Genomic DNA, 114,452 nt, shown 5'->3' with positions numbered 1-114,452 from the left:
GATGGAAAATCTGATGGCCGAATGGTAAAGAACATCTAGCCACTCTTTAGCCTGCAGCTTTGATATGTGCTGAGAGAAGGACAGTGTACCATCTAGCCATACTCCCAAATACTTGTAGGAGGGGAGTACCTCAAACTCTAAACCCTCAGAGGTAGTAATCACACCTGTGGGGAGAGGGGCATTCTTCTTACCAAACCACATGACCTTTGTTTTGGAGGTGTTCAAAGAAAGCTTGTTGGACACTAAGAAAGCTTTGTTCTTGAGCGTTTAACACAAAATCCGGGGAGGGGCCAGTTGAGTATAAGACTGTATCATCTGCATATAAATGGATGAGAGAGCTTCCTACTGCCTGAGCTATGTTGTTGATGTAAATTGAGAAGAGCATGGGGCCTAGGATCAAGCCTTGGGTTACACCCTTAGTGACAGGCAGTAGCTGAGACAGCAGATGTTCTGACTTTATACACTACATTCTTTGAGCGAGGTAGTTAGCAAACCAGGCCAAAGACCCATCAGAGACACCAATACTCCTTAGCCGGCCCACAAGAATGGAAAGGTCTACTGTATGAAAAGCTTTGGCCAAGTCAATAAAAATAGCAGCACTACATTTCTTAGAATCAAAGGCAATGGTGACATCATTGAGAACCTTTAAGGTTGCGGTGACACATCCACAACCTGAGCGGAAACCAGATTGCATACCAGAGAGAATACTATAGACGTCAAGAAAGCCAGTCAGTTTTCCAACACTTTTGATAAACATGGAAAAATTGAAATATGCCTATAACAGTTAGGATCAGCTTGATCTCCCCCTTTAAATAAAGAACCAACCGTGGCTGCCTTCCAAGCAATGGGAACATCCCCAGAGGAGAGAAAGGCTTGGCGATTATAGGGGCAGCAACCTTAAAGAATGGGTCTAAACCATCAGACCGAGATGGTTTCTTGGGGTCAAGTTTAAGGCACTCCTTTAGCACCTCTGACTCAGTGACCGCCTGCAGGGAGAAACTTTGTAGCAGGGCAGGGATTATCGAGGTGGAGTAAATCTGCAAATCATGGTCGAACCAGGAGCTGAACCTGTTTTTAATTCTCATTTTCTTTATGGGGGAGTGTTTGTTAACAATATCACTGAAGATATCAAAAAAGAAGGTCCAAGCTTCTTCGACAGAAGGGATCAAGCTGATTCTATACCAATTTACAGAGGCCAGGTCATGAAGGAAGGCTTGCTCATTAAAGTTTTTTAGCAAGCATCTATGACAAATCAGGACAGGACGTTTCACTGAGCAGCCATTACGAACACAGGCTGTAAAACAGTGATCACTAAGGGCATTACAGAAAACAATAGACTGGTGAGGATAACTTTGAGAAGAGTAGCCTTTTCTGGGTGTTTGGAGTCATACCTTATAGAATTGGTAATAATCTGAGAAAGATTTAGGGAGTCCCATTGCTTTAGGACTTGGTCAGGTGGTTTAAGCATGTTCCAGTTTAGGTCACCTAGCAGGACAAATTCAGACTTATTGTAAGGGGCCAGAAGAGCGTTTAGGGCAGGTAGGGTACAGGACGGTGCTGATGGAGGACGATAACACCCTGCAACAGTCAACGAAGAGCTAATTGAAAGTTTAATGCTTAAATAGTTTGGGGACAGACTTGGTGGCGACAACCAAGCACTGAAGGTGATCCTTGGTAAAGATTGCCACTCCCCCACCTTTGGAAGATCTGTCTTGCCGAAAAAGGTAATAGCCAGAAAGGTTAACATCAGTATTCAAAATACTCTTTCTGAACCACATCTTAGTAATGACAAACACATCTGGATTGGAGCTGGGAACCCACACTTTCAATTAATCAATTTTAGGTAATACATTTCCAGTGTTAATGTGCAGAAAACCCAGGCTTTTACGAGAGCAGAAATCAGTGAAACATATCAGAGCACAAGTCAATTGGGGCTAGCGACAGTAGATGGGCCAGGGTATACATGCACATTTCCAGATATCATCAACAGTAATACAATCGAGGTACGGCAGAGGACAGGGAGAGCTCTGCAGTGTTGATTTATGATATTTGAATGTGCATTAGATGGCAACAGGATCATATTGTACAGCAATTTCGTCAGGTAACATGAATACAAAGCCAGCGAGATGTGGTTAGAATAGGATGGGGGGCCAAAAGTCAGTGTAACTAATAGAGTCAGAGTCCCAAGTGTGGGAACAGTCACTGTCCCACTTTAGAGTAAACAAGAATGTTCATAGTCAACAAAGCATGCAGGAGTCATGAGGCAAAATGTACACACACAGTGCCTGTGTGCTGAAGGCAAGTGAAAGCTTGGTAGGGAGGGGGGAGTGTGGTAGGGGTACATGTACCAGACAGGGGGAGATAAGCCAGGGCAGACGGTGAACAGATCGCCAGGTGGAATCCAAGCAGCAGTGCAGTGGGAGCAGGTGTCACACCCACTTGGGACAAGCTTTATTTCTGGAGGAGGCATTTCCTTGCTGCTGCTAAAAGATAATCTATCAATTTAAGTGGAGAGGATTGGAGTGTCTCCACAGGAACAATACCTAGGAGGAAATTACATGGATCTGGTTGAATAATGCCTGTGATGTCCTGTATAACATGATTCACACTGCCATGTGTTCCTAAGATTATTCAAAGATAATATTTGCATGCCCATTGTGGGTTTTAGAAAATATTCAAATAAAGGCTGTGTTTTGTGTAGGCTTACCCTGGCTGTGTTTTGTGTAGGCTTACCCTGTTAATCTCTCCCAGACAAGGGGACTTTTATTAATATATTTGCCTGAATTTACCCCCCAAAATGAAATGACATTTAACTGCTATCATAGAGAACTACAAATGCCTGTCTCAAGCTTCACATCCCTCACCAAGGGTCATGGTCATCTGGATGAGACTGCCAAATCAAGGCTAAGGTAAGAATCTCCCGGGCTTTTAATAAACATGTAGTCATTCATAAATTGTCTAAAGTTGTTTAAATGGACAGTTCTGTGAACTTTCTTGGTTAAGTTTTAAATTGAAAAAATGCCTGCTATCTAGCTAGCTCATAGTTAGCAACTAGACAACCTGGCTAAATGGCTACATTAGCCATCTATTTGACTAGACATTTAAATAGATGAGAAATTCATAAAAACAAGTTTAACTTTCTTTGGCTTTTATAAACCAACAATCTAGCTTGCTAGCTAACTTAGATGGTGAAGCTAGGGCTAGGCATACTTGATAATGTTTGTGTCTGTGGGTAAGAGGTGGGTATCCTACTTCAAGTACTACATGACTTGTAGCTACCCCAACTAGCTGTATTATTTTAGTCTGGCTTTTTGAGAGGTTTCAGAGATGGACTGATTTGCATCATCTGTTGAGTCAACAGTGTGGTTACTTTACTGCTGGAAACCATTGACATGTTTGCTGTTACCCTCTGGACAGATGATCATTAGTATTGCTAACCTAGTAGGTAAAGTTATGTCACCTTATTTAGTCCTACCTGTTACGGTGGGTTTTAAATTAATTGGTATTCACACGTTTGTTTTTGAGGTAGAATTATTGTCATGTTATTGATGCTAAAATTGCAAGCCTTGTTTTTTTTGTGTTTTTTTTTTACACTTTCCCTATTCCAGAACCAGTGGGTGTGCCTGAGTCTTACCACCTCTCAATTAGGTAAGCTGTTTCAACCTGGAACACTATTCTCCTGCTTTGGTCTGATTAAGTCATTGCAGGAAGTCCTGAAGAGCAGGACTGTCTGAAGGGTTTTATCCCAGCCCAGCTCTAACACCTGACTTAAATCATGTTAAATAATCAACATACCGAATCAAGGCGATAGGCTATGTAAAAAAAAATTTAAAAGGCCCTTTCTTTCAGGCCTGGCGCACCCCCGCATGTGCATTTGGTTTGTGGCCGATTAGATAAGATAATCTCTCTCTGTTAAGATCCTGACATCTTCTTTGTAGTAGTTATGTGTGAATATATGTACATGTAATGCTATGCTATGTACAGATCCAATTGCATAGCCCCATTACCACTGTTGACATGTTTGTACATGTTCCTTGCCTTTAGAAACCACAATGTTCACTTCTGTGTGTGTGTTAATGTGGGGGTGGCTAACTAGAGAATGAAACTCTGGAAATGGACACATCTGCCTGGTTCTTGTCGGACCGCCAGACCAATGTGGAGTCAGCATTTAAGGCACTAGTGGGTGAGGGCATCTACAGCCAACCGCTCAGACGGCTCCAGCTAGCTGTTTTTACACAGTCTTTCATTTCGCTGGATTTAGCGACCAACAGTTATTTTTTCAGGCTATGGTTTATAATCGTGTATGGGCTGGGCTGGAACAAAAGCTTATACACAGTCCAGGCAATCAGATCTGGAGCAGTCCACCCATCTGTAGGCTATTGTACTGGCCCGTGTGGTACAGTCTTTCATGTGTGTAGTAGTTTGTTGCATCATATTGCTTAGTTTATCATTTTGTTTCAACTTTGAATTCAATCTAAGCCACAGATTAACTTCCTCCATTTTGTATTTTACCTTTTTATAGAAGCAGACCCAAAGACATTCAAGTCTCCAATTGTCCCAGTAAGAGTTGATGTACAGGCCTAAGTGACCATACACAATGGACCTACAGCTGGGGTGAGATTATTCCATCATTCACACACAGTAGACCTGGTGTAAACGTGGTCAACAAAATGTTGTCCTCAATGCTTAAGTTGTATTGTCTATGGCTCAGTTTTTTGAAATGCTGTGATCACTAAGGAATGACGTTGAGGGACACACTCTGAGACCGTGAGAATGACTCGACAGACATTTGTGACAACGACCTAAAAGGGGGGCAAAAGCACACCAGCACCCCATTTTATGTTTATTCCATGGCCAACCAACCTCTAGCTACCCCTTATTCCACATCTATGCCTTTTCTGCCTCAATTTCGGACACTTTGGATCTATCCATCTTAACTCTATAAACCCACCCTACCTTCACCAATTTTCTCTATGCTGCTTCCTCCACTGGTTCTTCTCCTGATTTGATAACATCTAGACTGAGTAACATGTTTAAAAGTGTACTGTTTTTGCTACCTTTTTTCACCTGTGTAATGCTTATTGTTGGGGTTCAGACCGTATGCAGTGGTAAATGTGCTGCTCACAATTGACAGCAGCAACATGGACCTTTTACATTGACAGGAATGGTGTACATAGCTGCGTTTAGGCATGGCTTCCTGTTTTGAGTCTGGTAAGTGGGTTTCTCATTCTGCTGGAGTTGATCTAGTATTTTATGTAAAACCGACCGTACGCATCCAGGTTTTCCATTTGTAACTCGCCCACCCAAAACACAATGTGCTGTTTTACGTTGTGCTATTTGTGCTGGTCTAACTACTCAAATGGAAAAGCAGAAGAACCTTTGCACTCTCAGATAGTTATTTAATGTCCCAGGTTTCCAGCATTGATGAATATAATTTAGTGTTCACCTAAATTCAAATGTTTTATATGTTGTGTATAAAAGGCAGATGTATGCATTGTTCACTATACTGAACAAAAATATAAACGCAACGTAAAGTGTTGGTCCCATGTTTCATGAGCTGAAATAAAAGATCCTGCACAAAAACCGCTTCTACATCCCTGTTAGTGAGCATTTCTCCTTTGCCAAGATAATCCATCCACCTGAAAAGGGTGGCATATCAAGAAGATGATTAAACAGTGTAATCATTACACAGGTGTAGGTTGTGCTGGGGAAAATAAAAGGCCAATCTAAAATGTGCAGTTTTATCACACAACACACAACATCAACCAGAACGGTTGCCAGAGAATGAATTTCTTCATCCAAGTTGTTTTAGAGAATTTATCAGCATTTATTGAAAAAATATAACTAGGCAAGTCAGATAAGAACAAATTCTTATTTACAATGCTTGCCAAACCTGGACGACGCTGGGCCAATTGTGCGCTGCCCGATGGGACTCCCAATCACATCCGGATGTAATACTGCCAGGATTTGAACCAGGGACTGTAGTGATGCTTCTTGCACTGAGTTGCAGTGCCTTAGACCACTGCGCCACTCGGGAGCCCAGTACGTCCAACCTGCCTCACAACCGCAGACCATGTGTAACCATGCCAGCCCAAGACCTCCACATCTGGCTTTTTCACCAGCGGGATTGTCTGAGACCAGCCATCCGGACAGCTGATGAAACTGTGGGTTTGCACAATGGAAGAATTTCTGCACGAACTGTAAAAAACAGTCTCAGGGACGCTCATCTGCATGCTCATTGTCCTCACCAGGGTGTTGACCTGACTGCAGTTTGGCGTCATAACCGACTTCAGTGGGCAAATCCGCACCTTCGTTGGCCACTGGCACACTGGGGAAGTGTGCTCTTCATTAATGAATCACAGGGTTTCAACTGTACCGGGCAGATGGCCGACAGAGTGTATGGCATTGTGTGGGCGAGTGGTTTGCTGATGTCAATGTTGTAAATAGATCGCCCATGGTTACGGTGGGGTTATTGTATGGGCAGGCATAAGCTACGGACAACAAACAAAATTGCATTTTATTGATGGCAATTTGAATGCACAGACATACCGTGATGATATCCTGAGGCCCATTGTAGTGCCATTCATCCGCTTCCATCACCTCATGTTTCAGCATAATGCACCGCCCTATGTAGCAAGAATCTGCACACAATTCCTAGAAGCTGAAAATGCCCCTGTTCTTCCATGGCCTGCATAATCACCAGACATGTCACCCATTGAGCATGTTTGGGATGCTCTGGATCAACATGTATGACAGCGTGTTCCAGTTACCACCAATATCCAGCAACTTCGCACTGAAGAGGAGTGGGACAACATTCCATAGGCCACAATCAACAGCTTGATCAACTCTATGCGAATGAGATGTGTCATGCTGCATGAGGCTAATGGTTGCCACACCAGATACTGACTGGTTTTCTGATCCACACCCCTACCTTTTTTTTAAGGTATCTGTGACCAACAGATGCATATCTGTATTCCCAGTTGTGAAATCCATTGATTAGGGCCTAATGAATTTATTGAAATTGACAAATTTCCTTATATGAACTGTAACTCAGTAAAATCTTTGAAATTGTTGCATTTTCTTTTCTTGTTCAGTGTATTTGGATTTCTCTAAAACGGTGTCATTGTTGGAGCTCAGGTGTTTGACGTGATTGTTGGGTGACTAGGTGCATTCTTGTCAAATAAATATGTGTATTCATTCATGATTATGGATACATTCTGCAATGTTTTAATTTGGCTTTGACTCTGCAACAGAACATGTCAACAAGTTAGTTCCCAAATTGCTTTAATAAAGCAGTTAATTCTGACACCATGAATTGAATAATTTCACCTTGTTCATATAGTTGGCAGAAATTATAAGGGATTAAATAAAGATGTCCACCGACTGAAGGAGAAGAGTATCTGGTAAAATAAGGGTATGTTGCTAATATCATTTTGGTAGGTAGGTGGGTAGGTAGCTAGCTATATAGCGTCTTTGCAAAAAAACTAGCCAAGTATTAATGGCACATTAGAAATATGACTGCTACGAGGACAGTATTCTGTACAAGGCAGAACCAAATGCATAAATAAGACATTATTTAAAATATGGAACAGTAGATTAAAATGTTCAATATATCTTTCGTTTTGGATCAAGGTAGCTAATAGCTAGCTAGCTGATAGCAAAGGCAGGGCTGGTCCTTGCTGTTCTGCCGCCCTAGGCGAGACCAAAAAATGTGCCCTTATTTTCCGGATGTTGAAAATACGTATTTTTCAGATGTTAAAAATATGTATTTTCCCAATGTCGAAATCAGGCTAATTTTTGGTCCTGAATGAAAGTTGAAAATACTTCATTTATAGGAGTCTATGTTTGGGCCAAATCAAGGCTGGTCCAGACTGGACAGAACATAGATGTATATGACAGTGGAGGTTCCTAAGGAAAATTTTAAATTGTGAAACATTAAAGTTATCCCTTTTAGATAAAACTATACCAAATATAGTCACGTCCCCAAATTGATTAAAACGCACTGTTTTGCAATGGTCTACAATAGCCTCAGCAGAACTCTGTAGGGTAGCACCATGGTGTAGCCGGAGGAAAGCTAGCTTCTGTCCTCCTCTGGGTACATTGACTTCAATAAAAAACCTAGGAGGCTCATGGTTCTCACCCTCCTCCATGGACTTGCACAGTAATTATGACAACTTCCGCAGGATGTCCTCCAACCTATCAGAGCTCTTGCAACATGAACAAACATGTCCACCCAATCAAAGGATCAGAGAATGAATCTAGTGCTGAAAGCTAAAGCTAGCTAGCAGTGCAGTGCATAAAATGTCAAGATCACTTTGACTCAAAATGCAAACTGAGATCTACTGCTCAGATGATTTTTTAATATGACTTAAGTAAGCCTATGCAACATTAACCAATTTAAAACAGTACTGTAGCAATGACGTTTGGTGTCACATCCTGACCATAGAGAGACTTTATTTTCTATGGTGGAGTAGGTCAGGGCGTGACTGGGGGGTTAGTCTAGTTTATATTTTCTATGTGGGGTTCTAGGTTGTTTTTTCTATGTTGGTTTTGGTATGATTCCCAATTAGAGGCAGCTGGCTATCGTTGTCTCTAATTGGGGATCATACTTAAGTAGCATTTGTTCCACCTGTGGGTTATGGGATATTGTTTGTGTTAGTGTGTTTGAGCACTACGTAGTCATGGGTCTTTGTAAGTTTTGTTATTTTGTTTCTAATTTCACTTTGTAATTAAAGATGTAAAACTATACTAACGCTGCGCCTTGGTCTGCTTATTTAGAAGATCGTGACACTTGGAAAATTCCAGAAAATTGTCATGGCTTTAGAAGCTTCTGATAGGCTAATTGACATCATTTGAGTCAATTGGAGGTGTAACTGTGGATGTATTTCAAGGCCTACCTTCAAACTCAGTGCCTCTTTGCTTGACATCATGGGAAAATCAAAAGAAGTCAGCCAAGACCTCAGAAATAAAATTGTAGACCTCCACAAGTCTGGTTCATCCTTGGGAGCAATTTCCAAACGCCTGAAGGTACCACGTTCATCTGTACAAACAATAGTACGCAAGTATAAACACCATGGGACCACGCAGCCGTCATACTGCTCAGGAAGGAGACACATTCTGTCTTCTAGAGATGCTGGTACTTTGGTGCGAAAAGTGAAAATCAATCCCAGAACAGCAGCAAAGGACCTTGTGAAGATGCTTGAGGAAACAGGTACAAAAGTATCTATATCCACAGTAAAACGAGTCCTATATATCGACATAACCTGAAAGGCCGCTTAGCAAGGAAGAAGCCACTGCTCCAAAACCGCCATAAAAAAGCCAGACTATAGTTTGCAACTGCACATGAGGACAAAGATCGTTCTATTTGGAGAAACGTCCTCTGGTCTGATGAAACAAAAATAGAACTGTTTGGCCATAATGACCATCGTTATGTTTGTAGGAAAAAGGGGGAGGCTTGCAAGCCGAAGAACAGTGGTTAGAGCAATGGACTAGTAACCGGAAGGTTGCAAGTTCAAACCCCCGAGCTGACAAGGTACAAATCTGTCGTTCTGCCCCTGAACAGGCAGTTAACCCACTGTTCCTAGGCCGTCATTGAAAATAAGAATGTGTTCTTAACTGACTTGCCTGGTTAAATAAAGGTAAAATAAAAATATAAAAAAAACACCATCCCATCAGTGAAGCATGGGGGTGGCTGCATCATGTTGTGAAGGTGCTTTGCTGCAGGAAGGATTGGTGCACTTTACAAAATAGATGGCATCATGAGGGTGGAAAATTGTGGATATATAGAAGCAACATCTCAAGACATCAATCAGGAAGTTAAAGCTTGGTTGCAAATGGGTCTTCCAGATGGACAATGACCCCAAGCATACTTCCAGAGCTGTGGCAGAATGGCTTAAGGACAACAAAGGCAAGCTATTGGAGTGGTCATCACAAAGCCCTGACCTCAATCCTATAGAAAATCTGTGGGCAGAACTGAAAAAGCGTGTGCAAGCAAGGAGGCCTTACAAACCTGACTCAGTTACGCCAGCTCTGTCAGGAGGAATGGGCCAAAATTCACCCAACTTATTGTGGGAAGCTTGTGGAAGGCTACCCAAAACATTTGACCGAAGTTAAACAATTTAATGGAAACGCTACCAAATACTAATTGAGTGTATGTAAACTTCTGACCCACTGGGAATGTGATGAAAGAAATAAAAGCTGAAATAAATAAATCTGATATTTCACATTCTTAAAATAGTGGTAATCCTAACTGACATAAAACAGGGAATTTTTACTCAGATTAAATGTCAGGAATTGTGAAAAACTGAGTTTTTAAATGTATTTGGCTAAGGTGTATGTAAACTTCCGACTTCAACTGTATATTTGACGTAGGCGATATGATCACACAGGTAATAGATCCGTTGGATTACTTGTAAAGCACAGCTGAGTGAGTATACATTTTAATAATTTGCTTTTTATTTTAATAGTACTGGGCTGATGGTGCCTGCATCTGATGGTCACTCTCAGTAGACTGAGGGTCCGCCTCTCAACATCACTCCGCTCTCCCTTTCCTCCACTGACACTGACCAAAAAGGGACACGGTCTTCCAGCTGATGGCGAAACTCTAGTCGCACTGCATTATTTCTGCCTCATGCACAAATTCATGGTGTTACTTCTATGAACAGAGAAGGTGAAATATTACTTCACATTAAAGACCAAAGCCGATAATAATAACAACGCAAGGCTATCGATACACTTTCCTACTCATTCATTACTGCTGCAGTGCTTGTTGTGGCGTTTATAAAAGTGTTGAATACAAAGTGTTGACCTTGCTGAGCAAGAACTTAAACATGAACTCAACTCATAAAAACTGCATATCTTTGCTGTATTTGACAGTCTCTCTCTCTCTCTCTAGTCATGGTTTTAAAAGTTTTGAAATCTCACTATCAATTTAGCTGTAGCTTTCTTTTATGCCTGCTAGGTTACTGAAGACACCATCATCTGAGCCATCCGATTGGCCAGCGGTAAATTTATAGTGCACTTGATTTGCTCTCTGGTCCCGCTGGGAAAGCAGAGGTTGTACCTTTTTAGATACATGGCCTAAACCGTTTGTAAAACATCAAAACGAAACATCCGGACAGGACCAGAAAAACAGTTCCAAAAAGATGTCGGCCCTTACTGGGATGTAGCCTACCATGTCGGCTGCAATGGAATAGTATAAATGTCCATATTTGTAAAATAGGCCGCGTTGGCTTTATTAGTCCTGATTCCTGTGACTAATCAATTAGGCTATTTAAGCTCTGAATATCAGCTACCCAACATTATCAGGAGTTGTCGTGAGCTTATTTGCGATGTGCTACACAGCGGGAAATACAGAAGCATTTTATTTTTCGCTATGACCAACTTGTAAAAAAAATGTACGGATACAAACTTGTACCACTGATCATGACAATGAGGTGAAACTCCCGGACAACTGTTGTGATTGTCCATTCCAGACTGTTAATTTTACTTTGACTTGTCCTGTTTTAGGATATGTTGTTTTAAACATGACAGCGTATTTCTTATTTGATTGGGCACATTTAGGTTAGGCTATTTGATCGGAGAAACATGCATGTGTCCATCTCATTACATTGTCATACATTTTATATCTAGCCTGTAGGCTACAGAAAAGGGCCATATACAACATGATCTGCTGAATGATTTATGATCAATATTTTTTTTAACGGATGTGTATCTCCAACAGCACCCTGGAGAGGCGCTATTTTGCTCCCCTGTCTTTGACAAAGTGGCCACTTTTTAATCGCTGGATGGGCATCAGTGCTTACTTAAAACGCCCATATGCCACTGGTTGGAGAAAAAAAAACATTTTAGGGGAGCAAAATTAGGTTTTATGTGTTGTTATTGCATCATAAAATGCCACCCTCGTTAATCTGCAGCCCTAGGTGGCCGCGTAATCCTGCCTAATGAGTGGGCCGTCCGTGAGCAAAGGTGTCAGCTAGAGATGAGGTGTACGAAGAGTTTGCGGTGGTTTGTAGTCTTGCATGATGCCTACTTGATGCAAATTAGCATTTTCAAATCAGACTAAATAGAGCCGAATATATTGATAAAAGTCACCCTGTCCGAGAGATATTTAATGTTATCAAAAACGTCACACCAGGGTAAGCCTACATGAAACATAGCCCTTATTTGAAGTGTTCCTAAAATCCACAATGGGTCAAATGAATGGTGGAAAACGATTAGAACCATTTCCGTGTTTGACCGATAGGTTTTATGGGTATCATGATGAGTCCGCTGGGGGGCCAAATTACCATATTGCTTACGCTGTCAAATCCTCTCGGATCTCCACAAGCGCATAGGGTGTAGGACTGAGGTGTCCATTTGGTATTGATCTCATGTCTCCTCCCTAACAATGGGAGTCGTTGCCCCAAAAGCGGGAAGACAGGCAAGCGACAAGTTTAGGTCCAAAATACGCCCTTAGAAACGCATTGGGCTTGTTTTGGACCGAGTGAAACCAAATATTGTTCTGTGGTGAAACCTCTCGCATCGCCTCTTCCTCTCTGACACGGCCAAGTATTGCATCCCATAATGCAATAGGAGGCCGTTGAGATCCAGCAGCTGGTGGTGAGTTTCCAAAGCGCCCAAGAGTCAGTAGCAGGCGGCTGACACATCTCTGAATCCATGTGACATTTTACGAACCTTTAAGCGTAAATGCATCAGATAAATATGCTGCTCAAGTGTCTTGCATATCTCCCTAAAGGCCTGTGAGTGTCTACAAGTACCACAGTATTCGTTGTTGGAGGATTCCTCCCCCGTCTGCCGGATCGCACCGAACAGGCAATGACAACGGCCTCAGCAACTCCGCAGCAGATGAGAGACCGGCTGCTGCAGGCCATCGATAGTCGTAGCAATGTGAGTAGCTAGCTATCTGGACGAATATTTGCAATCTCATTAAAAAAACTATATGCCAATTATTCACTGTTAAATGATAGCTAATCATACACGCTTGTGAGTTGACAGCACGCTTGCTAGCTAGCAAGCTTGCTACGCGAACGTTACCGGGCGTCAGCTAGTAAGTTAGCTAAGTTGCTAGCCTGCCCAACAGGGTAACGATAATGTTTAGCCAGCTAGTGTTAGCATTGGCCAGCCTCTTAGCTAGCCAGTCACACAACTCTCGCAGGTCAAACTGCGGTTGTTTTCACGTTTACCAATACCATATGTTAACGTTAGTTAACTGGCCAGATGGCGAACTAGCTGCAAACTTAAAAACAAGTTAACTTTTGATACGCTGAGGTAAAGAATGTCAGACGAAATAGCGTTAGCCTAGCTAGTTTACTTCAAGTTGACACTTAACTTTTCTCCCATTCCTCGCCCGTCATACGTTGTTGCATAACTTAGCTAAGGTTAGTAAGTTAGTAGCTACCACCTTATCTGTGTGCTTTTAAGCAACGCGGGTGTATTTGGTAACATACACTACCCGTTGCTTTCAATTCTAGTATTGGGTTGCACAAAAACAGTCAGTGGGACGCCAGAAGTTAAATACAATTACATTTCAACTTGGTGGCAGGAGGGTTGATCAATATATCTTGGGGAATTTGAGACAAAATCTAAAAGGTTAATATTGAAGACTTTAAGTTGTCCAATAAAAAAACATTTTTGACCAATGGGTAAAATAATGTTAATTGTGTAGATGAAACTTGTCTCATATCATTGACAATACACACAACACTGAACAATAATATAAATGCAGCAATTTAACTTGACTGAGTTAGTTCATGTAAGGAAATCAGTTAATTGAAAAATGAATTAGGCCCTAATCAATGTATTTCACATTACTTGGAATAAAGATAGTGTGGAGTGGATCAGAAATCCAGTCACCACCATTTGCCTCATGCAGCACAACACACCTCCTTTGCATAGAGTTGATCGGACTGTTGATTGTGGAATGTTGTCCATCTCATTTTCAATGGCTGTGTAAAATTGCTGGATATTGGCGGGAACTGGAACACGCTGTCGTACACGTTGATCCAGTGCCACCCAAACATGCTCAATGGGTGACGTATCTGGTGAGTATGCAGGCCATACTCACCAGACATGTCACCCATTGAGCATGTGTGGGAGACCTGGGACTTTTCAGCTTCCAGGAATTGTGTACAGACCCTTGCAACATAAGGCTGTGCATTGTCATGCTGGAACGTGAGGTGATGGCGGCGGTTGAATGGCACGACAATGGGCCTTAGGAGCTTGTCACTGTGTATTGAAATTGCCATCGATCGTGCCAGGTTTCCTCCAGACATATCGCTTGGCATTCAGGCCAAAGAGTAAAATCTTAGTTTCATCAGACCAGAGAATCTTGTTTCTCATGGTCTGAGTCCTTTAGGTGCCTTTTGGCAAACTGCAAGCGGGCTGTCTTGTGCCTTTTACTGAGGAGTGGCTTCCATCTGGCCACTCTACCATAAAAGCCTGAAGGTTGTTGTTCTGGAAGGTTCTCCTATCTCCAGAGGAGCTCTGTCAGACTGACCATTGGGTTCTTGGTCACCTCCCTAATCAAGGCCCTTTTCCCCTGATTGCTCAGTTTGGCCGGGTGGCCGGCTCTAGGAAGAGTGTTGGTGGTTCCAAACTTCTTCCATTTAAGAATGATGGAGGCCACTTTGTTCTTTGGGACCTTCAATGCTGCAGAATTGTTTTGAGAACCTTCCCCAGATCTGTGCCTTGACACAATTCTGTCTCGGAGCTCTACTGACAATTCCTTCGACTTCATGGCTTGGTTTTTGCTCTGACATGCACTGCCAACCGTGGGACCCTTACAGGTGTGTGTGCCTTTCCAAATCATGTCCAATGAATTTAATTTATCAGTTCCAATCAAGTTGTAGAAACATTTCAAGGATGATCAATGGAAACAGCATCCACCTGAGCTCAATTTGAATTCTCATAGCAAAGAGTCTGACTACTTATGTAAATAAGGTATTTCTGCCTTTTAACAATTTTCATATTGGCAACAATTTCAAACTGTTCACTTTGTCCTCTGACCATTAGTGTCTAGTTTGAGAAACATACGCCTCAAGTCCTCAACTGGCAGCTTCATTAAGTAGTACCCGCTAAAACACTGTCTCAATGTCAACAGTGAAGAGGGGACTCTGGGATGCTGGCCTTCTAGGCAGAGTTACGAAGAAAAAGCCATATCTCAAACTGACCAATAAAAGATTAAGATGGGCAAAAGAACACACACACACTGGACAGAGGAACTGCAAAAGGGTTTTATAATGATCAATTATACTTTTAAAATTATAAACTTGGATGAGTTAACACAACGTGCCATTGAAACACAAGAGTGATGGTTGTTGATAATGGGCCTCTGTACACCTATGTAGATATTCCATAAAAAATCAGCCGTTTCCAGCTACAATAGTCATTTACAACATTAACAATGTCTACACTGTATTTCTGATCAATTTGATGTTATTTTAATGGGCAAAAAATGTGCATCGTTTTCTTTTCTTCAAAAACAAGGACATTTCTAAGTAACCCCAAACTTTTGAACGGTAGTGTGTACCAGTCAAAGGTTTGGACACCTACTCATTCCAGGGTTTTGCTTTATTTTTACTATTTTCTACATTGTAGAATAATAGTGATGACATCAAAACTATGAAATTACACATGGAATCATGTAGTAACCCAAAGTATCCACCCTTTGCCTTGACAGCTTTGCTCACTCTTGGCATTCTTTCAACCAACTCCATGAGGTAGTCAACTGGAATGCATTTCAATTAACAGGTGTGCCTTAAAAGTTAAATAGTGGAATTTATTTCCTCCTTAATGCGTTTGAACCAGTCAGTTGTGTTGTGACAAGGTAGGGGTGGAAAACAGAAGATCGCCCTATTTGGTTAAAGACCAAGCCCATATTATAAATAAATGCTTCAGAGTTCAAGTAACAGACGCATCTCAACATCAACTGCTCAGAGGAGACTGCGTGAATCAGGCTTTCATGGTCAAATTTCTGCAAAGAAACCACTACTAAAGGACAACAATAAGAAGAGACTTGCTTGGGCCAAGAAACAATAGCAATGGACATTAGACTGGTGGAAGTCTGTCCTTTGGTCTGATGAGTCCAAATTTGAGATGTTTGGTTCCAACCACCCTGTCTTTGTGAGATGCAGAGTCGGTGAAGGGATGATCGCCGCATGTGCGATTCCCACTGTGAAGCATGGAGGAGGTGTGACGGTTTGGGGGGTTCCTTACTGGTGACACTGATTTATTTAGAATTCAAAGCACACGTAATCAGCATGGCTACCACAGCATTCTGCAGCGATACGCCACCACATCTAGTTTGCGCTTAGTGGGACTATCATTTGTTTTTCAACAGGAGAATGACCCAAAACATACCCCCGGGCTGTGTCAGGGCTATTTTACCAAGAAGGAGAGAGTGAGTGCTGCATCAGAAGACCTGGCCTCCACAATCATCTGACCTCAACCCAATTGAGATGGTTTGGGGTAAGTTGGACCACAGAGTGAAGGAAAAGCAGCCAACAAGTGCTCAGCATATGTGGGAACTCCTTCAAGACTGTTGGAAAAGCATTCTTTATTAAGCTGATTGAGAGAATGCCAAGTGTGCAAAGTTGTCATCAAGGAAAAGGGTGGCTACTTTGAATATAAAGTATATTTAGTTTTTTTAGCGCTTTGGTTACTACATGATTCCAAATGTTAGTTCATGTCTTCACTATTATTCTATGAAGATAGTAAAAAATAAAGAAACCCTGGAATGAGTAGGTGTGTCAACGTTTTTTGACTGGTACTAGATATTTATGTTTTGGGTTTTTTACCCCTTATAGGGTGGCCACAATTAGGGTGACTAAATAAATGGAGGCCAGAGAAAAGTGGCCAAAAATCTGGAAAATTGCATCACGTCAGCTAGGCTAGATTCTGTGCAAGAAATAAGGCTACTGGCTACTTTGCCTGTTGAACTCATCTTTCTTCTCGATCCGCAGGACATTTTATTTTTTTATTTAACCAGGTAGGCCAGTTGAGAACAATTTCTCCTTTACAACTGCGACCTGGCCAAGATAAAGCAAAGCAGTGCAACACAAACAACACATTTACACATGGGATAAACAAACGTACAGTCAATAACAATAGAAAAGTATATTATACAGTGTGCAAATGTAGTAATATTGGGGAGGTAAGGCAATAAATAGGCCATAGTGGCGAAATAATTACAATTTAGCATTAACCTTTCTGATCTCCCCATCCCGGATCCGGGATCGTGAATACAGACTCAAGCTCATTACCATAACGCAACGTTAACTATTCATGAAAATCGCAAATGAAATGAAATAAATATGCTAGCTCTCAAGCTTAGCCTTTTGTTAACAACACTGTCATCTCAGATTTTCAAAATATGCTTCTCAACCATTGCAAAACAAGCATTTGTGTAACAGTATTGATGGCTAACGTAGCATTTAGCATTAGCATTCAGCTGGCAACATTTACACAAAAAAACAGAAAAGCATTCAAATAAAATCATTTACCTTTGAAGAACTTCAGATGTTTTCAATGAGGAGACTCTCAGATAGCAAATGTTCAGTTTTTCCTGAAAGATTATTTGTTTAGGACAAATCGCTCCGTTTTCTGCGTCACGTTTAGCTATGAAAAAAACCCTGTATCCAGGATTGTTTAAATCTTATCAGCAAGCTCATTAGCATAACACAACGTTAACTATTTATGAAAATCGCAAATGAAATGAAATAAATATGCCATCTCTCAAGCTTAGCCTTTTGTAAACAACACTGTCATCTCAGATTTTCAAAATATGCTTCTCAACCATAGGAAAACAATCATTTGTGTAAAAGTAGCTAGCTAGCGTTAGCATTTCGCGTTAGCATTTAGCGTTAGCATTAGCGTTAGCATCCAGCACGCAACATTAACAAAAACATAAAAGCCTTCAAATAAAATCATTTACCTTTGAAGAACTTCTGATGTTTTCAATGAGGATACTCTCAGTTAGATAGCAGATGCTCAGTTTTTCCAAAAAGATTCCTTGTGTATTAGAAATAGCTCTGTTTTATACATCACATTTGGCTACCAAAAAAAATCCGAAAATTCAGTCCTCAAAACGCGAACTTTTTTCCAAATTAACTCCATAATATCGACTGAAAACATGGCAAACGTTGTTTAGAATCAATCATCAAGGTGTTTTTCACATATCTCTTCATTGATACATCGTTCTTGGACACATGCTTTCTCCCCTGAATCAAATGGTAAAGTAGAAGCAGCTGGCAATTGCGCACCGAATTCGACGCAGGACACCAGGCGGACACTTGGAAAATGTAGTCTCTTATGGTCAATCTTCCAATGATATGCCTACAAATACGTCACAATGCTGCTAAGACCTTGGGCGAACGACAGAAAGTGTAGGCTCATTCGTTGCGCAATCACAGCCATATAAGGAGAGAATGGAAAACAGAGCTTCAGAAATTCTGCTAATTCCTGGGTGATGCATCATCTTGGTTTCGCCTGTAGAATGAGTTCTGGGGCACTTACAGACAAAATCTTTGCAGATTCTTAAACTTCAGTGTTTTCTTTCCAAAATAAAAAAAAATTCCAATATGCATAGTCGAGCATCTTTTCGTGACAAAATATCGCGCTTAAAACGGGAACGTTTTTTATCCAAAAATGAAATAGCGCCCCTAGAGCTCTAACAGGTTAAACACCGGAGTGATAGATGTACAGATGATGATGTGCAAGTAGAGATACTGGGGTGCAAAGAGCAAAAATAAATAACAATATGGGGATGTGGTAGTTGGGTGGGCTGTGTACAGGTGCAGTGATAGGTAAAGCTGCTTTGACAGCTGATGCTTAAAGATAGTGAGGGAGATGTCTCCAGCTTTAGGGAATTTTGCAGTTCATTCCAGTCATTGGCAGCAGAGAACTGGATGGAAAGTCGGCCAAAGGAGGAGTTGGCTTTGGGGGTGATCAGTGAAATATACCTGCTGGAGTGAGTGCATCGGGTGGGTGTTGCTATGGTGACCAGTGAGCTGAGATAAGGTGGGGCTTTACCTAGCAAAGACTTATAGATGACCTGGAGCCAGTGGGTTTGGTGACGAATATGAGGGAGGGCCAGCCAACAAAAGCATATAGGTCGCAGTGGTGGGTAGTATATGGGGCTTTGTTGACAAAACGGGTGGCACTGTGATAGACTACAGCTAATTTGCTGAGTGGAGTGTCGGAGGCTATTTTGTAAATGACATCGCCGGAGTCAAGGATCGGTATGATAGTCAGTTTTACGAGGATATGTTTGGCAGCATGAGTGAAGGATGCTTTGTTGCGAAATAGGAAGCTGATTCTAGATTTAATTTTGGATTAGAGATGCTTAATATGAGTCTGGAAGGAGATATGTTTAACCAGACACCTAGGTAGTTGTCAACACATTCTAACTCAGAAACGTCCAGAGTAGTGATGCTCGTCGAGCGGGCGGTTGCGGGCAACATCGGTTGAAGAGCATGCATTTAGTTTTACTAGCATTTAAGAGCAGTTAGCGACTACGGAAGGAGTGTTGTATGGTATTGAAGCTTGTCTGGAGTTTTGACATAAAGCAATAAAGGTAAGATGGATATCGATTTGAGACATGACATGTATTTTAGTATATGCTTTATGTTACTCAGAATCATACATTTTTCAAAGATTTCACAAAATTAAGAACATCTCTGAAATGTCAATGAAGCACTGAGAATATGCCACGCTTGATTTTCCAAGACTTTTACATGCAATTGTTTATTTTTGCGACCTGTGGAAACCACTTTGACAACGACGACCACCACAAGAAGAAACCTGAACCTCTGTCAACAGTTCTGCGCTTATTATCTTCTGTATTAGGTTCTCACGTTTTAAACCTAATAATGATAAAATCAATGCTTTCACAATGCCTAAAATGCTAGTGGTAGTTACCTTTTTAAAACATTTTTTTTTTTAGGGCACGTTGACAGGTTTTTCACCTAGTCGGCTCTGGGTATTCGAACCAGGAACCTTTTGCTTACTGCCCCAATGCTCTTAACTGCAACACAATTGTATAATATTGAGGTCCTTGAAAATAACAATTAAATGCTTGAAAAACTCCCCGAATTTGACTTGCCAATGCCTGGATGAACCCTGCTTAAAGGATGTATAGTCCTAGGCCTATGTTGTAAGTGGAGTTATGGGCAAATTTTAATATATTCGTTTAAGTACAAATGAGTAAATCAAAGCATTTTGATCCCAATGTCACAGAAAGATGTATATGAGATCGATCGTATACCGTGGTATTTGGAAATGGCCACAGGGTGGTATTTCTGTACCGTTCAAACCATTTTTATTTGAAGTTTTTCAATAAATGTTCATATTTGTAGCTACTTAATTAAATACCTGCAGCCAGCTTGTGCAATACATTAGGAGATAAAGCAGGTTGCGCTCTTTCACCGGTCACATTATTTAACATAATGAAGCTTACCGTAGTTCTCGAACAGTTGAGCCAGCAAATTTATTGTGCCAATTTTATGAAGCAATTTTATCCGATAATGTACAGTGCCTTGCGAAAGTATTCGGCCCCCTTGAACTTTGCGACCTTTTGCCACATTTCAGGCTTCAAACATAAAGATATAAAACTGTATTTTTTTGTGAAGAAACAACAAGTGGGACACAATCATGAAGTGGAACGACATTTATTGGATATTTCAAACTTTTTTAACATGGACAGAGTCTATGGACAGAGTCTCCTACCTCGGCTGTAGATCTCTGCAGTTCATCCAGAGTGATCATGGGCCTCTTGGCTGCATCTCTGATCAGTCTTCTCCTTGTATGAGCTGAAAGTTTAGAGGGACGGCCAGGTCTTGGTAGATTTGCAGTGGTCTGATACTCCTTCCATTTCAATATTATCGCTTGCACAGTGCTCCTTGGGATGTTTAAAGCTTGGGAAATCTTTTTGTATCCAAATCTGGCTTTAAACTTTTAAACTTCTTCACAACAATATCTCGGACCTGCCTGGTGTGTTCCTTGTTCTTCACGATGCGCTGTGCGCTTTTAACGGACCTCTGAGACTATCACAGTGCTGGTGCATTTATACGGAGACTTGATTACACACAGGTGGATTGTATTTATCATCATTAGTCATTTAGGTCAACATTGGATCATTCAGAGAGCCTCACTGAACTTCTGGAGAGTTTGCTGCACTGAAAGTAAAGGGGCTGAATAATTTTGCACGCCCAATTTTTCAGTTTTTGATTTGTTAAAAAAGTTTGAAATATCCAATAAATGTCGTTCCACTTCATGATTGTGTCCCACTTGTTGTTGATTCTTCACAAAAAAATACAGTTTTATATCTTTATGTTTGAAGCCTGAAATGTGGCAAAAGGTCGCAAAGTTCAAGGGGGCCGAATACTTTCGCAAGGCACTGTATATCTGTATATTTTTGCATTGGGACATTTTATATAATATTTTTCTTACATTTAGTTCAGCTGTAAAGCTTCAAGTTTTGAATAGAAAAGGCCATTCAAGACTGTCTTAAGCCTTTTCTGCATCAACAGCCATTATTGATATCTTGTTTTTTTGTGTATTGTATTAAACTGAAACATGTATTTGTTTGAGTGTCTATTTTTAATAAACCCTGTTATTGTATCAAGTCTAAGACTTTGACCATTCTATTGCTTATGAGCGTAGTTATTGTATTGTCACAGGGTGTCCTATTCACAGTTTCTTATGGATACCGATACTTAAGTTTTATATATGCAACAAGCTGCTAGCTAACATGTTTTAAACCAGTGGTCACCAACTGGGTGATCGACTGGTCCATCTCCAAGTCATTCCTTGTCGAGCACCAAACATTTCTGTAAAAAACCCAACGATAAAGCCTTACGTTCCTATTTTTGTCATTTGTTTCACATTGTTGGCGATATGTGCACTTTATTCAGAAGCCCTAGTGCCGGGAAGGCAAAGTCTTCCCATTTTGAACCATTTCATGTGTCTGAACGTTGAACTCCACCTCCCCGGCAGGCCCAGAGGTAAAACCAAGTGCACCTTTAGGCCTACCGCTGGCCAATCAGATCACCATATCTGCAGTTTGTTTGAGCCATAGACTGTAGAAATAAGTCTAGAGCGCACAGCAAAGTTGATAGTGCGAGATTTAAAAACTTTTAAAACCACGACTCAACAAATACAGTATGGTTTTGAGTGAGTTCATGTTTAAATTGTTATTCAGCACTGTCAATCAACACTTTGTGCATTTTAGGGCTTATAAAAGTTTTGAACATTCTCTCTACTTCCACTCATGCTACAACCAGCACTGCAGCTGTAATAATTGAGTAGCAAAGTGTTTCGGTAAGCTTGCGTTATTAGTAGCTTGTCATTTAATATCGAGGGATATTTCACTTTCTTTGGTCATATGAGTAACAACATGAGTTGGTGTATGATGCAGAAATTAGGTTTGTCGTTAGCTGGAATACGATGTCCCCTTTCCTCAGCGGGAGGGAGCGAGGCAGGACGGTGAGGCAGCCTTGCTGCTGTGCTCTCTTCCTCCCCCTCTGACCATCAGACGAAGGCCATCAGTCCAGTGCAATTTTAAAATGCTAATTATTATGCTCAGCTGTGCAAATAATCTGTTACCAGTTTGATTATGTCCCTCAAATTAGTTAATATAATTTAAAAATGGTCTGAGAACAGCACTGGCAGGTCAATTCAAGCATAGCCAATATACACTGATAAACCTCATTGCTACAAAACTGTTTTTAATAAGTTCATGTTGCACAGGCTTATGTTTAAGTCATGTTTGGAAAAAATCTCAGCTTGCGTTTTGACTTTGATCTTGACTCAAAAGTTTGGTGAGCACTGTTTTTAATTAATTGCTAGACTGCTTGTTAGACAGTTAATAGCCAGCATAGCGTTTAGCTCTAGGAAAGTAATAGGCCAGCCAGCAAGCCAACTGTTGCGTACTTAGAAGTAACAGCTAACTAGCTTAGTAACTCTTTGCTGAAAATCTGTGTTCTGATCATCTCTTTTGCTCCTTCCAGCAGATTCACAATATGGTGGCAGTATTAGAAGTTATCACATACTTGGAGAAATTCCCTATCACCAAAGAAGCACTTGAGGTAAGACCCAAAGCTTTTTAAGTGCTTTAATTGTTGCCTGTGACAACGATTTTGGTATTCTTAAAACGATCATTTGGGATTTTGGTAACTTAGCCTTTTTTGATCTATTTTGCTAGTATTGGCTTGTGAACTACCTCAAACCTCCTTTATACTGGACACATAGACATAGAAATGGGATCCACAAGTTCATCTGACTCTGGGCCTCATTGCCAAAATCCAAAAGTATCCCTTTAACAACTTTTTATTTGAATTACCAATTTAGGAAACCCGATTGGGGAAACTGATCAATGACGTGAGGAAGAAGACCAAGGATAAAGACCTTGCCAAGCGTGCCAAGAAGCTTTTGCGGAGCTGGCAGAAATTGATCGACCCAGGGCAAAATGAGACTCCATCGTGGGGGGCAGTAAGTGTCTCGGGCTCTGCCAATGGCAGTGCCCATCCCTGTCGGACTGACGTTCCACCCCCTGACATATCCCTGGCAGGCAAAGGTGTCCAAGAGGTCAAAACCAGAAATGACGTCCACAACACCTACTCGCCCAAAGTGGAGAAGTCAAGCAGCAGGAAGCGTAGAGGGGAGCAAAAGGACAGTGTGCACTTACCGGCCAAAACTTCCAAGATGTCCCCCAACGAGCAGATGCACAACTCCACTCCGCCGCCACCTCCCACAAATGGGATTGCAGGTAACCCTGAGGCTCCCCAAGACCTAGAGGCTACACCTTCGCCAGACAGGGCCCGGACAAAGCACATTGAGAATGAAAAACACAGTGGAATCCCTGTCAATGCTGTCAAACCTCACCCCAGCTCCCCGGGCCTCGCCAAACTTCCTAGCACTTCCTCTTTACTCAAGACTGCTGTGTTGCAGCAGCAAGCAAGGTTGGACGAAGGAGGGGGGCAATATCTGACCAAAAGCCCCCGCTGCCTTTCAAGTCCACGGACTATGAAGCAAGAGACTATGTCCAAGCACTCTTCAACATATGCACCAAAAGGGACTATCCCAAGCCCAGCTCGGAGTCCTCGCTTGCCTTCGTCCCAGCCTTTAACGTCCCCAGCCCAAGTGTCTCATGTGAATGGGCCGCCACCCCCTGCCCATAGGGCCTCACTGCACTGGCCTGGCTCCTCAGAGGCCACTACCAATCCCCCACACAGCACTGGAACACTGGAACCCCCGCCTGTCTTCCTTCCCACCACCCATCCCGCCCCACAAAACTCTGAGTGTGCGGAACTCCACAGACCCACCCCCTCTGTAGTGGTGGTCAAGGCTGAGGCAGAAGTCTCTGCCTCCAGCTCGGACCGCAAAAAGAGGAAGAAGTACAGGTCCAGGGACTACTCTGTCAACCTGCAGGGGCAGGACACAGAGGACAAAACAAAGCCTGTGAGGTTAAAAGAACGCAGGCTAACGTTTGACCCTGTGACTGGACAGATCAAGTCCATGGTACATAAAGAACCCTGTCAGGTGGAGGAACCCCCAATGCCACCTCCCCCTAATCCCCAGCAGAGAACTGATCTGCATCCACAGCAGCCTCCCGCTCCCACCCCTAGCCCCTTCCAACAGACTAACTGGAAAGAGCTGTCCCGAAACGAGATCATCCAGTCCTACCTAAACCTTCAGAGCAACGTGCTCACATCCTCGAGGGTCCAGGCCCCCGGCGCGCACTTTTTCATGTCAGAATACCTGAAACGGGAGGAGAGTGATCTCAGGGAGGCGAGGCGAGGAGTCCATGTCTTGCAGCTGGACAGCTCGGTAACGGACACACCTGGAGTGAGCCGAGAGGTGACCGACAAGGACCTCCACAGAGTACATACGGAGCACTGGCAAGGGGTAAATGGTTGTTACGACACCAAGGGCACTTGGTTCGACTGGACGGAGTGTATATCGTTGGACCCACATGGGGACGAGAGCAAACTGAACATCCTGCCATATATTTGCCTAGACTGAGATGGGGTGTCTGTCCCAAGTTTGTTAAAGGGCTGTTTCAGTTCTGTTTTTCAAAAATAAAAAGTTGCAGGAAAGATGTGCCCGTTTGCAGAGTGCTGCTACTAACAATTAATTGCAAACTGGGGTTCTAGTGTAGGGTTGGCTAGAGTTTAGCTTTCCAGCTATGTGCTCAGAGGGTGTTGAAAGCGTTCATCTAGCACAGTTAAAGCCGAACGTGTCCAGCGAGTGGAGTACTGATACCTATTTGGGAGTTACAAGAAGCTTTATGTGACATATACAAAAATAAATTATACAATTTCTTATCATGTATGCATCTATTTATTTGACCTTTTTCAGTTTTTTTTATAGGTTTATGGAAACGATGTGCAAAACCTGTAGAGCTTTTCTGTTTGCATCACATACTGTTGACCTGTTCTGCAATGCAAAAGAGGCATAACATTGTTTTACACATTCTTTTGTTTTTGGTTGGCCGTTACATGTTAGCGATCCAACATTCCATACTCCACCCCTCATCTTCTCTCCTCACCACTCTGTTCTGATGTACACATGCCATCGAGCGTTTCTTCCCGGAGGAAGTTTAACAAAAAAATGTGCCTCCTATTGTTCAATCAACAAAGTATTTTAGAAGCCATCTTTGTTTTTCCATTTACTTATTCCCAACAATCCTCACCCAGGCAGAAAATGTTGAAACAGGGGGTACTAATACAACTGTGAGGATAAGGTGTTTGTATGCTGGAAATATACTTGTTCACATTCCTTTTAACTATCGTTTTGGCTTATGAAATTGAATCACGAGACTTTCAGAGTTGAACAGCCTTAATGAATATACAGAAATGAGAGCTTTGTATTTAGTTTGCAGAAGCAGGCATCTTCTGTAATTTCATCATTTGCATTAAGGTATGTGTAGATACAAACAAAACACCTGCAAGGTCCACAATTTTTTTTTTTCAATTTTCCTCCAATCTTTCATGGGTTTGTATTTCAGGAATGTTCTACTCATTGAGAAGCGTGCGTGATGGTAAATGAACAAGTGTTGTTTCTTTTGCTATTTTGTTGAAAACTACAAACTTAAGAGAGCGCATTCTTCACCTTTTCCATGTGACAATTTGGAGAAGTCGTTTTTTAAATTGTTGTTCTCGTCTTGCCACGGTTCTCCACATATGACATGACTTCAGATGGGGTAAGGTCAGACTGTGCGCCGCTATATTCATCCCTACCAATGTGCCTTTTTGATGTCAAATCTGGATTCGCTTTCGCATAACACTCCTGTCCTTGGAACTAGGCTTGTGTGTGGCAATTCCATGTCTGATGATGCTGGACTATGCACCATCTTTTTTTTTTTCTAAGCAGTGGTCCTTAGTGAACACTGATCCAGAATGGGTAAATTGCAGACAATGAGGCATCACTCAAACACAGCTCGCAATAACGAAATGCTAAAGATGATTGATGTGGGTCTGGTCAGTTTGACTGGGACATCTTTATTTGTTCAGTGTTTAACATCTCATTTGTTTGAAAAATAAAGTGATCTAAACCCTGTGCACAGTTTTCTCATTTGCGATAAGACTTCATTCTTACGCAATATAAACCCAGATGTTTTTGTGTTGTATTCATGATGGGGTTATTAACAGGTCAATGTTTGCATTAATATGGTACATACAATGTTTGTCTACAGTATATAGGTACATTACTCGTTTGGTTTCCATTGTGTTCAGTGAGTCCTCATGGGGGAGCACTTGGCTGTTTTTTGAAGTAATATGGAAATTCAAAAGTTTTAAATATGGTGTTGATTGGGTTCTGCGGTTAAACTGTGTCGAACATCACTTACAAAAAAGTGCAGTATACTGCAAATACTGTGTCCAAAATGCAGTATAGCTGCAGTTCAAATGCAGTACACTGTAGTTATTCTGCAATTACGGTGTCCAAAATACCTCAGTCGACTGCAGATATTGCAGTTTCAAACCGGCATTCTTATTTTGAGAATTGTTTTGTATCTTTGAATTGCAAAGGGGTGTCTTTCACTTCCTTGAGTGGTTTTGTCTTCATTGTTATGACAAACTGCAACTATCAACACACTTTTCCCCTCCTGATAAGATAACCAAGTCTACATGCATTTCAGAACATCTCAGTGCAGAACCCTTCCCATCAACACATATGACTAAGCTGCTCAGTGCACTTTTACCTCACCTGGGGCCTCATTCATAAATGTTGCAGATGTACCAAATATACCCAAAAACGTGCTCCAGTTTTCCTACAAAAGTTGGCATTTATAAAAACAACTTGGTATGAGAATGTCACTGGGAGAATCTCAATTGCATATTCCTTTAATCCTCTCAAGACCCACTGGCGGGGAGAATGTCAGAGGGGCGAAACCTCATGCTTTCTCATCCAAAGGGTTTTGAGGAGGCAAGGAGAGCACGTGAGGAGTACACAATTGAGATTCCCCCTTAACTCAGTGTTTCCCAAACTTGGTCGTCAGGACCCCAAGGGGTGCACATTTTGGTTTTTGCTCTAGCACTACTCAGCTTGATGATCACGTGCACCCCTTGGGGTACCAAGTTTGGAAAGTCCTGCCTTAACGCAATGCAAATTGTAGACCATGTGTGTGCACATTTTCTAGTGTTTGAAGAATTTGGTGCGTTCCTATGCTTAGACCTTGCTGATAATTGACATCTTACAACACCTGGTTAGATATTTAGTTCGGAAAGTATTCAGACACCTTGACTTTTTCCACATTTTGTTACGTTACAGCCTTATACTAAAATGATTTAAATACAACATTTCCCTAATCAATCTACACACAACACCCCATAATGACAAAGCCAAATTTTTTTTTTTTTAAATAAATACATTATTCAAGTCAAATTTAATTTACGTAAGTTTTCAGACCTTTTGCTATGAGACTCGAAATTGAGCTCCGGTGGATCCTGTTTACATTGATCATCCTTGAGATGTTTCTTTAACTTGATTGGAGTCTACCTGTGGTAAATTCACATGATTGGACATGATTTGGAAAGGCACACATCTGTCTATATAAGGTCCCACAGTTGACGGTACATGTCGGAGCAAAAAACAAGCCATGAGGTTGAAGGAATTGTCTGTAGAGCTCCCGAGACATGATTGTGTCAAGGCACAGATCTGGGGAACGGTACCAAAACATTTCTGCAGCATTGAATGTCCTCAAGAACACAATGGCCTCATCATTCTTAAATGGGGGAAGTTTGGAACCACCAAGACTCTTCCTAGATCTGGCCGCCCGGCCAAACTGAGAAATCGGGGGAGAAGGGCCTTGGTCAGGGAGATGACCAAGAACCCGTTGATCACTCTGACAGTGCTCTAGATTTCCTCTGTGGAGATGGGATAACCTTCCAGAAGGGCAACCATCTCTGCAGCACTTCACCAATCAGGTAGAGTGACCAGACGGAAGACACTCGTCAGTAAAAGCATGACAGCCTGCTTGGAGTTTGCCAAAAGGCACCAAAAGGACTCGGACCGTGAGAATCAAGATTCTCTGGTCTGATGAAACCAAGAGAACTATTTGGCTTAAATGCCACGTCTGGAGTAAACCTGGCTGGTGGTGGCAGATGGGGAAAAGACCACTATAAGTCTGGCCATGGAGAGATGTGCAGCTATAGTGAGGGGCAAGTTACCGGTTTGGTCAAGGCCAGCTTGATACAGTTAACTAGGTAAGTCAGTTAAGTTCACATTCTTATTTACAATGGCAGCTCAGGAACGGTGGGTTACCTGCCTTGTTCAGGGGCAGAATGACAGATGTTTACCTTGTCAGCTCGGGGATTCGATCCAACACTCTAACCACTAGGCTACCTGCCACCCCATGTCTTCACTATTATTCCACAATGTAGAAAATAGTAAAAATAAAGAAAAACCCTGGAATGAGTAGGTGCGTCCAAACTTTTGACTGGTACTGTATATGCCAATGCTGTTGTATATGCTTGTTTTTGCTTAATACTGTGCTATGTCGGATTGTTTGAAGATTGACAGATTGGCGTAAAAATATGTATTTGTCTGTTTTTTTGTGTGGTATCGATGAAGGTATTTGATTGGGAAATGATGATACATTTTCATGAGGTGAAATTAATTCATCTATAAATGTGGGGGGAAAAGGATGCCCTGCAAAAAAATATCTGTTTGGTTTAAATTCCCCTGGTGCAACGACATGGTATTTGCATCTATAACGAGTCTGGACTATGATCAATTAAGCCATATCAATGGATGTAACGGGTTAATGTAAAATAATGAATTAGGTTGGCTTCCACTTATGGCACTTCCAAGGCCGTTCCATGATGATTTATTACGGTCGTGTCAATCATGTTATATACTTTGGTTATTGTAGCAAGGCATATGCCAGCATTGTAGGCCTACTGCCTCTGCCCGTGGCCTGCTAGGCGATGGCCGTTAGACCTCACTTCGCCACATATGAGCCCTGGTTAAAGTCCCTGTTGCAGCTTTCACTTTATTTCACTACATTGGTGGCAGCGATGGGACCACGTTCGGCTCACATCTAGTTATGTGATCTAGTGGTGGGAAGCATTCTGTTCTTCAACATTGTGTTGGGTGTAATTACATTGATATAACTAGTGTACAATGGATAAGCAACAATGGGTGTGACAGAAGCAGTCACTGCAGTTGTGATCAAGCCTTACAGTGCATCAAAGTTGCCTGAAGCTGAATGAAAAAGTGTTATGCCCTGACCAGTTTTTCAGAAGAAAATCCTCTGTGATTGTCTAATTTACACAAGTTAACTTACCAGTGTGGACCCAAAACAAACACATTCTGCACATTTTCAAACTACCAGTTTAAAGTGTTATTACAACCATGGTGTTCTGTCGTTACTGAAACTTCTGCATCTAATAACCTGACAATGATCCACATTATATGTAAGTGATTTATGCAGCAAAACACAACTATCCTTTTTCTGATCTGTTCTGATCTAATGAGATGGATGTAGGATTTTCTACGGCCTAGAATCAAGGCCTTTCCCGGTCATGAAGGACGAAGCTAGGCCCCTCTTGATTCTCATTGGCGAAGACTAAACTCAAGTTAGGGGTTATATATCAGAATCTCCTATACCACTTTGCCCAACATGTTATACCCCAGAGGTTGTAAATCAACTCTTTTTAAGTTGATATAACTTGCAATTATTATAGGGCGTGAACCCTCAAAAACTTTTACAAATGCACAATTGAGAGCATCCTGTCGGGCTGTTTCACCGCCTGGTACAGCAACTACACTGCCCGCAACCGCAGGGCTCTCCATGGGTGGTGCGGTCTGCACAACGCATCACCGGGGGCAAACTACCTGCCCTCCAGGACACCTACATTACAGCACCCGATGTCACAGGAAAGCCAAAAAGATGATCAAGGACAACAACCGCCTGTTCACCCCACTACCATCCAGAAAGCGAGGTCAGTACAGGTGCATCAAAGCTGGGACCGACTGAAAAACAGCTTTTATGTCAAGGCCATCAGACTGTTAAACAGCCATCACTAACACAAAGAGGCTGCTGCCCTATATGCATAGACTTGAAATCATTGGCCACTTTAATAATGGAACACTAGTCACTTTAATTATGTTCACATATTTTACTTTACTCATTTCATATGTATATACTGTATTCTATTCTACTGTATTTTAGCCTATGCCACTCCGACGTTGCTCGTCCAAATATTTATATATTCTTAGTTCCATGCCTTTACTTTAGATTTGTGTGCATTGTTGTGAAATTGTAAAATATTAGTTGTTAGATGTTACTGCTCTGTAGGAGCTAGAAACACAATAATTTCACTACACCCGCAATAACATCTGCTAAACATGTGTATGTGACCAATACAATTTGATTTGATTTAAAACCCATAGCTGAATGGCTTCAGACAGAGCATTTCTCACTGGAAATTGCTGCTGACTTTGAACAAAGCTTAGGGTTAGGGTATTTAATTGTCAGACTTTTCCTATGTCACTATTTCCAACCTCTTATATCCCATAGGTTGTAAATAAACCCTTTTAAAGGTGATACAACTTGTTAATTATTATAGGGTTGTGAAATCCATAGCCGAATGACTTCAGACTGAGCCTTTCTCGCGATTTATTTACGGAGAGCAATTTCCGTTTTGTAACCGGTAGTGTCCATTTATTTACAGTAGTGTGTTGATGAATTTTTGCCCTCTTCAGTGGAAATACAGAATATGTATAAAAATGGCAAATATACCAAAAGCTAAGTCAAGCAGAGATTTACGACTGAACAACCATATTAATCATTACTAAAACCTGCAAATTACAAACATTTAAAGAACTATATACAAAAATTTTATTCAAAATAATTCATACAAAAGTCAAGAGTTGGCTATAATATGAGTACAAACAAAGTGAGTGTGTGTGTATATACGTGTAAGTGTTTTTGTGCATATGTGTATTATGGTGTGTATTATAATTTCCCATTATAAACATGTATCCCCATTCCACAATCAAATAGTTTTACCGATATCAATCTGGCAACCCTTATAAAATTCGACATATCTTTGTATATGGTCAGTGATCTGTTTGTTAACTTGGCTCTCGAAGACCTTAGAAAGGCAGGGTAGGATAGATATAGGTCTGTAACAGTTTGGGTCTAGAGTGTCTCCCCCTTTGAAGAGGGGGATGACCGCGGCAGCCTTCCAATCTTTGGGCATCTCAGATGATACAAAAGAGAGGGTGAACAGGCTAGTAATAGGGGTTGCAACAATTGCGGCAGTTCATTTTAGAAAGAGAGGGTCCAGAATGTCTCGCCCGGCTGATTTGTAGGGGTCCAGATTTTGCAGCTCTTTCAGAACATCAGCTATCTGGATTTGGGTGAAGGAGAAATGGGGGAGGATTGGGCAAGTTGCTGTGGGGGGTGCAGGGCTGTTGACTGGGGTAGGGGTAGGGGTAGCCAGGTGGAAAGCATGGCCAGCTGTAGAAAAATGCTTATTGAAATTCTCGATTATAGTGGATTTATCGGTGGTGACAGTGTTTCCTAGCCTCAGTGCAGTGGGCAGCTGGGAGGAGGTGCTCTTATTCTCCATGGACTTTACAGTGTCCCAGAACGTTTTGGAGTTTGTGCTACAGGATACAAGTTTCTGTTTGAAAAAGCTAGCCTTTGCTTTCCTAACTGCCTGTGTATATTGGTTCCTAACTTCCCTGAGAAGTTGCATATCGCAGGGGCTATTTGATGCTAATGCAGTACGCCACAGGATGTTTTTGTGCTGGTCAAGGGCAGTCAGGTCTGGAGTGAACCAAGGGCTATATCCGTTCCTGGTTCAACATTTTTTTGAATGGGGCATGCTGATTTAAGATGGTGAGGAAAGCACTTTTAAAAAATAACCAGGCATCCTCTACTGGTGGGATGAGGTCAATATCCTTCCAGGATACCCGGGCCAGGTTAATTAGAAAGGCCTGCTCGCTGAAGTGTTTTAGGGAGCCTTTGACAGTGACGAGGGGTGGTCGTTTGACCGCAAACCCATTACGGACACAGGAAATAAGGCAGTGAACGCTGAGATCCTGGTTGAAGACAGCAGAGGTGTATGTGGAGGGCAGGTTGGTTAGGATATCTATGAGGGTGCCCGTGTTTACGGATTGGGGTTGTACTGGTAGGTTCATTGATAATTTGAGTGAGATTGAGGGCATCTAGCTTAGATTGTAGGACGGCCGGGGTGTTAAGCATGTCCCAGTTTAGGTCACCTAACAGTACGAGCTCTGACGATAGATGGGGGGCAAACAATTCACATATGGTATCCAGTGCACAGCTGGGGGCAGAAGGTGCTCTATAGCAAGCGGCAATGGTGAGAGACTTGTTTCTGGGAAGGTGGATTTTTAAAAGTAGAAGCTAAAATTGTTTGGGCACAGACCTGGATAGTATGACAGAACTCTGCAGGCAACTCCACCGCCTTTGGCAGTTCTATCTTGTCAGAAAATGTTATAGTTAGGGATGGAAATTTCAGGGATTTTGGTGGCCTTCCTAAGCCATGATTCAGACACGGCTAAGACATCTGTGTTGGCAGAGTGTGCTAAAGCAGTGAATAAAACAAACTTAGGGAGGGGGCTTCTAATGTTAACATGCATAAAACCAAGGCTTTTACGGTTACAGAAGTCAACAAAAGAGAGTGCCTGGGAAATGGGTGTGGAGCTAGGCACTGCAGGGCCAGGATTAACCTTTACATCACCAGAGGAACAGAGGAGGAGTAGGATAAGGGTACGACTAAAGGCTATAAGACCTGGTCGTCTAGTGCGTTCGGAACAGAGTAAAAGGAGCAGGTTTCTGGGCACAGAAGAATAGATTCAAGGCATAACGTACAGATAAGGGTATGGTAGGATGTGAATACAGTGGAGGTAAACCTAGGCATTGAGTGATGATGAGAGGTATTGTCTCTAGCGACACCATTTAAACCAGGTGAGGTCACCGCATGTGTGGGAGATGGAACAAAAGGGTTAGCTAAGGAAAATTGAGCACGGCTGGAGGCTCTACAGTTAAATAAGACCATCACTAACCAAAACAGCAATGGACAAGGCATATTGAGACAGCTTGCGGGCCGGGCATAGCAGGCTAGCAGAAGGGCCGTAGGGGGATGTCGCGACGGAAGAGTCAGTTGTAGCCCCCTCGGTCGGTTACATCGGCAGACCAGTCGTGATGGATCAGCAGGGCTCCGTTTAGTAAAAGGGTCCAGGCCAATTGGCAAAATAGGTATTGTAGCCAAAGAAAATTGGCTGATGGACCTCTTCAGCTAACAGTCCGATATGCTCTAGACAGCTAGCGGGCCGTGGCTAACAGATGGGCATTCAGGGGATGTCCCGATGGAGGAGCCTGTTGAGAACCCCATCGGGTGGATTATGTTGGTAGACCAGCCGTGAAGGATCAGAGGGCTCCATATCAGCAGTAAAAGGGGTCCAGGCCAATTTGCAAAATAGGTATTGTAGCTCAAGGAGTGGCTGATGGACCTCTTCAGCTAGCCGGAAGATGGGCCTAGCATAGGCTAGCTCCAGGCTAAATGGTGCTTGCTTCGGGACAGAGACATTAGCCAGGAGTAGCCACTCGGATACCAGCTAGCTAGCTGTGATAATCCAGGTGAAAAGGTTCAGAGCTTGCAGTAGGAATCCGGAGATGTGGGGAAAATTAGTCCGGTAAGCTCTGGGTTGAATCGCGCTGTGCAGAAAGGCAGGAGTTGTCCGGGCTAAAGGTTAGCTGATGACCGCTCGCAGTGTTTAGCTAACTACTAGCTAGTTAGCTGGCTAGCTTCTGTTGGGGGTTCCGGTTCTAAAGTAAAGAAAATAGCAGATCCATACCACATTGGGTGAGGCGGGTTGCAGGAGAGTATGTTGGAGTTGAGGTTATTTTTTTTTTACAAAATACATGCAAAGAAAATATATATTTACACACACGAGACACGACAAGACGAAGACAGAGACGCCTGACTGCTACGCCATCTTGGAAATCAGCCCTATTCTTAAAAAGAAGCCAATGTAGAGAGGCTAGCACTGGAGTAATATGATTACATGTGGGGGTTTTAGTCAGGATTCTAGTAGCCGTGTTTATCACTAACTGAAATGTATTTAGTGCTTTATCCGGGTAGCCGGAGAGCAGAGCATTGCAGTAGTCTAATCTAGAAGTGACAAAAGCATGGATTAGTTTTTCTGCGTAATTTTTTGATTAAGTTTTAGATTTTTGGAATGTTACGAAGATAGGAAAAAGCTGTCCTTGAAATATTCCGCATAGCAGTGACAGTTAACATTGTGTTTCCGAATGACATCACCAAGAGATAGAATATATAGTGAAAACAATAGTGGTACTAAAACGGAACCTTTAGGAACGCCTAAACGTACAATTGATTTGTCAGAGAACATACCATCCACAGAGACAAACTGATATCATTCCGACAGATAAGATCTAAACCAGGCAAGAACTTGTCCGTGTAGACCAATTAGGGTTTCTAATCTCTCCAAAAGAATGGTGATCGATGGTGTCAAAAGCAGCACTAAGGTCTATGAGCACGAGGACAGATGCAGAGCCTTGGTCTGACGCCATTAAAAGGTAATTTACCACCTTCACGGAGGCAGTCTCAGTGCTATGATGGGGTCTAAAACCAGGCTGAAACATTACGTGTACAACAGCTTTTTACATTTTTCTTTTTGAGGAATGGGAGATTCGATATAGGCCGATTCGTTTTTTAAATTTTCCCAGGTGAAAGTTTGGCTTTTTCAAGATAGGCTTTATTACTGCCACTTTTAGTGAGTTTGGTACACATCCAGTGGATGGGGATCAATTTATTATGTTCAACATAGGAGGCCCAAGCACAGGAAGTAGCTCTTTCAGTAGTTTAGTTGGAATAGGGTCCGATATGCAGCTTAATGGTTTAGAGGCCATGACTATTTTCATGAATGTGTCAAGAGATACTGGATTAAAAACCTTGAGTATCTTTATTGATTTTAGGTCCTGGCAGTTCTGTGCAGACTCAGGACAACAGCTTTGGAGAAATACGCAGACTCAAAGAGTCCGTCATTTGTTTTCTAATGACCATGAAGTTCATGAATTTATCACTGCTGTCATGAAAGCTATCCTCTCATTGAACTAGTAACCGAAAGGTTGCAAGTTCAAATCCCCAAGCTGACAAGGTACAAAATCTGTCGTTCTGCCCCTGAACAGGCAGTTAACCCACTGTTCCTAGGCCGTCATTGAAAATAAGAATTTGTTCTTAACTGACTTGCCTAGTAAAATAAAGGTAAAAATTAAGTTGGAAAATGTTGATTATCGAGCAGCAGTGAGGACTCCTCGATATTGCAGATATCAGAAGACTTCCAGTTTGGTGCCGCGCCATTTCCGTTCCAATTTTCTGGAAGCTTGCTTCAGAGCGAGAGTATTTTCTAAATACCAGGGAGCAAATGTGTTTTGTTTTTAGGGTTGCGACTGCATCTAGGGTATTGTGCAAGGTTAAATTTAGATCCTTAGGTGGTTAACCAATTTTTGTACTCTGACGTCCTTAGGTGGGTGGAGGGAGTCTGGAAGGGCATCTAGGAATCTTTGGTTGCCCTAGAATTTATAGCACTGCTTTTGATGATCTTTGGTTGGGGTATGAGCAGTTTATTTGTCGCAATTGCAAACATAAGATGGTGGTCCTATCATGACACAAGTTTAAGATGTTAATCATTTAAAAAGGAGTAGGCAGAGAATGGTTGTGGAAAGGCAAAAGGTCAAAACCAGTTCAGAGTCCAGGAGGTACAGAGTGGCAGATGGGCTCAAGGTCAAGGCAGGCAGGTACAGAGTCCAGAACAGGTAGGGGTCAAAACCAGGAGGACTAGAAAAAGGAGAACCGCAAAGGCATGAGAACAAGGGAAAAACCACTGGTTGACTTGGAACATACAAGACAAACTGGCACAGAGAGACAGGAAACACATGGATAAATACACTGGCGAAAACAAGCGACACCTGGAGAGGGTGGAGACAATAACGAGGACAGGTGAAACAGATCAGGGTGTGACAGATCCGATAGTCCAGGATTATGAGAAAAAAACATTTAGATCCACAATATTTATTTAATAGGACAAAACTAGATCCAGGGTATGACTGTGACAATAAGCAGTGCCTTAGACCGTTGTGCAACTTGGGAGGCCCTACTGAAATACATGTTGTACATATTTGCATGAATTGAGTGTGAGATTGTGTTGCAACCAGAGGTGCCAAGTACTCTCAGGTGGCAAACAAAATGCGACCCAGTATGTACATGTGTGAAAAAAGTTGTTGGTAAGTAGCAAAATGTGTTCAGTATGCCATTTTCAGTTGAGACTAAGTGTAATGTCATGGAACATCAAGACAATATTACAGACTATTGAACCTAATTGAATTGACAACCACACAAACAGTCACTGAAGTGATACAAATGGACACTTGATAATGAATTGATGTTACTATTTTTTTAATCTGTATTTGATGTTATTGTAGACTGTGGTTTATAACAGTTAACTCGAGTCATGATCATTTGTCTTAGGTGGGCTGAACTAAAATATTACGTTAATTGTTTGACGCTCGAGTGGATATTTTTAACCATGTTCTCATAGCGCTATTAACATTCTCAGTATTCCAAAAAGGGTAAAAACCCTTGAATGAGCAAACGGGGTCCTTTGCACTCTGAAATTTGGCTCAAGAATAGTAGCATTGCGTCATTCAGTAGCTCGTTGTACTTTGGTAGTTCCTGAAACTTTTCCCGACAAAAGACTTAAACGATTACTGCGCCGCTGGCATTCTGGGCCCATAGGATACTCCCACCATCTAGGAATTTGGGACTTTCCTTCCATATAAGGACTTTTTGATGTCAATCATAATCTAGAGAAAGGAAAAGGTGGAGCCTAAAAAATCGTATAAACGTTTTTTATTGGTTGCAAGAGAATTTCTTAAAAGGAAGTATTTAGTTTACTCTGGAGTTAACTGGAAGAGAAAGGAAAGGAAACTGATACAAAAGTATCCATACGAAAAACAAAGTACTCCTTTTATAATAATGTCTGGCTCATCATTTAACAGAGGTCCTGCCTATGGGTTTTCTGCGGAAGTCAAAAGCAAGGTAAGTGTTCACGGAGTCGAGTTAAGTGCGAATGAATCACTTGCCTTGTGTTATACTGATATAGTGAGGTATATTATGGAATAATTGTTTTATTTATAGAAAAAATATGTATGCCTAGGTATTTTAGGCTACATAGACTATGATTTGAAAAGGTATTGACATGGAACGGGCAATGACTTTTTGGAGTGACCTAAATAAAGCGCAGGTCTTATCAACAATTACACAAGTTTTACAAACTCCGCGCTATGCATATACTTCTGGAAAATATTGTTCATTGATATGATAGAATGATAATACACACATCTCTATAAGTTGGTTTAGTTTTGGGAAGCGCTTAAAAAGGCATGGGCGTTTCCCATGATATTGGCAATGTGGCAAGTTGAAATATGCGATCCCATTAGCTTACATAGTGAAACTGGTCAGTACTCTATAGAGTTGTATGTCTTTCATTCATCCATGTCCCTGAGTTTGATATGACCCATCCAGAGGTCACACTGTCCTATCGTGATTGCAACTCCTGCGCTGCGGTGGATTGGGGCCTTGGTGAACGGCAATTGTTTTGCGCTCTGCGCGGACGCGATGCGTGCTTAGACAAATTACTCCACAAAACAGTCCAAATAGAAATATATTCTCATTCATAACATATGCATATTCAAAAGTTAACTTTAACAGACAGTGCCTGTGTCCTCCATCCAGAACATCAATATCACAACCAGGAGGTAACCTACGCCCCCCTCAAGCCAAATATAACTGTTCTATCCCACATGTACTGTAAAAAAAACAATTGGTGCAACCTTTGTTCCTGTCCATTTTTATTTTATTGTGTAGGCCTAATATTGTTATACTTTTGCAGTGTAATAGGATAAATATATTTTTTTAAACTCTGCAAAAGCCCCAAGATCTGGCTATTTAAAAAATATATATTGTGTCAATGGAGAAGACTAATATAATACAAATTTCTCCTTTGTCTTTCATAAACAACTAACTTCACCCATCATGTTCCAAGTTATGTTGTACAAAAGAATACTCAGGTCCCCACACTGCTACCATAATCCACCTTGGACTCTACAAGGTGTCGAATGCGTTCCACAGGGATGCTGGCCCATGTTGACTCCAATGCTTGCCACATTTGTGTCACGTTGTTTGGATGTGCTTTGGGTGGTGGACCATTCTTGATACACATGGGAGACTTGAGCGTGATTAAACCCAGCAGTGTTGCAGTTCTTGATACAATTTGTTGCACCTACTACCATACCCTTTCAAAGGCACTTAAATATTTTATCTTGCCCATTCACCGTCTAAATGGCACACATACACAATCCCTCTCTATCCTGTCTCTTCCCCCTTCATCTACACTGATTTGAACTGAATTGAACAAGTGACGACATCAATAAGAGATCATATCTTTCACCTGGTCAATCTGTCACAGAAAGAACCATTTTTCTTAATATTTTGTACACTGTACATGCATTATAGTCTCTGTCCTGGGTGAGGGATCCCATTCCTCCAGTTTACCATTGGCCATTGGAACACAATGTACTGGTAGCCAAGTGGATGTAAATCTTTTCCGCCATTGATTCAATGTGTTATTCAATTAGTTTTGGTTAACCCAGACCAAACAAGCACCGCTGGCCACCAATTGTGTGTAATTATTTGAAGTATGCATTGCAGATAATTTTCTCATAAATACCAGTGGAAACAGTCATGTAAAATAAAGTGTAACCAACATGTTACCTACACATGTTTTGGTTGTGCCATCCTTTTCCAAGACTTTCGGTGAAACTTAAAGGCTTCCTATAATGAACGTTTAACCCCCCCCCCCCCCTTCCAGATTGCCGGAAAGTATGACCCCCAGAGAGAGGATGAGCTAAGGGTCTGGATCGAGGATGTGACGGGATGTGTTATTGGGGAGGACTTCCAGAAAGGCCTGAAAAATGGTGTCATCCTGTGCGAGTAAGCTTATAAATGGGGCCAGCATCCATCATCATCATCATTTTATTTGTAATGTCACCCTAACCATAATATGTAAGATAAGGCTTTATTGATTCACGTTGTATTGTTCTGCCAGTGCAGTTAACCGAAGACAACACAAATCATAAACATTCAGCTAGCTACAGCATAATTAACCAAATGATTACAATCCATGAATGTCCTGACTGTCCTGATAGTTGTCGGCTTTATTGTACTGTACACAGTAATGATTATCCTCTACAGACTATTTTTATCCTTTGATTCCTTCGGTTGCCTATGAGGTACTGAAGTCTAAGTCAGCAAGCTCTCTCTTCCTCCTCTAGACTGATCAACAAACTTCAACCTGGCTCTGTGAAAAAGATCAACTCGTCCACCATGAATTGGCATCAGGTGAGCAGCTTGGATTGTTCTCTCTACATTAGACTTGCCAGTACATCAACAGACTTGTACTGTACTTTGCCAGGTGGTTTTACAGTTAGAGAATAAATCTGAGCTGTTGTGCTGACCAAGCCTGTTTTTTAACTAACATAAAAGCAGAGGTAGATTACTATTATTAGAGGTGCAACTCTCTCTGGACCAGAGACTGTACTGAAGTAGGACATGGGTTAGAATGAAGGAATAAGGTCCGGGGAGGAGCTGGTGTTTGGCCAATACCACGGCTAAGGGCTGTTCTTATGTAGGACCGGGGTATATTGGCCATATACCACAACCCCCCGAGGTGCGTTATTGCTATTATGAAACTGATTACCAATGTAATTAGAGCAGTAAAAATAAACGTTTTGTCATACCTTTGGAATACGGTCTGATATACCTCGTCTGTCAGCCAATCAGCATTCAGTGTTTGAACCACCCAGTTTATAATGTGGAATACAGTGAGAACTCTGTGTGCAAGAGATATCCGTCTAGCAAAGAATTAAGAAATGTAGTTATGATAACCACTTTATGGCTATGACGTTCCAAAGTTATTGAGAAGCTCTTTACTCATCTTGTCCTCTTATGCGCTTTTCTGTTTCAAGCTGGAGAACATCACCAACTTCATCAAATCCATCCAAACGTACGGCCTGAAGCCCCATGATATCTTTGAGGCCAATGACCTCTTTGAGAGTGGGAACATGACCCAGGTCCAGAGCACCCTGTTGTCTCTCGCTGGCACGGTACGACTTTCACTATTAAAAACTTTTGAAACTCTATTTTTTTAAATTATTTTTTAGCTTGCACCCCTAATGAGAATAACAACTTCTGTATTTTATTTTAGCCGACGCTTTGGTAATTTCCACTTGCATGAATCGTTTAATATTGTACAGATTAAATGGCTGACCTTGCAGTAATGCTCTGTACCATACGGTTTTATCTTCATAAAGATGTTCCTGAAGCGAACATAATGGTGTCCCGTCTTTATCAACATATGGTGTAGGAAGTGGGATCCGAATACAACAAGCCCCTAATATTGTGTCCAGTAGTATCTTGACGCATCCAACAGTGTCGTGATTTCTGTACACTTTCCCCTGCAGGCCAAGACCAAGGGCTGCCAGTCCCGAGTGGACATTGGGGTGAAGTACGCAGACAAACAGGAGAGACTATTCGACGAGGAGAAGATGAAGGCCGGACATTGTGTCATTGGACTGCAGGTCTGAGGGCATGGTCGTGGGAAGATATTTAGGGCTGGGTGTACAGAACTTATTTTTTTTTGGGGGGGGGGGGGGGGGGGGTGCTGCTGCAGATTAAAAAAATAAATAATTAATAATAATTGTTTAAAAAAAAATGTCAATGGGGAGGGGGTGCTGAGAGCTCCAAGAATAATAATAATATTGTTGATTTTAATGCTATCTACTCAAGTCTCTCCATCTAAGGGGGGGGGGGGGGGGGCGATTGTAGTTTTCTACTCATTCTTTGCCGTTTTCCCTTTAATAACCGATATGTCTCATTCTGCAGATGGGGACGAATAAGTGTGCCAGCCAGGCGGGCATGAATGCATACGGCACCAGGAGGCACCTTTACGACCCCAAGGCTCACATCCTGCCCCCCATGGACAACTCTACCATCAGTCTGCAAATGGGCACCAACAAGGGGGCCAGTCAGGTAAAATAAAAGTTCTCACTCCATCTCACCATGTCTTAACTGAATCAAGGTATCAATATTGTCAATGGGGGAACTAACTGCTTCAGTAGACTTTGGCTATTTCTAATGGATTATTGTTTATTCAGATGAGTACAAATATTTTAATTCATGGCTAACTAATTCAACTTTCCCTTCCTCTACTCTTCAGGCTGGCATGACCGCTCCAGGAACCCGCCGCGCCATCTATGACCAGAAGCTGGGCACAGACAAGTGTGACAACAGCACCATGTCGCTGCAGATGGGCTCCAACGCAGGCGCCAACCAGAGCGGGCAGAACTTTGGCCTGGGTCGTCAGATCTACGACGCCAAGTACTGCCCCAAGAATGAGGAGGAGCAGAACGGGGCCGGGGCCGACTACCAAGACGAGGGTTACCAAGAATACAAAGATGACACGGTGCCGGTGTACCAAGAAGAGGGGACGGATTATTAAAAGTGGGTTGTGCTTGTTGAAGATAGTAGAAACCTCAATGAAGGTGTTATCAGTTATTCATTACATAGGATTTTCCACCTTTTGGGTGATCTCCTTCTGGTATTGGACAATAGTTCCCTGTTACCCTCATGAATTACTGGTTAGGAGCAATATACACATATCTCACATGTACTATATATTAGTATGTTTATATATATATATATATATATATGTTGAAATGGCTATACTTATGTGTTTTTAAAGTGCAACTGCTAAAGCCAGTGCTTGTCTGAGCTGTGATTAGCTTTTTTTTCCTCACAGGGAATTTTGTAAAGTGCCAAAGCCCCCTTGCCAGTTTCCCCTATCTTAATGTAAGTAGGTAGATTTCAAAGGGATGGCATTTATGCCAAGGATTTTCATATACAAATATTGCCTAGAATCCATCTAAAATGGGATTAAAAATCATCTGTGTTGAGACGGAAAAAGAAAGCTCTTAAACTTTCATCGAAATGTAGATTTAAAAAAAAAATATATATATATATAATATTTCAGTTCAAAAAATGTATTGTTCCATAGTTGGAATTTACCCATCCTTGTATTTATATGGCTAAAAGTCATATTGTTAATGTAAACTATTTACATTTCCTTAACTGATGCGAATAATAATGTGAATTTGTTTAACTGTTTGTATCCATTCAGTACTTTTACTTGGTAATATAAAAGACAAGATGTTTTGTGGTATCTGTTGAGAATGAAAAAATAACGTCTTTAATGAGACAGTGGTTTGTTCACACATCTCCCATTCTGTTAACTTTTTATGTATGCTGAGTACTGATCATATAATTAAAATATTTTTTTTTTTAGGAGGAAATATTTATTTTGTTTGCATAATCAGAACTGGAGCCAAGGTTGTTTTCTTTGGGTACCGTTAGAGTATTTTGGAGAAAAAAAAAAAACTTTCAGGCTTTCAACATTCCAAGCTGGATACTGGATTCATTTTGTCAGGTGTCTTCATTGTTTAATGTTTTACTGGATTCACTGATGACTGAAAAGAGGACCAGACTTATTTTGAACTCTAACATTCAAAGTGATTATTTTTATATTTCTGTTTAAAAATGTTTTTTTTTTTTAAAGTTTTTTTTTTACCTAGACTGAAGGAAAATGAGCTTTTACTACCTTTGGTATTATATACATTTCTTGTGCTCTGCTTCGAGTCCATCTTTTCAATATAAATGAAAACATCTAACGTTTGGAAGTGTGTGCATGACTAAAGTGAAATAAAGATGGACATTGAATACCAACCAGACTGTTACAATTAAAGAGTGTCTCATTAGTTACATGTTTAGCATAACTTGTGCTAGGCTCATTAGTTCATGTGGCTTTAGTTAGGGCATTATCTAGCATAAGCAATATTGTCTAAACCATGTCTGCGTACCATAGCCGGACATACTAATTTCATGGTATGTGAAAAATGCAGTGCTGTGGGGTTTCAGTCATTTGGGTCTCCTAAGGGAATAGAGAAGTATGTGTGAGCTAAAACACAGCGCCCTCGAACAACCCTAGTGCTGCTAGATATCTGATTGACAAATGCACTGCGTTGGTAGCCCTTGCTCTGCTTGACTAGCAGTTGGTGCAGATTTACAAATCAGTTGAAGCTGCACATGTGTTGACACCGCAGCAACTGGGAGCACTAGAATACTTTCCAGGTGGTGGGCCAATGAAAATATCAAGATATATGACTGAAGTTATTCTCAACAACTTTAAATGACATTGGCTGGTTCAAAGCATGTGACCTTGTTGCCAGCTGTACAATCCTTTTGGACTGCCCCTTATATGAATATCTAGCAGCAGTATCTGTCTTTTTATTGAATATAAGAACTGACAATCACTTTTGTCTTCTGCATGTCTGTAGTTCCTTATCCAGGTTTGGGTCTTTTATCATTATGTAAAATAATGCACAGGTTATAATCTCATACACATAAAACATAAGTAAATCAATTTTTTTTAAACGCAACTAAACATAATCCATATTCTTGTTAATAGGTTGTTAGGATGAGCAGAGACGGATGGCGTGTCTATTTCCTCAGACCCAGTTCATCATGCATTAGGTCACCTGTAGGTTTTACAACAACAAAGCAGGTAGGATTAACTAAACCGGTTTCAAGTGCAGTACGTTTTCGGTAAACGCACTCACTGCCTATTGTGCCTAGAGCTGTAATCCGCTTACGTAAGGCCCCTTGGTTCTGGTCAGGGAGAAGAGCACAGCTTTGGCACCCAGGGCCTTGGTGTCGGCAGTGCCAAGCAGCAGGGTAAGGACTCCTCTACTGAAACGTACCCCACAAGAGTAGTCATGTCCCTGTGGTAGTGTTATAACTGTGCAATAGAGTACCATATTGAGAGAGGGCCCCCTTGTGGATGTTTAATTTTCTAAAATAGCTGATCCGCTTTTTAAACATTTGACTTGAATGGCACCTGACCACATCTTGTCACTTCCCTCTCTCTTCAACATCTCACTCGGATAATCACCCAAAGTCATACTAAACTTGATTGGAAACCTGATCCAAGCACAGTCGGGAATATTTACTGTTATTGTACATGGGCTTTGAGTGTGTGCCTGTTTGTCCCACAGAGCTCGCTGTGGCCTAGGACCTTTGGGCTGACGTGCTGTGTGGTGGAGATGATGCACACAGCACTTCGTTACGACATGGACAGGTTCAGGGTGTTGTTCAGAGCCAGCCCAAGACAAGCAGACGTCATTATAGTAGCTGGGACCCTCACTAACAAAATGGCACCTGATAATTCTATGTAACAAAAAATGTCCTCCTCCAAAGGGTTGAATGGAAACTGTGAGCATATTTGGATTCATTCCTTGTGGATGTCTTGACCACAATATCAGTTCCTTGTGTTGTCCTTGTTCTGAGTGGCCTGTATTCTCTCTCTTTCCTTTTCGAACAGGTATATGGCTAAATGCTAGAACCTAGATATGTGATTTCAATGTTTGATTAAACCCATCATATGTGTTTTTCTTCTTCTCACATGCATCATGTCTGACGGTCACACTTCCGTGTTAAACATTACGTTTAGTATCTCACAGAAGCTTGTGGTTTGTTAGCACTAACCTTGTCCTTGCATTCCACTAAATATAAACCATAGTTCAGTATGTTCTGACCACATAGTAAGTGTTCCTCTCTCGGTTTGAGTTGTGACGTTCTCTTTAAGCATGATGCTGCACCACTGCAGAAGGTCATGTGTTGCTCAGTTGTCATGGTTGAGATTTTCTGTAACATTCGATCCTGTGAAAGTTACCACAACTTCGGTGCTGACCCAGTACAAAACCAAGAAAGGGAAAGCTACTGTTGTTCAAATCAGCACTGACTGATTACTCTTATGCAGGATATGACCGCATTGTTCCAGTAGACATTTACACTATACAGTGCCTTGCGAAAGTATTCGGCCCCCTTGAACTTTGCGACCTTTTGCCACATTTCAGGCTTCAACCATAAAGATATAAAACTGTATTTTTTGGTGAAGAATCAACAACAAGTGGGACACAATCATGAAGTGGAACGACATTTATTGGATATTTCAAACTTTTTTAACAAATCAAAAACTGAAAAATTGGGCGTGCAAAATTATTCAGCCCCCTTAAGTTAATATTTTGTAGCGCCACCTTTTGCTGCGATTACAGCTGTAAGTCGCTTGGGGTATGTCTCTATCAGTTTTGCACATCGAGAGACTGAATTTTTTTCCCATTCCTTCTTGCAAAACAGCTCGAGCTCAGTGAGGTTGGATGGAGAGCATTTGTGAACAGCAGTTTTCAGTTCTTTCCACAGATTCTCGATTGGATTCAGGTCTGGACTTTGACTTGGCCATTCTAACACCTGGATATGTTTATTTTTGAACCATTCCATTGTAGATTTTGCTTTATGTTTTGGATCATTGTCTTGTTGGAAGACAAATCTCTGTCCCAGTCTCAAGTATTTTGCAGACTCCATCAGGTTTTCTTCCAGAATGGTCCCTTATTTGGCTCCATCCATCTTCCCATCAATTTTAACCATCTTCCCTGTCCCTGCTGAAGAAAAGCAGGCCCAAACCATGATGCTGCCACCACCATGTTTGACAGTGGGGATGGTGTGTTCAGCTGTGTTGCTTTTACGCCAAACATAACGTTTTGCATTGTTGCCAAAAAGTTCAATTTTGGTTTCATCTGACCAGAGCACCTTCTTCCATGTGTTTGGTGTGTCTCCCAGGTGGCTTGTGGCAAACTTTAAACGACACTTTTTATGGAAATCTTTAAGAAATGGCTTTCGTCTTGCCACTCTTCCATAAAGGCCAGATTTGTGCAATATACGACTGATTGTTGTCCTATGGACAGAGTCTCCCACCTCAGCTGTAGATCTCTGCAGTTCATCCAGAGTGATCATGGGCCTCTTGGCTGCATCTCTGATCAGTCTTCTCCTTGTATGAGCTGAAAGTTTAGAGGGACGGCCAGGTCTTGGTAGATTTGCAGTGGTCTGATACTCCTTCGATTTCAATATTATCGCTTGCACAGTGCTCCTTGTGATGTTTAAAGCTTGGGAAATCTTTTTGTATCCAAATCCGGCTTTAAACTTCTTCACAACAGTATCTCGGACCTGCCTGGTGTGTTCCTTGTTCTTCATGATGCTCTCTGCGCTTTTAACGGACCTCTGAGACTATCACAGTGCAGGTGCATTTATACGGAGACTTGATTACACACAGGTGGATTGTATTTATCATCATTAGTCATTTAGGTCAACATTGGATCATTCAGAGATCCTCACTGAACTTCTGGAGAGAGTTTGCTGCACTGAAAGTAAAGGGGCTGAATAATTTTGCACGCCCAATTTTTCAGTTTTTGATTTGTTAAAAAAGTTTGAAATATCCAATAAATGTCGTTCCACTTCATGATTGTGTCCCACTTGTTGTTGATTCTTCACAAAAAAAATACAGTTTTATATCTTTATGTTTGAAGCCTGAAATGTGGCAAAAGGTCGCAAAGTTCAAGGGGGCCGAATACTTTCGCAAGGCACTGTATATATAAAAGTATGTGGACACCCCTTCAAATTAGTGGATTCGGCTATTTCAGCCACACCCGTTAATGACAGGTGTATAATATCGAGCACATAGCCATGCAATCTCCATAGACAAACATTGGAAGTAGAATGGCCTTACTGAAGAGCTCTGTGACTTTTAATGTGGCACCGTTTAACTAGTCAGTTCGAAACATTTCAACCTTGCTAGAGCTACCCCGGTCCCCTATAAGTACGGTTATAGTGAAGTGGAAATGTCTAGGAGCAACAATGACTCAACCCCAAAGTGGTAGGACACACAAGCTCACAGAACGAGACCGCCAAATGGAAAATCACAGCGAATAAAAATCTTCTGTCCACGGTTGCAACACTCACTACCGAGTTCCAAATTGCCTCTGGAAGCAACATCTGCACAATAACTGTTCGTCGGGAGCTTCATGAAATGGGTTTTCATGGCCGAGCAGCCGCACACAAGCCTAAGATCACCATGTGCAATTCCAAGTGTCGGCTGGAGTGGTGTAAAGCTCACCGCCATTGGACTCTGGAGCAGTGGAAACACGTTCTCTGGAGTGATGAATCACGATTCACCATCTGGCAGTCTGACGGACAAATCTGGGTACAAAGCGAGGTCCATACAGAAATAGTTTGTCGAGATCGGTGTGGAAGAACTTGACTGGCCTGCACAGAGCCCTGACCTCAACACCATCGAACATCTTTGGTATGAATTGGAACGCCGACTGCGAGCCAGGCCTAATTGCCAAACATCAGTGCCCAACCTCACTAATGCTCTTGTGGCGGAATGGATGCAAGTCCCCACAACAACGTTCGAAGATCTAGCCTTCCCAGAAGAGTGAAGGCTGTTGTATCAGCAAAGGGGGGACCAGCTCCATATTGATGCCCATGATTTGGAATGAGAAGTTCGACGAGCAGGTGTTCACATACTTTTGCTCATGTATTGTATGCATCAGGTACAGAGAGTTGATACAGGTATTGACTGTCTTGTTCTTGTTGCTAGGCTATCCTGCCACAGCAGAAGCTCTGATGTAAGGCTCATTGCGGGTAACGGAAGAAGATCAAGCAGATCCGGTACCGCAAATGAGGACCTGTTTCTACATGGTGTATTTACAGCTGATGATTGACATTATATGGTGCAGTGAAATATGCTGGAGCAAATTAGGGTTAAGTGCCTTGCTCAAGGGCACGTCAACAAATGAGCCTTGTCGGCTCGGGTATTTGAACCAGTGACCTTTCAGATACTATCCCAACGCTCTAACCGCTAGGCTACCTGCCTTTGTTGGTAAATAATAAAATGCTAATTTATTTTATCTCCTGCCTATGTGCTATTGCATGTCAATGTATTTTTCTGTGAGGACTTTTATGGAAATGGGTGGCATTTTACATTTGTCATTTAGCAGACGCTCTAATCCAGATCGAGTTGCAGTATTGAGTGCAGTACCACCACCTATCGGTTCAGTGAAAAATACAACTATTTTGTATGGCCGGAAATAGATAACCGGATGTCTCTGTGAGTCGCGCGATATTGGGACCAGCGAGAATTCGGAATGTTCTTTTCCCCGGAACATCAGGCAAGATGGTAGGTGACCAAATTTACAAGTACCCGAATATGACAATCTATCTCCATCTCAGCAAAATGATAAAACCTTCTATTTAATAAATCATATATTTCGGTTCATCACCATTTATCAATCGGTACATTGCTAAATTTTAGGATGGAACAAGATTGGCGCACCATAAAGCTTGGGATGTATGCTAATGACACAGGGTAGCCTGCAGCGCCAATGCTTTTCACCGAGTCACGTTCTCTTTTAGAGACATGAGTTCGGCACGAAATCCCGACTAACACAGTCGCTAGGAATGTTCTTTAGTATTTCACAGCAAATGCCTTGTTCAACATATAGCTGAGGTCGTTGGACCACGATATCCACTGCGTTGAAGTAATTTGCGTTGCTTCCTAGGCGGAAGTTGAGATCAAGAAGAAGCGTACCTTCAGGAAGTTCACCTACAGAGGTGTGGACCTGGACCAGCTTCTTGACATGTCCTAGTGAGTAAACCAACCATTTCACTACTCCACCACTATATTTGTCCAAATTGGTGGTTGCATTGTGGTATGTCGGTGAAAGCTCAGCTTTTACCGTGAGTGTATCCAACATACCAATGCTAAATGAACCCCATCTTGCAGAAGGGTGAAAGTCTGTGGCAGTGGCACTCTTTCGAAAGTTGGGTACATTTATGAATGTGCTGTGTTCCGTCATTTGTTTTCTACATTTTGCATTTCATACAAATCATTATGTAATGAATTGGGCTTTGACTAAATATGTTCACTTAAGGCCAACCAGTTTGGGGTTAACATGTAGTACAATTAGTGAAGTAACACTGACTGGCAGTCAGGATTCATTGTAATTTTTCATTAAACTCCCCTGTAAGTCTTCAGTCTGCTATTTGAAGCTGATGTTTTAATGTGCATCTGAAAATGTCCCGGATGGAATTATGACCATACACCCCCCCCCCCCCCCCCCCTTCCAGTGAGCAGTTAATGCAGTTGTACTGCGCCCGCCAGAGGAGGAGGCTCAACCGTGGCCTTCGCCGCAAGCAGCAGTCCCTCCTGAAGCGTCTGCGTAAGGCCAAGAAGGAGGCTCCCCCCATGGAGAAGCCTGAGGTGGTGAAGACTCACCTCAGGGACATGGTCATCCTGCCTGAGATGGTTGGCTCCATGGTTGGAGTGTACAACGGCAAGACCTTCAACCAGGTTGAAATCAAGGTGAGGTTTGGGGGAGATCGCTGGACTCACATACTCAATCATGGACACTTACTGGCAGTTGTGGCTGCTTTGTGTGATGTCTTGTCTCTACCTTCCCCTTTACCTTGCCCTTTGTTATGTTGTCTGTGCCCAATGTTTTAGTCATGTTTTGTCCTGCCATGTTGTCTCGGTTCTCTATGTTGTGTTGTCTCTTGTCGTGATGTGTGTTTTGTCCTATATTTTTAATCCCATCCCCACAGGAGGCCTTTCGTTAGGCTGACATTGTAAATAAGAATTTGTTCTTAACTGACTTGACTAGTTTAAAGGTTTTAATATATATATATATTTTTTTAAATACACCTAGCATGGCCGGCCTCCCCTGAGATTGTAATTGTAAAAAATGGTTTGCTTTTAGCTGGTTTCCTCACTCTTGCCCCTCAAGTGCACGTGATGAATCTACATTTCACACCTTTTGAGACAACCCCTGATTTGTCATGTAACACTTATTCTTCAGGTATTGTATAGTGTCAACCCACTAGAGAATGTTGTTACTATTTAGTCAAGGTTGTATTCTAGCTGAAATGTCAAGTGTTCTGATTGTCCTGCTCAACACTTAACTTTGTACATTTCTCTCTCCAGCCTGAGATGTGTGGCCACTACCTGGGGGAGTTCTCCATCACCTACAAGCCAGTCAAGCACGGTCGTCCCGGTATCGGAGCGACACATTCTTCCCGTTTCATCCCACTGAAGTAGAATGGCTGTGGTCTTTGTATAAATAAAATTTGAGTCCCCACACACTTGTCTGTTGGCTTTCAATTAAAAAATGTTTGCTTGAATTGTGACATGAGAATTTCTCTCTCCATTGGACATGGTTTGAATTACCCTAAAGGAATTTGGTTGTAAATTGCCGTACTTGAGTTTAGCAAATGCATGAAATATATGGACTTAACTGCCCAAAGATGATTTTTAAACTCTTGGTGCTTGTGTCAAATTAATTGGATCCGGTTTGTTTAATGGGCAGCGCTGAACTGTTGGTGCCTGTGCATCAACACCGGTTTGCTGAATTTGCATAAAAATGACTACCACTGTAAATGGGTAAAATGGGGTGGTCTGTTAGATGTATTTTCTATATTGTATTTTGTTCAAAGAACATGACTGCCAAACATTCACATGCGTAATCAACAACCCCCTAGCAAACTGAATTGTATAAAGGCAAAATGGGCCTTCACACATCTGCATCTACTTTTTCCAATGCAATCTTGTCGTTTACTGCTTGGGGAAACTCATGTCAATACCTATTGGAGTGCATAGAATTTATTTATAACAAGTAGTAATTCTTGTCTCATATCCAACCAAATCAAGATGTCTGGTTAGGCTTCGATCGCGTAGCATCCTCTACTGCCGAAGAGGAGCCCAGGTTAAAGGTTGCTGGGTGTTCTTCGTTATCTACGTTTGCGTCTAGCCGCATTGTGATTAGCGTCATGGCAGCAACATTAAGATTTCCGTTTTTCCTAATATTGCCTTCAAAATAAAAGTCGGCATTTTAACGCAATGTGTATGATGCGAAATCATTCTTGCCGCTTTTCATAGTGTATAATAGGGGCGGATTGGCCATCTGGCAATGACAGATGGGCTGGACCATGTTTTCGGTGGGTGGGCTGGTCGAAATTCACACAAATTAAATAAAAAAATATGTAAGAAAAAAAAAGGTGCCATGGCCGGCATTCCATGAACCTGTTAAGATTTTTTTTGTAAAGCTTTTTGTGCAATTTTTCTGTTAGAAGCTCAGCAAAAAAATAAATGTCCTCTCACTGTCAACTGTGTTTATTTTCAGCAAACTTAACATATGTAAATATTTGTATGAACATCAGATTCAGCAAATGAGACAAACTGAATACGTTCCACAGACATGTGACTAACAGAAATGGAATAATGTGTCCTTGAACAAAGGGGGGTCAAAATCAAAAGTAACAGTCAGTATCTGGTGTGGCCACCAGCTGCATTAATTACTGCAGTGCATCTCCTCATGGACTGCACCAAATTTGCCAGTTTTTGCTGTGAGATGTTACCCACTCTTCCACCAAGGCACCTGCAAGTTCCCGGACATTTCTGGGGGGAATGGCCCTTGTACTCACCCTCCGATCCAACAGGTCCCAGACGTGCTCAAAGGGATTGGGATCCGGGCTCTTCGCTGGCCATGGCAGAACACTGACATGCAGGAAGTCACTCACAGAATGAGCAGTTTGGCTGGTAGCATTGTCATGCTGGAAGGTCATGTCAGGATGAGCCTGCAGGAAGGGTACTACATGAGGGAGGAGGATGTCTTCCCTGTAACACACAGCGTTGAGATTGCCTGCAATGACAACAAGCTCAGTCCAATTATGTTGTGACACACTGCCCCAGACCATGACGGACCCTAGACCTCCAAAATGATCCTGCTCCAGAGTACAGGCCTCGGTGTAACGCTCATTCCTTCAACGATAAACGCGAATCCGACCATCACCCCTGGTGAAACAAAACCGCGACTCGTCAGTGAAGAACACTTTTTGCCAGTTCTGTCTGGTCCAGCGACGGTGTGTTTATTTCCATAGTCGACGTTGTTGCCGGTGATGTCTGGTGAGGACCTGCCTTACAACAGGCCTACAAGCCCTCAGTCCAGCCTCTCTCAGCCTATTGCGGACAGTCTGAGCACTTATGGAGGGATTGTGCGTTCCTGGTGTAACTCAGGCAGTTGTTCTAGCCATCCTGTACCTGTCCTGCAGGTGTGATTTTCAGATGTACCGATCCTGTGCAGGTGTTGTTACACATGGTCTGTCACTGCGAGGATGATCAGCTGTCCATCCTGTCTCCCTGTAGCACTGTCTTAGGCGTCTCACAGTATGGACATTGCAATTTATTGCCCTGGCCACATCTGCAGTCCTCATGCCTCCTTGCAGCATGCCTAAGGCATGTTCACGCAGGTGAGCAGGGACCCTGGGCATCTTTCTTTTGGTGTTTTTCACAGTCAATAGAAAGGCCTCTTTTAGTGTCCTAAGTTTTCAGGACTGTGACCTTAATTGCTTACCGTATGTAAGCTGTTAGTGTCTTAACGACCGTTCCACAGGTGCATGTTCATTAATTGTTTATGGTTCATTGAACAAGCCTGGGAAACAGTGTTTAAACCCTTTACAAGAGCAGCTCGCTCTTGTAAAGGGTTTTAGAGATTGGTGAAGTTATTTGGATTTTTATGAATTATCTTTGAAAACAGGGTCCTGAAAAAGGGACGTTTCTTTTTTTGCTGACTTTACTCATCTATAATGAGCCTTTGGCTGATCAGTTGACAACGGCTGGTCCCCCTACCAAGATGGGCTAGTTGGGAATTCTGATAGGCTCAGCTTAGGTCACGCAAACTCACATTCAAAGTCATACCCGGCATCAGCAACAAGACCTGCTCTGTGTCTGTCATTAGACAGCCAAGATCATGGATTGTAAAAAACAGAAAGAGCACACATGTAGAAAGAGCACATTCTACATTTTCACCTCACTCAAAATGTCCTATTTTTTGGGCGGCTAAAATCATGATTTGGTCAAACAGTAAAGTGCATTATTATCCTCATGATTTTTTTTTTTGCCCCCTTTTTCTTCCCAATTGTGTTCTTGTCTCATCTCTGCAACTCCTCAACGGGCTCAGGAGAAGGTCAAGTCATGCGTCCTCCGAAACATGAAATGCCAAACCGGGCGTTCTTAACTCCCGCCCGCTTAACCCGGAAGCCAGCTGCACCAATGTGTCGTTGGAGGAAACACCGTTCAACTGACAACCGAAGTCTACCTACAGGCACCAGGCTCGCCACAAGGAGTCACTAGAGCGCAATGAGCCAAGTAAAGCCCTCCTGACCAAACCCTCCCCTAACCTTGACGACGCTGGGCCAATTGTACGCCGCCCTATGGGACACCCGGTCACGGCCAGTTGTGACACAGCCTGGGATCGAACCCGGTTCCATAGTGACACCTCAAGCACTGCGATGCAGTGCCACTCAGAAGGCCTATCCTCATGATTTGTGTAATGAAAGTTTCTGCCCAGACCCTGTGGCATTGCTGGGGCCTTCTGCTGTGATGAGCGAGGCACTCTCCTCTCTCCCCCAAGCACTCAAGAGAAAAAGGTGTTCTGATCATATAACATTTCAAAATGCAATTGCAGGAGAAACACAGCTTTGGAAGCTTCATCCACTCGTCCCTGTCGAAGAGAGGAGGGTCTCAGCTTTCTGTAGGTATAATTCATATTTCTTAACTCTCAACATTCAGCTCAGTTGCAACTATTTTACAACCAAGATATTTGATAGGCCTTTCAGATATGGAGCAGCACGTCAGCGAAATGCGCACAAGCCATTTCGAGGGCATAGGCCTGTAGGTCTCATGGGTAGTTGCCTACAACTGCAAAGTTTTTTTTAGATTTACAGTTCATATAAGGAAATCAATCAATTGAAATAAATTCAATAGGCCCTAAATAACTATGGAAATCTATGGATTTCACATGACTGGGAGTCAAAGATACATTAAAAAAGGTAGGGGTGTGGATCAGAAAACCAGTCAGTATCTGGTGTGAACACCATTTACCTAATTCTGCACGACACATCTCCTTCACGTAGAGTTGATCCGGCTGTTGATTGTGGCCTGTGGAATGTTGTCCCACTCGTATTCAATGGCTGTGCGAAGTTGCTGGATATTGGCAGGAACTAGAACATGCTGTCGTACACGTCAATCCAGAGCATCCCAAACATGTCCAATGGGTGACATGTCTGCTAAGTATGTAGGCCATACAACAGACACTGGTTGACAAATGTACCTTTCAGCAGGACAATAACCTAAAACACAATGCCAAATATACACCTGAGTTGCTTACCAAGACGACATTGAATGTTCCTGAGTGACCTAGTTACAGTTTTGACTTAAGTTGGCTTAAAAATCTATGGCAAGACTTGACAGAGCTTGAAGAATTTTAAAAAGAATACTGTTGCAAATATTGTTCAATACAGGTGTGCAAAGCTCTAAGAGACTTTCCGCAGACAGACTCACAGCTGTAATTGATGCCAATGGTGATTCTAACATGTATTGACTCAGGGGTGTGAATACTTACGTTAATGAGATATTTCTGTAATAAATTCTGCAAAAAATGTCTTAAAAACATGTTTTCACTTTGTGATTATGGGTTATTGTGTTTAGATGGGTGTGAAAACAAAATCCATTTAATCCATTTTCAATTCAGGCTGTAATACTACAAAATATGGAATAGATCAAGGAGTATGAGTACACTATATATGCTTAATAATTGCACTATATTTAAATATAAATATGTTATTTATTTGATATAGTGGTTGGCACCAATATCGATAATTTGATATGATATCGATACCATTTGATATCAATATGATGAGCAGGGCATGTCGTGATATTGGTTTATTCTTCCTGTTAACCTACACTATTCTGTAAAAAAAAAAGCATACCCGACTGTTCCTGCACGCACAAAGCTCTCTCACAGACCTTCTAACAGGCTGCTTAGCATAGTTTAAAAAAACAAACATCAAAACAGAAACAGGCTGTACTTAATTGCCTGCTGATCAATTGTGGATGGGCTTCCCATTCTATTATACTGGTTAAGTAGGTTTATACCACCAGAACACAGCTGGCCCAATGGGCAATCCACAAGCAGTTGTCTAGACTCCACTGAAACAAATGAATGTATCCTAGAGTGTGTTTGACCATTAATTTTAATTGGACACATTGTATTAAATTGGTGACAGTAGTGACTATAGCATGGTTGATATTCATTATGTTAAAATTGTGAATAAATTCGTTTTTTGTTTTGACTGAAAAGTTTACCTTATTGTGATTGTTTTTTGAGTATTGATAGTTTAGTATGTATAGAGGCAATTACTTCAGGAACATGAATACCACCGGGTAATTCGAAGGTGCTTTTCTACAGACCGTACTGAGTACTCCCAACCACACTTTTACCTCTGCACATAGAATACTTTATTTCTTTATAAGCCAATGTGTAATTTATAGGCCTACAGTGTATTGCATTGAGACCAATAGAATGGGTGGAGTAGAAAGTGTTGCTGGGCATAAAGACCTCAGTCCCCCATGAAAAAACACCATATACAGATTCTACAGATGCTACTATGTTCTCCCCACCCCACTTTACATCAGCACAAATAATAGTTTTTCTGTAGTGTTATATTTGTACCGTATAGTGTCCAGGCACCCAATTTGAATCTGTTTGACCACAGTTAAAGGCCAGCAACACTCCGTATTATTCAGAGCCCTATGAAATGACACCGTATATACACTCCACAGACCTTACTGAGTATTCCCTACAATAATTTTACTGCTGCCCCCAGAATAGTTTTTGCTCTATAAGCCAATATGTATTCCATATACAGTGATTCTCATTGGGGGCATTTAAAACCCAAATTTAATGCAAATGTCACTTAAATATGAACAAATCTGAATCATTGTTAATGTTTAGACAATTATTTTTCATATATCATGAATAAATACAATTTATGACACTTATTTAGGTTATTCTACTTTTACATGTGGACTTTTATATTTGAACATTTTCGAAATTCCGTAACCCGGAAGTACTTCATTAGTGTTGCTGATGAGACGCTATTCACTTTATTACACATTCTGGGCCATGGACGCAACCTTTAGCACTAGTAATATTTGTTTTTTAATAGCTAGCTAATAAAGCCAAGGATAGTTGGGGAAATAAGTAGTAGCCGGATTGGTAAGTATTCGCTTCTAAACTCGTTTCCGACAGGAGGATGTAGCTAGAGTGACAGGCTTGCTATGGAACCAGCTAACTCATAGCTGGTAAACCCGAGAACTGTCATGAGAGAGCTGTCATGTTACAATGTTTCCTGCCTAGCTAGGAAACGTTGCGGTATTATGTAGCTAGCTAGCGGTTTTGCTGTAACACGTATGTTCTATTAGATATACAATGTAGCTAATCACGAGATTGTTGCCAACTTGTACTATAGCTAGCAGCAGTAAACAGTTCGTTTTTGTGTGACCTCGGCTCTTGATGAGAACAAAGATAGCTTCTAACTAGGCTATGTCGTGCTGGTCATTAAATTATTTCCCCCTCCCTGTTTTCCTTTCCCCATTTTAGCTGCCAAACCTATCTGATATTTAGAACGGTAGACATTTGAGTTCAAATCTGGAATCTCCTTTAACAAAGGGTTATGAACGGGAGAGGAAATCACAGTGACTCAGATTTGTGTAGTCATCACTCCATTTATATACAAATTAGTATACAAAAGAACACCTGCTCTTTCCATCACAGACAATGTAGATGAAGGGGAGGAGACAGGTTCAAGAAGGATTTTTAAGTCTTGAGACAATTGAGACATGGATTGTGTATGTGTGCCATTCAGAGGGTGAATGGGCAAGAAAATATTGAAGTGCCTTTGGACATGGTATGGTAGTAGTTGCCGGGCGCACCAGTTTGTTTCAAGAACTGCAACGCTGCTGGGTTTTTCACGCAACAGTTTCCTGTGTATCAAGAATGGTCCGCTGCCCAAAGGACGTAAAGACAACTTGACACAACTGCAGAAAGCATTGGAGTCAACATGGTCCAGCATCCCTGTGGAACGCCTTCAACACCTTGTAGAGGCCAGGCCCTGCAGGTGTTCCTAATGTTTGGCATACTCAGTGTACATGGTCTATGCTCCAAATATGAGGCTCCAAGACAGGTGATGTGTGGATGACAACTTGTCAGCTATCACTTCCTGCTTTCCAAATGCAAAAGTGATACTTCTTTGTACCTCTTCTGTAAGGTGCAGTTTAGGTCACCCATTCCTAATCCAACTCCACGAGCCTGCCCATATTTTCCTTTCCCCTTGGTTTTCCCTTGCGGATCTAGGACCAATTTGTGCATCTATACCCTAACCTACCTGATGGCTATTTTGAGCGATTGTCATATTGTTTACACACCCATCAGCTCCTTCTGGACCTTCAATGTGAAATTGTACAGGCCAGGCGGGTAGGTTTGTGTAATTGACACCGAGCATTCTATAGCAATTGGTGTTCAGGTTCCCTTTACATCCAGTACTTGAATGTTTTCTCTTTTACATCATCTGAAAGGGAATGACAGATGAATAACAAGTACTCTGAAAATCCCATCAACACAACCCACTAGGAAAAGCCGCCAATTCAACATCTATATTTGTCTCAAAATTAGTAGTTCAGTTTGCGATCAATTCGTTCTTTTGAACCACTCTTTTTACTGACTCAAGAGTCATGATGAGTTTTTCCTGATTGACTCGTTAATTTTAGCGGTTCGTTTGAGCTGCTGGACGCAATGAATTCTACATCAGGATTAATACGCGCTCCTCCGGTGACCCAAGATACGTGCTCCGACCAAACAACTTTCTGTCATACATTTAGGCCTATGCGCGCAGGCATCATAAATAAGAAAAATACATGTTAAGAAGTGGTAAATGATCGCATGGTGCAAGAATGAATGCAATTAATTGATTATCGAATGCTATGATGGACACAGCTTTGTAGAACCAAAACATACACAGCGTCTGCTCAACAAACTTAACTCGAGAACGAATCGCTGGAGTGCTGCAATTCGTGAACGATGTTGCGCTTATCATCCTCATGGCAGTATAGCCGAGGAGCGCTCATCTTCGTTCTCTTATATCGAGGAGTTGAGCATTGATAACTGGTTGCGCGATTTTCTGGCTACAACATTGAGTCACAATCAGTCGATACTTGTAAAAAATTAAAATTCTAGAAAACATACTTGTGTGTTTGTCCCTGTACAAATGCAGGGGTGGGGTGATGAAATTCATACTTAAAAAAAAAAAAAAATATATATATATATGTATATATATATAATTCTACCCCCTTTTGGCGATGAGCCAAGTAAAGCTTTTTTTTTTATTAAAAACGTTTTGATTGACTTTGTTTTTATTTTCACTATACAGTATGTTAGCTAAAGTGTCATGTATTCCTGTAACATCCAACTATACCAGCAATGGAATGTGGGACATTCCTTATGCTGCTGCTACCTTCTACCACTCCCGAGATGCCAAACCTTTACTGCATGCCTGATTGTCACGTTGATTATGACACCTGGATTTAGAATGAGGGAGAGCCATTCTATAGGTAGGTGTTGCTCAATGTCTATAAGACATTATATTATAAGATTTCCCCCTGTTTATTTGAATGGTTAACTTTAGGTTGCAGAGTCTGGTCGAGGCTGGTTGGCCGGTGAATGCACAGAGTGAAGAAAGTGAAGCGTGGGAACAAAACAGAAGGTTACTGGAAAAGGTATGGTGTCCTTGTGTGTTCAAATGACATGTGTGAATAGGAGTGCTAGATCAGTATTTTTCAAAACCCTGGTCCTCCAGTACCCCCCCCCAACAGCACACATTCTATTGTTACTCTGGACAAGCACACCAGATTCATCTTGTCAACTAATCATCGAGCCCTCAATGAGTTGAGTGAGGTGTTTGTCAAGGGCCACAACGCAACTGTTGGGGGTACTGGAGGACCAGGGTTGGGAAACGCTGTGCTAGATAACCCATTGTGTTGGCCGAGACATATGTGTGAGTCTCTGTCTGTGTGCGTTTCCATGCCAGATGCAAGTGTCATTTGTTTGTGAGCATGTAAATGACCAGTGGGTTGTCTCTATGGTTGTCCCCCCCCCCCCCCTTCAGTTGTTTAGAAGTTAATATGACGGCGGTGGACGGGCTAACAGAGAGCACAGAGGTGGTGGAGATGGAGGACGTCCCGTCTCAGTTCTACGTGGAAAAGCACTCGTGGGATGGCCTGCGTGACATCATCCACAGCAGCAGGAAGTACTCGGGAATGATCGCCAACAAAGCGCCCCATGACTTCCAGTTTGTGCAGAAAAACGATGAGTCAGGCCCCCACTCCCATCGCCTGTACTACCTCGGTGAGCTCAAAACCACCTGCCACTGAAGACTGTCACGCTATTGCTCAATCAGTGGTTCATTGAGTACCACTTGTGTTTTTACAATTAACTGCACCGTGTTGCAAGTTGTACCTTGGTCACCTAACTCGTTTTCAATTCCAATGTATCTCTCTACCAGGGATGTCTTACGGAAGTAGAGAGAACTCACTGCTCTACTCCGAAATCCCCAAGAAGATCCGGAAAGAGGCCCTCTTGGTGTTGTCGTGGAAACAGATGCTGGATCACTTCCAGGTGAATATCACTTATCTAATTTGTTCCACTGAAACCTAATGACATCCAAACAAGGGCTGAATATTTTCCCAAAATCAACACTTTTTCCTTCCCGAGAAAATTGCAAGCCCCACCGTGCATCCCGGTATTCCCATTCAAACCGGAAATGTTATAAAGCGTATAATACCACCCTAAAAAATCTGACGTGATTATACCACTGTAAATTGGTAAATATACAGAGGAACACAGGTTTCTTGTGGTATTTGCTGCAATTGAATCAACTCAAAGTTCTCTGTCACCACACTAGGCTATTTCGTTGCCTGTTTGCCAACTGGTAATGATGAGGTTATTACAGCCTACTGAAAATGACGTTTGTTTTAGCCTACCTACTGATCGTGGCATATCCGATGCTGCGCTAAAGAAACAGACACGCAACAGCAGCAAAAAGCGGAGATTCAGCACCATGGATAGCGCCGCGGTTGATCATTTAAAACGGCAAATCTAACTAGTCAAGCCTGTGCCATATAGTCTGTGGCCCGTGCTCTCTTGCATGCGTCTCACTAGGAGGATTTCAAAAAGTCACTTGTTGGTAAGAATAAGCATTTGCTCCATTCCCTGCTTCTGTGTCAATGAGCCTACAAACGCTGCACTGTTCATTAGTCTCGTCATTCACAATTTGACAATTAATATTGTCACCTATCAGATTTCAATTTGGTTTTAGGGTACGTCTATAATGTGGTCATTTAATTTCGGTATAGTTTAGTAGCAGTGAGTGCCGCAGTTGACATTTTAGAGCCTCTGCTAGTGCCACACAGCTACATTTATCAAATTGTATTTGTCACCTGTGCTAAATAAAACGGGTGTAGGCCTTAACGTGAAATACTTACAAGCCCTTAACCAACAATGCAGTTTAAGAAAAAGAGTTAAGAAAAATGTTGACTAAATAAACAAAGAAAAAATAACAACAATAAAATAACGAGGATATATACAGGGCCAATGTGCAGGGGTATGAGGTAGTTGAGGTATTATGTACATGTAGGTAGGGGTAAAGTGACTATGCATAGATAATAAGCAGCGAGTAGCAGTCTTATGGCTTGGGGGTGGAAGGCATCCTACGGTCCCCGGGAGACAGGCGGTCTGCTATTTCGGACCGGAGGAGGTCTATGGTCTCCTGTTGGGCGATGGCGCAGGCCGTTAGCTGACAGGCATGAGCAAAGAATTTCTACATCAGCCGGTGTAGTGGGCTTCCGGGGGGGTGGGGGGGAATGTATATTATAAATCACAGCCACCGGAAAGGGGAAAGGTTGTGATCTTGCCTCAAAGTGCCTGTATTCTCCACCTGTTTAGAACGGATCAGCTTGTCTGAAACACCCTAACACAGGAGGCATAAAATGAACAGACGAGAGGCAGTGGTTGTGGTTCCTTTTTTGTTGTCGAATTGTTTACTAAACGGGTCTTCTTTCGCCCGACAAGATAACTCCAGTACAGGGAACTTCCAATGCTGTAACACCAGCATAACAAAAACAACATAAACTAAGCCGAGAATCAAAAGGCCGTGGGCAAAAATTGAAAGCAAAACCGCAAATGGCTACTCCTGTCTTAGACTATCGTCTACACATAACAGTTACAAGGAGGAACGCTTCTGTCTACCTAAAGCCTGCCTAGGTTAACAGAGAGACAAGGTGCCCGGTCACAGAACTTTCTCTGGAGGTAGGAAAAACCAACGTCCTCACAGGTCCCCGTCTCTACTCCCAATCCTCCCCTAGCTCCTCTCCTGGCACACCTATCTAGAGGAAGACACAAAGCAATTAGTGGGCCCAGCTGTGTAATAATTGGCTTTACACTGAGTACCTGTCCCCTGAGAAGGGTGCTGTCGTGTCATCTTCCTCCGGCTGGTCACTCAAGTCTCTCCTATCTATCTATCTATCTATCTTATCTATCTAAAAAAAATGTTAAATGAGTTTCCTGTAAACAATGGATATTATATTCCTTCTCTTTTAGCCAGGTAAATACTGATTGTCTTTTTCTTATTATCTGCTAAGCCATTAGTTATAACTGGCTACACTTATTTCACCATTTACCATAATGAGATACAAGTTTCAAATCTATTTACCATAATATATGTTTGTAAACTTACCATTAAAAAGTACAATAATGATTGAGTGTCCATATAGCTGTACTATATTTGCATTGCTACGAAGTAAACCTCCAATTGTTCCCCACTCTTCCACCCGCTAAAACCCCTCCCCTTCCCAAGTTGGGTTGTCATCCCGTGATCGGCAGACCACCCCCGATCCCAGGGCCCGAGAGAGACCGGGACCCATCCTTTGAAAAGAGCACATAGTGCCACCCTTCGAACGGAAGCAAATCAACCGTCAAAAGCATTTCCATCGCCCTCACCTCTTTTTGCGTTATATATAGCTATTAAAAAATATAAAGTGCATTCGGAAAGTATTCAGACCCCTTGACCTCTTCCACATTTTGTTACGTTACAGCCTTATTCTAAAATGTATTCAATGGATTTTTCCCTCATCAATCTACAGACAATACGCCATAAAGACAGAGCAACAACTGGCTTTTAGAAATGTTAACAAATTTATTTAAAAAAATAAACCTGGAATATTACATTTACATAAGTATTCATACCTTTTACTCAGTACTTTGTTGAAGCAACTTTGGCACCTGTATTTGGGGAGTTTATACCATTTTGCTCTGCAGATCCTCCCAAGCTCTGTCAGGTTGGATGGGGAGTGTCGCTGCACAGCTATTTTCAGGTCTCTCCAGAGATGTTCCATCGGGCTCAAGTCCGGGCTCTGGCTGGGCCACTCAAGGACATTCAGAGACTTGTCCCAAAGCCACTCCTGCATTGTCTTGGCTGTGTGCTTAGGGTCGTTGAACCTTCGCCCCAGTCTGAGGTCCTGAGCACTGTGAAGCAGGTTTTCATCAAGAATCTCTCAGTACTGTGTGACCTAAAATAGACAGACAGGTGTGTGCTTTTTCAAATCATGACCAATCAATTTAATTTACCACAGGTGGGCTCCAGTCAAGTCGTAGCAACATCTCAAGAATGATCAATGGAAACAGGGTGCACCTGAGCTCAGTTTTGATTCTCATAGCAAAGGGTCTGAATACTTATATAAATAAATATATACATTTGCAAAAATGTCATTATGTGGTATTGTGTGTAGATTGATGAGAAATAAACATATTTAATACATTTTTGAATAAGGCCGGAACGTAACAAAATGTGTAAAAAGTCAAGAGTTCTGAATACTTTCTGAATATATATATATATATATATAACATCCTGCTTATCTTAGTTTCCACAATTAGCAAATAATATTAGTAATAATGTAGGCAGTTCATGCAAAGGATTGTTACCTCTAACCAGGATTGTTACCTCTAACCAGGATTGTTACCTCGAACCAGGATTGTTACCTCGAACCAGGATTGTTATCTCTAACCAGGATTGCCATTACAGAAATTACATTTTTGGCAAGCAATTATTATTTTAGCAAACAATTATTGTATTCCATCCTATATTGTCCCTTACATCTTTACTCACTAGCAACAGTTGTGGGATACATACATACACAAACACTCATACAAATGACTTTCCCCTCTTTCCAACACTTCCAGGCCACCCCGCACCAGGGGGCCTATTCCCGGGAGGAGGAGCTGCTTCGGGAGCGTAAGCGTCTGGGAGCGTTTGGGATCACCTCCTACGACTACCACTCCCAGACCGGCCTGTTCCTCTTCCAGGCCAGCAACAGCCTCTTCTATTGTCAGGACGGGGGAAACAACGGCTTCATTGTGAGTTTTACCCCCTTTTTATTATCAATCAAGTCTATTTATAAAGCCCTTTCTACATCAGCGGTTCTTAATTCCTCCGTTTAAATTTAGACCATCTGCTGCTTTCATTTCTTCACATTCACAACAGCAGCTTGCCATCATAGCCATCATAGCCATCATAGCCATTTTCCTGTATGTAAAAAGTTGGCAACTCAAAACATTGTCAGATATGTTCTGGCACTTACAGTTGAAGTCAGACATTTACATACACCTTAGCCAAATACATTTAAACTCAGTTTTTCACAATTCCCGACATTTAATCCTAGTACAAATTCCCTGTTTTAAGTCAGTTAGGGTCACCACTTTATTTTAAGAATGTGAAATGTCAGAATAATAGTAGAGAGAATGATTTATGTCCAGCTTTTGTTTTTTTCATCACATTCCCAGTGGGTCAGACGTTTACATACACTCAATTAGTATTTGGTAGCGTTGCCTTTAAATTGTTTAACTTGGGTCAAACATTTCGGGTAGCCTTCCACATGCTTCCCACAATAAGTTGGGTGAATTTTGGCCCATTCCACCTGACAGAGCCTGTGTAACTGAGTCAGGTTTGTAGGCCTCCTTGCTCACACAAGCCTTTTTAGTTCTGCCCACAGATTTTCAATAGGATTGAGGTCAGGGCTTTGTGTTGGCCATTCCAATAGCTTGACTTTGTTGTCCTTAAGCCATTTTGCCACAACTTTGGAAGTATGCTTGGGGTCAGTGTCCATTTGGAAGACCCATTTGCAACCAAGCTTTAACTTCCTGACTGATGTCTTGAGATGTTGCTTCAATATATCCACATAATTTTCCATCCTCATGATGACATCTATTTTGTGAAGTACACCAGTCCCTCCTGCAGCAACACACTCCCACAACATGATGCTGCCACCCCTGTGCGTAACGGTTGGGATGGTGTTCTTTGGCTTGCAAGCCTCCCCCTTTTTCCTCCAAACCTAACGATGGTCATTATGGCCAAACAGTTCTATTTTTGTTTCATCAGACCAGAGGACATTTCTCCAAAAAGTACGATCTTTGTCCCCATGTGCTGTTGCAAACCGTAGTCTGGCTTTTTTATGGCGGTTTTGGAGCAGTGGCTTCTTCCTTGCTGAGCGGCCTTTCTGGTTTTGTCGATATAGGACTCGTATTACTCTGGATATAGATACTTTTGTACCCGTTTCCTCCAGCATCTTCACAAGGTCCTTTGCTGTTGTTCTGGGATTGATTTGCACTTTTCGCACCAAAGTACGTTCATCTCTAGGAGACAGAACACGTCTCCTTCCTGAGCGGTATAATGGCTGTGTGGTCCCATGTTGTTTATGCTTGCGTGCCATTGTTTGTACAGATGAACATGGTACCTTCAGGCATTTGGAAATTGCTCCCAAAGATGAACCAGACTTGTGGAGGTCTACAATTTATTTTCTGAGGTCTTGACTGATTTATTTTGATTTTCCCACGATGTCAAGCAAAGAGGCACTGAGTTTGAAGGTAGGCCTTGAAATACATCCACAGGTACACCTTCAATTCACTCAAATTATGGCAATTAGCCTATCAGAAGCTTTTAAAGCCAAGATATCATTTTCTGGATTTTTCCAAGTTGTTTAAAGGCACAGTCAACTTAGTGTATGTAAACGTCTGGAATTGTGATACAGTGAATTATAAGTTAAATAATCTGTGTGTAAACAATTGTTGGAAAAATGACTTGTGTCATGCACATAGTAGATGTCCTAACCGACTTGTTAACAAACTATAGTTTTGACAAGAAATGTATGGAGTGGTTGAAAAACGAGTTTTAATGACTCCAACCTAAGTGTCTGTTAACTTCTGACTTCAACTGTGTGTGCGCTGGCTAGACAAAGAAATCCATTATTATTTATTTTATGTAGGTCCTAAGAAACATACATCTAAAACAGAGTTTAATTATATTACTTGTCTGTGCAAATCATTATTTCATTTTGTTCATTCAAGAGACATACTTAGCTTACATTCCCCTGCCCTGATCAATCAACACACATATTTTATAGTAAGAATTAATATAATGGAATATAACAGAATAAATCATATTTTTCCCACAGTAACGTGTGGAACCACTGTCATATAAGATACGTTTAAAACGATCTGACTTCTGTAGGGTGATTTCAGAAAGTTGTTTCTTTTGATCCACTTTGGATGTGATCACATCATCGTGCACTTTCTCTGATTTCAAATGCCCCAATGTTTATTTTGTCTGTAGACAGAGATTTTGTTGTTTAAGTTTGGTTAATATGCACACGTTTCTATCATTTATGAACTAATTATAAGGGCCGTTAAATATTTACCTGTCAAATCAATCAAAAAACAAATGAAATGTCAGTGTGCATTCCCCCAGGCTAAATGCCAAAGCATTACTGTGACAATCCTGTTTACTGTGACAACAGACAAGAACCGCTCAAGTACAGAACTACATACATTTTAAATGGAGAAAATAAATGCATTAAAATTATTATATTTATTTTACCTTTTGTTTAACCAGGGAAGTCACTTGAGAACAAATTCTTATTTACAATGACAGCCTAGGAACAGTGGGTTAACTGCCTTGTTCAGGGGCAGAATGACAGATTTTTTTTTTTTTTACCTTGTCAGCTCGGGGATTCAAACTTGCAACCTTTCGGTTACTAGTCCAACGCTCTAACCACCTGTCGCCCCAAACTTAACAAGGGCAAGTTTAATGTTGGACGACAACATAATGTTAATGATTTAATGCGTGCCCAAGATGGTAAGTTGGTGGGACTTTTAAATACATTGCAGCAATCCTGACTAGGTCGGTTGATGGAAATAAAAGTACAGGCGTTGTTGCCGCTTGGTCAAGTTGTCAGAAAAACGTCTTGGAATGAAAGGTACTTTGCATAAGTATTCAAATGCCCTCGAGGATTCAAATTGATGTGGGATTTAAATTGATTTAATTGATTTGTCATTTTTTTGTTGTAAACAATCTATCACCAAATACTCTGTCAAAGTGGAAGTAAAATTCTAACTTTAAGATCGATTACAGCTGTGAGTCTTCTTGGGTCAGTCTAAGAGCTTTGCACACCTGGATTGTGCAATATTTGCCCATTTTATTATTTAAAAACTTATTCAAGCTCTGTCAAGATGTTGGGGATCATGGGCTCGACATCCATTTTCAAGACTTGCCATAGATTTTCAAGCAGATTTAAGTCAAAACTGCAGGAACATTCACTGTCTTCTTGGTCAGCAGCTCCAGTGTAGATTTGGCCTTGTGTTGTAGGTTATTGTCCTGCTGAAAGGTGAATTCCTCTCCCAGTATATGGTGTAAAGCAGACTAAAACAGGTTTTCCTCTAGGATTTTGCCTGTGCTTAGCTCCATCTAGTTTATTTTATCCTGAAAAACTCCCCAGTATTTGCCAATGTCAAGCATACCCATACCATGATGCAGCCACCACCATGCTTGAAATTAAGGAGACCGTTACTCAATGATGTTGTGTTGGATTTGCCCCAAACATAAAGCTTTGCATTTAGGCCAAAAAGTGTATTCCTTTGCTGTGTTTTTGTTGCAGTGTTACTTTAGTGGCTTGATGCATGTTTTGGAATATTTTTATTCTGCATATTTGTATTCATCTTTTCACTCTCATTTAGGTAATTATTTTGCAGTCACTACAATATTGTTGATCCATCCTCAGCTTTCTCCCATCACAGCTATTGAACATGGTAGCTATTTTAAAGTCACCTGTGTCCTGCGGCTCAGTTCAGAAGGATGACTGTGTCTTTGATGTTTCTGGGTGGTTTAATACATAACCCACAGCATAATTATTATCCTGACCATGCTTAAGGAGATATTCAATATCTGATGTGTTATTGTTACCCATCTATCAATCACTGTCCTTCTTTCCTTAAGGAAAGCTCCCTGGTCTTTGTAGTTTAATCTTTGCTTGATATTGAATACTTGACTGTGGGACCTTACATACCTCCATTAATTTTTGTCCAAATCAGGGGGGTATTCCCTTACATATAGATAGTTCTATGTATGAGGGACAGAGGAAGGTGTAGTCAACCCCTATTATTATTATTATTATTATTATTATTATTATGTGATTTATTATGCCACATTTTACCCATGAACTAATTTAGGCTTGCCTAAGCAAAGGGACTGAATACTTAAGCAACAATTATATTTGAGTTATTCCTTTAAAAAATATATATCTTTAAAAATAAATCTTCCACTTTGACATTACAGTATTTTGTGTAGATTGTTGGCAAAAAACAACAATTAAATTACATTTTTACCCCACTTTGTAACACAATAAAATGTGTAGAAATCCAAGGGGTCTGATTTACTTTTACACTAGCACACTTACAGTGCCTGGTATCTTTTTTATAGTGCTTTCTAGCGCGTTACACTCACTTCTTCCCTTAGTTCTCTCAGGTTGTGGTTAGTTTATAGATTCTAGAGAATAGGTTGGCTATATGGGCTCGATTTGACACCATACCTATCGTTATGTTGTTTTCTATACATGGCCTGCCTCGGTGTTCACACTTGTCAACATATCTGTCTAAGACTGAATCTATCATTGCAAGCAGTCTGATTATTTCCTGTTGTGGTTCAATTATGACCATCCTGGGATTGATATCTGCGTAATATAAGTGGAATTTTAAAATCCTGTAGTTGAGATAAGCATTAGTGTACGATATGTATGTGCTGTATATATGGTTGTCTTCAGGGTTGTATTCATTAGTGCACATTGTAGAACAAAAAAAACGTTTTTCAATGGAAAACAAAAACAAGCCATTGTATTGGACAAGTCCAGGTCTTCCCTGTTTCAGTCTGTTTTGTGCCGTTTGGTGCCTAATGAATACGACCCTGTACACTGACAATGTGTTTCCTGGTTTAAAAGCAGTCTGCCCCAATGAAGCCGGTGGAGATTAAGACACAGTGCTCAGGGACCCGCATGGACCCCAAGATCTCCCCAGGAGAGCCCAACTTCATTGCATTTATCAACAACAATGACCTGTGGCTGGCTAACATCAAGTCTGGGGAGGAGAGGAGACTCACCTTCTGTCACAAAGGTCAGGGGGGGGCCAGCAACTTTTGGACATTTGATGGAATGTAGTCGTATGGCATTGTAAACGTTCTCTATGCCATGCTGCTGACGCTGCATAGATTTAATCAAATGAATGAATCCCCTCTCCCTGGGTCAGGTCTGGATAATGTGAAGGAGGACCCCAAGTCTGCGGGCGTGGCCACGTTTGTGATCCAGGAGGAGTTTGATCGCTTCACTGGCTACTGGTGGAGTCCATCTGCCGTAGATGGTGAGTAGGGTCACCATCTACCACTCCTTCCATACGAGTAGAGCACCACTCACTTTCATGCAAGAGAAATTGGGCTCTTTTGTAATTAAGTAGTCTTGTCAGTCAGTCAATCAGTGATGCTTTGATGAACATTGTACAGGCTTCAACCTGCCCCAGACACTGTCGTCATGAAGATGTCTGTCATATAAACTCCAGCTGTATTTGTATGCATTTTCAGCCTGCTTTTCCCTTCTGTTAGACTCAGATGGGGGGAAAACCCTGCATCTGCTGTATGAAGAGGTGGATGAGACGGAGGTAGAGATCATTCATGTTCCCTCTCCAGCCCTGGAGGAGCGGAAGGCCGATGCCTACAGATACCCCCGCACAGGTGAGGCCCCCCCGGCGCAGGTTGAGCCCCTCCCCCCCCGGCGCAGGTTGAGCCCCTCCCCCCCCGGCGCAGGTTGAGCCCCTCCCCCCCCGGCGCAGGTTGAGCCCCTCCCCCCCCGGCGCAGGTTGAGCCCCTCCCCCCCTGGAGCAGGTTGAGCCCCTCCCCCCCTGGAGCAGGTTGAGCCCCTCCCCCCTGGAGCAGGTTGAGCCCCTCACCCCCTGGAGCAGGTTGAGCCCCTCACCCCCTGGAGCAGGTTGAGCCCCTCACCCCCTGGAGCAGGTTGAGCCCCTCCCCCCCGGAGCAGGTTGAGCCCCTCCCCCCCTGGAGCAGGTTGAGCCCCCCGGCGCAGGTTGAGGCCTACTCATGTAGGATTGTACATTGTGTGTATGTAGTAACACACATTAATAATGACCTAATCAAATAATTTCAAGAGTAGAGCTCCTGAGTTTTCTTTTCTCTCTATCTATAATCTGAATGTTTCTATTTTTCTAGGCAGTAAAAATCCACAAACCACCCTCAAACTGGCAGAGATAAAGACTAACAACCAAGGCAAAGTAAGTTGCCTACTTTCAACTTCTCTCTTTCATTCTCTTATTTCTCTCTCTGCTCCCTGCATTGTTTATGAGCAGACTAATTACGCCTCTGTCTGTCCGTCTCTCCGTCCTTCTCTGTTCCTGTCTTCCCCTGTCTCTGTCTTTCTGTCTGTCTCCAGATCATGAGCATCCAAGACAAGGAGCTGGTTCTCCCCTTCACCACCCTGTTCCCCGGGGCGGAGTACATCGCCCGGGCAGGATGGACGAGTGACGGCAAATAGTGAGTGTTACGGCATAATGTTTCCCCAGGGAACGCATTAGTCTTGACCTCTCTCTGTTTCTTTGTTGGCTTATATTGGTTAGAGATGCGGGATGTGCAACTGATTCCCAACTGGAGGAAAGCTACTAGAGTTGTGTAGGTGTTAGTTGACTAGTTTAATCAGTTGTGTTAGTGTTGAGCTCGAACTTTCGACACCTTATAGCACATATGTCAGAGTCAAGGCCCGCGGGCCACATCCGGCCCGCAAGAAGGTTTTTTACGGCCCCTGGGATGATCTTGATTTATTATTAGAACCGGCCCGCAGCAAGCCGGCAGCCCGCAGATCTTTTACACGCACCAATACTACATTTCCCACAATGCAAAGGTGACGCACCGAGCAGTAGGCTGCTTCATTTCAATATTTATTGGCACAGCAGTCGTCAGCATCACAGTAAAATTAACTTTCAGATACCCATCAAAAATGGCAAAACGGAAGGTGGATACTGAGAACCGGGGGTTTCAAACAAGGTGGGAGTCGGAGTATATGTTCACGAAGGTAGCTGGAAAACCTGTGTGTCTTCTGTGTGGAGAAAGTGTGGCGGTACTGAAAGAGTATAATCTGAGACGACATTATGAAACGAAACACGCGGACAAAAACAAGAATATGGACATGGAACAAAGGCTACAAAAGGCAGAGGAATTAAAACGAGGCCTCAAATCTCGACAGGCTCTGTTCAAAAAAGCCAAATCACAAGGCCAGGCTGCTGTCAAGGCCAGTTTTATTTTGGCAGAAGAGATCGCTAAATCAGCCCGGCCATTTACGGAGGGGGATTTCATCAAAAACTGCATGATTAAAGTTTGTGACGAAGTTTGCCCAGAAAAAAGGCAACTCTTTTTAAATGTGAGTCTGAGCAGAAACACCATTGCCGAGAGAGTAGACCAGTTGTCCATCAATCTAAAAGAGCAGCTTGTGAAAAAGGGAAAAGATTTTATTGCATATTCCTTGGCTGTGGATGAGAGCACCGACATTTCTGACATTGCCCAGTTGTCAATTTTCATCCGCGGAGTGGACTCCAACCTAAGCGTGACAGAGGAGTTTTTGGCTTTACGTCCTATGCATGGCACAACTACGGGGCATGATTTGTATGAAGAGGTGTCAAGATGTGTAAATGAGATGGAGCTGCCTTGGGAAAAACTCGTGGGTTTGACAACCGACGGAGCACCTGCGATGTGTGGACACAGGAGCGGACTGGTGGCGAAGATACGGGAAAAGATGCAAGAGGAAAACGCGACAGGTGAGCTGACAGCTTATCATTGTATCATACACCAGGAAGCGTTGTGCGGTAAAGCCTTGAAAATGGAGCATGTAATGAGCATCATCACGCGCACAGTTAACTTTATCAGAGCCAAAGGTTTGAATCACCGCCAGTTCAAGGCATTTCTGACGGAGTTAGAAACGGAGCATGGTGATTTGCCTTATCACACAGAGGTGCGATGGCTAAGCCAGGGAAAGGTGCTTCAAAGATGTTTCGAGCTTCGTGAGGAGATTTGTCTGTTCTTGGACAGCAAAGGGAAAGACACAACACAACTCCGAGACGAAATGTTTCTGTGTGAAATGGCTTTTCTGTGTGACATTACGAGTCATCTGAATGCAATAAACTTGCAGCTGCAGGGTCGGGATCGTGTCATCTCTGATATGTACAGTACAGTGAAGGCATTTAAAACCAAACTGACTCTGTGGGAGACGCAGATGCGGAAAGAAAATTTGAGCCACTTTCCCAGCTGCCAGACCATGAAAGAGAAGCTCTCTACCAGTGCGTTCCCGAGCACACAGTTGGCTGATAAAATAGGTATGCTTGCCGCTGACTTTCGACGCCGATTTGCTGACTTTGAAGCACAAAAAAGCAGGTTGGAACTGCTCGGTAACCCATTTGCTGTTGACGTGGAAAGCTCACCACCAAACCTCCAAATGGAGTTGATTGACCTCCAATGCAATGATGCACTGAGGGCAAAATATGCGGCAGTGGGTGCTGCGGAGTTCGCCCGTTTCCTCCCCGGCACAATGCCCCAGCTGCGCATCCAGGCTGCTCAAACGTTGTCTATGTTTGGCAGCACATACCTGTGTGAACAACTGTTTTCTTTGATGAACCTGAACAAAACATCACACAGAAGTCGACTTACTGCTGAACACCTCCACTCAATTCTGAGGATTTCTTCAGCTCAGAGCCTTACCCCGAACATTGATGAACTTGTGGAAAAGATGGGACACCACCAAGTATCACCCTCAACCTCAAACAAGTGAACATTACTGTGCAATCACATATTTAGAGTTTTTACTCAGTTCAAGTTTAAAAGTTAAAATTTAATATTTGTTTTCACTGCATGTTACTTCTCCTTAAACAAAGTGTTGTTTTTGATTAATAGATTTTTGCACTTTATTTTTTTGTATTTCAATCCAATTATATTTTAAAAATATTTCAGTTGAGTGGATGATAGAAAATTGCTATTATTGTTTTTTCTTTGAAGTAAATTTAGCCCACTTTTGCTAAAATAGAAAATATAGTCTACTGATGGTGCCTTGAATACCGGTTTCTTTCATTTAATGTTCATGTTATGGGGATATTTATATAAAGGAAATTTGTCTTTTGTGTCTGTTGAAAATTAAAGATTACTGACAGAGCCATAAGAAAATATTGCTTTATTTATCTGATCATATTGTAATATATTTGTTAGGTTTTCAGTAGGTTCAATTAGGTTCACTAGACTATATGCGTCATTTAAAAATGTTTCAATGAACATTCGAACAGTCCGGCCCTCGTCTTGTAGCTGATTTTTTTATTTGGCCCTCCGTCCATTTGACTTTGACACCCCTGCCTTATAGAGTCCGTGCCCCGAAGATTTGAGGCTGTTCTGAGGGCAAAAGGGGGTGCAACTCGATAATAGGAAGGTGTTCCTCAGGTTTTTTCTCTCTCTATTATGCATGGGAAAAGATTTCCAAAATTGAAATAACTTGGATCTTATTTGCTGGTGTTTTTTTACAGTCTTTTATGTCCAACAATAAAACATTTAGTAAAAAATAAAGAAATATACATTATATTTGTACATGATGTATCATGAAAGAAATTTGGCGATTGATAAGTTGGGTATGTAAAGTAATTTCCTGTGAATATATAATTATTTTCTCTCCATCAATCAGCTGTGCTAATGGAGGTGCCTACTACTATTACTCTTATGCAGGATATGACCGCATTGTTCCAGTAGACATATAGACTATATATACAAAAGTATGTGGACACCCCTTCAAATGAGTAGATTTGGCTATTTCAGCCACACCCCTTGCTGACAGGTGTATAAAATTGAGCACACCGCCATGCAATCTCCATAGACAAGCATTGAGAGTAGAATGGCCTTAATGAAGAGCTCAGTGACTTTCAACGTGGCACCATCATAGGGTGCCACATTTCCAACAAGTCAGTTCGTCAAATTTCTGCCCTGCTAGAGCTGCCCCGGTCAACTGTAAGTGCTGTTATTGTGAAGTTGAACCGTCTAGGAGCAACAACGGCTCAGCCGCAAGTGGTAGGCCACACAAGCTCACAGAATGAGACCGCCGACTGCTGAAGCGCATAGAGCATAAAAATCATCAGTTCTCGGTTGCACCACTCACTACCGAGTTTCAAACTGGTTCTGGAAGCAACGTCAGTACAAGAACTGTTCGTCGGGAGCTTCATGAAATGGGTTTCCATGGCCGAGCAGCCGCACGCAAGCCTAAGATCACCATGCACAATGCCAAGCGTTGGCAGGAGTGGTGTAAAGCTCACCGCCATTGGACTCTGGAGCAGTGGAAACATATTCTCTGTAGTGATGAATCATGCTTCACCATCTGTCAGTCCAACGGACGAGAACTCTAGCTTCCCCAATAGTGTAAAGTTTGGTGGAGGAGGAATAATGATCTGGGGCTGATTTTCATGGTTTGGACTAGGCCCCTTAGTTCCCAGTTCCATATTTATTTTTTGTTCAGACAACTTTTTGGGGGGGCTCCCGAATGGGCGCCGTGGTCTAAGTGCTAGAGGCTAGAGTCACTACAGACCCGGGTTCGATCCCGGAGGACGCATGGCTCAAATTTGCATTTGCCTGGTGTACTGTATAGGATCCAGTCAGTGAGGTAAAGTGTCTCTCTGTCTCCCTCTTCAGTGGTTGGGCCGTGCTGCTGGACCGCAGTCAGAAGAGGCTCCAGCTGGTCCTGCTTCCCCCGGCCCTCTTCATCCCCATCACAGACGACCCGGCCCAGAGACAGGAGAGCCTGGAGGCCGTGCCCGAGGACGTCCACCCTTACATTGTCTACGAGGAGACCACCGACATCTGGATCAATGTGAGAGAGAGTTTCTGGGGATGGCACTTCTTAAGAGGCTGGGCACATCTCAGTTGTTGTTTTGAGCATGAACAGGGAAAGTAAACATTTTGTTATGATGGAACGTGAATAAGGTTTGGTAATGGAGGGGCCCCTCAATTTAACCCGTTTTGTACTATATGAGACAATTGTAGCTACCAGATTATGTGGTTAGTATTATGTGTACCATGAATCATAAGACTCTAGATTTGGTTATCCGTGCTCTTTCAAAAATAAAGGTTTGACGCTTGTTGGGAACTACTCTTGGAACATTTGCCTATTGAGTTTGATTATTGAATTGACAGTTGGCAGGTAGCCTAGTGGTTAAAAGCATTGGGCCAGTAACCGAAAGGTCGATGGTTCGAATCCCAATCAGACTTGGTGAAAAATCTGTCAGTGTGCCCTTGAGCAAAGCACTTAACTCCTAATTGCTCCTGTAAGTCGCTCTGGATAAGAGTGTCTGTTAAAATGACTTAAACGTTACATGTAAAACAGTCACTATATATTGAGGGTGTATGTTGACATATACACTGATTGTACAAAGCATTAGGAACACCCCCTTTTGCTCTCAGAACAGTCTCAATTCGTCAGGGCATGGACTCTACAAGGTGTCGAAAGCATTCCACAGGGATGCTGGCCCATGTTGACTCCAATACTTCCCACAGTTGTGTCAAGTTGGCTGGATGTCCTTTAGGTGGTGGACCATTTTTCATTAACACAGGAAACTGTTGAGCGTGAAAAACCCAGCAGCGTTGCAGTTCTTGACACACTCAAACCGGTGCGCCTGGTACCTACTACCATACCACGTTCAAAGGCACTTAAATAGTTTGTCTTGCCCATTCACCCTCTGAATGTCACACAAACACAGTTCATTTCTCAATTGTCTCAAGGCTTAAAAATCCTTCTTTAACCTGTCTCCTCCCCTTCACCTACACTGATTTGAAGTGGATTTAACAAGTGACATCAATAAGGCATCAGAGCTTTCACTTGGATTCACCTGGTCAGTTTGTGTCATGGAAAGAGCGGGTGTCTCTAATGTTTTGTACACTCGGTGTATATTTGCATGGAAGAGTTGGGCCACGACAAACGAATAACAGCCATGATTTTCTGTTGCCTCCAGGTTCATGATATTTTCTATCCGTTCGTTCAAACGTCCGAGGACGACTTCTCCTTCATATGGGTGAATGAATCCAAAACGAGCTTCAGCCATCTGTACAAAATCACGTCAACTTTGCGACCAGGCTGCTACCAATGGTCAGGAAACTACACACATACAGAGGGTGAGTCATTAGAACGAAGAACCTTTAACAACGTCAAATTGCCTTGAGTCTCAGATCGGTTTGTGCCGTCTTGCCAATGTCATTGCTGTCATCACCATGTCACAGCACAAACAGATCCAGGACTCGGGCTTAGTCCTTCCTTCCTCGGGCTAATCACCGATCTGTATGTGTCGCCGGTTTAAGTTGAATGGCGAGATCTTGAAGGCAAATAGGATGGAACCTCGAAATATCTGCGGTCGCCATCCAGGGGGGCGTCAGATTGCCGCACTGTCGGTCAAGTAATGCTAATGAAAGACGTCAAAACAGCATCTCAAATCTCGATGGTCTCTTCCTCCTCTGCAGGAGACTTTAAATGTGCAATCAAGGAGGAGGTGACTCTGACCAGTGGAGAGTGGGAGGTGTTGGCCAGGCATGGCTCCAAGGTAGTAACTTCAGTTCATTAGATTAAAGCCCTTCTTGTCGCTGTGTTTTTATAATCTGATGTGTTGAATATGTTTTTAATGGATTTGTGTGTGTGTGTATGTGTGTGCCCACGCTATTGTACAGTTATAATGTACTTTCTGACGTCAAAATAATTATTTCTCTCTCTCTCTCTCTCCTTCTCTCCTGTCGCTCTCTTCTTCTCTCTCTTTCTCTTCTCTCTCATCGCTCTCTTCGCTCATACTTTCTTCTCTCTCCTCTCTCTCTCTTCTCTTCTCTTCTCTCTCTCACTCTGTATCTCTCTCTCTCTTTCACTCTGTATCTCTCTGCCTCCCTCTGTCCCTGTAGATCTGGGTGAATGAGGCCTCTAAGCTGGTGTACTTCCAGGGCACTAGAGACACTCCCCTGGAGCACCACCTCTATGTGGTCAGCTATCAGTCCCCTGGCGACGTGGTCAGACTCACCAAGCCTGGCTTCTCCCACAGCTGCTCCATAAGTAAGGTACGGACGCGACAAAATATGATTTAGCTAACGTTAGCATTACCCTTAGCCCTTTCCCTAATAACGCAAGGTAGGGAGTATACGTTTACTGTTTTGGGACTGAGCTAACAGTAGTAGGCTAGGTCAGCATTTAGATTTTTGTAACGCTTATGGGCTGCCTGGCTTTCGGTGCTATTTGGAAACCTTTGTGTGCCTAGCCCCCCCCCTCCGGCACCCCTGTAATTACAACTCTCACCGCAAAATGCATTCTTGAAACCGAGCTACAGGTTTTGGTGGAATAGAGCCCTCTGTCGCCTGGCATTGCATTCACTAGCCATCTTGCCAAACAACACTGCTGCAGTAGGTAGTACCGTCAAAACACGGCAACAACCCTGACCTCTGACACACTGCACTTAATCATCCTCTACCCACGCTTCATCAGATCATGCCGCACAAGAACCTTAGGGAGGGACAGCTGTGATCCCTTCCCTATGAGAAGCCTGGTTACATCAGGGAGTGTTGTGAAACTGCCCATGTCATACGGTGTAACCATCTGGTCATTCTCTGTGTGTGTGTGTGTCATAGAGAGACATTGAGAGGATATTGATGGACATTGCTACGATGTAAGGGATTTGCCCTGGCTGTGAACAGATTGGGCCGAGTAGACAATGCTGTGTCGTGGGGTGTGGCCTGTTGTGTGGGCATCTGGACCCATGTTGAAATATACAGGGAGTTGGTTCTGAAGCTGCTAGTCTCAGATCAGTTGTGTGATTTGTTTCAGGTGTGCCTCTGACTTTATGAGATGAGCAGCAAAGCTGGCTTGAAATCAGGGCCCAGTGACGTTCTGTCTCCGATGTGACGATAAGAAGATTCATTCACTGCCACTCATCTCTTCTGTCTCCTTCTCTCTCTCCTTCTTATCACTGTATCTCCCCTCTTCTTCTGTCTTTCTCTCTCTCTCTCGCTCGCTCCCATCCCGCTTTCTCTCTCTTCTCTCGGCAGAACTTTGACATGTTTGTCAGCCACTACAGTAACGTAAGCACTCCCCCCTGTGTCCACGTCTACAAGCTGACCGCCTCAGAGGGAGACCCTCTCCACATGGTGCCTGAGTTCTGGGCCAGCATGATGGAAGCCCCAGGTAAGGGTGACCGGATGAGAGGGTTTAGGCCTCGTTCCAATACTGTTTAATCAACATTCTTCCTGAGTGCTGGGCCAGCATGATGGAAGCCCCAGGTAAGGGTGACCGGATGAGAGGGTTTAGGCCTCGTTCCAATAATGTTTAATCAACATCATTCCTTCCTGGGTGCTGGGCCAGCATGATGGAAGCCCCAGGTAAGGGTGACCGGATGAGAGGGTTTAGGCCTCGTTCCAATAATGTTTAATCAACATCATTCCTTCCTGGGTGCTGGGCCAGCATGATGGAAGCCCCAGGTAAGGGTGACTGGATGAGAGGGGTTAGGCCTCATTCCATTACCTCATCATGCATTTATGTTATAGTGCATTCGGGAAGGTATTCAGACCTCTTGACTTTTTCCACGTTGTTATGTTACAGCCCAATTCTAAAATGAATTAAATATTTTTTCCCATTCATCAATCTACACACTACCCTATAATGACAAAGATAAAACAGGTTTTAAAATTTGTTTGCAAATGTATAAAAAAAAACCTGGAAATATCACATTTACATAAGTATTCAGAACCTTTACTCAGTACTTTGTTGAAGCACCTTTGGCAGCGATTACAGCCTCGAGTCTTCTTGGGTATGACGCTACAAGCTTGGCACACCTGTATTTAGGGAGTTGATCTCATTCTCCTCTGCAGATCTTCCCAAGCTCTGTCAGGTTAGATGGGGAGCATTGCTGCACAGCTATTTTCAGGTCTCTCCAGAGATGTTCGATCGGGTTCAAGTCTGGGCTGGGCCACTAAAGGACTTTGAGACTTGTCCCAAAGCCGCTCCTGCATTGTCTTGGCTGTGTGCTTAGGGTCGTTGTCCTGTTAGAGGTGAACCTTCGCTCCAGTCTGAGGTCCTGAGTGCTCTGGAGCAGGTTTTCAGCAAGGATCTCTCTGTACTTTGCTTAGTTAATCTTTACCTCGATCCTGACTAGTCTCCCAGTCCCTGCCACTGAAAACATCCCCATAGCATGATGCTGCCACCACCATGCTTCACCATAGGGATGGTGCCAGGTTTTTTCCAGACGTGACGCTTGGCATTCAGGCCAAAGAGTTCAATCTTGGTTTCATCAGATCAGAGAATTTTGTTTCTCAAGAGTCCTTTAAGTGCCTTTTGGCAAACTCCAAGCGAGCTGTCATGTGCCTTTTACTGAGGAGTGGCTTCCGTCTAGCCACTCTACTATAAAGGCCTGATTGGTGGAGTGCTGCAGAGATGGTTGCCCTTCTGGAATGTTATCCAATCTCCACAGAGGAACTCTGGAGCACTGTCAGACTGACCATCGGGTTCTTGGTCACCTCTTTGACCAAGGCTCTTCTCCCCTGATTGCTCAGTTTGGCCAGCTCTAAGAAGAATCTTCAGCTCTAAGAAGAATCTTCAGCTCTAAGAATAATTTAAGAATGATGGAGACCACTGTGGGTTGCATGTTTTTGCTACCCTTCCCCAGATCTGTGCCTTGACACAATCCTGTCTCGGAGCTCTACGGACAATTCCTTTGACCTCATGGCTTGGTTTTTGCTCTGACATGCACTGTCAACCGTGGGACCTTTATATAGACAGGTGTGTGCCTTTTCCAAATCATGTCCATTCAATTGAATTTCCCACAGGTTTCTACAACTTGATTTGAGTCCACATCTCAAAGATGATCAATGGAAACAGGATGCACCTGAGCTCACTTTTGATGTCTCATAGCAAAGGGTCTAAATACTGATGTGAATAAAGTATTTCAGTTTTTATTTTCAATACATTTGCAAAAATGTCTGAACCTGTTTTCACCTTGTCATTTTGAGGTATTGTGTAGATTGATGAGGGGGAAAAAATATGGCTGTAATGTAACAAAATGTGAAAAAAGTCAAGGGCTCTGAATCAGAATGCACTGTATACTCTTCAAGAATCAATGGGTATATATCATTCCTTTTAAAAGTCCAAAAATGTATGTAGCGATTGCAGATTACCCCTTTCAAAGACTTCCTTCCTCGTTCCTTGAGGCATTCACTGATCTAACTGGATAGGGGTAAACTCTACCAAGGGATTCTGAGTTGCTCCTATCCAGTTGTGTTAGATCTGGGATTACTTCAATGAAGTGCGGAGGGATGGCGTAAAAAAAAAAAGAAGAAGAAAGTATGCTTTGAATTTAGACTGCCCTTTACTTAGTCACTTCTGATTGGCCCAACCCGTATGTATGACTCACTAATACTCCACTATTTCATTGCTTTAAAGCAACATATCTTACTACGTCATTACAACGAGGTCATGGGTGTTTCATAGTGACCTTTGCACCATAGGTAAAAACAAGCTAAATCCAGATCTTTATTAAATAATCCCATTGGTCTATTTTGGAGTAATACTTTGTGCGTAGTACATGTTGCATAATTAAGAGGAAATGTGAAGGTCGGCTGTCTTCTTTTTTTTTTTGTTCCTAAAATACAATCAATATATAAATATTTAGAGTAGAGTTGAGGCCGAGCGGTGATTATTTCAAGGCAGTGGCATCACCAGGAATCTTTCACTAGGGTAGCTAAGGGGTAGTAGCTTGGTTGCTGTGTTGGGGGGAGTGGTGATGCCATAAGGCCACAGATTTATTAAAGCTACAATCTGGGATCTGTTTGATGTTCAATTCAGTTATTTATATATATTCGTGAATTTGAGAGTGGATACATTTCCCCAGCCCCATCCCTCAGCTATATACTAAAACGAGTAGCAGGGCTGTCGTTTTGCTGCAAAACTAATCCCGGATTGCAGTTTTTAAACTAGGTGGGCAATTTTATGTCCGTCAATTATTGATGTCATCAGTACTTATTTCGCTGTGTGTATTTCAGGTTGCCCAGGAGACTACAAATCTCCGGAGATCTTTGACTTCCCAGGAAAGTCGGGCTTCCAGCTCTACGGAATGGTGTACAAGCCTCACAACCTCCAGCCTGGCAAGAAGCATCCCACAGTCCTCTTTGTCTATGGTGGCCCGCAGGTTTGTGGCTTCTCTTAGACATACCATTTTTCTTGTATGTCTGATTCCTGATAGAAATCCAGTCAGACCTGTGAGCACCGACGAGGTAGGAACTAGGAAAGGAGCCAGGGACTCAAATGGAACTGGTCCTTTATGACTTGTTTGAAACTAGCAATAATAGTGAATGCTTTCCTGTTTAACCCAGGAAATAGCCATTCCAAGCTCTGTCACCTTGCTTTTCACATACAGTAGCAAGACGTGTACAAGGCTGAAGTCCTGTGTTCACGATAGGGCTGACCCAAACCTCACTGCGCTTGCTAAGATATATTTTATTTTCGAGTGATCTTTTCCAGCATGGTTTCAGCATCTACGATGGATGCAGAATCAGGCCGGCCGTAGTGAGGCTCGGCTCTGCTAGGTTTGTCTCAGTGGTGTGAAAATGGTATCTGTGTGTATCCACAGGTCCAATTGGTGAATAACTCATTCAAGGGGATGAAATACCTGCGCCTCAACACCCTGGCCTCCCTGGGATACGCCGTGGTGGTCATCGACGGGAGGGGCTCCTGTCAGAGGGGCCTGGAGTTTGAAGGGGCTCTGAAAAACAAAATGGTAGGATTGGTTTTCGAAAACAACTATTTCCCTTCCAACCCATATCTTGCTTTTTGTTTATAAATGGTTTCAATACAAATGGTTCCGTCTTTTTGTAGTTAAGCGTTAAGGCGCCCGTGTTCAACTTTAGACATAGGAATGGCAAATTTGCACCTTGCCAACCAAGGCTGTTCCGGCTGTGCGTGTTCATTAAAGCACATGTGTGCAGCATATACCGTATGCTGGCTTCCTTTATTTATTCATATTACTTCATACTATTTATTCATTGGGCAGCGCCAGCGTGACTATTTGGAATGTGCTCTCCATATCTCTCACACAACTTTCATCCAGACTATGAATCCTTTTGTGAATTTTAGAACCATGTTCATTCTACCCAAGCCATCTGGGCATGTGGATCTATCGGTGTGACTAATGCCCTTCTCTTTCTCTCTCTCGCTCTCGCTCTCGCTCTGTGTGTTACCAGGGCCAGGTGGAGATCGAGGACCAGGTGGAGGGGCTGCAGTACGTGTCGGAGAGGTTCAACTTTGTGGACCTGAGCCGCGTGGCCATCCACGGCTGGTCCTACGGCGGCTTCCTCTCCCTCATGGGCCTCATCCAGAGGCCCAACGTCTTCAAGGTGAGACGCGCCACAGTTAAAGGCACCACTCCCGAGACAATAGAATACTAGAATCTCTAGATCTCGACTGGGCCGAGGTTCATTCCACAAAGTGTCATTACCTTCCCTCTACTATTTCCTTCTCCTTAAAATCAGAGTGGGCTGGATTGATTATGGATTGATTGAACTATAGATGGGATAGTTTTGATTTGATACCTGTTCTGGATAGATGTAGTTTCCCTGTTTGTCCTCATGGTGTCGCTGTGGGTTACACATCATTCCACACTGCAGTTCTCATCAGTAGTCTTAGCTCACGGTGCCTGTTCTTAGTGGTACTGCTCTACACATCACGGTGGCGAAGATCAACAAGAGTATATCTCTCTCACCACCACTTCAGGGGTAATAGGGGGCCTATTCAGGTTCTTGTCAATATGTACATTACTGCTTGACAGAAATCGGGCTTCGACCTGTCGTGTTGCGCTAACCACTAATGCTGGAAATTAGCGCAAACTGAAGTGTGACGTTTTGTTGTGTCAATGTCTTAATTGTGTCTTTCCCAATGGAGGCTGTGGAGGGAGAAATAGCAGGACAGGCTATTCTAAAAATAAAAAAAATCCTCTTCATCAATCTACACACTATCCTATAATGACAAAGAAAACCCTTGACTTTTTCCACATGTTGTTACGTTACAGCCCCATTCTAAAATGGATGAAATAATATTTTCCCCTTCATCAATCTACACAATACCCCATAATGACACATAAAAAAACGGGTTTTAAAATGTGTTTGCAAATGTATAAAAAGAAAAGATGCAGAAATATGACATTTACATAAGTATTCAGACCCTTTACTCTGTACTTTGTTGAAGCACCTTTTGGCAGTGATTTACAGCCTCAAGTCTTCTTGGGTGTGACGCTACAAGCTTGGCACACCTGTATCTGGGGAGTTTCTGTGCTGTCCCTAACTGCAAATAAATAAACAAGTCAAATCAATGAGAGAAAAAAATGGCAATGTTGTTGTTCCTTTCAGGTGGCCATAGCGGGTGCCCCGGTGACCGTGTGGATGGCGTACGACACGGGCTACACGGAGCGCTACATGGATACTCCTGAGAACAACCCGCAGGGCTACGAGGAGGGCTCTGTGGCTCTGCACGTGGACAAACTGCCCAGCGAGTCAGTCCATTTACTGCACTCTACAATTCAACGAATCTAAGAAATAAGAATAGCCTACATATATACTGTAGATAACACTTTTGTAGTCTGGGTATAATGGTAGGCCCTCGAGGTCAGATGTAGGTGTTGTAACATGATCACACAATTCTGTTTTACTTTCCATTTTGTTCATCATTGTTGGTTAAAAACGGGCATGGGTTTTGAGCGAAAAATGTCTCGGCTCAAATTTCAAGGACAGATGGGATGTTATTGAGTTTCACCATTGACATTTCTACAGGGGTGCAACTTTGGTTTTAGAAGTGGGGGGGGGCACACATATTTGTTTATTTTTTTATCCATTCGGATAAACACTCCAAACAGCCTCCCCGACTGCTCGGAGGCGTCCGCATGGTCCTAAAGCCCACAATTGCCTCATTGTTTAAAAAACAATCGCATTCCAATGATAAAACTGCGGGGAACAAAAATGCAATTTCAGAATGTGGGGGGGCATGTCCCCCTCGTGCCCAGTGAAAGTTGCACACCCTGTATACATCTGTATACATTTTAAAAACCCAGGATATACTTACTATTGTATAGTATACATTTAAACATGATAATTGAACCTAATTTTATGTCCATTTCCATCCCTTTGAAATCCTCTCTTTGTCCTAACAGGCCAAACCGCTTGCTGATTCTACACGGATTCCTCGACGAGAATGTGCACTTTTTCCACACCAACTTCCTGGTGTCACAAATAATCCGCGCTGGGAAGCCATATCAGCTACAGGCTAGTATTTTACTTTTTCTACAATGTATTAATGCGTTTTTCACATTTTCTAGAATCAGCGTTAATGGCAGGTTATGGATAACGTATAGACACTGGGCCATAGGCATAGCAGCTTCTGCTGGATATAATCTTAATCACTTGGGTTGACGTAATGACAGTGCGATAACACAGTGCAGCTGTCAAATTGGACAGCTTTGCTTAAAATACTGTAGGGCCTCAGTGTTGGAATGCAACAGTTGGGTAACTACTGTGCATCAACTATCTCTACGCTACCCATATTATTTTCTCCCTAACGTTGTTGCACAATTAGAGAAAATACTGCTACAGTCTCTTCCATGTGCTGTCAAAGTGGGGCCCAGAAGCATACACTGGTATGCGCCTATATAGCATGAAGCCAATGTCTTAATTTATGACTAAACTGTCACTTAAAAATGAAAGCCAGCAGACCAGAAATTTGGGCCTCTTTATTACTGTACAGCTTATTGGTATGAATGGGTTTCAGGGAATATTGGGTTTTCAGAACATTGCAGATTGTAGGTAGCTGGAGTCACATGTGCTGTACAGTATGTACTGAAGCAGGAATTAGTGGTTGATTTTCCTCTGTTGTTTTGCAGGTCTACCCCAACGAGCGACACAGTATTCGCTGCCCAGAGTCAGGAGAACACTATGAGATCATGCTGCTGCACTTTCTACAACAATACCTCTGAAAACGGGGTGAACCCCCCCCCCCCCCCCCGATAACCCCTCAACCTTGGCATAGAGACCTCGCACTCTGCAGCCACACCCATCCACCCCACATTTACCGTGAACTGGAGATCTCACTCCATTATGCCTCCACCTCTCTCCCTCTCTCTTTCTCTGTTGCTAGCTCTCTCCTTCTCTCTTTCTCTGTTGCCTGCTCTCTCTCTCTCTCCCATTCTCCCTTTCTCTCGCCCCTACATTAGGGTGGGGGATATGGTTAGGTTACCTAAGGTGATCCAAGGCAGTGTTATCAAGTTTCACTGTGGAATGAAAGGAGGACAACATTATCTGGAGGCTGAGCCGCAATCACTCTCCCTTGTTTTCCTCTTCACTGGAGCCATGATTGTTTTGCCAAATGTTTTTCTTTTTCCTACATTTTATTCACTCGAGTCAGTAGTAGGAGTGGGGTTCCTCAAACAGGAAATCTAGACAGGAATCTAGACAGGCAGACAGAAAGAATATAGCTATAATACTTACTGTGAGTTTAAGCCTTGGAGGTGGTGTGTAATGGCTAGAGGAAGAGACCCTGCCTCTACTTGCATTCATTAACTATTTTAAGTGTGTATTGTTCAAATAAAATATTTGTATGGATTCTTATTATTTTATAATGAGCGTCAAACGAAGTCCCTCATTGATATAAAGTCATTTTTGCGCCCTTTCTCTAATCCCGCCTCGCATTACATTGCTCAAGGTGTCGGCTTGCCCTCTGAAGATACAATATTTGCCAAAGTACTTCTGACTTCTGATCATGCTGTTATTTTCTTTTTTTTACTGCAATAACGATGCAAGTGTGAGCAGCCGAGTCTTAAACAGCTTTTTACCACCCGAATCAAATTTATACATGACGATGAATAAATGTATAATGAAATCTCCGCCCTTTGTTGTTATTTCATTTGTCACAGATGAACATGAACAAAGATAGATGGATGGATAGATATATATATATATATATAGACACGCTTCTGTTTCAATGTGTCATATTGTACATGATAACAATGGTCAATGGTCAACTAAGATGTGATAGATATCTTAAACACAGTGAAACTACGCTCCATCTCAGGGCTATTCATCTTTCCACGTGAGCAGGTATTCTCCTCTTTGACCCTCCCAGTTTGTTGCAGAGCGGGAAAGACATCTCTTCTCCCTTTGGAACAGCAAAGCACCTTTTAATCATTGAGTACTCATGCATCCACCTTCCCTTTGGGAGGGGGACAGTTGCCATGGCCGCCAGGGATCGACGCTTGTGGTTTCGTAGCTGAGCTTGCTGGGAGCGAGAGCGCTTGAACGTGATTGACGCTGCAGATGCCTTGATGTTACTGAGTAGACTGCAGTCCATGTGGACCACCGCATGAAGCTTTGGTAGCCATTTTGAGCACCTGTTTCAGAGGGTGAGACGTTCAACTGCAGCTCGAAATAGTTTATGAGTGAAGTTGAATTGTATTCTTTTTTTTTATTTTATTGCAAATGGATAGTCAATGTAACGGTTTACCCTTTGGCTACCTTTTTATTGATGACAACGACAACATATTTGATTTGTCATCCTCTATGAAAAATGCATCTCAAGAGTTCTTCTTTTCCATGTGTGCATGATCCCTACCAGACAGTGAATTTTGACCCTTGAAAGTCAGAATAATAGCCTGATTGTCACAGCAAGAAAATGACCAATTGGCTAGAGTCACATCGGCACCCAGGCAGAATGCCGTTTGCCCTCAGAACAAGATTGAGTAAGGAAAACTCCACCTGAGCTAGCATTTGATCGAGGTCAATCACGAACAGCGGGACATTGGGCATTGGATGCCCCTTCCTGTCACTCACTCTCTCTGAAGGTGTTAGAACGCGCATTAGCCGTAAAGCCTGACACCTGACCAGATTTATCAGAGGTGTGAGACATTGAAGTTGACGGAAGGAAGCCTCTGGACATAGCTTGTTTTAAGATGACTTAGCTGTTAATTCTGGGGAATACAAGAGGTCCACGTGCATGGTGCTTCTAAGACACTATGCACGGATACTGTTAACACGTGTCTCTGTCTCAACCCTAGCCTGCCTAGGGAAAGTTGTTTTCTTTCCCTCAGGTATTCCATCCAGATTTTATGAGTGGCTGCAATTTAAGGCGAATTGGTGAAATATTATGTTTCCTCACTGTGGTGGAAAAATGGGAGTTGCAAGCCAAGAGCTTCACTGCTTTTACGATGATGGAATGGCTTCAGTACTGCAGTCTTGATCAAATGCAATATTATCAAGCCCGGTAATATGCAAATAAATCATTGAAATTGAGGCAAAAAAAAAACAAAAACAACTCGGCTCTGTGTCAGCTCAATTTCAATCAATACCGCTAATTGGAGGAACCCTTACTCAGCCTCACTTTGTAAAAGCAAACATACCTTGACACAGCAGCCCGTCCCTGTTCAGCACTCTGACACGTTTGTCTCTGTAGTTTGTTTGTGGGGAATCTTCACATTGGGAACCATTTGCTAGTAGAGATGGGGGATGCAGCTGGGAGAGTTAGGGCCTGTCTCTCGGCTGTGGGGCGCAGCGCAAGGCAAGCTTAAGCACGGCCAGGACATTCCTCTATCACCTGCCTGGCAGTATGCCAAGATCTGATTAACCCTCTGTGTGTGAATGGGATGGATTAGTTAGCTAGTCTGCTTATCCATTTTCCAATCAAGTATCTCATGCTAACCTACCATCTGTGTTGGATGGAGGTTTAAGACTACGTTCACTTGACTGTTTTCGAGTTGGCTACCCTAGTCTGCGGGAGGTACCGCAGCGGGTCCACGATCTTATTTCTTTGAGAAAAATATTTTGGGGAATTTATGTGAAAAATGATCATTTTTATGAATTCCGCTAGCTACAGTAGAATACCATTGTGGATACCATGTTTGAAGGAATTTAGGGGTTGTTTTAACTAGCATTGGCACAATTGGAAGTCTAAAGGAACAGTTTAGCACGCTAGCTGTTCCTGTTCATCCGTCTAGATTTTTAACATTTATTTAACCTTTAACTAGGCAAGTCAGATAAGAACAAATTCTTATTGACGGCCTACCCCGGCCTAACCCTCCCCTAACCCGGACGACGACGGGCCAATTGTGCGGCACCCTATGGGACTCCCGATCACAGCCAGTTGTGATACAGCCTGGGATCAAACCAGGGTCTGTAGAGACGCCTCTACCACTGAGACGCAGTGACTTAGATCGCTGCACCACTCGGGAGCCCATTTAAATGGCGTCATTGCCAACATCTCGAAATCCTTTAATATGGAGGAACTTGCAGTCATTGGAGCTGATTACTGGGTTCTTTTCCTTTATAGAAAAGTCTTATGTGGGCAAATTCAGTGTCAACTTAAACAACCAGATAGAAAGCATGCAGAAAAGATATTGAACTATACATATTTAAATAATACCATCTTTGAGAACTAACAAATTAAAAGGGAGAATCGAGCATGCCCATTGATTTTGATATGTTTGAGCAGAGGCTCACAGCGTTAGAAAGGCATAAATTGCAGGAAATCAGCAACATTTTCTCTCAGCTCAGTGGAAATATGTCTAGAATTGCAGAAAATGTGCTTTACAACAGCAAAATCTCTCCCCTGCCAAGATAGTTTTCATACTTTTTATAAACTAGAAAAGTATCTTCCAAATCTTTTAATTTCAAAATGTTTTACTTCTACTTGATATTTATCATTCACCTGATGAGAAGTCAAGACATGACTTTTTATTTTTTGCTAACATATGATGGGGTCCCTGGGCAAGAAAAGTTTGAAAACCCCTGGGCTACAATGTTCATTTGACTGTTTTTGGGTTAGCTACGGATGTTCATTTGAATGTTTTGGAGTTGTCTGACATATTACTTCATTCTGACCATTGGCTCACTTCTGCTTTTGTATTTACAGCTGCATCAGTGTGTTTTGATCCGAGCTCAGACAACAGTATTCGTTCTTTAAATCATTTTTATTGACTCCTATTGAAGCCAAAAATCAGTTTATTTTCTTTAAAAGAAAAACAACAATTTTACAACTGAAAAACATAAAATAGACTATATAAATTACAAACAGACAATACCAGAAATATATATAGATTCTTTAAAGCTTTTAAATAAAAGGAAAAAAAAAAAACTAAAAGTAATCGACAAAGAACACTAGAGAATGTGACAACGGGTTGCAGTGAAGTTTCATCATACAGAAAGAAACGACTCTGGTCATTTTAAATGCAGTCAATATGACTGAGGAATAAAACGTCTCCACGAGAACGCAACAGTGGAGCAGGAGCTTACTTTGATTCAAAATAAAACTGCAAGGAAAATAAATCAAAAAGTGACTTTGTACAAAAGGCTGGAATTGTGCTTTGCTCCATAGAGGAACCGGGAAATGTAGACAAAGAAACCACCATTGTTTAAAAATTCTTAACACACTTTCTGTAATTCTAGTTTACATTGATTATTTATTTACATAATGCCTTTGAATAGCTAATGCCATTACGTTCATGTGGAAAACAACTAATTGTTTCAGTCACCATTTTGGTCCATACAATCGGATTAATAAACTCCACAGTTGCCCCACTTGTACAACTGCAGTGGAGGGCAGTGTTCATGCTGACAACACCGTATGTCACTGCTCAACATCTGGGTAGAGCGCTTGCATTTAAAAACATCTGTCAGATGGGTCTCCACATGTAGAAAATGCGTTGTTTCTTGGAACACAGAACACACGTTGGCACTCGCCTCATTCTGTGCCATTCATTTCCACTAAGGCTGATTGATGCACATGCACTTCTTCACTTCTTAAAACAGACATTTCTGCATTGTTCGGTTGTGTCTGTAGCCGAGAGACTTGAAGACTTTCGAAAAACAAAGCTTTGGAAACACGGAGCCCATTCAACTATGTGTTCGTTTTGGCTTTTATGATGGCCTTGGCTCTGTTGGAAGCCTAAGTGGGCGAGGCCTGGGATGAGCAGGTCGCTAACCTAACTCGTCGGCCAACCGCCTCTAAAGGTGTTTCAGTTTAAGAAGAGAAAAGTCGGAAGACTGCTGGGTCTCTCCTCTACGACTTGTTCTCGATCGCGATGGGTGCGATCATCATGACGGTGGTCTTCAGGGGATAGTATCGGCCACGCCAGGTCTTCCAGAAAACCCCCTGCTTCCTCTGATGCCTCTGCTTGGGAGGAGGGCTCATGAAGTAGCGCCCGTTCAGGTTGGAGCGTCCGCAGTTGCTGAACCACCAGCCACCTGGGGAAAGAGCGCAAACATCTAGTTAGATTGGCATTGGTGCTACATTCCAAATTTGAGTTACTGAGAGATACATCTTGAGACTTCAAGATCAAATTCGGACAAAAAGGTACTTTGAACTTGGATAAAGAGGAGCGTACCAGAGAGGTGTTTGGCGCAGTTGGTGTCGCTCTTCTGGTCATTGTCTTGGTCGCGGGTGGAGAAGGGCAGGCCGGAGGCTTCGGTGGCCAGGGAGCTCTCCAGGTTGCCGATGGAGGTCTCCTGGATGTGGAGGGCGTAGTGGCTCTCCTCCCCGCCCAGACGGATGGGGTACTGGACCGTCTCAGAATCGTCCATCCAGTCGGAAAACTTGACCTTGAGGGTGTAGTCCGTGTCTTTGGCCACGGCGTGCATCTTCTCAAGACCAAGCCAGAACTCACCTAGTGAGAGAGAGATTAAAAAAGAAAGGGTTCAGACCTAAGCAGTGGCTGTGGCAGCGTGTGCAAAGTCTGCATACATGTGTCCAGCTATCTCAGTGTCTTCGTTAATTTAAAAGATCTGATCGTAATGAGGCCGGTAATCACTTAATGGAATTTAAAAAGGAATAGAACATGCGATTTGGTCACTTCGGGCACCTAAAGCCACCAGTGTCATTAAAGCTGCAGATTAGATGGTTGTTTGTGCCAAACCTGCCATATCAAGATCCACCTGATCCCTCGATCTTGACATCTACAATCCTGCATTAGTGTTAGTATCAATACTTGTTAATCAAACTGAACTGGGAGGTTTTCGGGTCAAGAGCGCTGCGCTGTACTGTTCTATGCTGTGGCTACAGGTGGTACTGTCTGAACCTCAGCGTGACCTCGCTAGCTAGCGCCAGTGGAATTTAGTGAGGGAGATGAGAAAAGATAAGAGGATTTATTTACCACTCAGACTGCCAAAGCCGCTCTGGTAGGCCAGCCATAGCTGGTCAAAGTCAACTGAGCCATTCTGGCGCCTCTGGATCACAGTCCAGCCACCTTCTGCAGAGAGGAACGAGGAAGAGTAGTTGGATTAGTCTTGACCATGAGCAATTTACCAAAGCCAATTGTCATACATGTAGTGATACAATGTGTTTAAAAACTACGCTACAGGGAAACCTTATACGGTGACTTGTCCCCTATAGGGGCTTCTGAGCTATCCTTTTGCCTGAAGCTAAAGATTGGTTGTTGTACTAGTTAACGATTGTTAGTTAAGCCCTGTAACTAGAACACAAGGGTATAACCCTGGCTAACGCCACTTACCGGCTGTCATTTCGCAGCAGACTTCAAAGGATTGGTAGTTTAATGGCTGAATGGTGTACACGCCGCTGGCCGTCTCACCTTTCAGGAACAGCTCATGGCAATCGGAGGCCATCTCTGAAAGAACAAAAATACAACATGGTTCACAGTTTGTCCACACCGTATCTCAAATAGTTAGTATCAGTGCACGTCGTCAATGTCCGTGTCCTAACAGTACTTTGTCCTTTCCTCTACACTGGAACAAATATAAATAAACATAAAAATACATTCTAAATGATTAATTCAACTAGAAAATAAAAACTCTGGGCACTGTTTTCTACTGAGAGACTTCACACTTGTAGGGACATTATTGGAGAACATGGTCTACCTTTCACTTAATAACTAGGTCAGATGTTCAGGAATCAGGATCCACCTGGTTTCCCTATCTGGGATCCAGTGGAGGAGCTTAAAGAGGACGGGCGCATTGTAATGGCTGAAATGGAGTTAAAGGAACAGAGTCCATTTTTTTTTATTTTAGTATGCTACTAGGCAAGTCAGTTAAGAACACATTCTTATTTACAATGACAGCCTACACATGTAGGCCGTCATTGGAATCAAACATGTGGTTTCCATACCGTTTGATACCGTTTCATTTATGCCATTTCAACCATTACAATGAGCCCCTCCTCCTATAGGTCCTCCCACCAGCCTCCACTGCTGGGATCCCTATCATTGACTTCTCCATTGTAGCTCTCTGGGTCTATGAATGCTTGCGAAAAAGAAGGGGCCTTATCGTGAAGTGTGTTAATCAATCAAGATACCCTAACACAGAAAGAGTTAATGTGTTGTGCCCTAGCCCGAACTGGGGGGGACAGCTCCTTGCTGAGTAGTAAACATGACCTTTCTCCCAGTTCCCAAGCAAACTTTCACCTCAGCTGCCTGGCAACTCGCATTCCTCTACCCCTTTCTGTCCTCCATCTCCCCCTCCCCTCCTGTTTGTCACACCTCCCTCACATGCACAGCAGCCAGTCAGTGACAGAAGTGCATGGCCACTGCATGCAAAGGGAATGCTCAGAGAGTGCTAGGAGCATGCTGTCGCTATATGGGATAGAGACAGCGTCAACAAAAGGCCTGGGGAGCCCATTGGATGTAATGTGCCTGATAAGGCATGAGTTGGTGCACAGCACAACCTTAAGTGTTTTCCAGAAAATAGTTCACGTTTATATGATGCTGACTTGAGAGATACTGCGTATGTTTATCCGCTATGATGCTCTTTGTCTGCACCAATCGCCTAAACTATGATTCAAGATTTAAATTGGGACCAATCAATTAATATCGGTTTGACTTGGTTTATATTTGTTTTCAAGTACAAACATGAGCACCGACCACGGGACCGCAACACATCCCTCTTCTGGAATGACCCTTCTAGGCGAGGCATGAGCTCTATTGGTTAGCGATGGGTAGTTTGCCTTGCGTTCAGGGGTTCTCCTCAACTTTGGCACAGTTGCATTCATCTAGGCCTGAAGAGGCGGGGGTCTATGGGGATGGAGGAGGGGAGAAGGTGGACAGCTGGCTTCTCTGACAGATCTGGGGGAACGGTTGGACATTCCTGAGGGATGGTTGATTATTTGTTTTATGGGAAGGAGTACAAAGTGGAGAGCTGGAAGGAAGGCAGTCCGTGTCATCAAAAACAACAAAGGATGTGTGTGCAAAGTTCACCAGACAAAATTAGACCACCTCCATTTTCTGTTATGACTTTTTTTCTGGCTCTGGCCCAGAGGACCTAATCTGAAGAACATAGCATACTAGACTTGGAAATTCACCCCTCCCCCCTCCCCGAGCTCTGTCAGATTTGTAATCCCTCAGTGATCGGGGTCTATTGTGACCCTGAGATAACACTGTCCGAGACTGCTGAACTCTCCCTCAATGGAAGTGCAGCCAGAGGACTTGTTTCTTTTATAACATTCCTAAAAATCCTGCTGTCAGAACTTGCTGTGAGAGGACTCATTGTGTTCGCCTGAGCGACTGCATCTCCAAGCTCCGGGTTCACTTTTCAACTACTTCATTTAGTGGCTATCAGACAGCGGGAAATATTTTGATATAACCACGAATGATGTTGCTTGGGATTGAGAGAGAGCGATACATTACTTGTTTTTAACAGGGAATATATTGAAATGGTATAACAATGGTACTTTCTTCTTCAATGAACTCTTGAGTCGGTCAATCACAGATCTGACCAACATCCATGAAGTGGCATGGTTTGCATAGGTCACATTCAGAGGGATATATAAACGTCTTCTAATTTCCTGTATAGTCATATTGATTTATTCATATCCCTTCATGCTGGATTTTTAGTGTGACCACCCCTCTGAGGACTAAACAGGAACTTGCCATGAGTTAGCCCTAATCCTTGTTCCATTGCCAGAAACCATGAGCCAACTCTATACCGCCCTGATGAAAGCCCACGTGATGAGTGGGCCGCTGTAGTACGTTTCAGATGGGAACAGCTGCCTGACGTAGGGTGTACTGTAGGTGGAGGAGCTCATGATCACCTTTACAATTACTGCACTGCAGTATTGAGTAAGACTGGGAGTAGCCTCACTTAATGTACACTTCCTGATGTGATCTTTTTCTTCATACTGTGAATACATGCTATTTTCTGTGAACCCAATGAAAAACACCCATGGGCACAGATGTCAGTTGACGACTCAAAACAAATGAACTGACATGAATTCAACGTGAAATCAACCAAATAATGTCATCGGATTTAAGTTAAAAGTTGGGTGAAAAAAATACAAAATGTCCCTATGTTGATGACTTTTTGCAAATCCAATCAGTTTTCCACATTGATTCAATGTTATCACATCACATTTTTTGTTGTTGAATTTACATGGAAAAATGTCCCTAATGTCGCGTTCAAAACAACTGGGAAATCAGACATCTCCGAATTATGTCTTCAGTGCGTTCAAGACAACTGGAACTTGTGAAAAAACAAGCTCCGACTGGGATTCATCAGATTGGGATTCCATCATCTGTGCACAATTTCTCGTGAGTTTTGGGCAGTAAAATGCGTGCATACAATAATCTGATGATTAAAGCTAATACGCCTATACTTCAAGTAATGTAGGGACAACTCCAGTTAAAGTTTTAAGCATCTTACTGTCCCTAAGCAGATGGCATGGGACGGGAGGTCAGTACTTGTCTGGGTGTCTTAAAAGTCAATTGAGTCAACGGATTCGACATGAAGCTTGGTTTTACTTGCCGATGGGTGAGTCGCGCTGCTCAATGCTACCATTGTGAACGGCCTCCTCTGGTTTCCGCCTGAATGCTGGTCTCTCTTTTGCCAGCTGAATCTGAGGAAGCAAGAAAACAAAGCTTTAAATAATTCATACAAAACAATCGCATAAATCATGATAAATGTTCAAATGGACTGTGTTCCACACCTGGTTTTGCAGGGTTCTGATGCGCACGTTCTGCTTGTCAAGTTTATCTTGCTGGAGTCGGACACTGTTGACCAGGTCATCAATACGTTTATTCTGAGCTTCCAGCATCCACTGAAAGAAAACAGAAAGGGTACCCTGTAAGTCTTTCTCCTGTGACGTAATTGTAAGTAGCCTAGGTTACTTATAACATGACTAGCCCACATTGAACTGCTAGACTATATCCAGAAAACACAACTCATATCCTTCGGAGCACATGTCCAAAATCAACGCTGGCATTTGTATTTTCCAACCGGGTGGTTTGGTTACATAACGCGGGGTTTTCCACCCCCAAAATGGCCATAACAATACATTCTTTCGAGTTCAGGTGCTATTGCAGCTGTAAAACATTTATAAAATCAAGCGTGACCTTTTCCTAAATTGGACCATGTTCCAAATATCACGGTTTAAAAATTAGGCGTGCAGTTCCTTTTTGTCTGGCAAGATTTTGCGTTCTCTCTAGACGTAGTCCAAGCTCTTCAGCACAATAGTAACACACCCACTGGCGTGCCTTCTGTACAGTCCCAGTGACTCAAGGGTTTGCTGGAGATCTTTCTTTACTGTAATCTGAATATCTTTGGGTCAATGGAAATAACGCCAGACCATATGTTCTTGTCCATCAAAGTGCATCACAAGGCCCCCTCCACTTGTTTTTCTGAAGATGGGTAGTGGTAGCGAATAGGCAATTTGTCAAACTATTATGCAGGACTGATGTATAATACTAGTAACCTACTGTATTAAGCATGACTTGATGTTAATCGATTAATCTATTTTCTGTGATGTTTTGTCATGTAGCACAGTGAATGAATAGGCCAGGCTGTTTACTGTAAAAAATTATAATTGGTAATGCCTTCATACAATTGAAATGATTGGATACAATGGCAACTGCAGAGAAGTAAGCTTACAAAAGGGGGAGACATGCAGCAAATCAGCTCAGTCTGTCTTGTCAGTAGTAACTTTCTCAGGTCGTTTGCTCTCCTTTCACATCAAATGCGCAATTTGTATTATAGCTTTTTCAGACAGAAAAACAAAGTATCCCCAAATAGTCTTAGATTCCCACCTTACCTGAATGATGCGGGCATCGCTGTAGTTGCCTGCATTCATGTCGGGCAGCCCCTCTCCCTGCAGCATGCCATCCACCTTCTCCTCCAGCTTGTTCATCCGCTCATCCACCCTCTTCCTCTCCTGCTGCATCTCCTCTGTCCTCTCCCTCAGCTCGGCCGTCAAGTTGAGCACCTGGACTTCCCTGTCCTCCAGCCCCCGGGCCCGGGCCTTCAGTGCGTCGCCCTCCGCCTGCAGCCTCTGACCCTCCTGGCCCAGGTCGGCCACGGTACCGTTGAAGGCCTTCAGCTTGGCAGTGATATCCCTCATCTGGCCCTTGGTCTTGTCCACATGCTCCTTGAGCCCCTGACCCAGCTGGAGCAGGCCGTGGGCGATCACGTTCACATCGTCCCACGCCGCATATTGCACCCTCTTCTCCTTCCCGCCAGCGGCCAAGCCTCCTCTCCTCTCGAAGGGGTTGCCGGTGGCCATCAGAATGGCCAGACACAGAGTCACAGTTACTAGTGTTGTCTTCATTGTCGCTTGCTTTCCTTTGTTTGTTTGTTCGTTCGTTGACTCGGTTTCTTTGGTTGGTTTTTATCCTCCGGTGGTTTGCAAAGTGTGCACCCTTCCCTTTCCAGTTGGTTACTAGATCTCAGGCTCCTACTTCTCTGTGAGGAGCACTTCAGTTTTATACTTTCAGAGCCCTTCAACTCCAGCCAGCTGGCTGATCTGATTGGCTGGCTGAGCAGAGGGGGGAGATCTGCTCTCTGGTTTCTCCCCCACTCTTGTCTAGAGGAGGACTGGGAGGGGAGCACATGATGTAACAATGAAGCTGGTTTCCATCAGTACCCTTAGAATACAGTAAAGAAAGAGATTTTTGGGCAAACCCTTGCACATTGCCATGCACAGCTGTATGATAAAGACAGCTTTTTGTTTAAACACATTAGGATGTATTGATGATCATAAGGATGTTAAACAGAAAGCTACTGTCTCTATAATGTTTCTATCATTCCGTACCCAGAAAGGGGTTCAGACTTGTCAGTACACTAGAAATTGACAATCAGACAGCTGTATGACAAGGGATAGATTGACGCACTTTGAACACATCATGATGTAACAAAGAATGTGGTTCACATCAAACAAGATAGGAAAGCCATACAGGCTGATTAAAAAATATATGTATACTAAACAAAAATATAAATGCAACAATTTCAGATTTGCCTGAGTTACAGTTCATATAAGGAAATCAGTGAATTGAAATACATTTATTAGGCCCAAATCTATTAATTTCACATGACTGGGCACTGGTGCAGCCATGGGTGGGCCTTGGAGGGCATCGGCCCACCCACTTGGCAGCCAGGCCCAGCTAATCACAATGAGTTTGTTCCTCACAATGAGTTTGAATCCCCCCCTCCCCCCCACACACACACCCTCAGATGACCCCGCAGGTGAAGAAGGTGAATGTGAAGGTCCTGGGCTAGCATGGTTACACGTCTTCTGTTATCAGGCCGGTTGGATGTACTGCCAAGTTCTCTAAAATGACATTGGAGGCAGCTCCAGTCAGCATGCCAATTTCAGGACATCTGTGGCACTGTGTTGTGTGACAAAATTGCACATTTTAAAGTGGTATTTTCTTGTCCCCAGCACAATGTGCACCTGCGTAGGGACCATGCTGTTTAATCAGCTTCTTGATATGCCACACATGTCAGGTAGATGGATTATTTTTGGCAAAGGAGAAATGCTCACTAACCGGGATGTAAACAAATTTGTGCACAACATTTAAGAGATGCTATTTGTGCAAATGGAACATTTCTGGGATTTTTTTTTAATTTCCGCTCATGGGACCAAAACATAACATGTTGAGTTTTTTTTTTTTTTTTTCAATGTGTATTCAGGGGAACCAATTGAGACAAACAACTTACAATATAAAACAGCAAAAAAATGAACTACAGGACACAGCAGATACCGACACACCACATCTCAACAAAACAAATAAAACACCACAATTTTAAGCAAAACCTCAGGGAATTCAACCCCTTCAGTGTTCTATACTGCCACCACGCCACCAAGGATTCAAGATTGAATGGTTCGCCTTAACTAAAGGCTGTTCTACCTAGGTTGATAGAGACACGAGGGACCCCGAGTTAACCAACACTGTGAACGGGTTTGGTGCCCAGTATTTTTCTACTTTAACAGAGAAGTGAGATAATGTTGCAAGTTTGTGCACAAGAGCTTTGTCAACAAAAAGGGAGAAGTGACGTGATCCACGGGAATTAAGAGGTCTAGCCGACCTTCTATTAAAGGATGCATCGATGAGTATTAAACCTGTCACCTGTGATTGACACTGACATCGATTTCTTTGTTGTTGATCATGTGTTACGGGGTGACTTGACCGTAATATAGCAATGACACAAGTTACCATTATTTCCCATACGATAAGAAAAGGGATATAGATAAATCAGTGGTTTTAAACAACTCAATGTTACATTGCATATTCATTTGCAGAGTTAAGAATTTGGCTGAATATATGCCGTTTGGGAATAAACATTGTCTTGCCTCCTCCATAACGAAAAATAACTGATTGTACTTCATTTACTGAAGCACTTCTTAACACACTCCGTGTCGATTGTAGATATTAGCGCTTATTAGAAAACGCATCCATCAAAGTACAGCGAGAGCTTTTTTTTCTGCGACAGTGTTACTTGTCGGCTTAATCATGTGGCTGGGATAGAATGAAGCCGATTGCGGTTGTGTGAAGTCATTGGCAATGTGTTGGAAGTCAGGGGGAACGTGCTGCAGAATTTGGCCTGGAGTGCTCCTCTTTAGGCCTGCCGTGAGGCAGGAGCAGTGTGAGAATTAGGGGAAAGTTCACCACAGAGAATGCCTACATTATATGGTAATTCCCAAGGCCCAGATTTAACTGCTGGGGAGAAAGTAGGCAATTCATGAGCTGGGGCCAGACCACAAAGAAAAGGAGTTAACCCTCTCATGTCCGTGGTGGAGGCTAAGTAGGTGAAAGGTAACTGGGAAGGCTTCCTACAGTGCTTGGCAGTGAAACTCACTTCAACTGAACTGTACATCCTGGACCAAACATCCATTCGTTTGATAAAGGCTCAGGGACTTTATGAAGACGGTCAAATAACTTTTTGTTTCAGCGAAACAAATAGGCTTTTGTTGTCCAATTTTTAGGAAGGATATAGACTTACTGTAAACAAGAACAAGAATGTAAACAGTTTGCTTTGGTATCATTTGCTTACGCAAAATGAGTGGCGTAGCCAGAAATTTGTTGGTGGGTGGGCCTGCAGAAATGTGGATGCACCCCCCCCCCCCCACACACACACACACACAAACACACAATTTGCCCGCAAAGAGAAACATGTTTTATATTTCAATTATAGGTGTGTTGTTGACTGTGATAAAGGCACTGGATTATGAGCGGTCTTGTTTGCTAAATGAAGAATGCAGTGACATGTGCCTAAATGCAGTCATATTGGAGTGGTTTATTGGGGGTGTGGCTTTCAGTTAGTTTTTATTAGTGAATTCCTGTCAAGTTCATGTGTCATGTTATATTTCATCAATTCTGACTAACGCAGTGCACTGGTTGCTATGAATTCTATCTGATGGTGTTTGCATGTTTAATTGAAAACACATAACGTCCTATTTGGAACATAACTTCTCTATTTTATTGGGTGGGCCTGGTTCCCCAGTGGGTTGTGCCTATGCCCATGCGCTAAAAGTTATCTAATATGATTTATAAGGTCAGAGTAACTGACAGAGACTATTTGAAAGGAAACAGATGTTGTGTTGCTGAAAGCTTTTGAAAAGCTAACACAACCCCCCCACCCAATAAACGGAAAAGCTGAGAAATTTTTTGTTTCTGGCAGGAACATGCAATAACACTGTAGCCTAACCACAAACGTGTGGCCTTATCTCAAGACTAGAAATATCGAAATAATGTTGCGAACACAAATTGAACAAAAATACTCACTGGTTACTGATTTTTATATGGAAAGAATATGCATGTGCTTCATTACAGATGGCGGGAAGGGAATTGACGGGTGTAAAGGGCTAGAACAGAGTTCTGCATTTGGGGACTGGAAGGTTCCCCTAGCTTTCTACTGCCTTTTTGCTGGTGCACGCACCGCACGTCGTGCCTGGGCCTGATGACGTCTGAGACAAGCCAGAGGAAGTGACCCACTGCATACTGTGCTAATGTGGTTCTGCAAGTCAAAAGGTTATTTCAAATATAAGTAGTTGTTTCACCGGTAATGTGACTGATGGACTGTGTCACGAACCACAGACTGTTCTAGCCACGGAAGTGTCATTCAGTCAGTGTTAGAAGTTGGCTTTAAATATGTTTATACAGTTGAAGTCGGAGGTTTACATACACTTAGGTTGGAGTCATTAATACTCATTTTTTCAACCATTCCCCAAATTTCTTGTTAACAAACTATAGTTTTGGCAAATCTGTTAGGACATCTTCTTTGTGCATGACACAAGCAATTTTTCTAACAATTGCTAACAGACAGATTATTTCACTTATAATTCACTGTATCACAATTCCAGTGGGTCAGAAGTTTACATACACTCTGTTAACTGTGCCTTTAAACAGCTTGGAAAATTCCAGAAAGTGATGTCATGGCTTTAGAAGCTTCTGGTAGCTTCTGGTCAATTGGAGGTGTACCTGTACCTAGTAACCGAAAGGTTGCAAGATCAAATCCCAGAGGTACATGGTAAAAATATGTCTTTCTGCCCCTGAACAAAGCAGTTTACGCACTGTTCCTAGGCCGCCATTGAAAATAAGAATTTGTTCTAAACTGACTTGCCTAGTTAAATAAAGGTCAAATAAATACCGCTCAGGAAAGAGACGCGTTCTGTCAAAGTGCAAATCAATCCCAGAACAACAGCAAAGGACCTTGTGAAGATGCTGGAGGAAACGGGTACAAAAATATCTATATCCACAGTAAAACAAGTCTTATATCGACATAACCTGAAAGGCCGCTCAGCAAGGAAGAAGCCACTGCTCCAAAACCGCCATCAAAAAGCCAGACTACGGTTTGCAACTGCACATGGGGACAAATATCGTACTTTTTAGAGAAATGTCCTCTGGTCTGATGAAACAAAAATGGAACTGTTTGGCCATCATGACCATCGTTATGTTTGGAGGAAAAAGGGGGAGGCTTGCAAGCCGAAGAACACCATCCCAACCGTGGAGCACGGGGGTGGCAGCATCATGTTGTGGGGGTGCTTTGCTGCTGGAGGGACTGGTGCACTTCACAAAATGAGGATGGAAAATTACGTGGATATATTGAAGCAACATCTCAAGACATCAGTCAGGAAGTTAAAGCTTGGTCGGAAATGGGTCTTTCAAATGGACAATGACCCCAAGCATACTTCCAAAGTTGTAGCAAAATGGCTTAAGGACAACAAAGTCAATCATATAGAACATTTATGGGCAGAACTGAAAAAGTGTGTGCGAGCAAGGAGGCCTTACAAACCTGACTCAGTTACACCAGCTCTGTCAGGAGGAATGGTCCAACATTCACCCAACTTATTGTGGGAAGCTTGTGGAAGGCTACCCAAAACGTTTGACCCAAGTTAAACAATTTAAAGGCAATACACTCAATTAGAATTTGGTTCATGTAAACTTCTGACCCACTGGGAATGTGATGAAAGAATAAAAGCTGAAATAAATCATTCTCTCTACTATTATTCTGACATTTCACATTCTTAAAATAAAGTGATGATTCTAACTGACATAATATGGAATTTTTACTAGGATTAAATGTTAGGAATTGTGAAACTGAGTTGAAATGTATTTGGCTAAAGTGTATGTAAACGTCCGACTTCAACTGTATAGATGTTTTCCCGTGTTGCTGGTGATTATCGATATTTATTTGGTTTCTTATTTGGGGATGTTTGTCCCCCATGGGTCCAATATATTTTGGGCAGGGATTGTGAGAGGAATGATAACTCAGGGGATGTAATTACCATTCCACAAATAAACATGTACAGTAGATTAATACCTCAAGCCTTATCTTTATCATGCTTAAGTTCTTTCCAGGAAGAATCACCATACTCTTTAACATGGTCCTCCATAACAAAACAAGATTCTCTTGATTTTGAGTCTTAATTACATTGTGGAAGAGAACCAGCATACAAAATACAAACCAGTGAAGGAAGCAATCAATATTCTCCGTCAATAGTTATAAGCAGGACATTCCTAGGACAGACTAAACAGGATTTTAACTGAGAAAAGTCAAGGATGCTGGAGGCTACGGGAATATGACGCATTCCAGCCGTCTGTGACTGATCACCGGAACCACAACTACAGCTGCTTATTCAATTTCAAAATGGACGTTCCCCCAGCTTGACAACCTTTAACCTAGATTCCAAATGCAGAACGTTTGTACAGCCAACTGAAGGAGAAGCATCCAGCTGCAGATTATGTGTGCTGACGCTACCTGGTCTGCTAATCGGAAAACGCATGTGCGTGCTCCTCAGATGGTATTTTAGCATCTCACAGCAGAGATCCTTTTAAAGTGTAAATTCAGATAGCCATGCCTGCTTCCCCCTCAGGACTTAGTGGTTTGGCGGCCCCAGGCAGAGGCCAGTTTGTAATGGGTTAAAAGTTATTATTATAAAACTGTAAAAACATATTACCTTTTAATGTGCCATGAACACAACCAGTCATGATATTTTCATCTGATTTGTCAAACGAAACCTGCTTTTTGAAGAGTTATCTTCTCACATTCATCAACAATTATTCCAGCATCCGAACAGTGTACCGTCAACGTTCCTTCAATTTGCAAGTGTCTGAAACTTTAAAAAAAAATAAAAAAATTCTTAAATTTCACCTTCTTATTTAACCAGGATAGCCAGTTGAGAATAAGTTCTCATTTACAACGCGACCTGGCCAAGATAAAGCAAAGCAGTGTGACAAAATCAACACAGAGTTACACATGGGATAAACAAACGTACAGTCAATAACATAATAGAAAAATCTGTATACAGTGTGTGCAAATGAAGTAAGGAGGTAAGGCAATAAAATAGGCCATAGTGGCGAAGTAATTACAATTTAGTAGTTAACACTGGAGTGATAGATGTGCAGATGAGAATGTACAAGTGGAAATACTGATGCGCAAAAGAGCAGAAAAACAAAAACAAATATGGGACGAGGTAGGTAGTTGGTTGGATGGATGGGCTATTTACAGCTGCAGCGATCGGTAAGCTGCTCTGACAGCTGATGCTTAAAGTTAGTGAGGGAGATATAAGTCTCCAACTTCAGTGATTTTTGCAATTAGTTTCAGTCATTGGCTGCAGAGAATTGGAAGGAAAGGTGGCCAAAGGTGTTGGCCAATCCAGTAGGGGCTGTAAAATACAGTGAGCTTCGATTGATCAATAGCAACATGATGTCGCAGAGTATTTGCATGAAGTTCAGCTTTCCCCAGTTGTTCGCGTCCCTCACCTCATGCTCGAATCGCCCAAAGGTCGCCCGCCCACTTTGCTTCCTTCATAGAAAATGACTTGGCTTCCATTGTTTCATCACACTCAACGTACTATGCTATGTGGATCTCTTGTGTTAGTTGGTATGTTCTGTGTGTGCACGCAAGCTGAACTCGCAACGTCTTCCAGGGCGGCCGTGTGCTACGCACGTACAAGTGGTGCGCACTAGCTCTGCTACAGGATGTTATATTAGTGCATTTAGTATTGTAGTGGTCCAAGTTGGGAGAACAATGACTGGGAAGTGGGAGAGCTAGCTAGCTATGTGTTCAGGATGAATTTAGTTTGGATAATGTTTGGACACAATGTTAACACCAAAAATCACTACAACCAAGCAACAACCACTGTTGTGCTTTAGCTGTCACCTTGATAAATTGGCTAAACTGACTAGCTAGCTAGTAGCTTAGCGGCTAGCGAGCAGCTAGCAGCGCCAGCTAGTACTACCACAGATAGAACAATGAGCCTGATGTTTCACTGGATGTATAAATCTGAAGCATCCGGTTTGCATTTCCACTCACTACCAATTGACGGGCTGCCCCCAGGTGGTAAGGGTAGGTAACAACACATCCGCCACCCTGATCCTCAACACGGGGGCCCCTCAGTGGTGCGTGCTCAGCCACCTCCTATACTCCCTGTTCACTCATGACTGCATGGCCAGGCACAACTCCAACACCATCATTAAGTTTGCCGATGACACAACAGTGGTAGGCCAGATCGCCGACAACGGCGAGACGGCCTATAGGGAGGAGGTCAGAGACCTGGCCTTGTGGTGCCAGAACAACAACCTCTCCCTCAACGTGATCAAGACAAGACAATGATTGTGGACTACAGGAAAAGGAGGACTGAGCATGCCACCATTCTCATTAACGGGCTGTAGTGGAACAGGTTGAGAGATTCAAGTTCCTTGGTGTCCACATCACCAACAAACTAACATGGTCACAGTTGTGAAGAGGGCATGACAAAACATATTCCCCCTCAGGAGACTGCAACAATTTGGCATGGGTCCTCAGATCCTCAAAAGGTTCTACAGCTGCACCATCGAGAGCATCCTGACTTGTTGCATCACTGCCTGGTATGGCAACTGCTCGGCCTCCGACCGCAAGGCACTACAGAGGATAGTGGGTACGGCCCAGTACATCACTGGGGCCAAGCTTCCTGCCATCCAGGACCTCTATAACAGGCGGTGTCAGAGGAAGGCCCTAAAAATTGTCAGACTCCAGCCACCCTAGTCATAGACTGTTCTCTCTGCTACCTTATGGCAAGCGGTACCAGAGCGCCAAGTCTAGGTCCAAGAGGCTTCTAAACATCTTCTACACCCCAAGCCATAAGACTCCTGAACATCTAATCAAATGACTACCCAGACTATTTGCAATGCCCCCCCCCCCTTTTTTCACGCTGCTGCTACTCTCTGTTTATTATCTATCTATAGTCACTTTAATAACTCTACCTACATGTACATATTACCTGACTAACCGGTGCCCCCGCACATTTGACTCTGTATAGCCTCACTATTGTTATTTGGCTACTGCTGCTCTTTAATTATGTTACTTTTATTTCTTTAGGTATTGTTCTTAACAGCATTGTTGGTTAAGGGCTTGTAAGTAAGCATTTCACTGTTGTATTCGGCACACGTGACAAATAAAATGTCATTTGACCTGCCACACACACGTATACTTTGACACTCACCACATATGCTGCTGCTTCTGTCTCATCTATCCTGTTGCCTAGTCACTTTACCCCTACATAGCTCAATTACCTCGTACCCCTGCACAGCGACTCAGTACTGGTACTCCCTGTATATAGCCATGTTATTGTTATTTGGTATTCACTGAGTATTTATTCCACCTGTCACTATTTCTATTTGGTATTAAACAAACGATCTCTAACTGCGTTGTTGGATAAGGGCCTGTAAGTAAAGCCTTTCACTGTTTGTCTACACCTGTTGCTAAGGAAACACGTGACACAAAAATGTGATTTCTTGACGACCTTGCATCTCTTTGTGGTGTGGGGAACACAAAAAAACACAATTTAGTCATCACTGGTAAAAAAGAAATCTAAAAAATCTCCTACACACTCTCTCAAACGTGCGGATGTGAAGGTGTTTGAAAACGTGCAGATTCACGTGGATATGTGACTACCGGTAATTTGATGATTTGTGTTATGCTTAGTGTAAACCAAGTTGGAGAGTCATACATGGAAAAACTCACTCCTGCCCTCTTGTGGTGCAATTGCATGACAACTTATGCTCAAATTCGGAAAAGGCAGAGGAGCCCCATCAGCGATATCCCTACTTATCTGTCCTCAGTCTAAATACCACACCACACCGAAGCAAATCGAAGCCAGGACTTTTTCCCCTCTCATAACAAGAGACGAGACTATTTCATTTCACCGCTGCATACTCAGCACCTCCCAAGCAGAAGTGGTGAGAGAGAGGATTCCTGTGAGGGCTTAGCAGATGCTGTCTATCTTGGAGGGGAACGGTCTCCAGTGTGTAGGAACCCACCTCAGAGGCTTGCTCTTCAATGTTTGACTGCTGCTTCTTTGAGTCCATTGTGCCAAACCTCTCACATTTGTTTTTGTATACATTTACATTACCTCCTATTCTTAAAATTCATATGTGATGCATATAACATTCTTTAAATATAAAGCCTAGGAGTGGGCGATGTAACAGAATAATTCCAACGTAAGAATATAGAATAGGACAGAATATCCAGACCATATAGGATTTTTTCCCCACGGTTTTTATCATTGGAAATTTGAGGAGTATAGTAAATTTATGCTTGCAATAAAGGATCTGGTCAACGATCTGCACAAAATACTCTGTCAAAGGAAGAAAAATTCTAACATTTGTAAAAAATAAAAAATAAAGAATAATGAGAAAAAAAAACACATCTTCATTAGATAACTATTCAACCCCCTGAGTCAGTGCATGTTAGAATCACATTTTGTGAGCAATTGCAGCTGTGAGTCTTTCTGGGTCTCTAACTTTCCACACCTGGATTGTGCAACATTTGACCATTATTATTTTCATAATTCTTCAAGCCCTGTCAAATTGGTTGTTGATCATTGCTAGACAACCATTTTCAGGTCTTGCCATATATTTTCAAGCAGATTTATGCCAACACTGTAATTAGGCCACTCAGGAACATTCACTGTCTTCTTGGTAAGCAACTGCAGTGTAGACATGTGTTTTTGGGTTTTTGGCCTGCTGGAAGGTGAATTCATCTCCCAGTGTCTGGTGGAAAGCAGACTGATCCAGTTTTTCCTCTAGGATTTTGCATGTGCTTAGCTCCATTCCGTTTCCTTTTTATCCTGAAAAACTCACCAGTCCTTAATGATTACAAGCATTACCATAAAATGATGCAGTCACACACTATGCATGAAAATATGGAGAGTGGTTCTCAGTAATGTGTTCTGTTGGATTTGTCCCAAACATAACACTTTATATTCAGGACATTTTTTGAAGTATTACTTTAGTGTTTTGTTGCAAACAGGATGCATGTTTTGGAATATTTTTAACCTGCACAGACTTCCTTCTTTTCACTATGTCAATTATGTTAGTATTGTGGAGTAACTACAATGTTGTGGATCCATCCTCAGTTCTCCTATCACAGCTATTAAACTCTGTAACTGTTAGTTAAAGTCACCATTGGCCTCATGGTGAAATCCCTGAGCGGTTTCCTTCCTCTCCGGCAACTGAGTTAGGAAGGATGCCTATATCTATGTAGTGACTGGGTGTATTGATACACCATCCAAAGTGTAATTATTAACTTCACCATGCTCAAAGGGATATTCAGTGTCTGCTTTTTAAATGTAATATATATATTTTTACCCATCTACCAATAGGTGCCCTTCTTTGCGAGGCATTGGAAAACCTCCCTGGTCTTTGTTGTTGAATCTGTGTTTGATATTCACTGCTCGACTGAGGGACCTAACAGATAACAGATGAGGTGTTAATTCAAAAATCATGTGAGTCCATGCAACTTATGTGACTTTTACTACTGAACTTATTTAGTGTTGCCATAACAAAGGGGTGGAATAGATTGACTCTGCATTTCAGCATTCATTTTTTTTTTTTTTTTTTTTTTTTAATTCTAAAAACATAATTCCACTTTGTGTAGGCCAGTGATAACAAATCTAAATGTAATTCATTTGAATTCAGGCTGTAACACAACAAAATGTGTTAAAAGTCAAGGAGTGTGAATACTTTCTGAAGGAACTGTATGTAAAAAGAAACGCAACGATTCTTCTAACATTGCACATACCAAAACCGTGCAACATTCACACAGCTTGCTATGCCATGTGCCTCATCAGAAAAGGTTCCTGTCAGCCTACCCTCATTAGTCCACATACCTTCCACTCACACTCACCTTAGCTGAGAATAATGATTATTCATAATAATGATTACAACTCTTTGTAAAAAAAGTTGAAATCATTCCAAAAAAGTGCATGAGTCACCTCTGACTCCTGAATGTTGACTCACAAACTATCAACAGTAGTAGCACCAAAGGCAGCCAACCCGAACTTCAGCTTTTTGATTCTCAAAGGTCAAAGAATTTAAGGAATGCATTTTCTGGTACTGTACTTCAATGAATTAACTTTCTGATAGTGGAGCCTGTTTGTGAATAATTTAATGATACCTCAAAGTAATTATTATGTCAAATGTTTTTGACCATGTATTTTTACGTGTATATACCAGCTAAATACCAGTCTATAAAATAAAGAATTTCTGAAAATAAGCTGACACCCCTTTTCGACCTCACGTCACTTCACCTCAAACGTGCCCACGAGGATGGATGTCCGCCCTGTGACCCTCTGTGTTATTTGCTCAGGTCATGTTTAGCTGCCAAATGGTTTGCATTGCTGTGTGCACAGCAGCAGCACACTGTCATAGGATCACCTCTAATGTCACTGGCTGATTCATGAAGGGACGACACGGCTTGAGCATGCCTGAACTTGGCACAGGGGCCAACGCATCATGTACTCTGCATGCTCCGAGGTACCCCCAGTAAGCATGGGCAACAGCTGTTCATCAGCTCAGTTGTGTCAGGATGACCAGAGTTTACTGGCATGCTTACTGGAAAACATGCCCGCTGGATAAAGTAAGGGTAGACCAGCGTGAGTGTGTGTGTTTTTAACAGAAGTACTGCAAATACAGTAGGCGTCTTTTTCATGTTTGTCAGCTTCTTGGAAAGAGGAGAGGAGGAAAGGGCCTGATACTGTAGTCTGTCTAACACCTAGCTCTCATAGTCCTACTGACTTCAGAATGGCTCCTTTTGATGTGGTCGGCACAGTGCGTGGATCACGACGGGGGCTGTGCTTTTACTGGTATGCTCTCCTCTGTGTCCTTCTCATTCAAACACCCACATGTACAGCCGCACGCAGCCCACAAGCGCCGCCACCCTTCCATTTACAACGGTTGAATTTTCAAATCCAAAACAAGTCGAGGTCTCAACCCTCGAGGGGGAAAACAACAACAACAACAACAACGGAAAAAAAACTTTAGAGAACCAATCAAAACCCATCACACAATTTCGAAGCAAACATTGCATTAACAAACAGCCTCCTTTCCAGACCAGTGTGGTCACAGCGCGGTGAGTCACTTCAGTGGCGTCAGCCAGGCCTGCCATTAAGATATTCAAAATGTTCTGCTACTAGTGTTTGTATCTGTTTCTCTCCATATATATCTCTCTCTCATACATACAGACATAGGCACGAGTATGCTCTTGTGTTTTCTAAGTTGTCTGCCAGCTGAGAAGTGCTATACCGTAGGGTTCGAACCTCTGTCATGTAAGGTTACAGAGAAGACCAATAGATATCTCAACTTACACAGATGCTGCCTCTGGAATTCGGTTAGTTCTCACAGCTTTTTCAAATGAGAGTCCCAGCTTGCAGGAAACGTTAAAGAATGGAAAAGTACAGAATGTACACACAACCCAATTTGGGAAATATTTCCACGTTAATTTGACCTCAGAAGCCGTGGACATCTGTGTGCATTCTTTTCAAGACAACCAAATGGAGTCCATACGTCGATTTAACCGTTGCACAGCTGGCAAAAACAAATTCCTTTAACTAAATGATGTGATTCATTCAGCCTTCTAGGATCCATGTGTATGATCCGTATGGCTAATGCACTACAATGACGAATGTAATGTAGATACGCTGTTTATTTGATAGCTTGTAGTTACTCTCATTGACAAGGTGTATTGGAAATAGCCAACAAGGTTATGCTTCATTCATCTTTTGACAACAGCATATCCCTTTTGTCCTATTTAGTGTTGACTGGCCTGCCCCTCTTTTCAGCAAATAAATAAAGCAAAGAATTTACCACTGTGTACTATCGAAATATGTAAAATCGGGGGGATACACCACATAAATGCACTAAAGACTCAAGTATCATCAACATGATGTACGGGTTACTCTATGAACGGCTCCACAACCACAGTAAGTCTTTTGTTGACTTCAGATCCAGGGTCAAAGGATGGAGTTCAACTGGGCTCCTACGAAATCCATTAGCTAACTGTAAATAACGAGCATGTGTTCTAATTGTCTGGGCTCCATTTTCCAGCATCTACGGTATATTTATAATTGTATGCCGGTATGGAGATGCAATCTCATAATGGTGACAAATCTCTACCCTTTGAAACATAATCGCAACAGTTCTACGCAGGCAGCCTAGCTGTCTGTGGCTAACTGTTAAGTGCTAGCAATGAGACACTGGGGAAAATAATATTGGTTACACAGTGTTCCTCCTCATTTGCCGGAGACCTGACCCCGCCACAGCAGCTGTGCTCGCTCCTCAAGCGCTGAGAGTTCCCCATGAGGGGTTAACGTTGGAGGGAGTTGTCCTGCTCAAGACCTATTTAGGATGATATGAAAGCCTTCGTCTAAGGTCTGTATTTGGATGCCTTCAGTTCTACTGTGAGACCCTTGACCATATTTGCAAAGGGTCTGCATTAGTTAAAAGTCGGCACCTGGAATAATTGCCAGATGGAAGAAGACATAACAAGCAAAAAATGGAAAGTGAAAGAAAGATGACCTTTTTGTTGTTGTTGTTGTAGTAAATAACAGGCGCAACCTTCTGCACTGCCAGATATGACCCTTAATCTCTAATGGAAAGAAAACATAACATGATCACTCTTTTGTAGCAGATCATTTTCCTGTTGCATCAGGAAATTCAAATGAGCCTTGTGATTACATGAAAATGAGCCGTTCTCTTTCTCTCCATGTAGGGGCAGTCGAGTCATTGGGGTCAGGACTTGCTATCAAAATCATTTTCTCTCTCGCTCGCTCAAACGCTAGGACTAGGTCCTATTATTGCAACATTCAAATGTACAACAATCTATCTGGAATGCAGCCATACACATCAACAACCGTCGTTTTATATAGTTTAATAACACAATATATTGTTCTCTACTATGCTACTACATACCAGTGTGGATTGTATCCTAAAATGACAAATTAACGGTCAAAATGTTATTCAATCGTGGCCTGGGGTGGTCTAGTGTTTATGGCTGCTACCCTCAGTGCGCGCACATAAAGGCCTACTGTGTTGCCATGGGTTAGATTCTGGCCCACTCCCTTCTAGCACAAATAACTCAATCCCCCCCTGTTTTGACTTGATTTTAGTTACACATTTCAAATATTGACAGTCCAAAGATATTTTACCTCCGATCTTGATAAGAAATTACCATACCAGACACTTTTGGATAGCATAAATAGGAAATGAATCAATTTATAACATTAGGCCAACATTAGTTTCCATTCATACAGTGTCGGGTAAATTGCCACAGTAGATTTTCCGTGGTAAACAAGGAAATACTCTATTTCTATTGGGCGGAATGCTTGTCAAATAGATAGATAAACCGCCCTTAGTCCATTAAAAAAGGACTAAGATGTTCCCGATGACAATACCAACCAGAGGGCAAACATATCTCGAAAGTCTTTGGTTGCAAGCAGGAAAAAAGAGCAGTTCAAAAAGAGCCGTTCGTTTGTGAACAACCCGTCACTACTCGCAACACACGGAGTGATAGACAAAGCTAACTCACCCTCAAACAACACCATTTCAACAGCAGAATTATATCTTATCTTACTCCAGAAATATATATAATCCTTCAACATTTTCCACGAACCAGAACCCATCACTACACCTGGTAAAGGCCTATTTCCAAGACCTGCAATTGTGTTTCACAACACCCGACTTCACAACAACATGGCAGCGCTTGGAAGTAGGCATAATGGCAGGCTGTACAATTTCACCTCTGGCCTTCACTATGGCCATGGAAGTCATCATCAGGGCATCGAGATGGGTGGTCGGCGGTGAGAGAACTAAGGAAGGGCTCCGTCTCCCACCTATCCGAGCATACATGGATGACATGACTACACTGACCACCACTGCAGCATACACCAGACTGCTACTTGCAAAACTGCAGGATAACATCAAGTGGGCCCGGATGAAAATCAAGTCAAGCAAATCTCAAGCATCTCCATAGTCAAGGGACAGCTTAAAGATGTGAGGTTCTGCATTGGAGATGACCCGATACCAACGGTGTCTGAGCAACCCATCAAGAGCCTGGGTAGATGGTTCCAACGAAAGCCTCCGGGATAAAGATCAAGTGCAGCAAGTAAGGCAGGACATCGCTGACGGTCTTGAGAACATCAACAAGACTGGGAAGCTCAAGCTTTGGTGCCTACAGTTTGGACTTCTCCCCCGGGTAATGTGGCCACTCACCGTCTATGAGGTCCCAATAACAACAGTGGAGAAGATGGAGCGAACCATTACCTCATACGTGAAGAAATGGCTGGGTGTCTGAGTAACATCGGCCTCTATGGCAAAGGGGTCCTTGAACTACCTCTTACAAGTCTAACGGAGGAGCGCAAGTGCTCTAAAGTGAGACTTCAGATGACATCGAAGGACTCCAAAGACCAGACCATTAGCAAGGCTGCACCTCCCCTACAAACTGGACGGAAATGGACATCATCCAAGGCTGTGCAGCAAGCAACATCAGCCCTGAGACACCAAGACATTGTGGGGAATATCCAGCATGGAAGAGGAGGCTTTGGCCTGGCAGCAAGCAAACCAACGTTCCATAAGGCAACAACATTTGAACGCAGGAAGCTGGTGGTCGAGGAGGTGCGCAGACAGGAGCAGACTGCAAGAAGTGCAATGGCTGTCTCTCTTGCTAAACAAGGGCAATGGACACGGTGGGAAGGCCTGGAGAGGAGAAAGATCAACTGGAGTGAGCTTTGGCAAATGGAGGCAAGCAACATCAGCTTCATCATAAGAGCTGTTTATGATGTGCTTTCATCACCAAAAAACCTACATCAATGGTATGGCGAGGACCCGACCTGCCCCCTCTGCCCAGCTCCAGCGACTCTCAGGCATATAATGACAGGTTGCAAGATCAGCCTCTCACAAGGCCGCTAAACCTGGAGGCACAATCAGGTCCTCAAGAGCCTGGCTGCAGCACTTGAGACCAAGAGGAGTGCAACCAATTCATTACCTCCAAAAACAAGCAATCCCATCAAAACAACAACATTCATCCGGGAGGGACAGAAAAGGCCCAAGCATCCTCCTACGAAGCCAGAAATTGGACTCCTAGTCATGGCCCGGGACTGGAAGATGCTTGTCGATATTGACCAGCAACTAATTTTTCCACCTGAGATTGCTTCTACCAACCTTAGGCCAGACATGATACTCTGGTCCCCTTCACGAAAGTCTGTGTACGTCACAGAGCTCACAGTCCCGTGGGAAACCTCTGTTGAAGAGGCCTACAAGCGTAAGAAACTGCGTTACACAGAGTTGGCAGCAGACGCAACTCAGTGTGGCTGGAATGCAAAAGTCTGGCCAGTTGAAGTGGGATGCAGAGGATTCGTGGCTTCTTCCACCATCAGGTTGCTGAAAGAACTTGGAATCCATGGACAGGCTCTGCGGCAGACCGTCAGAGCAGTTTCTCAAGCAGCTGAAAGAGGCAGCCAGTGGATCTGGATCAAACGGAAGAACCCTTGCTGGGCAATAACTTCATGACCCCCCACCCCCACCTGAGAACCCAATTCAGATCCCTCCAACTTGAGGAGGGCATATGAGGTATGCGGTCAGCTGTAGGGCTGGCTCAGGGAAGAGGACGCCCCTGCCTTGCATAGTCCCATGGGAAATATTAATTGGGCATGGGACACAAGCTAAGGCTTGATCACCCTTTAGCTGGCCACCTTTGATGAGGGTGTTTAGTGATTAAAGGCCAAAATACCCACTGATTCGAAGGCACACTACTGAGGATGTGTCCCAAAATGAACATCTTAACCCAGTCTAAGAAATAAACCTCCCATGCCACTCTGTCAACATCACGGCAAATCTCATGTGAGTGCATACCATCTATTGGCACAATGGACAGTTTTTAACATCTCGTCCCGTGTTTTATGATTCTGATATTACAAAAGCAGAAGGTCATTAAAGTGAAATTTACATGGGCGGATTGGCCGTCTGGCAATTCTGGCAAATTCCAGAAGGGCCGGACCATCTTATATTAGGGTGGGCCAGTCAAAACAGCTGTTTCTCTGTCTATACTGACACTTAGGAGTGACAGACAGACAGACAGACAGAGAGACAAAGACAGAGACAGAGACAGACAGACAGACAGACAGAGACACAGACAGAGACACAGACAGACAGACAGACAGACAGACAGACAGACAGACAGACAGACAGACAGACAGACAGACAGACAGACAGACAGTGTGTCAGTGGGCTGTTTAATTGTAGTATTTTGATATATTTTTTTACGGTCATGAAATTACAGCATTGTTTGTCAATCCCTAGATTAACTCTCTTGGCTATTTGACCAAACATACAATCATTCGATAATTGAACCTAATATTTCATTTTAAAAATTACATTTCCTTCCAGTAACCACTTTCTCTTGTTTTATCTTGCAGTGACCCATTTTGACTGCCAACACAACAACTGAAAGCAAAACAAGCATTTTGAAAGTTCTGATAAACATGATCAT

General features: G+C 42.6%; 5 protein-coding genes and 1 non-coding gene across 9 annotated transcripts; 5 read left to right on the top strand and 1 right to left on the bottom strand.

Annotated features, from left to right (window-relative positions):
* Positions 1-12,258: 12,258 nt before the first annotated feature.
* Positions 12,259-27,095, top strand: crsp7 (cofactor required for Sp1 transcriptional activation, subunit 7). Of its 2 annotated transcripts, none has more exons than XM_021612953.2 (4): positions 12,259-12,600; positions 12,737-12,888; positions 23,007-23,084; positions 23,347-27,095. In XM_021612953.2, the coding sequence occupies exons 2-4, from the start codon at positions 12,817-12,819 to the stop codon at positions 25,018-25,020; spliced, it is 1,824 nt and encodes a 607-aa protein (XP_021468628.2). In that variant the 5' UTR covers positions 12,259-12,600; positions 12,737-12,816; the 3' UTR covers positions 25,021-27,095. The 2 variants fall into 2 exon arrangements, with proteins under 2 accessions (XP_021468628.2, XP_021468629.2); XM_021612954.2 differs by having other exon boundaries at positions 12,260-12,600; positions 23,010-23,084.
* A 10,301-nt stretch (positions 27,096-37,396) lies between these two features.
* Positions 37,397-43,397, top strand: cnn2 (calponin 2). The gene is made up of 7 exons (XM_036985681.1): positions 37,397-37,598; positions 39,430-39,551; positions 39,893-39,959; positions 40,586-40,723; positions 41,081-41,197; positions 41,502-41,648; positions 41,836-43,397. Exons 1-7 carry the CDS (start codon positions 37,536-37,538, stop codon positions 42,115-42,117), a joined length of 936 nt encoding a protein of 311 aa, XP_036841576.1. The 5' UTR covers positions 37,397-37,535; the 3' UTR covers positions 42,118-43,397.
* Positions 43,398-48,642: 5,245 nt separating this feature from the next.
* LOC110530123 (40S ribosomal protein S15) lies at positions 48,643-50,702 on the top strand. The gene is made up of 4 exons (XM_021612952.2): positions 48,643-48,741; positions 49,124-49,209; positions 49,692-49,926; positions 50,545-50,702. Exons 1-4 carry the CDS (start codon positions 48,739-48,741, stop codon positions 50,656-50,658), a joined length of 438 nt encoding a protein of 145 aa, XP_021468627.1. The 5' UTR covers positions 48,643-48,738; the 3' UTR covers positions 50,659-50,702.
* On the top strand, positions 49,264-49,397 carry LOC118965682. The gene has a single exon (XR_005053060.1). It is a non-coding gene; the product is annotated as a small nucleolar RNA SNORA35 (small nucleolar RNA).
* A 5,824-nt stretch (positions 50,703-56,526) lies between the features above and the next one.
* On the top strand, positions 56,527-85,834 carry LOC110530121 (dipeptidyl peptidase 9). 3 transcript variants are annotated; one of them, XM_036985679.1, is made up of 21 exons: positions 56,527-56,674; positions 59,139-59,229; positions 59,619-59,857; positions 60,015-60,127; positions 63,746-63,919; positions 68,830-68,998; positions 69,131-69,241; positions 69,480-69,608; positions 70,101-70,162; positions 70,321-70,421; positions 74,592-74,769; positions 75,908-76,067; positions 76,410-76,489; positions 76,836-76,988; positions 77,970-78,105; positions 80,955-81,100; positions 81,542-81,688; positions 82,152-82,304; positions 83,313-83,455; positions 84,110-84,221; positions 84,836-85,834. In XM_036985679.1, the coding sequence occupies exons 2-21, from the start codon at positions 59,174-59,176 to the stop codon at positions 84,926-84,928; spliced, it is 2,655 nt and encodes an 884-aa protein (XP_036841574.1). In that variant the 5' UTR covers positions 56,527-56,674; positions 59,139-59,173; the 3' UTR covers positions 84,929-85,834. The 3 variants fall into 3 exon arrangements, with proteins under 3 accessions (XP_036841574.1, XP_036841573.1, XP_036841575.1); XM_036985678.1 differs by having other exon boundaries at positions 68,827-68,998; XM_036985680.1 differs by lacking the exons at positions 74,592-74,769; positions 75,908-76,067; positions 76,410-76,489; ... (6 more) ...; positions 84,110-84,221; positions 84,836-85,834 and having other exon boundaries at positions 70,321-70,422.
* A 3,056-nt stretch (positions 85,835-88,890) lies between these two features.
* LOC110530122 (angiopoietin-related protein 4) lies at positions 88,891-96,628 on the bottom strand. Its single transcript, XM_021612951.2, has 7 exons — positions 95,965-96,628; positions 94,864-94,974; positions 94,683-94,773; positions 91,445-91,558; positions 91,088-91,183; positions 90,323-90,601; positions 88,891-90,182 (listed from the first exon to the last, which is right to left on the bottom strand). The coding sequence occupies exons 1-7, from the start codon at positions 96,475-96,477 to the stop codon at positions 89,998-90,000; spliced, it is 1,389 nt and encodes a 462-aa protein (XP_021468626.2). The 5' UTR covers positions 96,478-96,628; the 3' UTR covers positions 88,891-89,997.
* Positions 96,629-114,452: the final 17,824 nt, after the last annotated feature.

This window comes from Oncorhynchus mykiss, chromosome 8, assembly GCF_013265735.2.
Source record: "Oncorhynchus mykiss isolate Arlee chromosome 8, USDA_OmykA_1.1, whole genome shotgun sequence".
Lineage (NCBI taxonomy): Eukaryota > Metazoa > Chordata > Actinopteri > Salmoniformes > Salmonidae > Oncorhynchus > Oncorhynchus mykiss.
The sequence above is the reverse complement of the archived record's forward strand: the minus strand, read 5'-3'. Positions and strand labels throughout refer to the sequence as shown.

What these genes read in the sequence shown, in the direction of transcription:
- crsp7 (XM_021612953.2), top strand. Translation starts at nt 12,817, where the DNA reads ATGACAACGGCCTCAGCAACTCCGCAGCAGATGAGAGACCGGCTGCTG. An exon ending in CCATCGATAGTCGTAGCAAT is followed by an intron (nt 12,889 to 23,006) that starts GTGAGTAGCTAG and finishes TGCTCCTTCCAG; the next exon opens with CAGATTCACAATATGGTGGC. An exon ending in TCACCAAAGAAGCACTTGAG is followed by an intron (nt 23,085 to 23,346) that starts GTAAGACCCAAA and finishes TTACCAATTTAG; the next exon opens with GAAACCCGATTGGGGAAACT.
- cnn2 (XM_036985681.1), top strand. Translation starts at nt 37,536, where the DNA reads ATGTCTGGCTCATCATTTAACAGAGGTCCTGCCTATGGGTTTTCTGCG. An exon ending in CTGCGGAAGTCAAAAGCAAG is followed by an intron (nt 37,599 to 39,429) that starts GTAAGTGTTCAC and finishes CCCCCCTTCCAG; the next exon opens with ATTGCCGGAAAGTATGACCC. An exon ending in AATGGTGTCATCCTGTGCGA is followed by an intron (nt 39,552 to 39,892) that starts GTAAGCTTATAA and finishes TTCCTCCTCTAG; the next exon opens with ACTGATCAACAAACTTCAAC.
- LOC110530123 (XM_021612952.2), top strand. An exon ending in CAGCTTCTTGACATGTCCTA is followed by an intron (nt 49,210 to 49,691) that starts GTGAGTAAACCA and finishes CCCCCCTTCCAG; the next exon opens with TGAGCAGTTAATGCAGTTGT. An exon ending in TCAACCAGGTTGAAATCAAG is followed by an intron (nt 49,927 to 50,544) that starts GTGAGGTTTGGG and finishes TTCTCTCTCCAG; the next exon opens with CCTGAGATGTGTGGCCACTA.
- LOC110530121 (XM_036985678.1), top strand. Translation starts at nt 59,174, where the DNA reads ATGCACAGAGTGAAGAAAGTGAAGCGTGGGAACAAAACAGAAGGTTAC. An exon ending in ACTCACCTTCTGTCACAAAG is followed by an intron (nt 68,999 to 69,130) that starts GTCAGGGGGGGG and finishes TCCCTGGGTCAG; the next exon opens with GTCTGGATAATGTGAAGGAG. An exon ending in GGAAGCCATATCAGCTACAG is followed by an intron (nt 84,222 to 84,835) that starts GCTAGTATTTTA and finishes GTTGTTTTGCAG; the next exon opens with GTCTACCCCAACGAGCGACA.
- LOC110530122 (XM_021612951.2), bottom strand. Translation starts at nt 96,477, where the DNA reads ATGAAGACAACACTAGTAACTGTGACTCTGTGTCTGGCCATTCTGATG. An exon ending in GCAGCGCGACTCACCCATCG is followed by an intron (nt 91,559 to 94,682) that starts GCAAGTAAAACC and finishes TTGTTCTTTCAG; the next exon opens with AGATGGCCTCCGATTGCCAT. An exon ending in CTGCGCCAAACACCTCTCTG is followed by an intron (nt 90,183 to 90,322) that starts GTACGCTCCTCT and finishes CTCTTTCCCCAG; the next exon opens with GTGGCTGGTGGTTCAGCAAC.